The sequence below is a fragment of the Lepisma saccharinum genome, chromosome 23 (genome assembly GCF_977018435.1).
Source record: "Lepisma saccharinum chromosome 23, izLepSacc3.1, whole genome shotgun sequence".
Lineage (NCBI taxonomy): Eukaryota > Metazoa > Arthropoda > Insecta > Zygentoma > Lepismatidae > Lepisma > Lepisma saccharinum.
Window position 1 is genome coordinate 54168632 of NC_139251.1, and position 144179 is coordinate 54312810.

Consider the following 144179-nt stretch of genomic DNA (forward strand, 5'->3'; position numbering starts at 1 on the left):
TGTCCCGAAAGCAGGCCCCTTACCCCGATGTACCCATGTGATTTGGATCTGCCATTACCGCATCCGTTTCAGAGGAGAAAGAGTGTCCTGGGACTTTTGAATCACCCTGTATGTAATATTCAGAGCAAGGTAATTACAAGTGTCCATTTTAGATCCCAGTTGGTCTGATAAACTAATCGCGATTGTACCTCCAAAGTGGAATCATAATCACTGTGCAATGTACATACCTACAGAAGAAAACGGACACAATGACCCTTTAATTATAAGATGGTGGCTTTAGTATATTATTAGGTGAAATACAAGAAGTAAAGTAAAGATAAAGTTTCCTGTGCATGTAGCACCTTTGGAGGTGATGTGATCAGCACCACGCTCCGGCCTACTTTATTCTCCAGGGTTGCCGCCATGTACCCATTGATTTGAGGCTGGATATGTCCCAGAGTCGCTTCATCAACCACACCGGGAATCGAACCCGGGTCTACCGTGTGGCAATCAGACGCCTTACCGACGAATCCATCGCTGCTCACAAGTAGTTCTCCATTTTTTGTATTAACAGAAAGGGATAGTTTCCTGTCACACACATGGGAAATGTTTAACCTAAATTGTTTGATTTACTGATTGATTGAGTTTGTGTTTTAAGTCTACTTTTTGCACAGTAAGGCTAATCGGGACTGGACCTACAGTTTAAAGTGAGATCCGAACCACTATGTGCCTCCACAGGGCATCGAACCCGAAGCTCTTTGATTAAAGGCGACGACGCTACCACTGTGCCATCGTGGAGACCGTTCTCTCGTTGTGTCCACCAGTCGAAGTTATGCCTTGTAACCAAGAAACGCAGAATTCTATTTCCAGGGTACGTTCTCCCATTTAGTTAAGTGTCTAGTAAATCTAGTCTTAATTAACATATGTGTGCTAGACGCTGTTTTATTCACTACAATAATATCAATTCTTTTTTAAATTACTTAGTCATGCCTCTTGTGAGGGGCACGTGTCCCTCCCGCTAAGTCCGCCTTGACTGAACAAGTTGACTAAGAAGAGAAAACTCCTTGGCGCGGTGGTCAGATTTTGAATCTAAAGCCGTCTGTCATTGGGGTAGCAACATATAATATCGCTGGGCTCTGAGATTAGCATGCGATGCCCCCATTTGAAATCTCAACGTGAATCAATACAAAATCTTCAGGCATACGTCAGGAAAAGTATTATCAAATTTAATACTGACTAAAATTATATTTAATAACTTCACTTACTCTAAAAATTTATATCTCTGCTTTTCCTGGAGCTGAATTCGTTCACGACGTCTAAGGAGTCTAGAGATAAGGCGATGTCGTTCTCTAAGGATAATGGAGAACCTGGCAACCTTGGAAAATGGACGATTGATGTAGCTTAGCTCCGTAATATTGCATAATATATCGAGTGAATTTTGTCGACTATTCTATCGAATGGAGAACTGTAAGTACCATAGTACTATGTAGAATGAGAATTACTTTCCAAAATGCAGCACTGATACAGAAATAAATTCAATCAATTTAGCTTCTTCCAGCGACTTGCTTGATATGTAAAAAAACAGTATTGCCAACCAAGTATTGGAGCAAGTTGCTACCCGTTCTAACATATCGCAATAAGCTACTGCGTGGAATATGTTAGAGCCGTATCAAGGCAGGACGTAAAAGTGCAGTATTGTGAGTGTATTAAGTTATGCCATTTAAAATGTGCACAGTTAAATGAAATCACAGGTCAAACATCATACCATGGCGTTGTACGATAAATCTTGTTACAGAGTGAGACGATGACCAGCAGAGGTACGAACTCTTATTGACCTTTACAAAATAATTCAAGATCTAAATGAAGAAGTTACGGACTTAAAGAATGTAAATATTGAAACTGAAAGTGAACTATGAAAATCTCTGAACTTAACTAATTTGACATTTTTCTTAATAGAACCATTTCAGAACTTAGATGATAATAATTGTGAATCTTATTTTGCTGTATACGTCTTAAATGTTCTTGTAGTACTTGGTCATATTTTGAAGCGATTTCACCAAATCTATTAATTTCCTGAATTTTCTGTTGTTCCTCACGTGGATAATGTTTCTCCATGTCCTCGAACCGCCAATTTATGAGAAGTCAAAAATTGTTACGCTTACCAACCTTCCTAAGAGATGCGCCAGATGTTTTTCTTCCTGAATATCCTACTATGAGGCAGCTACTGCTCAGTATATATAAAATACTAAATATTTAATGTATTTATTCAAAATTCAACTTTAACTAGAATTTAAAGCCGGACAAAAACATAATATTTTAGTTTTATTGTCCAAAGAATTATCCTTGTTCATTTGTTTTTCTCACTTCTGTTCATTACATTAAAAAAATACACCTCATGGTAAGCAAAGCCCTTTCAGATGCGAGGCCCCGGTTGGTCGCTCAACCCATTCTACGCCTCTGTCGTATGTATAGGGTCCGCCTGTCATACATTCGTAGCCCAACAAAATCGACAATTGAAAGTCGTTGACCAACATTCTTATTTGAAATCTTGAAATGACTGACGTTATACCCGTACACGATCAAATACACATTTCAGGACGATTTCAAATTTTACCGAAAGATGGCAGTGTGTACGGCAAGAAAAAAATAGATCAGCCCGTACAAAGATAATATTTAAAACTCAAACAAATATTATCATTTTTCTTTCCAAAGGAAAATGTATATCAGAAACTCAAATGAATTGTGACGTATTTTCTCGATATTATGAATATAATCTGCGACACCATAGAAACTGCGTGATCATAAGGACATAAAATAAGTTTACAAAATAGGTATCATTTTCATAAATAACATTTAACCAGAGTAAAATATTTAGTTTTCTGACTGAATAGTTCTTCTTTATTCATTCTGAACGTTTCATTTACCTCTAAGAACATGTATAACATTGATAAAATACGTACATAATTGATAATGGAAAAATCCAATATTTACTATTCTGCCTAACATACTTTCTTTATTTTGCAAATTAAAGGGAAAAGCGCCATAGAATAAAATATTACATACAAATGCTATGTTTAAAACACTTTAAATTCGTAAGGAATTCTCCACGTTCATACATATTTAATTGTTGTGCAAAACTAACTTACTCGTATGTGTCCTAGTTGTGTGTGCAAGATAACCTTCTAAATTTAGGATGACGAAAGACTTTGTAAGACTGAAATTTCGTATTAAATAAGGTTTCAAACTTTGGAAACGCAATTCCTGTTTGTAATTTGAACAAATTGAATGATGAAGAGAGGTTTTCTCTGGATATCAACCAGGTGATTTCCGGTATCCATTGATGTGTCATCTTAACCCTCAACTACAGTTGTGACGTCCCATGGACCGGTGCGTTCCTTTCCCGCCATTAATTTTGACCTTGAGGCTACCTATCTTTCAGTACCTTCCTCAACTTCAGTGTGCTGTGAAAGCGTGAAGGTAAATGTTGCATTATCTGCTTCTGTGGTGTTCTATTTATATACTGCGGTCCCGCGGACGTCACGACTGTGCTTGAGAGTTAAAATCACAGATGATTTATTGTGATCAATAGACAAGAGAATTGCAGATATATATTTTTTTTATTTGTGGCATATACTGAATATAGGGACCCATGATTTTGAAGAATGAATGTTAAACAATAACTAAGGACTAAATTCACGATTATCAGCTGTGTGTAAATACTCAGTTAAGATATATTTTGGCTTAGTGAATTTGTTTTCCTTAAACTCACAATATAAACAAAATACTATTTTTGAAAAGTTAAAAACGAATGTTTCGCTCTCAAAGCTACGTAATTATGTTCAGCGAATAACAAAGCATAAGACATGATTAAATTCACATCATTTGAAATATGTCTTGATATATTTATATTTCTTTTTCATAGAGGTCCTGTGGACCGCACGGCTGTGTTAGTGCTCAAAATGTTCACGACTGTGGTTAAGGGTTAATAGCAGTGCTCAAAGTGAAGGGGGGGGGAGGTGCAGGGGGTGGTATCTCCTGCTAGCAAAATTTTCGCAAAGTATCACCCCAGCTGTCTCATTGACACCATGTCAAACTCGACAAAGACCCCCCCCCCCTTCCCCAGCTACAAAAAGAATCCGCTTCGAACACTGGCCCGAGTCATTCGTTAGGAAGTGTTGCAAGATAAAGCACAGGGTCTGTAAATATTAACTTTATGCTCCAACTTCCTTCTGTGGATGCCAGTCATGGTTCGTTGTCGTCATATCCTGTTAGTCTTGCACGACTTTTTTTTTCTTCTTTTTACATGATATCACACTTTCGACATGGCTAATAGATATGGTCCTCTGTCTTATACATACACATTCATCGAGAAGAATAGTTATTATAAAGAATGTTTTATCTTCTGTTTCATTCCCATGTATTTGAAGCTATACCCTGTCCCACCTATCTCTGGAGATGGCCGCACATAGCGGCAGAAAAGGGGGTAAATCGAGTGGACAGAGCGAAGCAGCACACTGCAGTCGCTCTCCCCTCCACGAAAACCCGTTCCTCTCGCGTGTTCATTGGTGGAACCGTCTCTCGTCACTACTTGCGCACAGACTTGTTTTCGTTCGCCTGCTCCACAGATAGTTGGAACAGAGTGTATCAAATGAACTTGAAATAAGTTGTAATGTATTCAGTTTGTTTGTTACATATTTCTCTACTCAGTGAATCTTTAGATTGAACACACAGACACTAATTAAGCTCCATTACATCAATTAACAACAAACATTTACACGAACTCTCATAAACATTTTTTTTCTATGCTTCGGCCATATTGAGATTTGGGAAAGCAACAATTCGAACTACATTATTATTATTATTATTATTATTATTATTATTATTATTTATTATTTCCATAGGGTTACAATTAAGCCATACAACATTTCATTTTGAACAAAATTAATACAAATAGTGACTTGATGATAAGCACTTGTTTACTTCTACCTTCCATTCTACATTTTAAAGCTTTATACCTCTATGATGCCACTTGAATTCCGTAACAGCACTCCATATTTCATCATTTTCTACTAATTAGAAACAGGTTGCTACATATACTTTTTCAAATTTTGGTAATTTATTCAGACGGAAAAATAATTTCGTGTCAAATATTAAGCTTAAATTGCATCATTACGTATGAGGCAAAAAAAGAATTAAAAAAAATCAAGAACTACGTTGCAGTCTAGAAACAAATTAATTTGCCCCAGCAGGCATATAACTTGAACCATATTTATTACCTACATGCTACAATACTCACATGTAATAATTATAATAAAAATAAAATTTAGAATTAAAAGATTAATAAATAGTTACTTGTTAACATATTATTGTTATTATTATTTGGTACGGTCAATAAATAACCGGATTAATGCCGTGAAAAATCGAAATAAAGTGACAGAGCAATGAAACTTACGAGATATGTAGGTCAGGCTGGGGTACGCCACATGTCTGCGAGACAAGTTCCAGACCGCGTCGCTAGGTGGCAGCACTGGCAGGGATGTGCAATTTGCCTCCAAGGCGCCAGTCAGTCATTCAGTGAGGTGAGTCATGGTGTTCACAGTGTCAGGTGCCACAAAGGAGGTTCGGCGATCCGTGATAAAGTTTTTGACGGCAGAAGGCAACACCACAGTGAAGGTGTTCATGAACAATAGTGTATGCTGTACCATGACTAATGCCGAGTTCTGTTGCAATCTGGTTCAGCCTACATATCCCGTAAGTTTCATCACTGTCACTTTATTTCGTGACATTAATCCGGTTATTTATTGACCGTACCAAATACATGGACAGGTAAAAGCATGTATTGTTCATTATCTAACTTACATCTAGCTAAGATCACTAACATTTGTATAGAAACAACTGTCCTACCAAACAAATTAATGCAATTTTTTTAAATAGGTTATTTTTTAATAACAAAAAGGTTGTTAGGTCCAGCTACTGAAAAGTAAACTCCCTGTTCTTCATTATTTTTATGTGTACGCATAAATTTTTGCAAAGCAGTACGATCGCAATCTATTCATTATCTTTACGAATGTTTTGCGGAACAAAATCAATGTTCATATTATACAACAGTAAACTAGTATTTTGTCTATTTTCTTTTGGGCTTGGCCCTGACCCTCTAGACCCCCCCCCCCCCTTTTTAGTATGTCCTTGTACTTCTTGCTGCTAAGCACGTCTGAAACACACAAAAAATTTCAAATATGAAACAACAACATTAAGAATAAACACAGTTTTCTAAAGAATCCAGAAGTATTCACAATAACTGCTTTTTTAAAAGGGTTCAGAACATTTAAAATATTTACAATAACATTCATAACAAATTGCAAGGTTAGATAAAATTAGACCCCCCACCAATAGATAGAAGGGTCCCTGAAGATGATCCAACGACAAAGGAGATGGCTCATTACTCTCTTCAGGTTTGTGAGCATAAACAGTATCCTTGTACCATTTTGTGGTAAGACCTGCTTCCACCAGATGGTCTACAAGTTCGTCCATCTTGTAGAGACAAGGGAATTCCTTTCCGACGGGAAACGAGTATTTGAAAACACTAATGGGCTCCCTTACGATGTGAAGGGATGTATACTTTAATGTCCGAAAATCATATTCTATTCCGGTTCTGCTTTGACATGTAACTAAATTCTTCCGCTTTACAATCAGATCAAAACACTGCGTGAAAGTTGAATACTCACACATTGTTGTCCTTTTGTATATGTTGTAGAGATGTGGATTATCTGGGTTGTTTAGATAACCTTTTGTTGATGGTACCACAACCATCGAAGGCATCAAGGATTCATCAACTTCCTTGATTGTATCCATCTGGGTAGGTTTAGATTGAACACTGAACATTTTAAAGAAAGATGCTTGATATGAATTGTTCATGATTAAAACAAATATTAACATCAGGGATAAAACGAAGCGCATGAGTGTGGTTCTCGGTTCTGGAACGCTCTGTGATGCAAACAAGGTATACACATAGAGCAAAGGGTTAGATGCAGTGTGTCCTAGACTAATACGTTTCGTAGCTTCTTCATGCAACCAAACGAAAGCACAACAAACAAGGAATGTCATAAGAGTAGCCAACCAAGTAAGTTTACTGAATGCTATAAATATCGCAGTCCATATGGGGGGAGGTTCAATTACCGGAACCACAAAATTAAATTCCTCCACTCCAAGTGTAGATGTGAAATCGACAGCTTCACCCCATTCCTTTGTATGAAACAATGCATTCACACTCATATCAACTTTTCCACTTTCAACGTCTCCTGTTATACCATCCCACGATCCATTTGGAAGAAGTTTGCCATAGCTAAATTCTTCATAGTGAATTTTATGATAAGGAGTAAAGTTCATGTGTTTGGCTAAAGCTTCAAAACATTTTCCACTCACGCCAAAATATTTCACAATGGAACCGTGCATATTTTCTGTGTGGAGGTAAGGTAGCATTGTAAAATGAGTTGTGACAATGGGATAGCTATAATAGTTGGAGCATTTGTCCTCAAATATATCACTAAATCTGGAAATTGAGTTGTGCTGAATCATGCACTGATATGTTGAATGAAAAGGATTGTAGATAATGAGTCTAGTAGACTTGTATTGCCGATCTTTTCTGTCCATATCGCAATTACTTCCCACAGACAGAATTGCTACGTTGAGAATTTTAAATTCCCAAGCCATCAGTGACAATTGACGCTGTTCTCCAATTGAGATATTTGATGTACAAATCAAAACAAATCTCACTCGTCCATTCCAACGAGATAATGTCTTCTCTTCCACCAAAATTTCCTTCAGTGATTCTTTGCTTTCTACAAATATTACATAACCAGCACATTTGTCGATCAGGTAGTTTTCTTTCCGATTATTGTCAGCATGGTTAGCGATATTCTGGTATGTAGTTTTTTTCTGCATTCGTTGTAGAATTTATATTTGGGTAGTGTGTACTTTCCAAAGAATTTTGCTACTCACATCGGTATTTGTGCTCGTGTATGACACACACATAAAGTTAGGTGTTGCTATTTCATTTGACAATGAGTAGATCAAAGAATGTGCATGAAGTTGAAGCACCTCGCTCTCCTGAAGATTCTCGTCCAATCCATAGAAGTGTGCATTCGAAGACCACTTTAGCACCAAAAGCAAGAAAATTGCAAGTCTTCCAAATCTTCGTCCATACAGTGCAGTCATGGTTTTCCTGCCTGCAACAACATGAAAATACGAGTGTTAAATTGAGAGGGTGTCTTTGGCGGGGAATCAGGGTGCACTTGACTTCTCTGAGATACCTGAGAAAAGTCAATGCAAATCGAGTTTTGAGATTTTATTTTAATTGCTGTTTTCTGTGAATTGCAGTGCAGGCTGTAAGTTATAGCAATTATTGCCATATCGAAAAAAATAAGGAAAGAACATTTTCACCAGAGGTATTAGAACCATATTGACTGCTGGACCTAGGGGTGTCCAGAACGAAAATTTTTAGTCGAAACGGGATTTGGAAGGGAAATTATTTTAACCTCATCGTTCGGGACTGAAAGAAAAAAAAACATTTACGGATCAGTTTCGGGACGGAAAACTTTAGAAATTCACAGACACGTTGAAAATCTCGAATTCTACACACTATTCCCTCCCCCACTTAAGTAATTGTTTTTCCATTTCTAGAATGAAAACCGTTAATTTGAAGAAATGTTTTACCCTTTTAGCGCAAAAAATACCAATAATTAACCCCTTCCTGGGAGCTTAGACGCGATTCACATCGGCTCCATAAATAACCGAGACTGACAATAATGGTGATAAGTGCAGGGCCACCACCACCTACCATCCCAACTACACATGCCTTCAACACATTGCAATGCGGTGACTACTAAACCATTTTTTTTTACCAAATACATGTAGATAGTTCAAGTAAAGAAACGCCTTGTTTACAAATAAATATATTATTTCAATTTACAATAAAAATTAACAAAATCAAACAAGCTTTGTAATTCTATAAATAATAAGTGAAATAGGACAAAATCAATAAAAAGTCGATCGGAAAATGTCGCAAACCAAGTACTGATCTAAAACAGTTAAGAAATGACTGTTTTCAAGAAAGCTGTGTTAAATACAGGTAAAAAGGTCAAATTTGGTAGAGAAGAAGGTCTAAATATGGGCGAAGGTTTTAATATGGGTTTTGGAGTTATCAGCCCTGCCGGGTGCTGCAGCCTGGCAGAGGGTATTGGAACTGGTTATCTGTCAAGGACAAAGGTTGCGGCGCCAATTCGCAAGAGAAAGTGGTGGTTAGTTTCGGCCTTGGACGCTGTTATAGAATTGCGACCTCCAAAAACTTTTTTCAGGTATGTTTTAACTCAGCTTTTTCTGAATTCTCATCTGCTTTGTATAGGTTATGATATTAGCGGTACATAAAACAAATGTGGGCTTTTATAATGCCATGATTTGTTTGTGAAATATATACCACAGGAAGCGGAAATAAATTGAAAAAGAAAAATAGCGCGATGGTCTAAATATGGGCTATGACATGAGGTCTGATGTTGAGATCACATTTTCAACAAATATTTGGATGTTTTTCTTATTTTCGATTTTTCCCATTCCGCGTGATTTTCAAAACAACAGATTATTCATAAATATGAATTTTATAATGTTTTAGCGATAAATGACTGTTTTTTTTTAATTTTAATTTTTTTCTGATATTGCCACTAGTAGCCCATATTTAGACCACAATTTTGAAATACATCATTTTACCTTTTTTTGGAAATTGCTTTCTTTTTAAGAAAAATGGATACCTTCTATACTTTAGCATGCTATTACATTTATTTTACCTGCATTCTATAGAATGACACGGTATATATTTCATAGATATGCATTTTAAAGGCAGGTGCTTGATATATTATTTTTTTTCTCCGAAAATGACAAAATAAAAAACGGGGCCCATATTTAGACCTTATCCTCTATTAGAATGGCTTGCAATATTTTTTTTACGAACGTATCCTACCATTAGAGTGCATCAAGATAATACTGACATTCCAACCAAGTCTAGGCTGGATGCGGTCAAACGTTTCGAAGATATTTGACTTTTCAACATGGGTCGAAAACAATGCCCTGATGACAGGTGATAAGTGTTGTCGGAATTGATAGAGGACGTCGAGGACCGAGGTCTGCGATTGCGTCATCCATTCTGATAGAGAGCTTTGGAAACCATGTGACAGTTCAAGTTCCAACTCGATGCTTGATTGATTGATTGATTTGATTTTTTTTAATTCGCTTCTTGTGCCACTTTTGGCTAATTTGCGAAGATGGGGATGAGTGATGATGTGAGGAAATTGATGAATGGATACTCACAAACACATGCCCAGACCAGGATTCGAACCCGGTACCCCTGGCCAACTCGATGCATATGCACATCAGAGGTCTGTGACTGCATCACCCAGAGTGGATTTTCCAGTCACCTCGCCAAAAGATGAGGACCTCGTGAAAAGGATGAGTCAAAAGATGTAAATAATAATAATAATAATAATAATAATAATAATAATAATAATAATAATAATAATAATAAAGCAGTCCCGGGTTCGAATCCTGGTCTGGCCATGGATATTTGTGAGTGTCCATTCATCAACAAAAGGCGAAGTCAAATATAGCAAATCAAATGAAATCAAATGCTAAAAAAATCAGGATTTCTGTCACAAGGTTTCAGGTAAAAATTAGGACCTCGTTAAAAGATGAGTTAGAACCAGGAAAACTACACAACTTTTGTGGCCAGTAGGAATGCCCTAGTTGACGCTGGACTGGCTACCCATCTGCTAGTTTTCCCCTCATGTGATACTTGTCACCGTACTTGTCGGTATACTTTTGTTCCCATAAGACATTGCGCAGAGCAGACAATCTAAAAGGATGGACGAGCGATTTGAAGAACGTAACTCTCGTAAAGAGTTAAAATTCTGGATAAAAACCTCGGGTGGGTGTGAGGCCTGGGACATACAATATACGAAGGTTTTATAAACAAAATTTTAAGCATTCGTCTTAAGTACTTAGTCTGAAATGCAGGTGTTCTATATAATCACAATATAAACATTATTACAGTTAATGAACAATTACTTTAAATCAGGTTGGATAAATACAGTATCATGATTACATTTTTTAATTTAAATCGATTTTTTAAAAAAAAAACCACCTAAAATAGCTTGTATTGATTTTGACACTATATACATAGATATTTTTTTATAGAAAGGGTTTTCTTAGTAAATGGCTCTGTAAAATATTTGAACAGTTTGATTATAAGTTTTCTTCCAGAGACAATAACACATTCTGGATGTACTCTATAATTTGTAACTTAAAATATTTTTGAAAGTCTTTGTAGCTGAATTTTGGCATTTATTTTAATGATATTTTGCAAAATACCAGTTGTCATGTTTATTTACAGTTTAATGATAATAACACTACTTACAATTTAACATGTTTAGTATTTTGTATATTTTTCTACACAAAATGTTTGCTATTTTTGCCCATAAAAGTTATTGAATTTTAAATCAAGAGAAATTTAAGTGTGCTTACAACATATTACATTTCCTTTCATATGAGCTTCACCCCATCAGTACATATACATATTTTGTTTCCTTTCTTACAGCTTAATAAACATCTTCAAGGTTAAACCCAAGAGTTTTGAGGCTTATAAATGTTTCTTAAGTATTGTTTCTTTTCATCTCTGATGCACCACTGGTGCTATTTTCATTATATTTAATTAAAAAACTGGGTGAGTTCAATATAATTTTACCCATCAAAGTGGTATTTTTTTAAATCTCATTAAATAACATAACATTCTCTATCAAAATTATCTTTTGTTTACTTTTAATTGAATTTTGACGCTCTAGTAAATGCACATTGTTTCATACAAAATTAAATTTTTAATTCATGATATCATTCTGTAAATAAACGAAGAGTACACACGAGGGTCACTATTTATATTTTGAGCCTAACAATGAAAAAACAGGAATTTGGCATTGAAAACTCTTTATTGTTTTTCGAAGTATTCTCCTGTATGGTCAATACACTTTTGCATTCGTTCGAACCATTTGTCAAAGCAGTTTTTCCAATCTTCTTGAGACACCTCCATAATATGGTTTTTGAACGCATCAACGGCGTCTTCAGCCACGCAATTTATTCTTGACATTCGGGAACAAGAAGAAGTCATTGGGTGCCAAATCAGGACTGTACGCCGGATGACCCATCAATTTGATTTTTTGACTGTTCATAAAGTCGGTTGTTAGACGAGATGTGTGACAGCTGGCATTGTCTTGATGAAGAATGATCCGACGGCGTTTGTTTGTTTTCCGTATTTGACCGAAGACTTCTGGCAAACAAATTATTGTGTACCATTCAGAGTTGACCGTTCTACGTTCCTCTAAAGGTACAGTTGCCACATGACCAGTTTTCCCGAAAAAACAGGCGAGCGACCATTTGTTTCGATGTGCTTCGAGCGCGAACAACTTTTGTTGGATTGGGTTCATCTTGAAACACCCATACAGTCGACTGCTGTTTACGTTCCGGCTCATATGCATATATCCATGATTCGTCACCTGTTACAATCTTATATATGTCTTTTGAAGCACCACGATTGTATTTATTGAGCATTTGTTTGCACCAATTGAGTTTTTGTCAAATTGTGTGGGGTCCAACGAGAACATACCTTTCTCACAGCTAAATGATCATGTAATATTTTATATATGCTGGTGGAACTAATGCCTATGGTTGCCTCAATCTCACAGTATGTCACATGACGATCTTGCAGTATTAGGTTTTGCACAGCATCAATGTTTTCTTGAACAACAACTGATTTTGGACGACCTTCGCGAATCTCGTCGGTGAGCGAATGGCGGCCACGATTAAATTCTTTATACCAGCGTTTCACAGTGGCAAAGGATGGGGCTTCATCGCCAAATGTGGAAGTAAGTTGATCGAGGCACTCTTGTCTTGATAATCCACGTCGAAAATCGTAAAAAAATCATCGCACGAAAATGTTCACGAGTTAATTCCATTTTATTGTTGTCGCGCAATCTCCAAGGCAACATAAACAACACAAATGAAGCTATTGACAAAACATTTGAAGTACTTTATGGTCAGTAATGCCAGACGATTCCGTGCAAACGTCAAATCGCGCCTAACTTCAATCAGTGTTGCCAAGGCTCAAAATATAAATAGTGACCCTTGTATTAACTAAATATTTGAACACGACTTTTATGTAGTACTTTGTTTAGCTAATAATAATTTCAGTAATTATGTATATTTTTTAAGTATACCAAAAAATCCACGAAGCCAGAAAAATCAGATGAGTTGCTTAAGTGGAAGCAGAGGCAGCGCCAGAAATTTTCGACCGGGTGGGCAGAAGCTGTATATTGATAAGTTAGGGTGGGCAGTATAAATGTAAGACCATATATGAGTTTTACATATATTATGGAAAAACTATAAGGCACATACTGCGTGTTATATATTCGGCCAAGACAGAAAGTGTGATAGGTATGCATTGGTGAAGAAGTTAATTAGTTTTCATAATTCAACTGAGCATGGTGTTTTTATTCATCACATGAATTGCCAACTGAAAGAAGTGTAATTTACTCGTTGGGAGTTAATTATCACTTTTCTTGGCTTACAAAGTTTTTACAACTGACAAATACACATTAATGTTCGGGTTAAAATGAATTTCTTATTAGGAAAGTTTTAAAACACACCCGGAAAAATCAATTCTTTTATCATTCTCCATAAAGTTTTCCTAGGCTAAAGAAAGTCATTATGACAATATATCACTGGAAGGGCAAATAGCATTGAAAAATCTGTTCAGAATTGAAGATTATTTGCTAAGTGGCTATTTGTTTTCTGTTTGTTTGGTCTCTCTCATGCGGAAGAAGGAATACACGTACAGTTATATGAACACATGCATTTAGGTAGCCAATACTTTACATTTTGTAGAAAGCAATTTTGGACACAAAGAATTTATCAAAGTTGACCATCGCATCCCGTAATTCATCTCTCTTTCACAGATTATTCAAGGGGTGACTTTTTCGAACAAACTCAAATGTTGTCAATCTCTCCTCTGCACAGTACACCCTGGAAACTTAATTTTGCAGACCAACAAGTCTCTGGCGCCTGAAACCGCAGTCAATATAGTCATTTGTGGGGTTTGTTTGTGTTTGAGTTTTTGTATGAGTCCATTATATGTACAGAAAGGCTAACCGGGACTCGTCCTATAGTTTAAAGTGGGATCCGAACCACTACATGCCTCCACAGGGTATCAAGCGAGGGACGTTGTGTTCGCCCCTTCATCAATTTCATCTAATCATCATTCAACCTCTCGTCGTCATTAGCTACAACTAACAGAAAACTGACTTAAAATAAAACAATCAGTCAAATGAGCCAGAGCTTACTTTTCCACCAATGGAGGTTCATTAGTTCATAGCACTTCGAAAGTTTAGTTAGTGGTTTCAATTCCACAATGTTTCATTATTGAATCATGGAAGCTAACTCCGTGAACAATGTTTTTCGTAAGTCTCAAATAATTCTGTCTGAAAATGGAAGACATTCTAATCCTCAGGCAGTAGCTCTTTTAAATAAACACATCTTCTGTTTTGATAAAACCACACGTTTGGTATGAGCTCTATTTGTATATTTCCTCTCCAAGGGCATAATGTTGCCGCCTTATAATTTAGGAGTTCCTTGGTTGGACCTCCCACCCTGGTGAAAGAACACTGCATGCTAGTTCGGATCACGCGTTGAATTGTAGGTGTATTGCCTGTAGCCTATCTGAGAATAAAAGTGGGCTTACAAACAAATAAAAACCGTATCATTCTACTGAATAAAGGGATCAAAACCTACCACTCCCACAATAAATCAACGGGTGATGTAGCTTATTCATCATTCATCCTCATAAATGATGAAAGCACTTGTCATTAAGATGACAAATCTAAATGCTTGGCTGCGAAAGACAAATCTGAAATACAATCTCTAAGCAACTAGAAAAGACAATGGTCACTCAATCGGTTTTATGAACCTTCAAACCTAAATCATGCATGTTGGTTGGATAAATACCTGTCTATCTGAAGAATGATAATGACGATTTAGAATATTGTAGAATACAATATATCTAAACGCTCTTTGGACTTCGTTGCTTGTTGACCAGCGACGCTCTGACCTCTCCTCTCAAGTCCTCTCTCTCTCGAATCAAAATCAAAAGTCAGTCCTCTCCCAGCCTGTCTACCCTCTAAAAACCCTGGCCATGGAGCTCCTTCCTGAGTTTTCTACCTGTTTATTGCTGACTACCTATTTTCCTGATGAAACTCCTGTATCCTCAACACATCAGTAAGTTTGCTTAACGCTTAACTGTGCAATATTGAAATACCACAGAGGGTAGACAACTGGTGTAAACAAGTGAATGCCCTGGTCAATATGAAGCTTCCAGAGAAGGTTTAAATAAAATACAATCTTATGGATTAATACGAAACGTCTTCCGGATATTTTGTGACAACTTTAATTCAGCTGTATCTACAGATTCTGTTGACATTTTGGGTTAAATATTTGATGCTTCTGAAGTTTAAATCATTCTTATCGTGCCTGATTATAATTATAGGTCTCTGATGCCCTCGAATCAAAATTTTCCTTCCACCCCTTTCCTCTTTTTAATCCTATGTAAGTTAATCACGTGCTTGCATAACTGAAAGTCAACATTGATATGTGGATGGAGGTTTTCATCAACTTAATAATGTAGCTTTTATCCAAACCTACAGAACGGTTATTTTTTGGCTCGGTATTGTAGTGATTATTGTGATTGCTTCTTATTAGTATAATGAAAATAAATTGTTATTTTGTATACCATATTATTATTTGAAAATGATGAGTGTATAAAAATTGTGATGAAATTAGGAAAGAGACACATAAAATTACCCATGTATTTTCTGGTATTTCAATGTAGACCTAATTAAAAAGTCGAAATGATTTCGTGTGTTGCAGGAGGAAGTAACGCGAAGAAGAGGGTTTCATTTGTTTATTTATAGATCTCTTTCATACCCAGGTCGGAATTTATATAGGGTACAACGGGGCTAATCCGCTCATTTCAACTTTAAATCTATAAGTATATAAATGATGAATTGAAATATTTGTAAATAAATCGATAGTTGTGTACAATAATGATACCTTAATTAGGAAGAGATTACTATACCTTATAAGTGAGGAAGGTAATACATATTCTCCTTATTAGAGAAATGTTTGAGAAGTGCAGAAATCAGAATTCAGAAAAACAGCGGGCTCTTCCGTGCAGCACGCTTCTGCTTCCACTATTTTAGAAGTGTTGTTAAGGGGTAAACCAGTTTCGTCAATATTAAAGATCAAGCAAGGCTGATCACAAATGCCAACATCATCAGACAGATTCCCATACAACCCGAAGCATTTGACAGCCTCCTTATTCATTCACGTAGCTCTCGATTTTGATAATCCTTCGGTTTTCCGAGAGATATATCACTGTTTCTTTTCAGGAATCCGGGAAACCAGCTTTTACCTGCACTGCAGTCATACAGGGTGGGAAATTACCTTTTGCTAGGGGTCCACAGTAAAAAGTAACAACAATTAAGAAATTATGGTAATACCAAATGTTTACTACGACAATTGTTGTTACAAAAACAAAATTAAAAGTTAGTATGTCCGCCGTTTGCTTCTCTCACAGCACGAAGACGATCAGGGTAGGATCTCAGAAGATTCGCAAACAGTCCGTATTCCATTCCATGTCACGGAGGACTTGTTCCAGATGTGCAAGGAGTGTTGCCCGGGAATAGCGGTCCGGTCCGCGTTCCACTATCATCAAGGACTCAACTGCGTCCTTCAGAATAGCCCCAAAGTGCTCCGCTGCATTCAGGTCCGGTGATGCACCCGGCCATTCAGAACTGCTGAAGAAGTCAATGCCACTTCGCCGAAGAAGGTCTTGGTTTTAGCATTTGCCTTGAAGCAAGGTGCTTTGTCGTGAACCAACTTTTAATTTTGTTTTTGTGACCACAATTGTCGTAGTAAACATTTGGTATTATCATAATTTCTTAATTGTTGTTACTTTTTCCTGCAGACCCCTAGCAAAAGGTTATTTCCCACCCTGTACTTTCCATGCACCAAGGATGTCGAATATTTATTTTTATTGTAAATGCTGCTCTACGAACTTGATCCGGTGTAAGCCAAATCCTCTTTCTGCTAAATGCTTCAATCTAGACGTCAACTCACGTTCTTCTTCTAGGCTGAACACTGTTGGATGGCTGGCTGTTCTATGTGCTGGTTTTCCTACCAATACCAGATCAGATTTTGAAGCCTTTACTCGATCTTTAAGTGTGGAGGGCAGGTTTCCAAACAATGTAGCAGCTCCTCTCATACTCACGTATCCTTTTAGACAATTTTGTATTGCTTCATTCATCATCTCTTCAGACCATTTAGGGCCGGGCTCTTTTCTGTTATATGTACGAACCATCTGAAATGAGAACTTAAAATATATTGTCGACAAATTCCCATTACAACGCCAATTACGTAAATATTTTTTTTGAACGGAATAGCCCCGTATTTACTGAGCGAAATTACTGTGAAAAATTGCGCCAACTAGGGAGGCAACGAAGAAAGCGAACTTCATTTTCGCACACATACAATGCACAACCTGTGTTCTAATAGCTTTAAGGAAATGAGAAAATTGCGTGCTATTGTGCATGCCGCACCTTACGTTCGAGGGTCTATTCTTTAACAACGTCACCATCGCAATTCGCTTCATGAGATTCTACTTCTGTCGCATCCAAAATATAACACAAAGTACCGGAACAATGCACAAGGGGGCAGTAAGAAGACCACACTTCACATTGAACGAAACAAAAGCTCTCCACAGTGCCTAGGCATGACGCTGCTGAGACATTTCTTATTTCGGGCGGAATTGCCCCGTGGGCAATATAGCCCCGCTGTACCCTATATGGAGAACCTGAGCTGTCATCAAGAACCCTCACCCCCTCTACACACAGTTTCAATTAGAACTTTTCGGTCAAGTTATGTCAGATACTTAGTTATACAGTAAAACTTCTCAATAACGGACAGGTCTGGGGGAGAAATAAATGTCAAATATTAAGAAGTGTCCGCTATTCAGAAAAAAAGTGTAGGATGTTACACAATAGGATAAGCATATTACAGGGCGTACTTTACGAACATAATGGTTTTTCTTCCCTACATTCAAGGAAAAAAATACTGTGCTACATGCGGTGAATTTAAATTTACTAAAGTATCTCTACATACATTACAAATTTCAAAAAGGAAAATACAGTATATGTAATGGAATCCTTTGTTAAATTACTGCATTCAAAATGCTCTTTCATTTTCAATAGGCTCTAACTATTTCTGACCAGACCCAAATTGTCCAAAATAATCATATATATTTTTCTGAATCTTAAAGTTCTTTACAATTCTCTTTTCAATATGTGTTTCAAGTTCAGATGCTAAACTCAGTCCCTCTTCATCTATTTTTCTTAAAAAGTAATGCTTTAACTTCCTCAACTCTTCAGCAGCTTCTTTACTTCTGCACTTTTAAAAAGAATTACATTCAGTGTAAAATGAAACACTGCGCGTTAGTTCTAAATACTGGCCATTGTTGTGTCGAATTCCAGGAATTGCGACCGTTTTCTTCCAGGCTGTCCGTTATTTTATAAGAAGTTTTATTTGCGTTTAGGAGGTAGTTTTCAGTGTCCGCGTCCGTTATTAATAATGTTGGTTATTGAGAAGTAACATTGCCACCCCATGCATTTCTGCCGGGGAATTTTAAAATTTCCGTAATTCAGAGGTGTCCGTTAGGAGACGTTTTACTGTATTTCGATATTTTTACCACATTCCAAGTATCTACCTTTTTTTTCATTATGTGGCACATTTCAAAGCAGTTTCTCCCTAGTGCAGTTCCGGAGCTTAGCTTCCAAGCCCCCTCTCCAAAAATCTTTATCTAATCTTGATCATACCTCGCATAAATGTGTGCCTCACACAAAAGCCTCGTAAGCTTCTAATCATGTAGCCTAAGTGTTCATTGGAATCACAGTTTTTGTTTCAAGAGCTCTGGTATCCGTAAAAAGAAAAGCGAATGCAAAAAATACAAATAGTACCACTATATTTAATAAATGCACGAAGGTAAAATTGTATGCCTTAATATGCCGAAGCATGAGTGAGTGAGTGAATGTATGAATGTTTTCATGTTGCCTTTTCTATTAATTATATACTATTAATTAAACTTAATCCTGTTGTGTGTAATTTACAACTATAGTAAATAGGCTACTCTATATAATCTCTTGGGCTCCGACCGCTAGGCTCTTACCATGGTGAAGAGATAAAATATTAATAATTGTTTGTTTTTATCAATGTAAAGTTTCCCCGGAGTGTCACATGATAGTTGTTAAATGCATGTAACAATTATTTCCTCATACCTGGTATTCTTAGGCCCTTAAGGTGTGATGTTGTGTTTCGAGTTAATCGTGAAGACTACGCTATGTCCGATAGATGAAACAAAGGCACCACTTTTCTTTAGCCAACTTCTAGTTCAACCCGAAGTTGAAAAAAGGTAAGACAGCTAGGATTCAGTTCAACCCCGCCTTTCCATTTGCGAAATGCCATGGTAACAGAAGAATATCAAACAGATGGTATGATCAGCGACATGCAAGTGTCAAACGGGCTATTGATCTGTCCTTTGGTAGAAAATGCATTGTGTACAGAGAAATGCTATCAATATATAATACAACTATACACTGGCGTACGCAGGATTTTCGGGGTGGGGGCTTAACTTGTGATCTTGCACTTTTATGGTGCATAGATGAGTTCAGTGAAGCAGGAAGATTTTTCATCTGGGGATACAAAATTCGTCCTCCATATATATAATTATATATCTATATATATATATATGTGGCCGCGGTGGCTCAGTCGGTAACGCGTCTGACTTCCATGCTCAAGGTCCCGGGTTCAAATCCGGGAACTTTTCTAACGTTGGAAAGGGCCCCGCGCCCACCCAGCGTCGAATAACATGGGTACCTGGGGGAGACCCTGGGGGGTAAAGGCGGTCAGGGGCGTGATGCTGATCACATCACCCCCACTCATGACCGGATCAAGAAAGTGTGGGGCGTTCCCCCACACCCCCTATACGCCTTCATGGCGTGGTGCTAAGCACAGGGGAGCACTTTACCTTTATATATATATATATATACAGTGTCTTTTCCGCTGAACTGCGGTTAGCGCGAATGGAAGTAAGAGCGCGTCTGCCGGCAAACACGATGCAATATCTGCGTAACTGGAGCTCTAGCTGTGTAATGAAAGAAGCTCGTACAATTACATCGACAGTTAAAATTAAAATGAGCACGTACCTTGTTATGCGAGGTGTTGGAAATGATGTCCTCCTGCATCCAGACATTTAGGGCATTCTTAAAGGAAATTTTCACTATAATGTTCGGGCATGAATAATTCCATTTCAGGGATTTTTTTATCTTCTAATAGACACTTTACATCAATACACTTTTTTTTTTAATTTTTTTTTTATTTTTTTTTTTTAGAAACAAATAATTCTGAAACATATGAAGCTCTAGACCTCGTTTTGGGCTCATTTCGAATGTGATGCAATGGAAAATCAGAAATTTGTCATTTGAAAGTAGCGCACAAACATGTATCTATTCGTTATAACCCAGGTTGAGATTCGCAGGGATTCCCCCTGTCTTGAACCATCAAATCTCTGGTTATGAATGACACATCTCAACCAGGGATCATTATTTCCAACCCACTTGTAGGGCCTCCCCGATGGCGTCGTCGCCTTGTAATCAAGGTGTTCCGAGTTCGATACACTGTGGAGGCACATAGTGGTTCGGATCCCACTTTAAACTGTAGGTCCAGTCCCGATTAGCCTTACTGTGCATAAAGTGGACTTAAAACACCAATCCAATCAATGAATCAAGCCAACGCACTTGCAAACTATATCGTACTTATGGTGTTCCAGTTGAAGAATTCAATTAAATTTACCCGATCACAACTACATACAAAAATTTCGTTACGCAATTTATGGAGGCTGTGTACAGTGGCGCCAATTTATTTTAGCCCGTGGGACCTGAGCAAATCCAATAATGTATGTGATTTTTTTTCTTTGTGAACTTATAATTCAATATTTTTTTAAAAGTTGGTACTCCTGGCTCTCTCCTTTAGATGCCATGTATTCGGTATTTTTTAGACTTCTGGTGTTTCACAAGTACTTTTGTATCGAATACTAAAACTGGGCTATGTATATGAGGTATGTTGGGTCGCTTCGTCGTTTAATTTTCTTCCAGCGCTTGTTGAAATCTGTAGTGTTTTGTTGTGTCTTAAAGCAGTGTTCCCGAAGTGGGCACTATGGATTTTTCATCCCATAAATCATGCATCTTTTTTCTCAATGAAAATTTCTGCTCACGGCAGCACTGTACAAAACTGTCTATGTCTTTTGGTGGATGCATTTCCCCCACATAATATACTTCTCTGGTCCGTCTTCGTTCTTCTGAGCACACCCAAATGTTAACCTCATCTCCACGTACTTCACCTCGCCAACTGCAGTGTTGCAGGCCAACGAGGCTCTGGCGTCTGGATCTACGGCCATCACAATCCTTTGTAAGGTTGTTTGATTTGAGATTTTGTTTGTAAGTCCACTTGACGCACAGATATGCTAATCCGGAGTAGACCTAGAGTTTAAAGTGGGATCCGATCCGCCTTGTGCCTCCACAGGGTATCGAGCCCGGGTCCCCTTGATCACAAGGCGACGACGTTACGCTAAGCCATCGGGGAGCATACCTTTGTGTGGTTGTATGTTCTCCTGTGTTTTGCTCATAGGGATATATGTGTTGAGTGGCCCAGTGCAGCCTCGGTTTTTACCCTGGGTAAGGAGATTTACTAGGGCTTGGCCTCGTATAATGTGACGGGCGTAAATAGCCTAAGTGCTGACAAAGTGCATACAAAAATTCTAATGTCAATCAATCAATAACATTCTTCCTTGAACATCGTTAACATTTAAACAAAATTCATGGCTAGTTATAGTACTACTACAACAAAAACAACAACTAATAATGATAATAATAATAATAACAACAACAACAACAATACTAATATCATTTTTATTATTATGAAATGTTATTGAATGTATATAAAAATTATATACTATTCAATAGTGAATACCAGCAGGCACATATCTAAGAATATGTTTCGGACGGGTGTCCGAACCAAGTGTCTCAGGAATAATAATTATAATGTTTAAATTAAAATAATAATACTAAATCAAATTAATACTAATTACATTATATAAATTAATATAATATTATTATTATTACGAATAGTTAATAGACTATATAAGAAGAATAGATATATATAACAGCGCATATTCATTACGTAGCTTATCTGTAGTTAACATCGGAATAATTTACATAAAAACATGTGCCCTGGCAATGAAATTAATGTCAAATAGATGAATAATTCAATATTTATCGAATAACAAAAATGATGTTACATGTAGTTGGAGAAAAATAAGTTTCTGATTAATATTTTATGTACATTATTTTGAGTAGTATTGTACATGAATCTTCTTTGTAATGTCATTCAAAGCAGCATGATCCCATTATAAGCCTTGCCTTCTGCAACAAATGCTAATATTTTCATTACTTAATTTTAGTACTTGGTAAGTCTTTCGGGAAGTCCGGACCCCCTAAATACGTCCTTCCTGTCCTTCAAAGCCGTATGATCCCAACACTATAAAATGATAAAATCAATTTTACTCATTCACACAAATCAAAAGTTATTATTCATTTCTGGTTCTATTCTGTTCATGTATTTTGTTTCGATTTCAACGCAAGCAAGTTGAATCTAGTCATATGTACTGAGGCTCTCCCCCTGCTCATCAAGAAGTACTTGTACATTTGTTACTGCCGTTTTAAAGCTGTTGTATGTAGCACACGAGGTAGTATCAGGTGGTAATGCATTCCAACAATATGCAGAGGCAACTTTGAAAGATGACAGGTGTATAGATTTAGAGAAGTCCAGGTGAAGTTTCGTAGAGTGCCGAATCGTGTACTTGTGATTTTCGTGTCTAAATTGGAGTCTGTCGTATAAGTATGTCGATGTTTTTGTTTTCAGAAATTCAAATATGGTGCAGGCCAGATGTGTTTTTCTGCCCTTGACTGGCTACCAGACTAGAAATGATGGCTGTCAGGCTGGCTTCCAGACTGGCTTAGTCTTGTTCTAATTGCAAGTTGCTTCTCTGCTCTATGCTGTGGTTACAATCAATCAGAGCGAACGTTTGGTCATTTGAAGACAATATGTGTCTTTAACAAGGAAGAGCGGTTTTATGTGTGGTTTTTGGGTGTAGGTCGTATGATGTTTTTTTATTTGTTGCTCGAAGAAAATAAAAGTGGCAGAAATGAAGTGCATTAATGTTTATTATTATTTAGAAATTTATGCATAGCAATGAAATTTTTACACGACAGATATGGTTCCCGATAATGAAACGTTTTGTTATTGCCAATGCATGAAATGTTTGACATTTAGATGAACAACAATCATTTTTTGTAAATGCATCCTACGAACCTCATGTTTGAATGTATACCCGAATGTTGAGTATAGTACTACCTTCTTTCGAGCCAATTTCACCTTTCTTATTATTAAACCTTTAATTTTGGCAATTAAGGAAAACAGCGGAACATATTTGATTTATTTCCTCGAGAAAAGTTTGTTACAATAATAATTCGTAGCAGGCATTGTTTCAATGAACATGCGAGGTAACTGACTAGAAAACAGAAACCCTTGACCTTTATCAGTATAAGTCTGGTAAAGTTGTTTGTTGTTCGTTTTATACTCATATGAGCAATTTCGAACTGGAGCTCCAATTTTAAGTGGGATCTGACTACTGAAAATGTATTCCCCCCCGGGAACTAAAATCAGAATCCGTAATTCCAAGGGGGCAACTTCATTATTGACAACATAGCTACACTTTGAATCAAACTGTAGATGACATATAGGAATTTTGACGGAAAAGCTAGGAGGAAAATGAGAACTTTTGTCTTTCCATCCTTTGCTAGACCCAACATTTAAATATATTGGTTATTTTTTATCGAACGGTAACATGTCCTATAGAATAAACTTGTTATGGGAAAAATAACATTTCGAGAGATATTTACATATTTTTGTGATAGAAAAATCGGTTGAAGTAGTGGGAAGGTTATCAATAGAAGATAAAACAGTATATTATATATTCTTCGTTATCACAATTTTAATTATCTAACGTTTTCTATGTAAGGGCAGTGACTGATTAACGATTTATATAGTCAATATAATCAAACATTCGTTACGTTCCTCTATCTCTACAATTTTTTTCTTATCTGTGTTATACAATAACAAAATCCATCTGCAAATAGTTATCTGAATAAAGTTTAGTTTAAGGAAAAGTTTAATTCGATAAATTACCATTTGTCACCACTGTCATAATCTGCAAAATTACTGATATTATGCCAGTCATCGGTGGAAATTATGTAGCTTCTCTGACGGGCGGATAGGAAATCTTAGAGTGAGGGAATCGAACCCGAGACCCCTTGAGAGAATAGTTTTTTTCTTTGCTTCTTCACTTTACTCCTCGTATGATCATTCAGTAAACCGTGGCAATGGGAGGAATTATGAAGCGTCATACAATAATAACCATCTATTTGGGGCCTCCCCGATGGCCTAATGGTAATGTCTTCGCCCTGTAATCAAGAGACCCCGAGCGCGAGTTCGGCGAAGGCAAATACTGATTCGGATTCCAGTTTAAACTTCAAGTCCAGTCCCGTTCAGCCTATCTGTGCATAAAGTGGGAAAACAATGTGCTAATCTCTAGAATATGGAAGTGTGCTTTGTTCCTGTTCACAGTACTATACATTGTATCATATCGATTGTTGCAACAGAACGAATACATTGATCGCCTAAAGTGTGTTTTATGGCATCTGCGAAGAATCAGATTCACAATTTATGCATTTTAGTACATTTTTATACATGGTGAAAGAAACACCAAAGGGCATAATGTGATGCAAGCGAGGACTTCTTTGAGTCGAAATGCACTTTAAAGCATCATTTTATGCGTTTTGATGCGCCTTCCTGCATATTTTCCAATGATGCACATAAACGTTTGGTCTGAACTACAGACTTTATGCATTTGTTTGTTTCAAATGATGCATTTACTTTTCTCTGTGTAACTTCTGGATCCGCCACTGTTTGTGAGTGTGTTTTTATCGATTTCATCAAATCATCACCCATCTTCATCGTCGCGATTAGCCAAAAGTGGCAGAAAATCAAAGTAAAAGAAACCAAACAATCAACTGTTTCGTCTAAAACACACACACACTAACTCGAAAGACTGTTAGGGTTCGATACCCGGTGGAGGTAGACACAGTGGTTCGGATCCCACTTTAAACTGTAGGCCCATTCCCGATTAGCCTTTATGTGCATAAAGTGTACTTGAAACAACAATTCTATCATTCTATCGGAAGGCTGTTGGAAGAGAATTTTCTACGCACTTAACGCAAGCAATATGAAGTGTTTTTTCCCCTTCATCTCCTGGAAGGAAGTTGCATCATAGTTATCATTCATGCACAGACAACCAGGAAATTCCTCGACGTCATTCTGATGTAGCCTCATGGAGAAGTGAGATAAACAGAGCAGTTTCTGAGAATTCAATTAATCCTCCTGATTATTTTCTCGGTTTTTTTTCTCGAGGATAACAGTAATGCGTATTACTTCCAGCAATATTCGCATCCAGCTATGTGTGTTAGGGTATGACCGCAATGGATCAAGCAAGACCATCTTGGAGTTTCAGGCCACAGCACTGACGTCATCATCTGGATGCGGTGTCTTAACGCTGTAAACCCCTTGTCATAGGAAGACAATTTTAATCGTAGAGAAGTAACGTATATATATATATATATATATATATATATATATATATATCTTTTTCGGATGAACTGGACTCTCAAAGGAAGTTAAATTTTAACATTTACCCTCCCAGTGAATATAGTTAGAAAATTAAAGAAGGATATTAAGTATTCGGCCTCGGGGGGGTGGGGGGGGGAGGTCAGCACTGCGCGCTACAACGCCAAAAGTGGCAGTGGTAGAAACGTGAAGTAAAATAAATCATATCAAACAATCATTCAAGGATATTGAATATTTATACCAAATGTGTCATTCTATACGCAAAACATTCGTACCATAGCACAAATAATGAGTTGAAAACAGTAGAAACTGCCTGTATTTCTTTGTGAAATATTATCGGTATTTGTCAGTTGCAGTAAAACTCGTTCCAGTTTCCAAGAACTTTTCCAAGTTTTGTAAGAGATGTAAGAATCAATAGAATCAGTTAAAAACTCGGCATATTAGGTTGGAACAAAATGTACCTAACCAATTAATTTGTCTATAACTTTTCCCAAAACTAATCAACCAGATATGCAAAACTTCTGTGTAGCTATACAATGCCAATATCAAAACTTAATCTCTATAACCTTTTAGCAAAATGAAAGAAATTAGTACAAGGGCAAAAATACATTTCTGTCGATAAAGACTAAACCTAACTCACATGCCATTGTAATTTTGACCCAAAAGGGGACCTTTTTTGTGTTTCTTCTGCTTTTTCCAACTGAAAACATGCTTTAAAAAATTCAGTTCCTATAAAACCGACTTGCAATGCCAGCCCGCATCGGACATCGCTGTGTGCCGTGTTTCCGCGTTCCACTCTGAGCTTTACTGGTTTTTTTATAAAAATCTGTTTAAAATCGGTTTCGCAATGTGAATTGACAATGATAAAGGATTTCAAAAACAGATGCAATAAGCCTCAAAACAATACCAATATGGTATTTGTAGGACTAACCAACGCTAAGAAAAAGTTGTTTCGCAAAATTGATAAGAACGCTTTTTTGCCACATTTTAAAAATCTGAAAATTACGAATTGTGTTTAAAACCTTTCTGGCTGCACCGTACTAATATTTCATCACCATGCGACAGCCCATTTTTTATTTATAGAATTTCAAAGAAAGAGATAGTTAGCAAAACAAAAAAGAAAAACAGACCCTTTTTTTTGTTCTCACAACGACATAAATTATAAGGCATACTCGAAAATTGGTTAGCATACATTAACGCAGAATTGAATAAGCTAAATTTAGATGTAATTCATTCTAATTTAGGTCTACTGGTTAATTTTTAATTGCAGTCTAAACTCGAGTATCTATAATTTTTGATCCGATAGTAAACTTGTTGGTTATAAGGCAGTGGTTGCCAAGTTTGTTTGTTCGCTGAGAAAATAAACTTCTCAATCCTATCCCTTTCTGTAATTATTGTAAATACAAATGACTTAGAATTATCTCCCAGAAATCTACTAATGTTATTGCCTTATAATCAAATGGTCCTGGGTTCGATTCTCGTAAGAAACGAACCGTTTTATGGGCTGCCTTCACCCCAGCCTCTCCACCGCGGGGTCTCCAGGACCCTTATCGTCAGGAGTGCACACAGGGCGGGTATTATGGCACAGAATGCGCCATCGAAATTTTGAGGGTAATTTTTATTTCATTCAAATAATATCAAATTCAACACATATATATATTTCTAAAATATTTGTAAAAATGTTTACACCTTATGTGCATTATAATTAATCTATTAGATGATGAAAAGGAAGTATTTAGGAGCATGGATGCCCATATGCGGGTTTGTGGACGCACGTTACGTCCATCTATTTTGGGGGAGGGGGGGGGGTTGATGGAAATATGACGTGAACAGTATAGTATTGGACACAAGTTCAATAAGTTATCGCTGATATATAAATAGCAATTTGTACCAAGAGAATTGTAACGGGTAATATGTATTATCTGGAGAGGGGGATATCCAACTCTTACATATTAGGCCTTAAATTGATACGTGAATTCTGGGGAGATTGAGAATTAAACATTGGGGGGGGGGGGGACACAATATCCAACTCTTGAATATCAGTGTTAAGACTTAGATTATGGCAAATATTTTAGTTAGGGGGGAATTGAGCATTAAATTGGGGGATATCCAACACTTGTGTATTACTATTGTCTTAGATTAGTGCAAAAATTCTGATGTAGGGACTGAGAATTATTTACTTTTGAGGGGACAATATCCACTCTTTAATAAGTAAAATTGGCATGGAAATTTTTTCAACGCGCCAGTCCGCCAGTCTTCCGCCCCCGCCCCCTTTTATCGAGTTTGAGTTAAACTGACGTGTCGCATTCGGTAGTCGAAAATAGAGCTGCATTGTTCTTTGACGTGTTGATCGCGAAAGATGGTGATGATAGGTATTGCGGAATCACGCAAGACGCAATAGTAAGTACGAATATCCGCTGCTTTTGTTGTTGCTGGTTGCACCTCATTTACGATCTTGACGGTGTAGAGTGCATCACACATAAATTTGCCGTTGCGTAGAAACGAATTTTCGTTTCGTCTCCCTCTCTCTTAGCATCACGTGTTCTACCCTGCTCGAAAACCTTCGCTATTGTTGCCATATTGTCATTCCATTCCTGGACACACTCGCGCAAACTTCATTGAAAACAATTGAATAGCGCTCCAGCTCGCGGTTCCCACCGTTCGGCAGGGACGGTAATGTGGCAATATAGCACAGCGTAGTGGTTGCTTCTTTTATGCAGTGCATGTTCATTGGCTAGCTAGTAACTAGTGTTGCCAACTGTAATAATGAAGCACTATTTCTGTCACGGAAGGGGAAAGGCAGGTAAAGTGGCGGTGAGTTTTGTTGGATTGGAAGCACCATATTTTTATTTTATACTAAGTATTTGACCGGTTTGACGTTGTGTGCGTGTATTGCGTGTGTGTATGTAAAAGTGTTTGTTTGCTAATGAACGTTAAATTCCATAATGCCTCCAGTTCTGTCGAAGTTGAAATCAAAAACCTTGCATAGCCAAGCTCGGGAAATTCTAAGCAACGTGCACGAGTTCATGAAGGAGGAAGCCAGTGAAGGTGTTAGCATCCCAATAACTTTAATAAATACTTACTTTTACATATTTAAGGAAAATATACTTAATTTTACATATTTCAACAGGTTTAATTCACAAATTGTTCATATTTCATAATTTTGGAATTATTCAAAATAAATAAATTATGTGGCTCCAACACATTTTAACTCTGGCTCCGGCACGTGTTCTTGTAGAAATTGCATAGAGGAGGCTGTCATTTTTGCTGCTTAATGCGATACATATTGTTTTCTGTGTTAAAATTGCCATGCTTTGATGGGTGACCAAGTTCATAGCAGGGCCGGCGGAAGGGGAGGGCGAACCGTGCCATCGCCCAGAGCGGCAAAATTTGAAGAGAAGAAAAAAATAAGCCTATTGAAAACTGTGATCGAGCGAGATATTCTTTTGCGCTGAATAGTATTGAAATAGCATAAGAAGTCTCATTATTTATTTTATATTTTGATGTTTTAGTTAGGAATATATTGATTTTCAATTTTCCGTTGCTACGTAATGACCGGGGGGGGGTCGAAATAGAACGGCATCTGCCGCCACCTCCCAGGGAGGCAAAATGACTAGCGCCGGCCCTGGTTCATAACAAAAGAAAAAGCCGCTCAGCTTATCGTCTAGTGGCAGTATATATACTTGTTATTGTTGTGGAAGCCGGCATCCTTTGTAAATGTACAACAAAGCAACCGACTGTCGCCGATCTCAGAGAGGAAATAATAATACTGCTTGAGGAGGAGTGTTATGGTGCAATTGTAGCGGTTTAACACGTTGGCATGTTATTATCTGCCGTTGCAGTTCCATACCAGTGTATACGGGTTTTCGGAGTGAAAAGTTAGAACGCCACCAGTGCATTAATGCAATGAAAAATAATATATATATATTTTTTTTTATTTTGTTTGAAATCACTCAAATAAGGAATCGTATGAAGAAGTCTTCTTTGCAGCATTTTTGGTAATTTTACTTATGTGTTAGTTCATATTTTGCGAATTTTTAGTCCATATGTATGTAGCTACATACAAAGCCACTTGTTAGTACATATTAATCCTAGTCCTGGTATAATGCATGACGTTTAAAACTCAACGTTAGATAGACCTGAATTCTCTAATTTTATTGTTGTACGTAACAGCTGTGCATCGGCGCACTGCAGCGATTTTTCTATCTGCTCCATTAGCAACACTGCTTCTTTAGTTGTTTCGCGCATCGCACGGCAGAAATATCTGCGCTGGACTCTAACGATAGTGCAGTTCAGGGGGTCCTCGTTCGGCGACGCAGATCGTATGCGCAGTTGTCCGTGGATGCATGACGTCATCATCGAAACACTCGGCACGGAAAAGGCTGGTTCCTTATGCAAATATTGAGAAATTTGGCAACGAATATCTTCTAAAATATAGTAGCAGGTTAAAAGTTACAACTTTTACTGTTAAGATTCATCCTTTCTAATCAATTTATCACAAAGTTGATTCAAATGTGTAAAATAGTTTTCAAGAAATCGTGTTACAAAGGAACCCCTGTTTTGTTCTCTCCAGGCTTCGAATGTAAGGGAGTTTTAACTTAAGCGCTTTGGATTTATTTTTGCTCTATGTTTTGAATTAAGATTATTTTGTTCTTGTCAACTGAAATCATGCCTAAATGCTATGGAAAGCTGTGAAAACTATTATCAGAAAACTAACTCAATAAATATAAAATATCACAGCTTGACTGATATAAAAAATGCGATATTGCCCATTTTTGTGAAAAAGGCATTGTGCGAGATCTAAAAGCAGAACTTTTTAATATTGTATATAAATGTAAGGGTGTAATAAACGTGACTGCTTCCCAGGCAAGTATCCAAGGGGGGGCTTAGGGGGCTCGAGCCCCCCAAAAGTTTTCGGTTTACACTAGATAAAATGAGATTTTTTGTTTCTTGTGGTGTCAAATAAAATAATGTGACGTTAATGTAAGGAGAGAAATAATTATCGAGGCAAGACGGAGAATATTCCATAACCCTGTTATTGGTAACAGCTCGTATCCAAGGTGGGAATCAGGGGCTCAAACCCCCCTTTAGAAAATTTTCAGTTTACGCTAGATAAAATTAGTTTTTGGCTTCTTGAATAATATGGTGATAATTTGAGAGATAATTATCTAGGCAAGACGGAGAATGTTCTATAAGCCTGTTATTAGTAATAGCGTGTATCCAATGTAAGGATCAGGTGGCTCGAGCCCCCCCCCCCCCCCGCTCCCCAAGCAAATTTTTCAGTTTACACTGATAAAATTAGGTTTTTGACTTCTTGAATAATGTGACGATAATTTAAGGAGAGGAATAATTATTGAGACAAGACGGAGAATGTTCTATAACCCTATTATTGTTAATGGCACGTATCTAAGGTGGGGATCAGGGGTTCGAGCCCTCCCCCTCCTATAGGAAATTGTTTTGTTTACACTAGATAAAATTACGTAGGTTTTTGGCTTCTTGAATAATGTGATAATAATTTGAGATATATAATTATCGACGCGAGACCGAGAATGTTCTATAACCCTGATATTGTTTATAGCGCGTATCCAAGGTGGGGATCGTAACTCGTGCCCCACCCCCCCTCCCCCCCACCAGGAAATTTTTCAGTTTACACTAGATAAAATTAGGTTGTTGTCTTCTTGAATAATGTGACGATAATTTTAGGAGAGAAATACTTATTAAGGCTAGACGGAGAATGTTCTATAACCCTGTTGTTGATAACATTGCACGTAAACTTTTCTTACGCTTTCGGTGTTGTCGTAGCGAACTTGAACTCTATGTACAGACTTGTCAGCATTTGCAAGCTGCACAACAAATGTAACGCCACACGTAGGGCGATTCGTATTCATTGTAATTTTTTAATCTCTATAAAGCGCGAGAGGGAACGTTCTTGAAAAAGAGAAGGAGTCGAACTACTGGCAATATTTACGAATCGTTTTATCTGCGGAACGTTCTAGAATAGAATGAGGATATTAATACGCGGCTTCAATTTCCCGGTTGATCTGTACAACAGAATAGGTGGAGACTTCTGAGGTAAGTATGACAATTCATACAGTCTATTAGTGATTAGTCAGTGTCCATTGGTTGCTTTATAAGTTCTAGTGATTCGAAAATGAAATGGACTAAATACCGTAAAGTAACGAAGTCTACTACTAGTTCCAGTTCGGTCCCAAAGCTAAAGACATTGACGACAGCGGAAGTTCGAGTAGTGCTACGAGTAGTTGGGGTCGAAAGACGAAGAGATCGAAGGTCTCTCTCTCTAAAGTGAATATTTCGGCAGTATCGGGCTGGGCATTGGAGCGATTTATTAAAAAAGAAATAAGCTGCACAGATCAACTAAAAATTAAAGTTTTGAGTGATGATTTGGTTGTTCCAAGACCAAATTTTGTGTATGCAGTCCGAGAATTTCATGGCATAAAAAAATACTTTTGTTTACGGCTACTGGGTTCGACACACACTCAACAGACAATTTTGAACACTGGCGAGTGCTTAGGCCTGAATATGAACAATTTGGTGGGTTTCAGCTTTTATAAGAGCTGCAAACATGGGAGGACAAGACACATCTCGAGTTGTCGAGTGGATTGTGCATTCCGTGCATGTGTAACACCTTCGTAAAAATACTTCTGGTACATAGATGTTTTGATGCCTGAGGAGAAGAAATGGACAAACACACACACCGAGATGGTTCCGGCACACAATGTTAATGCATGGAGACAGAGGAATTGAGTGGTAGAAAATGTCCCGATTTCACGTTCTGATTAAAATGACAGCCTTAAACAGTGGCGACGATTTAGGAGATAGTTGCTCCCCATTCTTTTGCCTCCGCACTATCACAATATGGCCTCTTAATGCTTGTCCCCTTGTCCACCCCGCCCCCCCCCCCCCCCCACATTTTGGAACCCAATTGCCACCACTGACCTTAAACATACAATTGTGATACACTACAGGGGGGGAGGCAGGAACGCCCCCCCCCTATTCTCGTTCGACAATTTCTCTCTCTCTCTCTTATCTGTCCCCAGTAAAACGACAAAAATAAATAAATGAATGAATGCTCTTTTAGCCAAAATATGCATTTTTGTGTCGTATGTAACGGAATAATAAACATGATTGCCCCGGGAAAATATGATTTACCCCTCCATCTTTACTATTGCGCCGTCACTAGCTACAACATATTTTGATTTCTATTGTTCCCACATATTTATTTTAATTTTAGTATTGTGAATCATATTCCACTGTGTTACCTCACGTAGCCACCCCCCCCCCCCCCACACACACACACACGTACGATATCAGTTGTAAGTTTTAGACTAAGCTTGCAAAATGTCCACTTATATCTTTGTATTCTTGAGCCATTTTTAAAAAAAATCATTTTCATAGCAATGTTTTCCCACTGGAAGCCCCTTTGCAGATCGAGATCCGGGGCTATAGCCTTCCCAAGCCACCGTTCCCTCCAAATACTCTCTCGGCTTCGTGAAAGAAAAATATATGTATTACTACGAAGTATTAATTTGACTTGACAGTTTCTTTTTTCGAACAGGAATGTTTTAAATTTTAATAGCTTATAAATTTACGCTAGCAATTTTGCGTAAAGGTTTTGCGTAACCCCAAAAGTACATTTAGAGACTGCAAGGTCAACACTCAACATTTCAGATATATTAATAATTTTCATCACAACGTCTTGTATAATTATTTGTTACTTCAATAACCTCCTCGCAAATGTTTCTCGCATATTAAAACATATATGCCATTTTCTGTTCATTTCCTTGTAATGCTGACCTCCGTGGCGAAGTGGTTAGCACAACGCTTTACGATGCCAAGGGCCCCAGGTTCGAATTCCCGCCCGGGCATGGGTCTTTTCTTTCTTCAATTTCATCATATCATCACGCATCCTCATCTTTGCGATTAGCCATATGTGACAGATAAGCGAAGTAAAATAAACTAAGTCTATTAATCAATAATTTTTTTAAACTCTTTAATTCTTCTTTAGCATGCAACGTTTTTGTTAAAATTATATTACAATTTGTAAATGACGAAATTCTAAAGGAGAACACGCAACTTTCTTTGTAGCGCATCGGTCAGAAAGTTTCAATGGATTTTCAGAATACATTTTTTCACATGTACTTTGCCCCCTTTTAAAAGTAGCGCGTTTTCAATTATGTTACTAATCATTAAAAGGATGCCTCAATACCATCTTGGAGGATGACAATTAATATTTTCCCCCTCCTAAAAGTAATAATATACTTTCGCTCTCTGAATCTCCCATATAAATACTAGGGGCCGTCTGCTTCAGCCGAGCTCACTGCTTCTCCGGTGACGTCACGCGTTCGTGCAAGATCGGCAATCTTCGGATGGCTTTACCTAATCTCTATATGTCGTGCGTGTGTGAGAACGCGCGCGCGCTTGAGTGTGACAATCTATTGAGAGACTTGTGTATTTTTGCTGTCATTAAAACAACTGGTTTGTCAAGTCGTCGTAAGAGATTTAAAAATTATTTGTTGCATTTGTAATTGTAAACTAAGGTATGTCTGATAAAAGGGAAAAAGAAACCTCTCGGGTGCAGAATATCGTAATGCAAACGAGAAAAGAGCGCAATATAGAAAAAACAAAGTGGAGCTTTGCACAAATTTCTGAAACTTGAGGCAAACGATGTAGTGAAAGCCGAAGAATTCGAAACCGGTGATTCTGAACTCGAGGCAGATTGTTCTAATTGAGACCCTGATGATAATGGTGTATTTCAGCAAAAAAGTGAAACAGAATCTCTTTTCGTCGGAGCTCAGGATGTAGTGGAACGGTATGAAGAATATACAGATCCAAAAACTATGGACACAAGTGAGATTTTAAGAAAATGTGAAAATTTGGAGACAATTTTGACACATGAGGAACACCGAGACATTGACGCCACTGAGTTATGCGATGAACTGAAGGTACTTTCCCACTTAATAGAAGATGATTCGCCTCCACTTGAAGTCTTGCGCTACATTATTGACAATTGTTTCGCTCCAAATGTAGCCGTAGCTTTGAGAATACTGCTTACTCTGCCGGTAACAGTTGCCAGTTGCAAGTGGTGAACGTAGTTTTTCGAAACTGAAGCTTATTAAATCTTATTTACGTTCCACAACGGGCGAATCGCGGTTAGAAGGACTTGCCATGATCTCAATTGAACATGAAATTGGTCAAAAATTAGACTATGGTTCTGTTATTCGCGACTTTGCAAATAGAAAAGCTAGAAAAGTTCATTTGTAAACTTTCCAACATAATGGGGGAAACGGTACAAAGTGAATAGTGTAATCATGAAGAAATCGTGGTTTACGAGGCGTACATAATTGTACATACATAGTTTATTGTAAATAATGATGAAGTGAAGATATGATACTTCATGTACAACGTTCTGGAAAATGTACATAATTATGTACAGTATAAATAGTCATGAAGAAATAGTGAAACAAAACAGAAGAGCTGAGAGTTCTTCACAGATATTTTATTATTATTAGGCTTAAATATATATTATTTTTCTTATTTATGAATAACTTATCTTCTCACATTATATATTCTTTCATTTTATTATGTTAAAAATTGGTTATACCATGTATAATTGCCACGGATGACAAGCTTAGTCGTTCATACATTACGTTTTCTTTGTACGTATTTTGGGGCGGGGGCGCCAAGAAGCAAAACTGCACAGGGCAGCAAAATTCCTAGGGCGGGGCTGAGCTCAACAACATCCACCCATTCACTGCTCTGGCAGTATATATGTACTGAACAAAGGCGATCAATTCGTTTTCTCGTTCCTTTCTTTTGTATCTTTCGAATGCAATTGGGACAAGGAGTATATAAATATACGTATACTCTTCACCTCAGAAGTTCATAAGGTGAGGTAACCGATACATCAACAGACACCGACAATGGAAGTTAAAAGCAGCTTACATTTGTGTGGAAAACCTACCTATTTTTCGATGGACTGACACAAGGACACGAGGACTACAGTATTCCCGTGCTTCTTTCTCTATTATTGCACCTAATTACGATATACAATCCGTTTTCTTTAATTAACTGTGTATTTGGAAAAAGAAACACTGCGATGGAGTAAAACGCCCATTTCAGAGCAGAATCCAGCGAGTCCTTAAACAATTTTTGAAATTTCCATCACGCAAATTATATTTTGTTACAAAATGAAATCGTGTTGAAAGTTATACATTGGGCCGCTCATACGGGGAGAAACAAAGAACTGAGAAGGCCCGGGCCCCCCTGGTTTCGGCGCCAGGCGGTTTCGGCGCCCCTGGTGAAAATTCGATTACTTTGATTACGTCGGATTGTCTTAAGTTGGTTATAGGCCCAGATTACAGACATATTTGAGGAAAAAATACTTTCTCTTTCAAAGTGCACTGGGATTTCTTTCTTCCCTGTTGTTTGCATTGTCTACAGTATACTATGTAAACTATAAGCCAATGTAATCTTCGTGTAGATTACGCGTAGACAACGCATGTAGACGTAAACTTATAGTCTACAGCACATCACTGAGCACAACCTCGTGTGTTCGGAGGTTTAAGAAAATGAAAGATCTAGTTTGTATAGTTGTAGATTTGATCTTTGTAATCCATGCCAAACAAACTGATAATATTTGCTCTAAATGTCAGGGATGACACAAAAGTGCCCCGGAGAGAAGTTGGTCTGACGCTCGAACTTGGCAACGCAGCCCGGTCGACGTTGCCACACAGTGCGCGGGAACCAGCGACTTTTGTCCCGCTCTCGCTTTGCTTTTCCCATATGTGGCAACAGCGCAATTCTGCCCAGCCGCCTATTCTCATGGCCGTGCGTTTAGTGCTCTGCCATATCTTTTCAGTTAATTTGTTACTTCATTTCAATAGCTGACAAAATGTTATGAGAGCCAGATAAATATCAATTGGATAGGAACGCTTTGCAGGAGTGAGAGATGCGTCGTCCTTTTTGGGGATAGTCTGTAGAGAGAGATAGATTATCTTCTGACCTTCGCGCCGTCCCAGGTGTTCAGAGAACAAATACAGAAGAATCGGTTTGCTTTCTTTATCAGTTCTTTTCCAAATAGGTGTAATCTGAAAGGGACACTACAGCAAGAAAGAGAGGGAAAGCAATGCTTATATTGTGAGGCTGCCTGGTACTGAGTTGTAGTGAGTTTCGGTATTTGTCTTCTTCTTCTTCATCTTCCTCCTCTTCCTTTTGCAGCTCTAGGTAACCAAAGCCCGTTCTTCGAGTTCAAAAATTGACCATTCCATCGGCGGTATGGTATTCCTAAATTTCTATTTCCTTTTGGCCTGTAATTTAATAATTTTCAAGGCAAACGGTTAGCTGGCAAACTCAGAAATGGTAGATTCCACCTTAACTGATATTTTTAAATTTCGACCACCATTGATTCGACCCTCCATTCGTCTCGGATTTCTTCACTTCTAATTTTGTCTCGAAAGGTTACTCCACTGCAAAAATCTCATTTGTGAACAATTTACTCTAATTTTATCGTGTCGACGAAGAGTCCAACATTCGTTACCATATAGAAGATTCGATTTTGAAATTATATTATGGTATCTAATTTGAACTTATTTTCTCATTTGTTTTCCAAATTAATTTTCAAAATTTCATTCATTTAGTCTATTATATTTTATTACATTTTTCTCAACATCTTTTTCTGCGACGCCAAGGGTCCCGGGTTCGAATCCCGCTCGGGTTTGGTTGTTTGTGAATGTCCATTCATCAATTTCATCATTTCATCACACATCCCCATCTTCGCAAATTAGCCAAGAGGCACAAAACGCGAAGTAAAATAAACTAAATCAATCAATCAATCAACATCATTTTGGTGTTGGAACTGTGAAATACTGTTTCCCAGATATTCAAAGTTTGTTACCTGTTCAATTACATTATCGTTTATCATTGTTACCAGTATTTCGGTATTGTCATCCTCATGTCCGTACCCAGCTTGTCGGATTAAAAATTATAGATACTCGAGTTTGTATTCCAATCATTAATTAACTAGTAGACCTACATAAAAACGAGTTACATCAAAATTTAGCTGTATTCAATTCTACGTTAATCTATTCTAACCAATTTTTTTCGAGCATGCCTTCAATTTTTTATCGTCATGAGAACAAAAAAAATGCCGCTTTTTCGAGTTTTGGAAACGATCGCTCTTTATAAAATTCTATATATAAGAAACGGGAAGTCGCATCGTGATGACATTTTAGTATGGTGCAGGCAGAAAAGTTTTAAACATAATTCTTAATTTTTACATTTTTTTAAATTTGTCAAAAAACAGTTCTTATCAATATTGCGAAATAACTTTTCCTTAGTATTGGGTAGTTCTACAAATACAATATAACTAAGTCTTGTTTTGAAGCTCTTTGCATATGTTTTTGAAATCCATTATCATCGTCAATTCACATTGCGAAACCGAATGTATACAGGTTTTTATTCAACGGAGCAAAGATGTACGTCGAACGTGGCAACACCGCACACGGCGATGTTTGTTGAACCTTGGAAACTGTGCGCTGTCACAGCGAGTCAGTGCTAGCGGTGTTGCCACGTCCCACATGCATCGGAGTAAATATGGCGGAGTCCCCCCCTCCTCCGGTGGACACTAGAGAATCCTTGCGTTCTGACGTCAGACGAGGAATAGCCTCCCCTATAGCGCAGTAGTAGCGTCGTCGCCTTGTAATGAATGGGTCCCGGGTTTGATACCCGGAGGAGGCACATAGTGGTTCGGATCCCACTTTAAACTGTAGGTCCAGTCCCAATTAGTCTTACTGTGCATAAAGTGGACTTAAAACACCAAATCAATCAAGCAATCAATCAATGCTTACGTTGTTAGGTTAGGTCTGTTAGATTTGAATCTATTAGCATAAATGCACTGAAAATTTATTATTTTTGCTAAGAAAACTAAACCTAGCTAGCATATCCTAACAACTTAGGCATTTAGCCTAACAGTAAAAGCATTTCCCGGTGACGTCAGAACTCAAGGTTGCTCTAGTGTTGTCCAACTGTGGGCACCCTTGCTGTTCAAACAACCATGATAGATGAAGAATGAATGTTTGTTTTGATGTTTAGGGGTTGACCGCAGGACTCCAGCTAAAATAATAAAAGTGACAATGGCCAGGACGTGTATCTATCTCTCTCTCTCTCTCTGTGTAGTCAAAATTACGCCGGGGCATGTTATAAGAAATTTGTTTTATGTAATGGTTGACCGTCAGCGAGTAACCGCCTCTGAAGTAATTCGCGTGTGCTTGTTTCAGTGATATCATTCGCGGTGATTTGTTTTTGTGAAACAAGGACAATCCAGAACCATGAGCGGCTAAGACGATAGAAAGAAGGGGGCCGTATCCAGGAGAGATGGACGATCCGACGGTGTAGCGGAGTCTGGGTAGAGTATTCCTCAGCAGGTTCATGTTCAAATACGAATGTATTGTTTTGTGTCAACGCCGTACCATAAAAAGCCGAAATCCCATTGATTCGAAACGTGACTCAGGAATTCCGAACCTAACTTTCCTGTCTTGTATTTTGAGAAATGGTTATATAAAAGGTCGTTTCATGTTTATATTTTTTTTAATACTCGTATTTTGATTGTCTGCATTTAAAGGTAAAAGCTCCTTTTAATTACGTTAATTTTTCATGTAACTTGTCAAAGTGTGCTCCATTTTAGTGTAACTAACCGCCCAGTCGTTTCAATTAGCTTATGGAAGGTCGACTGATTAGTTTTTTATTTGTTGAATGTGTATGTTAAATTTCAAGGTCGTGCGAGTGTGGTATTCTTTATTGTATAGTGATTTTGTAACTTTTGCTGGCGCCGATGATTAATTTGTGTAGTCCGGCATCTGGAGCCAATTAAGTTTTGCATCACTATGTAGAGGTGTAATTGTTCTCAAGGAACGAGAGAGACTTGTGTGTATAACCCCGTCCGAGAAACTTGTTAAATGTCATACCTGCGGTTTTGACGCGTATGTTCACTCGAACGAAAGGTTCAACTACGCCGACTTAATTTTTCTGATAATTGTTTGTCCGAGGGCTGACGCATATTGATTGAAATGAACACAGGAGCGGGCAGACTAACGACCTAAATTCAAGTTAATGTTTAAAGAAAAAAGGAAATGGTACGTTGATTAAATCCGTGACTTGTATGTGTATTTCCATGTTGACATTCCCCAGGAGAGTGATTGAGTAAGAGAATGAGAGAATGAATCAGGGGGACCTGTAAGATGTTTGTTATCCCAATATTTCTTCGATTATAATATATTCTTGTTTTACCGTTCGTCTGAGTTATCATTTGATGCTTTCAGGTACAATTTGCTGTGTTCTTGTTTCAGATGTCAGGTAGATTTTAAGGTGTCAGATTCCAAGGTATTTTATCCCCGCCTGGACAATGACAGTCTCAGAACCTGAACTAAAAACCTGGATCGTTTGCAATCGCATGAACGGCACCTCCTGCCTATTGTGACATTTGGCCCCGTGCCGAGGAATGAAAATATTTCACCAGGGGACCGGGATGCGATCGTAATATTGTAAAATTGCTGATTCTCGCAACTTGCATTTTGCGAGTTCGCCCCCTAATATCCGCAACACCTCACATGATCTTAATTTATTAATCAATACAAGATTGGATTAAAAGTAATTAAAATGTTTACAAAACGGAACGCTTGATTTCTTTATGATGGTGTCCTCTCAAATTTTTACAGCAACGAGATTACCAGCTAGTGAAATGATGTGGTGTATTGCAATTAGTAATATGTAGTTAATATTAAAGTATAGGACGTAAACATGAAATAACATAAAATACATTGGAAAAGGGGTAAATGGTAGTCAAATATAAAAATAAAATATAAAATAAAAAGATGAATGTATGAAAGAATGACCATAAAAAGAGAACCCTAATTTGTGTAAAGATCTTGTAGATGAAGATACACCTGTCAGAACAAAGAATCCACAAGATAGTATGATTATTGACTTTGATTTATTTAGTGTCCGATCCGAATTACTACTTCCAGAATTCAATTTCAGAGTGCCCTCTCGATGGACCCGAAATGTTCAACTGTTCCACAACTCTACCACTAGGCTTTCTCTTATACAGCTCTCTGTTTCACAGACTGCCTCAGTTCTACAATGAACTACCCGCAAACATTGTCATTTCCTGCCCAGAAAGTACTTTCTGATTGTCACTAGCAATGAATTTGTAAATATTTAGTTTGTTTCCTTGTTTATTTCTTGTCATGTTTATATTTACCTTTCTTGTTTTTACTTGTAACCATCTTGACATGTGTTTGTTAATTTATAACATTTTTCAGTGTAAAATTGCCATTAAAAGTGCTGTATCTGAAACTTGGAATAAATAAAAAAAACGACGATGAAGATGAGTGATGAATGGACTCTCACAAATATCGCCCATGACCAGGCCGGGATTCTAAACTCGAGACCCCTGGTGTCACAGCTCAATATGCTAACCACTAAGCCACGGAGGTCGGCACAAGATAATACAAATAATAATTAACAAAGAGAAGAAAGTAAGAACTAAAGAAGTTAAAAAAATATGAAGGCAACATGGACGCCATCACACTCTCGTGGCAACATGGCATTTTCATGTAGAAGGGTTGTTCGTGTGAATTCTATAATAGTACTATTAATGAATGTTAATAATTTAGTTCACTATGAAAGGGAAAAGTAGTGAAGTATATACATAAAAAAATATTAACCGAAACGAGTCGTTGAGACGGAATGGGAAGGTTCCAGATATTCACGAACCGGAACGTCGTTCCGGTCCGCTCCAGTCCAGTTCGAGTCCTGATTATATGTGCAGAATTTTAAGCAAGAGGCAGCTCCAAGCATGATATTTTGCTGCCTCGAACATCTGAATAAATGACATAACGGTTTCACACTCGTCTTGCAGCCTCTGGCCACCCATGAATGCAAGGTCATTGTTTAGTTTTGAATAACGCCCGTTTTTAAAGTATGTCTTATGCTCAGATAGGCAATCAGAACTGGGACAACAGTTTTAAGTAGTATCTTAACCACTGTGTAATGTGCCTCCACCAGGGAACGAACTCGGAATCCTTTCATTACAAGACGGCATCGGAGAAGCCCTCAGTGCGACGTAGGCCATAGTATATTTAGACTCTATTTCTTGAATGTAAATGTTCGAGTTTGGCATTTAAAGATCTCCTTGTTAAATATCAAGTTGTCCACTTGCAGGCAATCACGATTACTTGGAGAATGATTCTGCGTATCGGGTGTTTTGATGGACATGTGGGAAACAAACAATATTGTTTCTAAAGCGCTGTAGCGTTTCTCTAATTCAATATTTTCACAGATATTGAATATTTACTTTTATCTTATATATATCATTTTATTTTTTAAAAACTTGCACACAACTTGTAATGTCTACCTCATACAATGACAGCTAAATTAGGCAAAATGGGCAAAATTTGTAATGAATCCTAAATACAAATTGAATTTGCGGTCATATTTCAGGGCTCTAAGAATATAGAAGAACTTGGACTTGGTAAGAGAACGTTTTTCTGGTTTCGTATCAGCCACATACTATTCTGGGTTTAAATTTCTTATCGCTCCTTAGCATGTATATTTAATATATAGTAATTATTTTCTGTTCGTCTGAATCACTGCATAACAACAAGTCTAGTTTAGTGCAATGTAGAAATCAAATTATAAGGGACAGAAAGTCAATAAGAAACATGTTAGCAGAAATATCCATGCGCAATGAAAAAATGAAAATTAGTATTGGATTATTATACTCTATCGATATTCAAAATACCCTCAATGCGAACTGAATAATAATAATAGAATGGAACATAATTGGTAGGCTGAATGTTAGTGTAATAAAACATCAACTTATTATAACTGTGGATTTTCTTTACTTACAGATAAACTAATCGGTGAGATGACCCTGAAACTCTTACCCACTCTCTGTGTTGCTTTATGCAGTGCTCATTTGGGATCCAACATGAGATCCTATTCATACCTAAAATCAAATTGGGACAATGTGCAGTCCTGTGTGGGTGATATCCTAAGGAAATACCCAGCTAACACATATGTATGATGGACCCAGGAACTCCTGAGCTCAATGAAATTCTATGTAAACATCTTGAAATTCCTCACGTCACAAGATATATAGTTGAGGAAGACGCTAAGGAAATGGTGAAACAAATACCTAAAGTTGCCCAAGATTTTGATAATTTAATTACTGTGAGAAATGCAAGGACACTTCAATTAGCTCTCTTGAAAATTGAGTTTACATATCGTAAGAGGACGGACGTAAATTTTTTTATTAATTGACAACATGTGAAAAACAGAAAAGAAAATTGATGTAATGTTTAGACTTTTACAATTGTATCGTGTAATTGACGTTGTTCTAGTTTTCCCACATAAACAAGATATTCTCTTGTTCATTAACTTACCATCTAATAATGATGCTTGCAACACGAAGTTATAACTAATGATCTTAGGTAAATGGGTAAACAACAAGTTTATTGGAAAAGAAACCTATACCCCCAAGAAAATGGAAAACTTGCAATGGTGTCTGGTTCCCTTCGGAACAGGCCCGTAGCTAGAATTGATCTCCAGGGGGGCTCACGGATTATCAGGGGGGGCTTTGTAAACCAAGTCCATTTTTCAAAAGTTTAACAGTGTTAAATGAAAGTAAATAATTTTGGGTTTGTGTGTGTGGGAGGGCTCATTAAGTTAATATAAACTTTAGAAATATCACACAAGTAGTACATTTTTCTATAGGTATCTTCTAAAACATCTCTTGAAGTGTTAATTGCTATTGGTAGGGACATTGAATTTTCGCGATGCGCGAAATCGCGAAATGTGGAAAAAAGATTCAATTTTGAACATTCTGCACGTAACTACACCCCCAATGATGAAATATGCATGAGTTTTATTCGCGAAGTAATGCGAAATGTGTGCTTTCCACGAAATGAACGCTTTTTCGCGAAATAACCGTGAAATATCATCAAATTAAGTAGAAAACACGCAAAAACCGGCAATCGAGGTTGTGCGCGCAAACTGTCGATTTGTAACGAAACGTTTGCCTAAAGTTTCCTACCACTTGCAGCTGAAGAACGTTTTATCTTCGATCACATCAGGAAGACGCTGCAAATTGGGATTTCCCATGCACATAATCTCAGTTCGAAAACTTCGCTTCCTGCCAAGCTGCATTCCTTTCTTCCCCCGAATGTCTACTCAACTTCCAGTTTCATTGAACTTGCTAGCTGTAGCAGCGATAATTAGTCTGTTCCCGCACATCAAGGGAAACAATGGTGTCATTGATGTTCAATCATGAATGAATTTTGTTTATCATCATGTGATTTTTAACATGTGTTTGTGTATGTGCAGTAGTGATTATTTTATTTGTTGGACAGCAAGGATATCCTTTAAATACACACAATGAATAAATCACTTGAGATATGGAATTTAGAAATGAAGTGATTTTGTGTTGATGTTTTCTTTTTGGTTATACAGCTAAGTACTTGTGCATGTGTACAGTATATAAAAATGAAGTAGTTTATCAATTTATAGCTCTTTTGTATGTTGTTTCCTCTCATAATGAAAAAGTGTGTGCCAATTATTTTTTTTCACCGCTGTTATATACCGCTGATCTAACATTTTATTTACCGCTCTCTTCAGTTTTTATTTACCATAAATTTGTCTCCCTAGCTACTGGCATCGTCCCTTATTACATACTACACACTACTTTTGATGATACAGATATTTATATCATACAAAAAAATGCACAATATTGAATCATAGTGCCTACCGTACATTCCATCCCCAGCTGAAGGAATAAAACTTTCCTTCGTTCCCAAAACTTAGGAACTGTTGACCTTTGATGCAGAAATGGAAGGAATATGGATGATGACGTCAAAATCACAGATTTCTGTCTAAACGGGAGACCGCAACGGGGGCAGCAAATTGTACGGATAAGGAAGCTCTTCTGTGAAAGAACATTCTTTAGTGTATACTTCAGGTCATAATGAAGATGAAGTTTATGTTCTGTGAATTTATCCTTCACCAAGGTGTGAGCAAAATAATATCTGCTGTCTACATTTTCACTTTTCACTGCAAACAAATTATACAAAATAGTTTTACCTAATGTCAAGGGGGAGCTGAGCCTGGCTACGGCCCTGCTATGCAAGAACTTTCTAAACTTTATACAACCTACTAAAGGCAGGGTGTCTATAAATGATTGAAGCAGTTTTACGATGTTACTGTACGTGTATTATTGAACATATTGTGAAGTTACTTTACAGTTTTGTAGAGAAACTCACCAAGTTTTGTGACACATTACAAATGTTCGATATGCCCCTCCTCGTGATTCTGCAGACAAACTTTATAATCAAGTTCTTCCCAAACGCGATGAAGCAAGCATGTACGTGGGATCCACTAGTATTATCTTGCAAATTGTCCATCACCATGTTCGTGCACTTTATTTGACCCAATAAGAGCTTCAAGAATTAAAAGAAAACGCAAAACAAGCTGTTGACAATTTCTGTACCAGCATACATAAAAATCCATCGCTCAAAAACGCATACTGTGTAAGAGAATAATCAATGAAAATAGTCATGGACAATTTGCAGGGTAATACTAGTGGATCCCACTGCACCTATCAATTCGATCAAAGGCACTGATAGTACGAGCCTCCATTTCTGCTAGATCACTCGGTAAGGAGGCACAAACACTAGATCCTTCACATAACGCCACACACAAAAAAAGTCACTGTGAGACAATGACAGCAGTTGTTGATCATCATTTCCACAACGACCGACCCATCGGTTTGATACTCTGGTGGTTAAGATTTTGTGGACATCGTCGCGGAACTGGGGCGGAGCACCATCCAACTGGTGGATAAAGTTCTTACTGTGTGCCTCCAACTGTGGCATGAGCCAATTCCCTAACATGTCAAGATACTCGTATTCTGTAATGGTTGTTCGCTGAAGAAGAAGCGGCCATAAACTCTAAATTCTGAGATTGCACAAAAAGCATCGAGTTCCGGAAAGTCACGAATATGGCTCAACGGCGCCACGGCGAACAGAAAACTGAGATAACTTGTAATGTGTCACAAAACTTGTTGAGTTTCTCTACAAAACTGCAAAGTTAATTCGTGGTACGTTCAGAAATACATGTAACATCATGAAACCGCTATCAATCATTTGTAGACACCCTGTACTTTCGGCTATTAGACTTCAGTCATAAACAAGATGAAGGAATGTGATAACTGATCTACGTTCTGTGAATTTGTCCTTTCATCAAGTTATGACCACATAATATCCGCTGTCTACATTTTCACTTGTCACTACAAAGAAATTATACCATAGGCGCCGACTCCATGGGGCTTGGGGGGCTTGAGCCCCCCCAATGTTAACGATGTGGGGGCAGAGCCCCCCAAATATTTTTTCTTAAGAAGATCTAATGTATTATTTTGCTTCTCTTGTAAACTTTGATCTGAATTGTGCCACATGAACTTAACTTTAAATACACATTTGAAATGTTCTAGACCATCAATTTGGGTGGGCTGAGACCGCTAAACCATCAACTTTGGGGGGGGGGGGCTATGACCAGAGACAGCAAAACACATGACTTATTACTATATACTAAGTATGTAATTATGAGTATTGTTAAAATTTTTACTAAAAAAAAGTTTCAAAAGACGATGTGCATGAACTAGGGTAGTGGATGGGACGTTTGGGCTACAAATGGCTCTAACATGACATTCAGAACGAGATCATTGATATATTAAGGAGATCTGTTTTGCGCTCCGTGGTAGCAGATATTAAAAGTATGGAATATTTTGCTATTATGGTTGACGAAACTTGTGACATATCCATCCGTGGACAATTAACATTCTGCATTAGAACTGTGAATAAAAAAATTGATATTTTTGAGGAATTCATGGGCTTTTATGAGATTCCGAACATTGAGACCAAAACTTAAAAAAGGGAGAGAGTGAGTCATTCATTCATTTATTTCAGTGATCCGAGCCCCCCAATAATTTTGACAAGTCGGCGCCCCTGAATTATACAATAGTTTTACCTAATGACCGGGTGCTAACGACAATTCAAATGGGGCTGATGACGATGCCAAGGGGGGCTGAGCCTCCCTGGCCCCTACCTGGCTACGGACCTGCTTCGGAATGATGACCCCATTTTGCCCGTTTGCATATTACAAACGGGTTTCTAATGGCAGACTAGTTCTTAGAGAGATATACCGGGGATGTCTGACAACATTCGCAGAGAAATTAAATTTCACCATCTTTGTAGCTGATGCGCTGGTAGATCAAGATGGGAAAAGTCTGGAAGATTTTAGAAGAGTAATAAACAGATAAATTGAAGGTACCCTAAAACTTGCTAAATACGATTTCAGATTACAAAATGTAATGAACATGTTACAACCTTTGTTAAATATCGAGTTTGGTTTTGCAGTGCCTCTAGAAGGACCTTATCCTTCGTGGATGAACCTGCGTTTTCGGCTTGACCTACATTCCTGGATACTTCTCAAAGCGTGTTTCCCTCTCTTATCTGCCTTCACGAAATTCATGCCACAGGATCTTCAGGAGAGCAAACTATTTCCCCTTCAGTCACTTCTTTTGTATGACTTGTCAGTAATTCTGGGGATTTCAGTCACACAAATGCCGAGGTCTATTCCAGTAAGATTTGCATTCGGGTTGTGGGTTCTCTGTACTCTTGTACTCAACTCGGGGTATCAGAGCGCCCTGTTCAGCTTCATAACAAACCCTAAAAATGAAACCGATTATTGACACCATGGAGGAGCTTGTTCAGTCAGGGCTGCCAGTAACAGGGTCGGATTTTTTAGGGGAAAAGTTAGCTAGATATGAAGATAATATGTCCAAAGTTTTATTTCAAAGATGGGTTCAAAAGAAAGATGGTATATTTTGATGCAGAAGAAATATGCATTATTTCACACAACTACATTAAAGCATTTGTTTTCATTAGTACACGACCTTTCCGATATTTATGGTAATCCATTGTATCATCATGCTCAAGTCGAACCACTAGCATTCTATTTGAGACGAAATTCTCTGTTCAGACAACCTTTTGCTAGAGTGAATACCTCATCTTTTCAAGCTGGTTTGCATAAGATGTGCGGAAGAGAATGTGATTAGCTGTATTACTATTCTCATATTGCACCAACATTTAAGATTCGTGAAAGAGAAGAGAATGTTGTCTTGGGCTTGGATAACTTGCTGGGTCCATTTTATTTGCTACCTATTGGCTTTATGCTGAGCACTGTTGCATTTTTATGTGAACTGTTTAAAAAGAAGAGGTCCAGAAAAATAACTCAAATGTAATAAACAAAGTTCAGTGCAAGTTTAGAATGCAATTCTTGAATGAGTTCTGAATTCATATTTTTTACTATTAACCAAATCTTTAATCAAAAGGAATGATCATTTTTTCAAGTTTGACCTAATTTCACAAAAAAAGTATGAGAAAAACGTTAAAAAATGACTTCCCAATAATTTCCAATATCCAAAAAATTATTTAGATTTCTTGCTGTGATATAACCAGCATAAGCACGTATCCTACCACGATAATCGTTCTGTGGGTTCCTTGAAACAAAAACAACAAATAAGCTTCTTACCTCCAGAAGAATTAATCTGTCCTGAGACTCCAAGAGTTACCTGAGATTGCTAGTGCAGCATCATTAGAAGTGATCCAGAAAAGGCACCCGTCAGTAGGAGAGTTGAACACAACTTTCAAACAGCCCTTACGCAATGGAGAATTTAAATAAGTCCCGCACATCTGTATACATATTCGTGACGTGACGCAACGTACACTTCGACTTGGAAAGGAACGATTCCACTAATGAACTGTAATATTATCATTTAATAAAGTGATTGCGCGTGATTGAATCGCTTCTACACGATCACGACACATTTACATTCACACGACATTCAGGTGTACAAATTTATATTACCCGTACGCAATACAGATATAGGCTACAGGAACTAACTTGACGTTTGTTGTTCCCCATCAAGCAGTTATTCCATTGAAACCTCTCCAATGAATTGTTATTGTTATTTTTTATTTCCACTTTATTCACATATAAGCTAATCGGGACTGGACCTACAGTTTAAAATGGGATCCGAACCACCGTACAATGTACCTCCACCAGTTTTCAAACCAGAGAACCCTTGATGGTCATATCTCTACAATAACTGTTCTTTTTCATATTCAAAAAAACTCAACTATAGGAAGTCATTGTTGAAAGACTCCATTTATGTTAAAGCTGTATGCCAAGCAGTGGCGGATCCAGAAGTTGGAGTTGGAATGGGCAAATTCTAACTTACATTTGTAATGGTAATATTTTATTTTTGTTATTTAGCGTCGCTTTTCTGCCAATTTTGGCTAATTTGCGAAGATGGGGATGAGCGATGATATAATGAAATTGATGAATGGACATTTCCAAACATCCATGCACAGGCCGGGATTCGAACCCGGGACCCCTGTTGATCCATTGATAATTTTGTACAATAGAATTTGCTCGTGGATTTCTCTTCTAGTCTACTAATTTTTTTCTATTTTATATGTAGTATCTCTATGACCATTTTTTAATAAGTATATTAATAATACAGTATAATTAACGTAAGAACCTTTTGGAATATACAGCACTAGTAAAAAGGATCCCATATTATGCAGGCATATTTCTATATGCTTCTAACTAAACAATTAACATTTAATTATTAATATTTAAATAATATACTTAATGCCTCTATATTGTTAATGTATTTTGTATTTGTTGTAATTAAACCTAGTACATGATACGAGGTATTACATACAATATTTTTTCAATATGTCTTCCGAAAGACGAAAGTTAACTTATGATCCATCATTGATTTCTGTCCTTTCCAAAATATTACCATCCACCCTACACTCTAAGCAGACGAAATCTATCTTTCTCTTGTGGCGCCGGTGCCGTAAGGTTTATTTAATTTTCCACTATTTGTACTGAAATGTTTGTGGATGTTAAAAATACCAAGGTTAACACTTGAGTTTACAAAAGAAGCCTACGATTGCTGTACAATTTGAATCTATCAATGCAATGCGAGATATTAACATTTCTCTAACTAACAAGGGAGGTTATCTAAGTATCCCCCTCCGATTTCCATGAATCTTGGCAGGTGTATAGAGGGGCCCAAAGGAAGAAATACTTGTTTTCTTGTTTCGGCTAGAAAACTGTTCTAGCCCCCCCTCAAATGTCAAGATTAGGACAATTAAAGTTGGGATCTGACCCCTGTGTCTTCTTCGATTTCAATGAAACTATGTAGGTGTATAGAGGGGCCCAAAGGAAGAAATACATGTTTTTTTTTTGTTTCAGCTAAAAAAAACTGTTTTAGGGGGCAAAAACCCCCCTCAAATGTCAAGATGAGGACAAATTGAAGTGAGGATCTGACCCCTGTATCCCCCTCCGATTTCCATGAAACTTGGCAAGTGTAGAAAGGGGCCCAAAGGAAGAAATACGTGTTTTCTTGTTTCGGCTAAAAAACTGTTTTAGGGGGCAAACCACCCCCTCGAATGTCAAAATGAGGACAAATTGAAGTGGGCATTTGACCCCTGTGTCCCCCTCCGATTTCCATGAAACTTGGCAGGTGTGTAGAGGGGGCCCAAAGGAAGAAATACGTGTCTTTTTGTTTTGGCTAAAAAACTGTTTTAGGGGGCAAAACCCGCCTCAAATGTCAAGATGAGGACAAATTGACTTGGGGACAGGTGTATAGAAGAGCCCTATGCCCCCTGTTTCTTCCTATGCCATATTTACGTGGTTTCGGGGTCAGATCCCCACCAGGGGCGGCGCCAGAAATTTTCGACCGGGTGGGCAGAAGCTCCTTATTGATAAATTAGAGTGGGCAGTATAAATGTAAGACCATACATACATAGCATTCCCTGACATTCGCTGCGAGAGACGGCGGCAAGCGGCCCGGCATCAGAGCTTGTCTTTCCCGGTGAACGGGGTCCGCGACAGTCGCTAGAATCGGCTATTAAAATTACAGTTTTCATATTTTGTACTAATCTTGACTACAGAAGGTGTTGAATATGATGTCCCTCTGCTGCAACACATTTCTGGCATCTCCGAAGGAAATTGTCATTTGCACGTGCAAGTTCGTCTACTGTAATTCTCCCGATTTCTTGTACAATACTGTCTTTTAACTCACGGATGGTGTGCGGATTGTCTTTGTATACTTTATTTTTTAGATTTCCCCATTTTTCTCTCCACTTTTATTCAGAACTGACCCTGTTACTCTAAACTTTTTTACGAGGTTTAATATAGTGGTCCTATGTGGAACGGGAACACCAGGAAATTTCGTTGCAAAACGTCGTCGCACTTCTCCACAATCCCTCTTTCCGAAGTAACACTCGACAAGATAAATCCTTTGTTGAAATGTAAACTTTTGTGCTGCCATATTAAGCCACAATCTTCAACACACGGACACGACACAACACAACTTCCGAGGGAGGATTATACTGGCGTCAGTCTGCAACGTCAACAGAAGGGGAAAGAGAGCGAAGTTAGGGAGAGCGAAAAAACAGACTGTAGCGAGCGACTGTCGCGGACCCCGTTCACCGGGAAAGACAAGCGCTGACGCCCGACCGCTTGCCGCCGAGTCTCGTAGCGAATGTCAGGGAATGCTCTAGTATAATATACTATATATACGTATATAACACATATAACATACACAGTATATTATATGTGTATGTAAGACTTCCCCCTCTCTCTTACACTCCCGATTTTCCTCTTACTTCTTTTCCCTTTCCTTTTCTTGTTTTCCTCTTTATTCTTTTCTAATCTATTCTCACATCTTGTTCCATTTTCTTCGCTTTGTCTCTGATGGACACAATTATTTCAAGGAAGTGTTTACCCACACACAGCCATACCCCAGCCATACATTCTAATCACATTCTTTCATGCATGTTAATACAGTGAAATAAATGTGAATTAGGTTTTAAGCTTGTGTTGCAAATACAAGGCACATACTTGATTTTGTATTAGGTGACAATGATAGAAAGTGTGATGGTAGACAATCGTGAAGTTTCTCGTAATTTAAATGCATGTTCCTGAGCATAGTATTTTCATCGTATGAGTTTTTGACTGAAAGAGTTTTCTTACTCCTTGGGGGTCACTTTTCTTAGCTTACAAGGTTTGTACAACTGACAAATCTATCTGAATGTTTGTAGTAGCGGCGATTGGGTGCCAACATTTGACGGGCAAGGATAATATACTTTTTCTTGGTAGAAAAGGCTTAGCATAGACAGGCCATAGTGCTGGGGCAAAAAGTGGCAAAATGTGGCGGGGGAACTACATCCCCCAATTCCCGCTCCTCCTAATCGCCGCCACTGAATGTTTGGAACGCCTTATTAGGAATGATTTAAAGCACACACGGAAAACAAATTCTTTGTTCATTGTCCATGGAAGTATTCCTAGGCTAATGAAAGGCTATTTTGACAAAATATCACACATAAGTAATAAACAAGTAAGATTGAAAAATCTGTTCAGAATTTAAGAGATTATTAGCTAAGTTGCTATTCGTTTTCTGAACTGGCATGTTACTAATGCGGGAGAAGCAATATACGAATGGTTACATAAACATATTTTTTGATTTAGGACACAAGGAATTCATCGAAGTTGATCACCGTGCCAGTAATAAATCATCTATTTTTCATAGATGACTTGGGTTATATGGTGTGACAATTTCGAACACACTAGAATGTCAACCTCTACCCTGTGCAGCATAACCTGAAAACTTTCTTCTTTCAGGGCAACGAGTCCTTGGCGCTTGGAACCAATGTCAAAGTAATAATTTATGAGGGTTTGTACTCGTATTTTGAGTGTCAGCATGTGTTTGTTTTCGCCCTTTCTTTAGTTTCATCTAATCACCATAGGACCTTATCGTCGTCATTATCAAAATTAGCAGAAAAATGACTTAAAATGAAACAAATCATACACAACTTACTCTTCCAAAAATGAAGTTTCATTAGTTCATACCTCTTAGATAGTTGAGGTGGTAGTTTCAATTGCACAGCGTTTCATTACTGGATCAAGGCAGCTAATTTCGTGAACAATGACGTTGTTTTCCGAAAGTCTCAAATATTTGTATCAGGCAATCACCCTCTTAAAATGGACGCATCTTCTGTTGTGATAAAATGCCACGTTTGGTGCGAGTTCTTTCTGTATATTTTCCCCAATGGCATAACGCTGTCGCATTATAATGAAGACGTCCCGTGTTCGACCCCCCCACCCCCTCTGGTGGGAGCACAAAGCACACGGGTTCGGACTACACGTTAAACTATAGGTTTAATCCCAATTAGCCTATCTGAGCATACAAGTGGGCTTAAAAACAAACTAACAAAATCGTCTTCTGGATACTTCGTGACAATGTTTTTCTTTACTTCAGCTGCATCTACAGATTCTGTTGACATTTTCGGCTGATTCATGTGGCAAAATTTATGTGTGGGACGAGAATGTCTAAATAGGATAAGTCACTCTGTACATAACTGGTTTACTAAAATTTATTCACTTCAGTATTGTAGTGATTATTGTGATTCCTTCTTATTAGTAGAATGAATATAAAGTTGATATTTCGCATACCATATTGATATTTCAAGATAACAGGTATATAAAAATTGTAATGAAATAAAAAGGGGACACTTCTGGAATTTCAATGCAGAGCTAATTAAAACTATATTATACTCTCTAGCATACTTAAACGAGAAGGTTTATGGCTGCAGCAACACAAGCCTTCCATCTGTCCCTATTCGGGGCAAGATCAATCCAATCTTTCTCATCATTGCCGATTTCTTTTAGGTTCATCTCAACGATATCCTTCCATTCTCGTCTTGGCCTTCCTACAGGTCTCTTACCATCAGGTTTCCCAACAAGAATCCTGTAAACTATCCTTTCCACTGCCATTCGTGTCACATGGCCTGCCCATCCAAGTCTTCTTGATAAAATTATTCTAATAATAATTAAAAAGTCGAAATAATGTATTGTGTTGTTCAACCTAAATTCTGATCTAATCTTGATCATACCCTGCATAATTTTGAGCCCCCTAAGCCTACTAACTCCTTTTAATCACAGTTTTTGTTTCAATAGCTCTAGTAATTACTTTCACTTTCTAATGACAAAATTGGCTTTTTATGGGATGATAATATCTGAACATTTCATACATGTTATGAACACCAAAATACACTTATTTTTCGAATCATTCATATAGCTATCTCCAAGTATATGTACTTATTGAATTTCATTGGGTGGGCAATCGGGTGGGCACAGGAATTTTTGGTTGGGCGCTTGCCCACCCGTGCCCACCCCTGTCGCCGTCCCTGATCCCCACTTCAATTTCTCCTCATCTTGACGTTTGAGGGGGGGGGGGGTTGCTCCCTAAAACAGTTTTTTAGCCGAAGCAAGAAAACACGTATTTCTTCCTTTGGGCCCCTCTATACACCTGCCAAGTTTCATGGAAATCGAAGGGGGACACTTAGATAACATCCCTTGTAAGTGTTCTGTTTCCTCTCTGGAACAGACGGCCTCATCGACTGGGACAGAAGAATCAACGCCAGTCAATTCTGCAAGGAGAGATACACAGGGATGTTAAGAAATACTACCTGCCCAATGGTGTGTCTGATTAAAATGGACATTTCACTTGCTCGCTTCAACAATAATATAAATTCCAAGGTCAATGTCTCGCGTCTCGATTTTTCTCACATAACACATATTATAACAGATCATTTGTGTCTGGTTAAACAAAATTCAAAATGTGCATACAATATAATTTATTAAACCTTATGTTATTGAGAGAATCAAAACACGTACCCTGTTGATCCTGAGAAGAAAAGTTAAAGAAATGCATAATATTTTTTGCAAACATCTTCCCCATTAGCTACCGTGTTAACCCTGAAAATTAAGATTATTGGTCCTAAGTATACGTACCAACAAAAAAAAAACTAGAAGCCACAAAGAAGAAATCGGGAACTTCAGAGTTCCAAACAGTATAATTACATGTCTAATCCTAATATTTGATTTTCTTTGGGGGACGATAAAAGAGAATTTGTTTCTTGCTTTTAGAATCATTAAGAAGAGCAGACGTATGAGAAATGGGTTTAACTATAGAATTAGGTACGACTACTTCACTCAAATACTCGCCCAGAACGTATGATTTGGTTAACTTCTTTTCTCAGGGGCGAAATGTTACGTGTTCTCATTGTCTCTCAATAACTTAACTTCACGGACGAAAAGTTGGCTAAATAACTCACGTTTCGTTTTGTTGGTGTTAGCCGTACCTAATACTATACGCAGTTTTACCAAGAAATGTCCAATTCTTGCATCAATATATGTTATTGTGATTTCAAAAGAAAAAGCCATGAGAGAAGCAAAAACGAAAACAACACTAAACCTGACATAACTAATGTTATCCAAAATTCAAGTATCAATATTTCTAGTTTCGAAACTCGAATCGCAAAAATTTTTACACTATGATACTGTTCGGGAAAAGTGTTCAAAAATGATTCGCTAGAAGTAGTGTTTCAATTATTTCAATAATTCACCTGATTTCAAACATTTCAGAAAATTATTCATCAAAGTAGACTGACGCAAGGTAGCCTTTTCCCGTTCTCTCTGCCTTTTCCTATTTTCTGCCCCTGACAGTTTTTCCTTTGCTGTAATCATTTTCATTGGATGCGAAAACGGAAAACCTGTTAAGACCATACTCTTCTAATGCATGCAATTCACTCACTACCAGACCACAACAGGGTATCCGAAGGTAAGCAATACTACGAAATATTTTAAGAAATGTTTATCTTGCCGCTTATTGTTGGGGATTATTAAAATGTTCAAAAACATCCAGTAGCCTTTCCGAACAGCCGCCTGCCACGTTCTGAAGCAGTGAACAGAAAGAGAAACACCGACAATTGAAGCAGCAAACAAAAGGAACGATGTTTTGGCATTTTTTTTTCCTCTTACATATCTCCAAAGTGTTTCAGTCGGAACTTTGCAACGTGGAAGTTGCATAGCAACAAATATGCGCATTGCGCAAGAACAAGTTTACCCCAAAGGATGTATTCATAAAAGTAAAGGAAAAGTAAAGTGCCCCACACTTTCTTGATCTCGGCCGAGCTGAGGGTGATGTGATCAGCACCACGCCCCTGGCTGCCTTTACCCCCCAGAGTTTCCTCCAGGTACCTACTTTATACGACGCTGGGTGGCCGCGGGAGCAGCTTGAATAGGTTGAAAAAGTCCCAGTTCTCCCCCGCCGTGGATCGAACCCTGGTCTCTCGTGTGGTAGTCAGACGTCCTAACAACTTTCTTTTCTTCATTTTCTTTTACAGAAAGGAATACCCCTAAGCAGTAGTATTCCTCGTTTTTTACACATTTTTCTCAATTTCTCAATTTCTCGGCTTTTCTCAATTTTCAGTTTTTCTCATTTAGACAAACACAAATATCCATGTCTTACCCAGGATTCGAACCCGGAACCCCTGGCGTTGCAGCGCGCTGTGCTAACCACTCCGCCTCGGAGGTCGACATTGAGCTACCGCGCATTGCAAAGGATGCATTCAGTAAATAAAATTCGGCTATGTTCTGCCTTCATGTCGCCCCGGCGTCCGTGAAACAACAGGGGGTACGGCGTACCATCGTACCCCCCCCCCTGGAGCCGCCGGTGACCTACAGTAGGATCCTAACCACTATGTGCCCCTATCGGGTATCGAACCCGGGACCCCTTGATTACAAGGTGACGACGCAACCACTGCGCCATCGGGGAGACCCTCCTAAATAATATTTTTTTATTGTATTTATGCTAATGGAACCTAACCTAACAGGCCTAACCTAAGCTAGGCATTCCTCGTCTAACGTCAGAACACAAGGTAGCAAAACTACTGTTGTGCGAGAAGGAAGACCCCTCCCCCGTTTCCCCGTTGATCTTATGCCAAGCCGCTTTTGTTTAAAAGCAACAACATTATTGTTTACCATGCGCTCCAAGGTAGGATATTTTCTTTTAAATCTTGCCCGTACATATGGTCCATAAAAAGCACATGGACTTCAACTTTAACAAGTAATAAATTGTATCCTCCTTCTGTTGTATGCTGCCTGCATCAAAACATAATGGAAGTGTCTGCTGCCACGTTCTTTTTCTGCTGGAACGTCAAAAGAGATGCGCGTGGCAGCAGACTCGGTCTTTGTTTTATCGTGATTTCATCATGCTATGTATGCAATTACGTCTGTAACACATACTGTGAAGTTTTAGCGATTACTTACACAAAAATGTTTTAAGATTAGGTTCCTTAGCATTCTTCTAATAATAAACCTAAATGCTTTCGTAGTTAGGTTAGGTTCTGTTAGCATTAAAATAATATCGCTAAATGCTTTCTAAAGAAAAAAGTTCTAAATTACCTGTACATTCATTCCCACTAATCACGAACTTGCATTTTTATCGTCTTCATCTGTTCTTAAGACTTGTAACATCCTCTTAGCGGACGAATTACGTGGCAGGAGCAAATTTGACGCTTATTCTTACTGCTGACACGTGCGTGGCAGCAGACTCGGGCAAACATAATTTGAACTTCTTTCTTTAAGTGTGACTGTCACGCAACAAGAAAGTTTGATGGAGAATTTTCTAATTTTTGTGCAGTTTCTCTTTTCTTAATTATTTTGTGCATATGTCTCATGCGTTTTTTTGGGGGGGTAATGTCAGCCTCTGGGGAGGGCTTAAGCCCCGCTAGCCCCTACCTAACCACACCCATGCGCCATTCTGAAAATTTTAGTGGTGTGATATTTTTAAGATAAGAGTTGTTAGTGGATGCTGGGAGAAATGCTTCCAGCCCCTCTGGATTTCCCAGACCGCATATTTCCTATCGGACTGTCGAACACCCATGCTTGTTATCTGGTGGCTCATGTGACCGCCTATTGCGTGTGATACAAAATAGGAACGACTTGTTACTTTGAATTTGGACCAGTAAGAATCTTCTGTCACTTCCACGAATCTGAGACTGCTTCATTTTTTTTACGAGAAAATATTACGTTTTCTTCAGATGCCGGATTGGGAAAACATGATTCAAATTAAGACTTTATTCGCCACATGCGGCAACACTGCAATACTGTGAGATTCATTGATCAGTGCTCCAAAGTAAAGATAGAATTGCCCTCTTGTTCAAGGATCTTAAAATTCACGTCAAGAAAGTGTATTAAGTTATATACTCTTTTATTGAAGTGGTAATGCATCTAAGGAGTGATGTTATTCTGTTATGTGTATTCCTTCTCGGATACACTAGTGCCCAACAGGTAAGGGTTTACATGCTAAGATATTCTTGGTTGAAGAGAAGGAAAGAGATGGCCTTCTCAATGACATGGCCGCCATGCGAATGTGTGAATTACGCAATGTTTTAACAAAACTAATAGACAAAACAGGTTAAAATGACATTTACCATTTAGAAATATAAATATTAAATAATTTACTAGTGTTGTTATTGGGAATGGAGCAGCTAATATACATAGACACACTTCCGCAGACTGTCGGTGTGAGATTCCTTTGTAGTAAAATTTATTCCTGCGGGTTGTAGCCTTGTACTTCCTTTTAATTTCTAGTATTGTAGATAACTATTGTTGTGGCAATTTACAGTAAGAAACTGCAAATGAATATGTAGTTGTTTCGGGAAGTTTGTGGCGTAAAAATGGTGTTACCGTCGATCAGTCTGTCTCTGTATCTTGAGCATTGTGTGATAGAAGATGGGCCAATTACTGCCTTATTTGGTATTGGTGTATTTACAATGGGTACTTCCTGTTTGTAGCTATTTTTGCGCCGAGATTCTGAACAGTGCAATGTTATTTATGTGTAACCAGAGGAAAGTAAACTTTGTTCAGTCATTAATGATCGAGTTAATAATAGTTCGGTTTCTACGTTTTTGTTTATCATGCCATACTGTGGGATGAGATAATTATGATTTGCACCTGACCGAAGGTAAGGCTATTATACTAAATGCAGGATGAATTTCGTTATCATATGAGAAAACTGTACATTAAAGATTTTTCACAGTGTTTCATATTTAATAGATTGCAACCATAATTTGCAATTGTGTATGTACAGCCAATGGCAACAATATAGTAGGCTAGGCCATTTGTTCATCCCTATTTTCATTCTTTTTTATTCTACTTCCTGTAATGTTTTAAAGTATGAAAATCAGCTGATGAGAAACAGATGTTGTCCTGTGCTTATTTACTTTTAATTTTAAGGTAACAGTATGGTATAGTGAAACACATTTCACTCGTTTATTTCTAATTATTTACATTTGTACTTACCTGTTATGCATAGCAGAACATTTTTCAACATGGGATTTTGCTTTTTTCAGTACTTATTAACCCGAAAAATGCCGCACAAACTATTCACAGAAGGTATTTAGGCAAAAATTGATCCACAAACCATTCACGGAAGGTTAGGTTAGGCAAACAGAAAATTAAATTGGAAAAAAAAAAAAAAAAAAAAACCGCTCACACGTCATCTTGTAAAACTACCGCTTGTTTGCTACACTAACACTTATTAACCAAAAATTGATCCACAAACCATTCATGGAAGGTTAGGTTAGGCAAACAGAAAATTAATTTGGAAAAAAAAACCGCTCGCACGTCATCTTGGAAAACTACCGCGTGGTTGCAACACTAACAGGGGTCACACAATCGAACGCACGGAACATTTGATTCACATAGTCGACGGTAATGGTGGCAACAGCTTTCGTGCATCTGAGTTACATAATGTCGAAAAATACATGATTTACCGGCCGAATAAGTTGAACGAAGGGAGAAAACACTTCCACGAGCTTCCAAAAGTACAGAAACTCATTTCCGTAAGTAGTTTCTCCTGTAAATTTGAAGAAATGTGTTTTCACTATACCATACTGTTACCAATTTTAATTCAAGTTAATCACACTGGATAAAATGGAAAATGGCGATGCCATTTGGTGTACATTTGTACTGTTGAGAAGTTTTGTGTGTTACGTTCACCAAAAAACTATCGTGGTAACACATGGTTTTCAATTATAAGCTCAAAGTTTCACGACTATAACATTCATGATGAAAAGTTGGAAATTTTAGAGGCCCAAGTTCCTTTTGTTTTATTGAGATTTCATCATGCTACGAATACAATTTTTAAATGGTTCAATTTTGATGTACGTCTGTTAATACATACTGCGGAGTTTTAGCGATTACTTAATGTTTTGTTCAATATATGCTTTCGTGGTTAGGTTAGGCAGGTTAGGTTTGGTTCCCTTAGCATTAAAATAAAGTCCCTAAATGCATTCTACTAATGTTCCGATTTACTTCTACATTCATTCCCATGCTTCTACGATATTTACTGTCGCTTGTCGATGGAGAATATCTTGTCCATGAGAAGTGTGAAAGGTAATTTTCAAGTTGTTTTTTTCAACATAAATAACTTTTTTCGAGTCCAAACAGCACTCATTACTTCAAGAAAGGTTCAAATTTCGTGTGACAATGATTTCCAAAATTCTACGATAATTAGTCTTTGGGCTAGGAGAAATCATAAAACAATCTGAACCTTTACCGATTTTTTCTACTGCTTCATACATTGCCAGATTAGGAATGCTAAGTTTGGAGGCGTTATCATTTACATGTGTTTTGGTGCCCTTAACCCTCTCTGTGTACTCCCTTTAGAAAGTGAAATATTTTGTATGGTTTTTTGAAAGTTATGTTGTTGAAGAACGTTTTCAGTTGTTTTTAGCTCGCTGAAATGTTTCGTTCAGAAATAAAGCATGTCTGTTATCTTAGCGAGTTACCTTAACATAGAGCATATCAGCCCAAATGCTTCACGCAAGTGAATATATATAGCACCTGACATGACATTCCACAACAGCAGCTACAATTTTATGTTCTTAGGTTTGGAGTTGATGGCAATTTCCAATGTGTTCTTTCGCTATTTTGGTTTTCATACAAATGTTTTCTTTTACTTACACATGCCGGTGCCATACTTTGAGATCAAATATCAAATTTTATGTTACCTGAGACATCAAATTCTGCCTCTGGTGTTTTTTTCTTTTAAGTATGCATATTTTTACACAAAAAGAAGTTCTGACCAAATATGGTGTTTATTTGTGGTTCCTTTATCCTGCAATAAATGTTTGTTACATAAAACATCGAAATATATCGATAAAAAAATGAACATGATTCTCGAGGGGATGCTGCCAGTCAAGAGTCCCATATTTGTCTTAGGAGAGGCTTGGGAAATGTGGTTTGGCATGGGACTTAGTGTAGTGGTAGGTTACCCTATAAGTACCGATATGCCAAAGTGTTCACATGCACTAACCAGCCAAATCAGAGAAAAAGCGCTTCAGGGTTCTGAAGCTTTCCAAGTGTGTCTCGTGAGGTGGTGATATTGTTCTACTGTCATTGTCTTATAACTACACGTACATCAATCCCAAACTCAATTTCCCAAGCCGTAGGCTCTCCTTGTTAGATCTGTAGCTTTGCGCTTTCATATCCTTCCAAGAGCAAAATCACGTAAGTCTTAGTCCTCTTCCTGGAAAAAATTGCATGAAACAATTTTAAGAAAGATTGAATTCATTTATTTTAGGATAAAGGAAATTTACCCAGTGCTTTATTGAAAATGATTAAATGGTGCCCAGTCGCCATGGCACTAAAATTTTCAAATTCAGTGCTAAAAATATATATTTTTTAATATTTTGAATTGGCTTATGGACGTTTCCATAACTTTTTTTTTAAAAAAAAATGATAGTGTTTTTTTTTAATGGTGTGTTTTCTATATCACATGTATCATTAAATCAGAAATGAACTTGCCATTATAAATTTTTGCACTGTTGCTAGCTGAATTTTAAAATCTGTGCTGATATTGTAGTGTCGTTCATATATTAGAATGTATTGCATAGTTATTCATGTTTTGGTACTTGTTTACTATCTTTCGGACACATTTATTTATTTTTACAGAAGAAAATACTTACCGTAATAAGTTCCTGTAGCATTGTCGAACATCGGGAAGGTATTTTGTGTGATGTGGGAATGTTTCATAGCTGAAATTCATGTTGTTCGTTGAAAATAATTCTCCGACGGAGAATAGCTAGCCCCACGAACTATTGGCGCGTGGATAGGTTAGTTCTGTTAGGTTAGGAAACATAGTTAAAATTTGGTGCCGTGTTAGTATCAGGATCTAGAAATTGGAAATAATTGCGAACCATTGACGCTAGCCCCACGAACCATTGGCACGTGATTAGGTTAGTTCTGTTAGGTTAGGAAACATAGTTCAAATTTCATCAAAACAACGTTGATACACCTTCAGGAATGTTCCACGAAGCAGATACGTAAGTACGAATGTCAAAAATTGACGAAACGAAAAAATTAGAGGTGTCCGAAGGATAGTAAATTTTTACCCTTAGACCATATTTGGAAAAAGTAACCCCTGCCCCCTGAGAAAAAGGGCTTGTGCCTGCTACCCCTAGTTTTTACTCAACCTTTCATATTTAGATTCACAGAAATCAGTAATTTTTTGGGGGGTGGGGGTGAATGAGATCATTGTGGTAATTATGAAATTTACCCCTAGGCAAATGAAGTTTTTGGTTCTTACTTTGACCCATGCAGTGATTCGAAACCTAAACTGTAACCCAAAGAGCTTCAGTGGAAATTATGTAAGAGTGTAGTACGTGGATTATGGCAATTTGAAAATGTAAAACTTTATAATTGTCAGAATTTAGATGAACTGTGACTTCTTTCGTTATATTGCTTTCATAGAGCTTCCATTTAAAAAATCCTTCTGATTTGTCCTTAGTTGTATATTTCTTAAGATACCAAGCTGCTGGTAGTTTCTGCAAGAGTTGACTTGACATTTGGAATGTTGCAAGGTCTACCCAGAGGAAATCTATTTCGATTAGGTTTTTTAGCAAATAATCTGATCAAGATGTATATTTATGAGGGTAAGTTATGGCAACTTTTTTGATTTCTCAAAAGTTAAACCAATGTTGCAATATGATCATATGTCCTGGTGAGCGTGACACTCATAGTATGTGGACATGTCCCTGCTATCCACATCAAAAATATTGAGCCCTCTGTTTATGTACTTGTAAAATTGTACTCCATGGGAGGAAAAAAAGTCAAATACTCGTTAGAAGGTCAGATTTTAGGCAAAAGCAAGACAAAGTGATTTTATCTGTGTGTGTTCTCCAAGTGTTTTTTTTTTTTTTTTTTGTGTTTTTCACATAAGTCTAATTCAATTGTGTTTAGCTCCTTGTAAACCAACCATAAAAATATGAAATTACTTGTGATTGAAGCTTGTTTATGTGGAAATATCTCTGCCGTGTATAATGTTATATGTGTAACAGTCACAATTAATGCTTAATAACAATGTTGTGATCTTGGCGATGAAATGCATATCCAAATGATGAACGTGGAATAAAAATCAAATTTCCATATGTTTTTACGTTGAAAACAACAGACAGAATTGTTTTTCTTGGCAACCGACCTGCATGTTTTCAATCTTGTTGCTACGTGCAAGCTCACCGCCGCCTGCCCTTTAAACTCCGTGTCCAGCCAGCAGCTTTGACATGGAAAGTGAGCATAATGTTTTGGTTACTATTGAAATTGTTGAGATTCTGTAATTGAATAATGCAGTTTTTCTTTTATTATCACTACTGTGTTCTTGTTCTTGCCATTAATTATTGCCTGAACTTGCACACATCCACAACAACCCGTAAGTGCACTTTTCCGTCCCTTTTTTCCTTTGTTATGAAGTTGCTGTACATCGCATGCACATTATTTTTGTATGCAGAGGAGACTGTGAAAGCAGAAGTCATGGCTTTTAGTATTTGGCAAGATCTTCCATAGACTTCATCAAATTGTGCTCACTCTGTTTAAATGAGCAACTTAAAAATGATGTTTATATAAAGATTGGATAAAAGGTAGAAAATGGATTTCATTCATAATATGACCAATTGTTTATTCATTATTTTGCACTGCCACAATGCTTTGGATAGGACCAACGGAACACACTGCCAAGATTTCCACAGAGTATGTAGTGAGCTAGGAATGCTGTTGGAAGTCTCCTGCAGCTCACGAAGTCTGAGATTGGCCACATGTCACCATACTTCATCTGCTTATTTACCACATTAGGAGTGGTAAATAATAATATCTGAGGTCATACTTGAGTTACACACATCAAACTTCTGGATTGGGATTAACTGTGTTACATGAATGGCTTTTTACAACTTCATTGAATTTGCAGTTATGCATTTCAAGGTTGCATCTTTTCCTACTTAAAATTTCCATTTTCGAAGTATCTAGTGAAGATCTGCATTTGACTTTTTCCACAGAGGTGCTAAAATAATCAAGTACAAAACATCTCAACATTATTAATATATCACAGTTGATTATGAAGTGTATGGTGTTAAGTTCCCCATTCTTGCAAGATAAAAGACAAAACTACACTTTTTAATGAATTTTTCCTTACAATAAGAAAATACAATGAAGTTTTATTTTCAGATAACGCTTATTAAAAAATTGATACTTGAAGGTGTCCAATAAGTTATATATTTTTTTTTCCTCCCATGGAGTACAATTTTACAAGCATGCAAAACCGAGGATTCAATATTTTTGACGTGCATAGTAGGTGGCTGTGGTTATCGCAAAAGGTTGGTGGTAATTCAGTGGTGAGCCAACCGCTATGTAGAATGGACATGACAAACAGCATTTGTATATCAAAATAGGAGAAATGTCTGGGGAATACCACATGGAGTTGGCAGAAGCTCTGTGGAAATATTTCCCAACCGTAGGAGCTTTGTTCCTGTAATGCTAATGCACACTTTCTGACTAAGAACATTTGTGCACATGCACTATCTATACGACTCGGTGTTGACCTTGAAATGGTGACAATCAAATCTCAGGAGATTTTCGATCGATTGAGTATTTGCCCAACAACATAAAATGTATAGTGTCACATGATCAAATTTGTACAGATTCTTACAGTAAGTCATAAGCATATAATAATAGAACATAGCTACACCACTATAGTGAAGCACATCATATGACTTTTAGGTTAAGAGATTTTCATGTACTATGCTATACCACCCTCAAGAAGCAAGTCTTATAATGCAATTCAAACGGTATTGTCAGTGAATTTTTCCAGTATGCTGCGTTTCAATTCATCAACATTGCAGTGTTTGTTCTTGTACACAAGGTATTTAATCCATAAGGGTGCATACATGGGTAGAAATTACCCAGATGTTTTTGGAATATGTTTTTCGATCGTTTCCAACTAGTGCCTGAGGCCGTCCTTCTTGGTACCTTTCCAGTAAACCCTTCCGAGTGTCAGGGCCTTGAATCAGCTGTTAGTTTTTTACTTCCATTCGCGGGGTCACCTGGTAATAATTGAGGATTGCCGGGTTTGATACCCGTTGAAGGCACATAGTGGTTCGTATCCCACTTTAAACTGTAGGTCCAGTCCCGATTAGCCTTTCTGTGCATAAAGTGGACTTAAAACAAGAATTCAATCAACCATTCACATTGCCATAGAAATACTGCCAGGGTAAATTTAACCCAATGTTCACTCATAAGTTTCAGTCTGGTATTTCATAATGTATTATTTTTTCCCCCATATCTTTTCAATTGTGTCATTCAATTCAAATGTTCAAATGTAATAAAAAGCCATGGTAGCTCAGACGTTAAGGCATCTTGACTACCATGCGAGAGGGCCAGGTTCGTTCCCCATTGGGGGAGAAACCCAATTTTTTCACCTGTTCAAGTAGCTCAGGTCCCCACCCAGCATCATATAAAGTTGGTACCTGGAGGAAACTGGGGGGTAAAGGCAGTCAGGAACATGGTGCTGATCACATCACCCCCACCTTCAGCTGTGATCAAGAAAGTGTGGGGCCCTAACTCCACACCACCTATACGCCTTCATGCCATGGTGCAAAGCACAGGGGAGCACTTTTTACGTTAATCGATGAATGTACAGTGCACTCGGAGCTATGGCATGGGGAAAGTGGGATATGTTTGTCATCTGGGGAAGATGACACGTTACTCACAGGAGCAGTGTTGCAATTCACGTAAGTTACAATTCTACCAGACATGAAAATGGCACAGGCTATATGCTGTTGTCTCATAAAAAAATTACTTACTTTAGCAGCTGATAATTAATAAGCATGTTAATAATACAAATAACTTGCTTATTTTCCTTTAAGATGTGTTTCCAAGCACTTAACTGATACACCAGTAGCAGAGGAAACACACTTTTGACGTGCATAGTAGGTGGCTGTGTGATATGGTTATCGCAAAAGGTTGGTGTCAGTTTTCAGCTTTTTTTCTTCATAAACGTTCGCATATTCAGGATAATTTCTCTACTCTGTTTGTCACGTTGCTTCCTCCGTTATTCTTTCAAGTTTTCACTTCAGCTTCTTTGTTGTCTCTGTTGAATAAAAACCTTAACAACCCAAGCCAACAATCACCTTCCTCGGGGTAAGTTAATCTGCCCACGTGAGAGGAAGGGAGGGAGTATGCCGAGGGTGGCTACTTACCGGGAATTTCTGAAATTCTGGACGTGAAAAATTGAAACTTTTATTAATCCAAATCCCATTGAATTTATAAATGCCTTGAGGAAATTTTTTTCAGTTTAGCTTTTATTTCTATTGAGGAAAGAAAAGAAGGAATAAAAACCGAATTCTCTCAATCCGTTTACTTTGTTAGTGTATTTTGCGGAACAATCTGACAGACGCAAGATTATTGCAAGGTAAGATATGTTGAAGTTGATTAGTTAAATATTTGAGTTTGAAATTCTCATACAATTAACAATATTTCGTAGATTGGTATACCCCGTAACATTTGTGTCGTGTTCATAGATGTATTTCGAGTCGGAGTGGCAAGTGTAAACTCCACAATTTAAATTAAATACTTTAAATATATTATCCATTGAATTGAATTTTTGGATACATTGAAATCATACAGAACGTTTATATTGTTAATATGTGTGTGGGGGTGGGGGTGAAAGGTGGTAATACATGAGGTTGAAATAGAGAAAACATCCCCTTGAATTTTTGGAAAGTTTTTCTTGAAAACCGGGAATTATACTTGAATTTTATCATCGTCCTAGAATGGCCACCCTGGACAGGCTTCTGCGCAGCTGTGGGCCAAAGCTCAGGCTAAACCAAATGCACTGTATCACTATTTACGTGCTTTAGCCCTTCGTCATCCACTTCTTCATAGTAGCACAAATGTTCCACGTGCGACACCCAGTGCTGCCCCATCAGAACCAACGTTTATTTACATGAATGCAAATCACACTGGCACTTAATGGAAATCAGGTAAAATATATATGAACGCAAACATGTTCATTTCGGATATTTTTATTAGCTATTATAGGAAATAAGCTAATGAAAATGAGGGAAAGTATCTCGTAGAATTACAAGCATAGACTTTTGAAGCAAATGCACCAAAATATTACTTTAAGATTTTGCCACATAATGAAGTTCCTAAAAAATGAATATTTCAACATATTTTTCAAAAGGAATTGAAATCGTACAACTTATATGGGCCTAGAAAGGAACTATTTGTTCCAAAATTCTCAGTCAAAATCTTACTGACTCACAGAAATAGCAATCAAATGTATAAGACACAACTCGAAGAAATATTTTTAAAATGTTCAAATCTCAATATGTTTCTCCTTCTTTTACGAGATGTACGTAAAAAAAAAAAAGGCATACGGACTCAAATAAAAGAAACCAAATGTTGTAACTTTTCAATATTGTTATTTTGACAACTGATATTTCGTATGGGTACAAATAATTTGCATTCCAAAATGTATCCTCATTTTATTATTCTTATTTCCGCCAAATTCATGACTGGCATGCTATGATTTAAGGTAGTAAACATATGCGCCATCTAAGGGGGACGGGTCACTTCAGAGGCTTGTAAGGAACTGAAAGAATGCCACAGAAAAGGTGTGAATGCCTCTGTTTTCGTGGGAATAGTGTAGATAGGTTACCTAGTGTTTTCCTGACCATTATTGCGCTGGTAAGAAAAATAATTCAAAATTTTAAGATAGGTGGTGCCAGACGTATTATGGAGGGTTAGAACAATTAAAATTTGGTCATACGAAGTAATTTTCCTCTTTGTTTAATTTTTACCAATTTTTGCATGTGACAACTCTTTCTACACCTCTTGAGCACTTATATATGATCATAAGAAACCTGGTAAAAGATGACACACACAAATCCTGAACTTATTATTTCTTTATTGTTATACTTTTGCTGTCTTATTCTGTTCCATCTTAATACCATTCGTAGAGGCTTTTTCCTTTAGCTTTCCACTACACTAATAAAGTCCTTCCCGTTGGGGCCGAAATTCATTTTAGTGCTCTTTTTATTTTGCACCAGCTTCATGAAGGATCTCTTCCTGCTATTGCACACACACAACATTTATTAACCTTTTCTCTTAGATCTTTAGATCGTTTCTACATATCCACACTTGAAGAACCACGCACATTCCTTGCACAATGCACACTCTTAACGGATTGTTTCTTTTTTTGTATCTATTCCGCCATCTTCTTTGTCTACTGTGTTGTCCTCTCTCAGAAGAGAAAAAAAAGACACTTCCCCCTTCTCCCTCCTGGAGTGATTCCTGAACTGGCCAGCAGAGTGAGTTCCCGCTAGAGCCAGTTTGTGTCATTCACAAGAGGTGCTTCCCTCTTGCTTATTTTGTCACACTTACTTGCCCGTAACCGGTCATGGACTGTATTTGAGGGTACATTGGCCACACTGGGTCTTAGTTAATCCCTAACTATGTTAGCAAAATGCCCCAGGAGTATTGGAATAGATTAATATGAACCAATACACAATAAAAAATATATAACTAAAATACAAAATTTCTACCCACACCTTCTCGCCAGACTTCCCCTTGACTGGCTTACTTTATATTTCAAAGAAGAATGCACAAAAAATATACCGTCCGACACTTTTTACAGGTTTTTTTTTTTGTTACTGTTCACTAATGACTAGGGAATTGTACATAATTTTATATTATTCGGCTAGCTACATGTTTAAGGAGCTTATTGAACATTGGAAAATGTACAGAGTAATTCACTATATGGTGTTAAAAAATGTTAAATTATGTCCGAAGATACCCCAGTAGGTGGGGTAATTTCAAACAGTTATTTGTTTCAGGAGTTTGTCCGAATTTATCCCGCATATGAGGTTATTTCGTACTCAAAATTGGGAAGAAAATATTATTCAACACTTTTATTAAGGGCAAAATTTTTAATTTTGGGAATTTTATTATAACTCTCTACTATTTTTTTATTTGTTTCAAAACTAATCTTACAAAAAAAATACATAAGATCAAAATGATGAAATACAATACAAAGAGCAAAATGATAATACAATACATTTCTGTGTAGTTTAGTCTATATAGGAACAGTTGGATAACAACTTCATCAAAAATGAAAACTACTCGTTTTTCCTTTGGTGCTGGTAGAATCTTGACAATCTGGTACTTTGTTACTGTGTCCTCGTCCTCAACATTCGGAAACACAAACATTCTTCTACTCCCACTCTTCGATCGCAAGAATTTTACAGTCACATCCTGCGCTCATATGTCAACAGCAACGCCAACATACTGTCTTGTCTCTTTCCTGTATCCATGGTCATAATTGTAGTCCACTACAACAAAACTTTCTAAGACAAGAACCGGTCCACAAATTTCAGAATCTTCATTTAGTTCTCTCTCTTGATTTTCTGCCTCAATTTCCACAGTGTCATATTCTTGCTGCTTTTCTGTAACAACTGCTTCATTTTCTGCCTCGTTTCTCACAACAACTTGATTGTGAGTGAAGTGGCAACCAAGAAGAGATTGCCCTGCAGGAACGTTCAATTTGCGACTGTTGTCCTCTTACCAGAGCCGTAGCATGCTTCAGATAGTAAAGCCTCGAAACTGGACGACCAGGATGTTTCTTTTACATTTTTACCAGACGTTTCGGGAAATCTTTTCAGGACCCTCTGTGGGTCAAAAGGAATTAACCCATTGCTGCAGAAGACGCTCCTTATGATATCAGTGTTTTTGTGCTTCGATTTTCTGTAGAGTTTCTTTCAGGAGTGCAGGAAAGGAATCTCTAGAGATAGGCCCACGTGTGAAAATTTTCCAGGTCGTCAATACTTGTCTCCATGCTTTTTTAAGTGACCCAAAATAGCAAACATCTAACGGCTGAAGAACATGCGTGCTATATGCTGGTAAAAAAACGAAACAAATGTGTTTTTCACATTCCTGGACCACTGATAAAGACACATGGCTGGACAAATTGTCTCCAATAATGACTTTATGTCCCTCCAACTGTTTTAAATATGGCAGTGCTACCGTAAAGAACCAATCTTCAAAAATCGGAAGGTCAAACCAGTCACTTTTGTTTCTGTTGTATCTCGTACCAGGCAGGCCACCTTCTTGCCATGTGTCCCATAAATGTTCGGCCTTGTACAAGACATATGGGGGAAGTAGCTTCCCATCGCCACTAACACACATCATGAGAGAAATACTAGTCTTAGAAGAGTCTGTTACCCTCTCTGCATGTTTTATGCCCCTCTTAACAATCACGCGTTTCTTTCCAGGGTCATCACACAAATTCGTTTCGTCATAATTGATGACATTTTTAGGTGGGATGTTCTCTAAGGCATGTTGTACATGATTAAAAAACTCTTGAACAGTCTCCGAACTGACCTCATCACGAGCTCTCTTGATATTCTCAGACAGACAAACAGAAAGAACATTTGCGTGTTTCTTCAAGAATGATCTTGTCCATTCGACGCCTGGCAGATTCTTGTGAAATCGTTTCTCTTTTCTTCCCAACCTGTCCAGGTATGGTTTGACAATGTAACGTAAATGATTTGAAGTGAGGGGGTAACCCCACTGTGCTGCCTTTAAGATAACATGTATCAGCATTACTTCTTCTCAGGATCAAGAACAGATGGTGCTCCGATGGGTTTTGGGTTTGTTCGATTTACCTTATTTTCTAAGAAGGTGGACCGTGGTACACCAAAAAAACTCTTGAGGCCTTGCAGTATGTCAATTTGCCAGCTTTAATGACTTTTAGTGCCACATCTACTTTATATTGTTCATAGTTGCAGTGTATCTGGGCTTGTAACTTTCTTTTATATGCATGCGACATTGTCTGAAGTTACCATTGCGTATTACACACTTTGGGAAAACTGTGTGCAGTGTGCGACCTAGAGTGTTTAATTCATCAAACTCTTCACACTCACTTTTAAAATAAACTGGACAAATACGAAACAACAATCACCAACAGCCTGATTCGTTTGATCGGCGTGCAGACAGGGGCGGATCCAGGATTGTTTTTTTTTTTGGGGGGGGGGCACCAATTTCCAAAAGTGTACACAATACTAATGATGATTACAGTACTACTTTAAATTAAATATACCATGGTGAAACAAGTGTTTTATACTTTAATATTTCTTTAAGTACCAATTCCAGTCATCTGTACCTGTGGCCAAGTTATTAAGAACAAATATATTTAAAAATTACATTGTAAAAAAATATATATATATTAAAAATAGCATATTCCTCGCGAACACAGAAACATACAAGTTACAGAAGTATTTTCATATTATAAACAGTCTGTTTTACTTAATTTTTAATTCATTTTTGCTTTATAATTAGTTTAATGTTGCACTTGAGTCCTTTTCAGTAACATGCATGATACATGATAAAGCTGCTAGTAATTTGGACACCAGTTTAACTTTTCAATCGTAAAATAATTGGAACTTACTAAAGACATTTACCTCACCCTACAAATACTGTAGCTGTAGGTTTTGTGAATGTTTCCTTGCAAATATGTCAATAACCTCCTCTGGTTTCACTTGGTAATTGTCTTCATGGATGTTCAGGAGAGCCAAATCAATCAATCGTTCATTTCCCATTGTAGATCTAAGGTAGGTCTTGATTTTTCGCAGATTAGAGAATGAAAGCTCAGCTGTAGCCATTGTGACTGGAATCACACAACAGGTGATGCAAACTTCTAATGTCGGGATACAAGGAAGAAAATTTGTACGCCTCTGCTGGATTATCTGGGGTAGATTTTTACAATAACCAGAATTGTCTCCATAACTTGAGTTCCCCTTCTAATGCTAAAATAAAGTGCACATAATCTTCATAAAATTCTGCTGCCTCAATTATATCTTTGGCTGGGTCATCTTCTTCAACAATGCTTAAGACTTCAATCTGGTTTCTTTGAGATCTGTAATCAAATTCAGATATTAAATAATCCAGAAAAGGGATGAACACAACACATCTGAAATAATCGATGACTTTCTTTGAGGGAATATTTGACCTATGTCCTTGATTCTGTGCAATTCTTGAGATTTTTACATCAACATTCAGCTCTTCAGCAAGTGCTTTCCTTTCCTGAAAGTCTTTATCAAACTCTTGAGCACTGTTGTTTCTTATATCCAATAGAGATGAGTAAACAATGTAAAGATGAGAACATTGTTGAATAAGCAGGAGCTTAGTTCTGATCGCACCACCTGCATATAGTGTTGGGTAGGATAATGTGTTTTAAAGCTTACTTTCATACCCTTTGTTTCTTTCATGACGGAACAATGAACAGGGGCCAAAAGATTTATGAAAGAAACATGGTCAATGTTCGAGAGGCACCAACTTTCAACGGCATACGGGGCACCAACTTTCAATGATGTTCGGGGACACCAACTTCCAATGGTGTATGAGGCACCAACTTCAAATGATGTTCGGCACTCAGCAATTTTGAACTATATACGGGGTGGTGTACACATACTTAATAAGAAATGTTTTTTATTAATTTTGTAAATTACATATTACAAGTAAAATTTGTTCGAGCATTTGGAGGGGGCACGTGCCCCTGTGCCCACCCCCCTCTGCATCCGCCACTGCACACAGACAAAGAAGTTTCCGCAAGAATTCAACAAGCCAAAATGAAGCCACAATAGAAACCGCTCTCAACGTGTGTTGTTTCACAACAATGGAAACACGTGGAAGCCGGTGAGAACACTCATTTTACATTCGAACAATGCAAGTGCAGTAATTCTAACTTCAAAACTTCAGGAATACCAACATAAAATGAAAAAATGCAGTTTTGTCTGAAATTACCTCGTTCGTCCCAAATATCTGACAGTACATATATATAAAAAATGGAAGAAAATGGTGAGTTAACATATTTCTCCACGATGACTTGTGGATTCACATAGCTCCAATACAGATTATTATGTTCATTCAATTTGAACAGAGCCTCATCCAACCACCATATTTTGGTTGGAAAGTTCTCTTCCTCCCCTAATTGAGCCAAAAGTCCCATCATGTAGTAAATGCAGTATGCATGTCTTCATTTTCATCTTGTTCAAACACTTCTGTCTCGAATACAGCAGTGGGCCTCCCCGATGGCGCAGTGGTAGCGTCGTCGCCTTGTAATCAAGGGGTCCCGGGTTCGATACCCGGTGGAGGCACAAGTGGTTCGGATCCCACTTTAAACTGTAGGTCCAGTCCCGATTAGCCTTACTGTGCATAAAGTGGACTTAAAACACCAAATCAAATCAAATCAAATCGAATACAGCAGAGTCCTCCAGGCAGTCACTTGCTGGATTTGTGAGCAGTTCGCAACAATAATGCCAGCAAGGGTAGACAAATACAGGGTGCCTGAAAATTTTCAAATTCGGTTCTAAATATTTTTTTTTAATTTTTGAGTTTTCCATTACTTTTTTTAAAAAAAGACAGTATGTGCTTTTAAAATTTTGGGTGTTTTCTGTATCATTAAATCAGAATAATAAACATGTCATTGTAAATTTCTGCACTCCTGCTACCCAAATTTAAAATCTGCAGTGATATGGTAGAGTCGACCATGTATTAGAATGTATTACATAGTTCTTCATGCAGCTACTGGTAGGTCCGCCTTAAGGAGGCCACTCTGGTGCAAGAGTTATTACTTCAAATAAATCTATTAATTCATAAATGCAAATGTTTTAAGATCACATTTCAAAATGTGGGCTTTACCTTAGTTGCATTTGTTGCTTTCATAACCCGGCCTCTTGTTGTTTTTTGCCCCCTGGATGCTCGTAAGTCGGTAGAAACTCTTCTTCCTAATGTTTTGGGATCGCATACACTACTTGCCGTGCCTTTTACGTTACAACTGCATACCAGTCGTATGCAAAATTCATACTACACTATTAGAAATTGGCATTGCTTCCACCAGAACCTGCATAGTGTAAATGTCACAGTACTTTACATTTAACCATGCACAGGAGATGCACTGTTTAGGAATTAATGAAAAAGTGCAGGCTCAACTGGGACTAGGACTCTGAAATGAAATTTAATTTGCAAACTTGAATTAGGACTCCTGAATAATTTCTACACAGGTAGAAAAGTGACTTAAAATATAAATACTTTTTTTCATATCTGGTTGCTTGATGCTCTTTTTTTTTATATATATATTTGATTGCATGATGTTCGCTATTTTGTAATGAGAGTTGTGATTGCAGACACATCAGTGGTTAAGATCCTGTAGGCTCAGTCCTCAATAAGTTTATCCATGCCTATACTAGACTCCACACACACCTGGTCTTACCTTTGCATAATTTATTTGGGAGCAATTACAGAATACGGGAGTATCTCCGATTGCTTTCAAATTCGGCATACTCACTAATTTTGGCATCCTAATCACAAATCTGCAGTTAAAAATTGGCAGTCACGTCTAGAAAATGCAAAATAAGTAGAAATAAGGGGGTCCGTGAACGAAGTAAACACCGGTGATTTATGAAGGAAACAACAATTTTTTCAACTAAAGATTAAAAATCAGTAACTTGCATGTGTGAGCCAATCTCATGCACACACACGTAAATTACTGATTTTTAATCTTTTAACCTTTAGTTGATATTCGATTGTGAGCAATTTGCACATTATCAGTATGTTAAACATTTTTTTTTGCAATGATTAGCGTTCAAAAACTATGTTTATGAAAACCCTGAATTTTAACTATGCTTGCCTAACCTAACCTAACCTTACGTGAATGGTTCATGGGGCTACTTGAATGGTTCGTGCGGCAAGTATGTTTTCCACATTTACTGAAGATGCGATATTGTCACATGTAAAGCATCGCTTCATGGAATGGATAGCGAACTTCACTTGTTCACATCATCAAACATGGGGACCATTAGTATCGACAATCATAGCAGTAATGTATGCACGGTATTACACATTTTCTAGACGTGACCGCCAATTTTTAACTGCAGGTTCGTGATTTTGAGGTCAAAATTAGTAAGTATACCAAATTTGAAAGCAATCTGAGATACACCCGGTATTCTGTAATTATACTTTTATTTGTTGTAATGTGTACTCATGAAGTAGCTCGTGGAACAAACTTGTAATGGGCAAGAAGAAATTCATGAAATGTTAATTAATTAAATACATTATACGTAAATGACATTATATATACACAAAATAACAACATCACTGTGAACAGAATAAATGTTTTATTATTAAAGCGAACATGAAAAAAACATTGCATTTAATTTTGTTTGTTAAAATATTTTGTTGCTACAATGCATTAGCAGTGTTTAATCTATATAGAGATAATTTAACACTAAAGATATTGTATGAATTATAAATTTACACACAGTTGTGGCTCATGTTGTGCCATACAGGGGTGCACAGATCTTGGCGTAAATCTCATTTCTGTGTTTTTTTAACATAGAAAGGAACCATTATGTAAAAGTATTAATTTTGCTGCACCAGAAGAGTAGGAGGAATTATATTTCGTGACAGGTGAAGATAAAGTATGAACCTACGTTTATTATGGATTTGAATAAATCTTCGTGGACAAAACAATAGAAGAAATAAGGATATTGTAACATCTCATAAATGGATAGTTCTCGAGGTAAAGTTTATTCCCATCACAGATATTGCATGTATGTTACAAAGCAAAGCATATGAGAATTAGCAGGCCCTTGTCGTTACTGTAATGTAGCATATATCTATGCTAATGCACTTGCTTCCAGTTTTATTCACTAATATGATGAAAATGAAGTTTTGTTATTTTTTCATATATTGATCATATTTGTTGTTATGCATGATCAATATTAGTGTGTTGGAGTTAAATATGTGTTTGCTGTGATGGGTTACAGTTTTGTACAAATAGAAATAAATAAAAGAAGTAATGTGTTTAGGAGCGATTTTAATCTCCGAAAGGTTATATTCATTCCCAAATCAAATCATTTACTTAAAGTAATATATTAATCAAAGTACAAAAATTGGATAAACAGGAAATCAATGTAAATCATGCAATTTTCACAATTAAAGCAGAAGTAATTCAAATTAATATTATAAATAATGCTAATACTGTCTCTTATGTAGATTTAATATTTTTTAAAGATATATAATCATTTAAATATAAGGCAAGATAAAATTTTCAATCTTCAGACTTTTAAACAACACTGTGTGTCTTGTGAAGATATACTCTGTGTAATTAGTGATAATTTTATAATAGTGTTTAATGACAAACTTTGTCATAATGATTAAATTGCAGTTATTTGCTGTGCTGTATTTAGGAACCATGCTTATAAGTAAGAAAATAATATTTTTTTAAAAAAGAAAAGAAACAATGTGAAATTGGTTAACATTCACTATAACAGACCTTAGTTGATTTGTTGTAACATAAAATTTCGGTATCGTAATGTTTATTTTGTAGGAACTGTCAAACGTTTTTTCCCCTCTGTTAAGTTTCAGTTACAAACTAATTTTATCGATACAATATCACTAGAGATTGCTGTGTTGGATCTTCATAATGTTTCCATGCTATCTGTTAGTGTGAAACATTATATACAGTATTTGGAGCAGTTTTAATGCAGTGTAGCCTTTGACGAAGGACGTCTACAGTATTTTGCCCAGAGATTGGCAATTATATTTTTGCATTCCAAAACAACAACTGTCCACACCCCAATACAACTTGAATTTGAAATTGTGGCATTCCTTCGATGAACCTTTATCAGTTATTTGTCCCCTATAATAATTAATATAATGTTCAGTCTGAGTTGTGAAGTTTTTGTTTGATGTTAATTTTCCAGACTGATAGCTGTGGTTTTTTGCTGCCCGGATGGCAGATGTCTGTACTTTTGACCTAATATTATTAGTCTGGCTGGCTTCATTTGGCTTAATGACAGGAAGTTTTAATTTGCGTTGAACTGATACTTTGGGTTTCCCGATAACATAGAGGCTAATGTTATCACTAGGGAATAGATTTTTACTGCTAAAAAAAGAGGAATTAAGACTTTATAAAATCCATTTTAAGACTTTTAGCTGCTTGTAAAAAATTAATATGTATAGTTATTAATAATAATAATATGAAATAACTCATTTGAGATGTAATTTGTACACAAAAAAGCACAATTATCAGTGCAATGAATTCTATTCTTTGATGATAATAAAGATACAATTTAGCCAATACAAAAACTTTTCACGACCATATGCTTTTCTGTGTTCTCTGTGGTGAATTTCTTCTGGTTGTTGTTGAGTAGGTACTAGTACATGAAGAAACTTGTCCCACGTCACAGGAAGTTATTGGTGCAACCTTGATAAAATCAACTGCTGTTGATTCCCAAGGCAGGTTCACAATGGTATTATCTCCTCGATGAGCAGCTACTTTACTAGGGCAGTTATAGTTTCCGGTTCAAACCCTCCCCTTTCACCTAGACTGCCGTGTCAGTGGAGAAAATAGAGGACATAGTTGGACATTTGTAGGGTTGCTTTTCCTACTTGTTACATCAGGCCCAATGCCAATCAGACGAGCGTGTTCTTGGAATATTCCCATGCTCTTATTCTGTTGGATACCGGGAATAATGCAGACCATGCTTTAACAACTGAATAATTTTGTACACATTTGGTCCCTTTAATCACCTTTGAAGTGCAGCATTAAACATCAAACACAGTCATTTTAGGTCCTATTGAATTTCAGTGGCGGCAAGTAACGCACATGAATATGTGACAACTGCCTCCTCCCCTCGCCCCCTGACCACTAGAAAAGGCTAAACACAAATGACAATCTGCCTTGGGGCCCTGGTGATTGTGACATCCATTGGTGTTTGCTTGAATATAGCAAAGGATGCCATGCAAAGGTACCAGAAATTAGTACAGTTACGAACTGAAACATGTAGCACTTTTTTTTGGTGATTGGAGAGGAGGGGGGGAAGCTGCATCTGTCACATATTTTTTTTACTTTGCTTGTAATTATTGTCATCAATTCTTCATTCACCCAATACAGAATGGTATTGCAGTGGTATACGTATTCCAGGTGAAGCATGTGGCAACTTCCTGATCATTAAAGTTTTCATAAATCTGACTTCACCACTGAATTCCTGGTGAAATTATAGCCCAAAACTATATGCCACATGCCCCCTTCCCATTTAAAGAAACAAAGTTGGATCCAAGATGGCGGACGTTGTCATGACATGCACCAAAAAGTTTCCCCGTAGGCCTATCATATTACTACCATGGCCAATTGCTGCAATCTACACTCCCTTTCATTTTATAAGGGGTGGTCAGGGACTTTCGACTCACCCTGTATAATGGACAAAATCTGCCAGCTTGTGATTCTTGATGGAGTGGGGGAATGTTAAATACTTTAAATTCCTAGCTATAATGAGTCTGACAGGTCCTGTGCATGCAAACCTTTATGGCAGAGTGGTAAAGCATCGTATTTGTACCAGCATCCATGTCATCAGTTGATCATTTATCCTCATCTTCATCATAATTAACACAAGTGCAGTAACATAAAGCAAGAAGAAAGCAAGTCAGTCCTGTGCACAGAAGACTAAATTCATTGAAGTTAATTGAAATGATCACATAGCTTTTTATTCACACATTGTATTAAAAATGGCACATTCCTTGTATTTTAATTTACTCCCTTTCTGGACGAAACTGAAAATTCCACGTTTTCCCCAGGAGACTGTTTTTTTGTCATTCTTAAAAAAAAAATCATTAAGAATATGTTGCTAAGTGTGTTATTATTTAACATTTTTTTCTGCAATCCGCAACACTTCCTCTTTTCACACACATCCAAGATGTTACATTTTATATACATTTTCCCACATTTATGATTTTTTTTTATGTAACATTTGATGATTTGAACATTTTAAAAAGTTACTGAAAACAGGTTTTCAATACATAATATAGAAATAATTAATGAAAAGTAACAAAATAACTTCTTGTGATTTAAATCATTACTAAATGTGAAATCCGAAGTGGAATCCTCGTAAAAAATTTCCTCTTTGTGCATGTAAATTATTCAGTATGGTATTCTCAAAAGTATAAACAAAGAGCCACCTAATTTGGTATTAGTACAAGTAAAATTCAGCAACGAAGAAAATGAGACGTAGCAGCTGGAAATTGAAAGAGGTGGTGCGATTGTAGCTGGTCATTCATTCACAATAGAATTTTATAGTGAATGACATGTTATGCCCATTGACCATCTTATTGGACAAACCTATACCACTCATCCTAAAAGGGTTAAAGAGGTTAAGTTTCGCAAACTTCTTGTTTGCATTATGAGAGACCCAATGGAGTTTAAAGAAGAAATCTGTACTGTTGAGAAACATTTTGCTGAATCATACAAATCAGCTTTCTCCTTTCAACACTATTGAGTCTCTAAACTTAAATTGGGTTTACTAAATCATCATTCCAAAACAGCATCACAGGAGTGAGCATAGCAATCGATGGTGAATGTAAGGTTCTTCCAGAAGTTTATAAAGCATAGAACATTTATCAGTGTCAATTGCATTCTGTGGACAGTGTATAGCATCGATGTTCCTCTTTGCAAGTGTGTAAAAATAAACCATACCATTTTACAGGCATTAAAAATTATCAAGAAGAAATATGAAATTTGAAAAGGTACCATATCAGAATATCCATCACTTTGATAGAGAGAGGTTTTATGATGAAATAGTGAATCTTCACCTGTAAAATATGTTTTGTAAGAATTGCATTGGTCATTTTTCCAATGATTTATGTGTTTGAAGATTTTTTATCATCATTGGGAAAAAAATTCTTATCAGTAGTTTGTTTCTTTACCCAAATGTTGCTGTCCAACAGTCCCAGTCCCCAGTGTTTCAACATAATTTTTGGTGCTGCCTTGTCCCAATGACTGATACTTGTTAATTGTGTGTTGTGCATATGGAAGCTTTTTTCTAACATAATGTGTAGAATGAATACTTGAAGCATAGTCCACCATTACACTAATTTTCTGCCGCTGTTTTGCGACTGTTCTGAATTCAAAACAGAGTTCGATACTCGTCCAGATGGACGGGAAAAGTATTCAGTGCACACTACAACTGTTTTTACCATTCATTGCACTTATAGGAACAAAAGGGAATTTAAAATTGTATTTGGTGTATTGAATGGATTATAATGTGTGGGATTTTTTTTTCATGGTGCTTGTGCTTGCTGAATGGAGGAAATAGAGTAATCAATCACACACATTACAAAAAGTTGGTTTAAACCATTTTCCTAATATATGATTGAGGAAAAAGTAAGAGCATCAAGTATTCCTAACGCTATAGTATATATTATTTTCTAGAAAATAATACAATGAATTGTCATGTGAGAACCAGACAATAACTCCAATTTATCACATATACAGGAGAGAGGAAAAAGTATTCTTAGGAATATGTCAGACTAAGAAAATCAGTAAATTGGAGATAACAGGGGATGAACAAAAATATGGAAACACCTGTGAAGAAAATATGCAGAGCCGCCTTTAGCTTCCAGAACGGCCTGCAGTCTCCGAGGAATGGACAAATACAAGTCCTGGATGGTGGTTAATAGGATTTTGCACCATTCTTCAGGCAAAACATGGTCACAATCCTCCTCAGTGGCCTTCTGGCTCTGTCACTCAGTGTACATTTTCGTCCACGCAGCTGGGCCTCCCCATGGCGCAGTGGTAGCGTCATTGCCTTGTAATCAAGTGGTCCCGGGTTCGATACCCGGTGGAGGCACAAGTGGTTCGGATCCCACTTTAAACTGTAGGTCCAGTCCCGATTAGCCTTACTGTGCATAAAGTGGACTTAAAACAGCAAATCAAACCAAATCAATCGTCCACGCAGCTGTTTATCTGATGATGTCTTTCCGGACACACTTATGTCATCATGATCTTGGATAGAGTCCCTCGCGTTGCACCAAATAACATGGCTACTTTGGTACCAGAGGCACCTGCAAGGCGGGCACCAATGATGTCAGCTCGTGTTTGAAACGCTGTCAGCTCGGACATGATTCAGTATCAACTGCACTGCACGCTATCTACAGCGCAACTGTCGACTTCTACCAGTCCAACAGGGTCTTATCTCATGGCGCAAAACAAAGAATGTCGCACTGCGTCAGAATTCAAGTGGAAAAATTGAGTCTATATCACCCGTTCCGATGTCGTGGTGTTTCCATATTTTTGTGTATCCCTTCCGAATAGAGCTTTTCGGAGGAAATGTACGTTAAAACCGTTTTTTTTTTTTTTGTTTTTTTAGTTTCGTTTCTCTGGTTCTCACATGATGAAATGAGAGATAGAAGTTATTTGAGCTAAAGGTTGCTGCTGTGTTCTGATGTTGTATGTGCTGTATTTGTGAAACATGCAGCATTCTAATAGCTGTGGCAGCAGGTCTTCTGCAGATCATTCGTTTATGATACCTCTCAACATCAAATTATCTAAGAAAAACAGTGGTTCATAAAGTATGGTGTGTAATAGTGTGTGATTTTCCCCATTTGAGGTCAATTGTGTCTCAAATTGTATTACTAGATAGAATATGTTTCGTTTATAAACAAGGTGTGGTACATAATTCATTATACTACACAGTCTTCTATCCTTCTTTGCACTGTAATACCTGAATCCAGTATGCTCCATTTTTGTTTACATTGAATGTTTTCCCAGTTTGTCTCTAGAATAGAAACAGTACATTTCAGAACTCTTGAACTGTACTGCATTGAAAAATGCAATGGTGCATTTCCACTTGCATTCATTGCATAGTAGTTCCATAAAATATCCGTACTGATGTTTGGAGCAAGTGAAGACTTACTTTTAAGCATGGTGTATGCAACAAGATGAATTCGGTTTATTGATCTTTCAAAAATATTTTCCTTGAATATAATATCTTGCCTTTTATTTTTGTGTAGATATGAATATTTAGAAATAAAACATATATGTGAGGCAACAGTAAGCATTCGTGTGTGCCTAATATGAAAAGTGCAGAATGCTTTGCTTTTACAATGGGACCCATATTTTACATTTGCTGATTGTACATTTTTCATACAATCCATTAGTGGCACTGTAAACCACTTGACGACAGCTGGGACAGGCATTGAAATGCTTGTGCTTGAAAATCTGATGTCTTGAAAAAAGTTCTGTCTGCCAAAGGTTAATTCTCTTGGGCCCAGTCCAAAATGTTGGAATCTTGTCCTAATTTTACATTTTCCGGCAGAATAATTTTTAAGACCAGTCCCTAGAGGAAAGAAATGTATAATCGAGGTTCCAGTGTGTGGGGTGGAGTTTATCACACCAGCTCAGATTTGGATGAAATTTCGTCGTGTGAGAACCAGAGGGACGTAACTCCCAATATATCAAGTTTACAGGAGATAAGAAATAATGAATTCTTATGAATATGACTATATAAAATATGATATATATTATGTGACTATATATACATGTACTCTTAAAAAAGTCAGTAAATTGGACATACATAATTTCACCTTACTGCTAAGGTTTAGAAGTAGAAATATGTCAGTCCGACTCCAACTAGAGCTCTCTGGAGGAGATTATATTTTAACAAAACTGAAAACAGCATTTTTGGACATTCCTCTGGTTCTCATATGACAATTTGGTACATGGTATATTCAATTAAAGATAACAACCCATATTTAAATTTTTAGAATATCATCTGTAGTTTGGAATTTAGACCCTTTAAATTTTGTCACCTTTTGATGAATTGTTTTCAGCTTCAACTACTTTGTTTTTCATGGACAATTTATAATAATAATAATATGTGGTGCAACAGCCTTTGAGGGCCAGGACCTACCTGCCGACTGCTTGCCTCACACCTTCCTGCCGAGGTAGGAGATAATCCAACCAGTTACCGGGTGACGTGTGGTCAGCGTGGCGAATCACCAGTCAGTCTTGTTGTAGGTTTCCGTGACCGGTTACACTACTAATTAATAGTTCCCCAATTTCGTCACGATGGTGGGTGGCCACGAGTTGCATAAACGGACCTAAATCTCAAGAGAAAAGTTGTTACACTTTTCCTCAGGAGACTTGAGCGTGTGCACACCTCATAGCTGGAGCCCAAAGCATCACACCTTGACTGCACCATCATGGTGCAATGAACAATTATTACCATAAAATAGTGAAATGCACCACAATTATTAGAATTTTATTAAGATTCCAAATTTCACTTATAAAATATAATAAAATCGCTTGCAATGCATGCAAGTTGGTTTAGAAATTGAAAGACAGCAAACATTGCCCCCCCCCCCCCCCTCTCTCCCAGTAATTTTTTGCTATTCTTAATTTAAAACAAGTTTCATTGGAAAGACCACGAAGTATGTTGTAAGAAGGTGAAATATAACTTGTGGGTATTTGGTCCCCACCACACTTATCATTGTGGAAACCTGTATTGGTGATTGGAAATTAAGCGTGTTGTAGGAAAATTTCTTAGGTCTCGTAAAATAATCTGTGTGAGTAGAAATGTTATTACAATTTTAAACATATGTTTAAATTTTAAAAACTTGTCTTCTTTATATGTAGTGTCTTTAAATGAATGGGTTCCGTTGAATTTTTTTTCTGGAAACTGACATGGATGCACATCACCAAAATGCATTTGAAAGAGGAGGTTCTGGCCTACCACAGTTTTTTTTTATGACTAACAGGAATGGTGTATCAACATTTTCTCATATAAGACGTAAGCAAGTTACTAAAAATATATCCGCAAAACTAACTTGTAAATGTTCTATTAATTTCGGTGCCATCAAGTTCCCAAGTGGATGGTATCAGTGGCCACCGAAATTAATAGAACATTTAACAAGTAAGTTTCGTGGATATATCTTTAGTAAGTTGCTTACGTCTTATATTATCAACCTCGTTGTTTATTCCCCTCAACATGAACATTTTCTCACTTGGCAGATTGTTTCTGCTAGGTTCTGATCCATTGTGATAGTCTGCACCATCAGTTAGTGACTGAGTTTGTTATGTAGCTCAAACTTCCAAACTAGTTGGTGTTCCAAAAATTTGAAATGTACATTGTTACATTTATCAACAGGGATCATGCACCAAATTTCATTCAAATCTCGAGTAATGGGATAGATGTTATGATGGCACAATGATATGATTTGGAATGACCCCCCCTTTTTTTCATGTGTATGCGATAAATTGATTTTTTTTTTTGCACACTGTCAGTTAAGTGTATTGTGAATCAATATGTCAAGACAAGTAATAACAGGTATACGGTGTGCATAATGCAATAGAAATAAAACTTTACTTGATTAGCGTTTACTATAACATAACCAAGTTTTTTACCTTTTATTTTGGATATATGTGTGCTATTTTATGATTAGTAGGACCCACTTTTTACTTTTATATTAGGTCAGAATTTTCAGGAAAAAAATTACATTTTTCAATATTTATTTTTATGTATGCTTAGCTTCTTTATACATTTAAATGAAAGCTAACTAATGCTATTGTTGATTTGCGTATTTCTTAGTAGATTTTGTGGCTTACATGATCTTCTTACTTCCCAACATTTTGTGATAAGCTGTAACCCATCTTCATCTCCTTAAGTAAATGTTGAAGTAGGCATAACTAGTAGTGTGCAAGTGAGCAGGATATGCCCTTTTTTGTATAGTTAAAAGAAGCATGTATTGTAAACTAATTTGCATGTAAAAATATGCAATTTATGATGTGCGTGTAAATTTATTTATATCAAAATAGAAAATTGTGTTGTATTTTCAGGGAAACACATACGATACGTGGAATAAAGATGAAATTTACATCGATGACGACACCCTGGAAGGACATCGAGAAGTGAAAGACGACTTGGAGTCCAGTGGCTCTGGATATGGACCAGATGGCGGATCGGGATACGGACCGGATGATGAAGACGGTAATAGTGGCTCGGGTGGTGGTGAGTTGTGTGTGGAGATGGCTTTGGGTATTGCATGTTCAGGTTGAATTACTGTTCAGTATACCACATCTTCAGGAGGATTTTCTATTGTGTTCCCACAGAAGAAAGTCTTATACTAAGGCGACATATTTTACTGCATATTTTTGAAACTAGCTTATGTGATAAGGAGATATAGTTATACTATGAGATAGTTCCCTTTTTCCTCAGTTAACCCATAAATGCCAGTGCTGATTTTTTCGTATGTAGGTGCCAACCTGGATGTGTTTTCAATGGGAAATTTAAAATACACAAGGTTTTTAATTAAAAGTTATATCTCAAACTATGAATGCTAGTTACAAGTTTTGCTCATTTTATTCAGTACAGATTAGGCAAAAAAAAAATCCTTCATCAATTAGAAGAAGAAGAAGAAATTGATTGTAGATCTTCAGAATAATTTTTGTTTGACTTGCACCTTATCATCATCATAACATCGGATTCAGAAACACAAAACATACTCTCATTCATGACAATGACACTTTTCCACCATGTATTGTCCTTCTTCGGATGATTTTTTATGAACTGCAGTCTTTCCTTTATTTCATGATGGTTTTTTTAAGGCCTACTCCCTCATGGTAACTGGCTTTCCTGGACAGCCATTGTCCAGTTTTCAGATATATAGCAGTCTTATAGAACATAGCTGTCTTATAGAACGACCACAAAGGAAAGAAACCTTGGACGAAAAGTCCCCACGCAGCTTTCCTTCTTCCCTTCAGCTCCGGCCATAAGGAAGCATGGTCCACTCTCCCCTTCCCCTCCATGCGGGAGTACGGTGCACAGGAGTCGCGGGTCTGCGCAGGTTTCTTTGCTTTTGGGGCATTTAGTTTGAGGTTTATCTAGATTTTTTATATCACAGTCCCTTTCATCTTGTTTACCTATAGACTTCGGCCAGTATAAATAAAATCCATCTTATTTTTCTTTTCTTTATATTTTATTATGGCCACCACAGTGCTCTTACGTGCATTTATCATTTGTGCAATTCCTCTGTTCCAGCCCTCCTTTGCATGAATTAAAATTAGAAGTTGCTGATGCTCAAACTTTATATTTAGTTGTGCCCATATTTTGTACTTCAGTCATCGCAGCAACTCGTAACAGCTGTGATAATCAGGAATTAACATGAGTTATTCTTACCTTACATCCAGTGAACAGATAAGAAAAAAATTTAAAAAACCTTCATGCTCATCAGCCCTCTGCCAGGGCCAGAGCACCTTTTGCATTGGGTGACGCATGGTCGGTGCGTTGAGTCCCATTTGCCTCTGTTTTCTGACTTTCGAGACAGGGGCTCGCTATTTCTTTTCCAGTAGCTACCAAATTGTCCTCTCAATGCTGGGTCCATGACAAAATTTTGGGGGCAAACCTGGATCCGTCTCCCAGCAAAGTGAGAGCACTAACCATTTGGGTATGCAGGAGTCCAGCAAACAGATAGGGAGCTACATAATAGGAGGAGAAGGTATTCACAATGTGTCTGAATATTAACGTGCCATCTTTTTAGATGCTCGGACACAAAAATATCTGATAATAATAATTTGAAATTTGGCAATCAAGCAGTGAACATAACTTTTAATAGGTAAAGAAAAAGTAAATGGGTCCCCTGACAGGGTTGCTACGCACCTGGAAAACAGGGAAATGTCACGAACTTTGGCTTGTCAGAGACTTTTGCAGATCGTCTGGAATTTACGTGCATTTTGGAGTCTGCAAAATAAAAAAGGAAGAAGGAAGGAAAGAAAGATGCAAAATGAACAAGCAGTTTACTTCTACTTATGGATTCGGTTCTTGATATCACTCCCAAAAAAAGATTTAGTTTAGAAATTTGTTTCTTTCGTTCTTATGATTCTCAGTCCTGTGCAAAATTATGGTTCCTTTGAATTTCTGTAATAAATTTTCACTTTTATAATACTAGATATTTGAAAGAATATCAAAGTAAAACTTGCAGTCCAGATATCTGATTGACAATATGATCATAATTATCGGAAAGGTTGGTGAAGATGAGGTTATCGTCTATTATTTTATAGATCTTAGTCTTGTTGGCATTTCCTATAGAATTCCTATATGCAACAAAATATTCTCCAGATGCTGTGTACTTATAAATGTAAGCAAAAAATCAGCATTTTCTACGACACTATAAATACGCCAGAAAATGAAAAATTGTGTATGGTTTATGAACTTTTTCTGTTGTTTTTATATTGTGGAGATCTGTTATGGTGAAATAATGTACCTCTGTTACCTTAGACTGCAGGCTAGATGCACGTGATTGTAGCACCCAATACATTTTGATGCCAATTGTAATTTTACATTTTACTCTTCAAATTTTCACGTGTTCTTGTGTGTGTAGAATGAGACTTGCTAAGAAAAAGTTGTGAAAGTGAATATTCATAATAATTAACGGATTATGTATATATTTAATTGAAAAAATAAGGCTCAAAAGCAAAAATCGTGATGATTAACATGTCTGGAAAAATTTCATTTTTGAACTGGAGAACCTGGAAATGTCAGAATTTCATAATAAAAAAATCTTAGCATCCCTGCCTGTGCTTTGCACCATGCCATGAAGGTGTATATGGAGTGTGGAGTTAGGACCCCACACTTTCTTGATCACAGCCGAAGGTGCAGGTGAAGTGATCAGCACCATGAACTTGGCCACCTTTATATTATGCTGGGTGGGTGCCGGACCAACTTGAACAGGTGGAAAATATCCTGGTTTTCCCCCACTAGGGATCAAACCTGGGTCTCTCTCGTGGCTCACAACTTTAGTAATGTTCATATGTTACCACCTTTTATATTTACAATACATGCATGTTGTTAATTTCAAAATATTGTGAAGAAATTCACAAAATATGCCATGCCGAATATTATAATGATGTGACTTATGTTGAGTTACGCCAGGGGGTGAACACTTCATATCTGACTATGTAGAAGGAGAAGACATAATACTTTGACATGTGATTAAGAATAATTTGCCTCCATGAAAGGATTCAGTGTAGATGGAAACAGTCTAATGTCACACAGCAGTTTAGGAACTAGTGGAATGGTTAGGTTGGGAAATTAGGTATTAAAAGGATTTTCTGCTGGATGTGTAAAATACATTAAAACGTAACAAATCTTTGGATTTTAACGTACTCCTCAAACAATTACACCAATCCAGATAATATACGTGGCCTATCTAAAAAAAAAAATATCCGACTTTACACCAGAAAAGGAAAGTCACTTGCCTGGTATGGTTGGCATCTTAATCCCCTTGGGACACAGCCCAATAAGTCTACCATTGCTGCAAGCACCGCTGGAATGTCTGTTGTAATGGCTCTCAACTCGTTGCACATAATGTCCTCTTGGCTGTCAAAATGGGAGCATTTCAGTGGGGATTTTAGCTTTGGGAACAATCAGAAGTCACATGAAGCCATGTCCGGAGAGTAAGGAGACTGGTGAAGGATTGCAATGCCTTTCGTTGCCACGAAATTGTGGATCAGATATGACGAATGAGCCTCCTTAGTTACTGTTTGACCTTCTGGTGCATGCTCATGATACACAATGCTATGGCAGTTGAAGAAAAGTCATCGGCACCTTGATTTTCCACCGCATGTGCTGTACCTTTTTGGGCCTTCTGGTGTCATGGCTGGATTTTGGTTTCTGGGTTGTACCCATACTCCCATGTTACATCTCCATTTATCACAGTAATGAGAAACTCTGAAAGTCTCCAGCATGTCATGTGTGACGGTCATGTCGAAGTTTTCTCGCTATTCCTGCAAAAGCAGCTTGGCACAAGTTTTGCTGCTTTGCTGTGCATGCCTATATCCTCCCGTAAAATTGAATGCACAGAACCTCTGCTGATACCATGTTATCTTGAATTTCCCTGACTGTTAAACGATGATCTTACATTATCAAGAACCTCACTTTCTCAACATTTTCTGCATTCCGGTTTGTTGATGGCCTCCCAGAACACTCCCGATGTGCGACCATTTTTGATATGGTTGTACCAGTCCTTCATTTGATTAATCCCCATGGTATCATCAGTCACAAAGTGCCTGTTGAATCTTGCAAAATATTTCAATTTCTGTATTCCCAAGCTTCTGGCAAAACTTGATGCAGTATCTCTGCTCCACTTGTTCCGTCATCCCAGCAAACAAGAAAATGCAACGTTACACAGAAACACTATCTCACTAGCCAGCTGCCTCTCATCGACTGACAGGCCTAACACGCCCAGCAACATGCCTGCATGTACATGAAGGTTTCCTTCACCTCTGTACGCAGTGTAGCCAACCTACCATAGCCATTTCCCACGGGAAAAAAAGGCCGGATACTTTTTTAGACATATTTATACGTATTTTTTACAATCTCTTATTTGTTTCCTGTGTATATTAACAAAAATGCATAGCAATTTACTGCTGAAATAGAGATTAAGCCTAAAATCCTTCATATTATACAAAGCCTCTTTTTCTTGTTAGCAGTTTCTTAGCTAAGTAATCTGTATTGCAAGCTTTAAAAAACAATGAATGTGTCAGTTTTAAAATTTCTTTTTCATGCATGTTCTGTGAATTCACTGCTTTTGTTTAATGTTGGCAAATCAGCCACAGTGGATTGTTGACTTTACACTTTTCGGGGCACCAATGTACACTCTGAGAAATTTTTATATCATGTTCTTTAATGGGATGTTTTATATCAGGACTTTAATAACTGCTTTTTTAGGTCTGCTGATTTGCTTGTTATTTATCCACGCAGTCCAGAATTTCATCAGTTATACCTTATAAATATAGATATTCAAAAATAAGAGCAGTCCATTATTGCATAAGAATTCCTAATTTATACAAAATTATTTACAATCAACAAGTGATAACTAGAAGAAAGTTTATCTGAAAAGATATGTTTCTTTTTCTTTGTGAAATCCATCTGCTTGAATCATATAAATCCATAATATTTCAGATTATCTCGTCAACGTGGCAAAGTATTATAGTGTGCATATTTGAGAGGTTAGTCTGTATATATAATTTTTTATGCACATATTTGCATATTTTGCCGAGATTTTTTATGTAAATATTCAAGCTAAGTTTATAAACATCTGGAAAGTGTATATTTTGGAGGAGTTCCTACTGCTTATATCCTGAAAATTAGTAATATTGGATTTGCTACCAAATGTCAGATTATGATGAAGAAAAAATCTGTATTAAATGAAATGCAAGGGTTCTCTCCAAAGATCCTTGTTTGCCACGCTCAGGACAGGTATACAGTATTTGCATCACATATTTTCAGTGCAAATAAATCCTAAGGATATGCAGATATATTTTTGGAAGAAGACTATCAGTCCAATATCCTTACATATGTCACAGGTTATAGATCTAAAGTGAAATATGCATGATTCATAGGATGGGACACTCTTCAGTTAAAATAAGCATAGAAGCAGGGTTGGCTCAGGTGAGCCCAGTCAGGTTTTCCTCCATGCAATTTTTTTCCCAGAAAGATTCACCGTGAAAACGAGAAATCCACTCTAAAGTAGATTGCTGTTACTATATATGGGAAGGGTTTCAATTTTTCTCGCCATGATTTATGGACTTGCAAACCCAATATTTTCCTCTTGTTCCAACTTGCACAATGATTTTGATGGACTCTGCAACATGGTCAGAATGTCCCATTAATTTCTTGTTAAGTTTAGGTGGTCTCGCACTTCATTCTGTGTCTAACATCAAAGATTTTAACTAGTCTACGAACTGCTTTGCAGTGAGGTACAGGAGTTTTTGGGAATTATTAACCTTTATCATCCGGATGGTCAATCTGGGAACCATGCCTGTATTTCCATTGAGGACATATAGTAGATATATTGACCGACAGTGCCCGGCAGCAGCTAACATGCCATTTCTTCAAAACTATACACTGTATTTCAATTCTGTGTGTTTTGTTCATTAGTATACCTCTAAAGATGGTATGTATTCGAATTACAAAACAATATATCCATTATTTTCTTGTAGTTTACGGTTATTACAAGCATAAGAAAACACTTTTTCGTTGCGACGTTTCCATTCCACAACGGATTCTCACATAAAATTGCAAAAATTTTTAGAAGATTTAATTTCAAAATTGTTTTTAGATCACCAAGAAGTTTGGAATGTACATTTAATGAATTCAAAATTAGAAAAACTCTACCAGATGTGGAAACCACAGCAATATAAAATATAAATTGTTCATGTTCAAAGGATTATGTAGGACAAACAGCAAGGAAAATGGCAATAAGATGGCACGAACACGATTTTAACATTATAAATCTAAACCCAAGAACAGGTTTGTCAGCTCACATCATTGAAGAGAAGTATTTGATTGAAAAGAGAAGGGTTTTAAAAAGATTGACTGGAAACATAGAGTTGAATGAATGTCTGGGAAGCTTCGTTCATTGCAGAACACTGGAATAAATTAAATAATGAAAATGGTAACACAGATCCAGTATGGAGTTTTCTTTTTCACAAATGGAGTAAGCCACCATCTTTAAAATTTAATGTAACAGAAAACATCAAGGAAGTTTGTGAAAACAATGACGACTTTGAATTACCTGTTGATATTTGGGATTCATAATTTTAAATAAAAAATAATGTGATCAAAATTTTTTATCTGAAATAAAAATAAAACAGACTGCTTCTTTTCACAGTTAAGTTGCAATATTACAACAATGTAACATTGACAACATCCATTATATAACGGATTATTTTTGTTTAAAAAATTGCTAACCATTGTTATAACTGTATCTTTATTCAAAATAAAAATAAATATTGAAGGGAGCGTGTGTTCTCCTGAAACGTCACTACGAAAAACTTGTTTTCTTATGCTTGTAATAACCGTAAACTACAAGAAAATAAATCTACAATGCAAGCAATGCGTACATACAAGAAAAAACAATATATCCATTGTTACTATTATTAACAAGAGTCGTTTGATTTATTGAAGTGGTGTTTTAAGTCCACTTTATGCACAGTAAGACTAATCGGGACTGGACCTACAGTTTGAAGTGGGATCCAAACCACCATGTGCCTCCACTGGGTATCGAACAAGAGTCGTTCGTAAAAGCCCTTTGTTTCCCTTTTGTTACTAAGGGATATTTTGAAGATAAAGGGCTATAACTTTTCAACCACTGCATCTTTTTGAAAAATTTAAATTCTAAATGGAAGAATGAGTAAAAAACATTATTTCAATTAACATCCGACAATTACGGGCCGTGTATTTTTTTTCTTCCCTTCAAGTTGCGGCACAAGCATTACATATCCTCATAGAGTCGTCTTTTGTCGTGCTTCCCTCCAAATTTGATCCATTCATATCCATAGGGCCGATGATAGAAGTGAAATTCTATATTTTCTTACTCAAGAAGTATCAGTCTTGATTTCAACGGAACTTTGCATAGTTGTAGGAATGTACCGCTACTACATACTACATTTTTCATTCACTTCCGCCTGTTGAGGGGCGTGTGCCAATTTTTTTTTTAAATCAATTTTCTTCTTCTTCCTTGAACACTAATTATTGGGAGGCACAATGTATAAATTTGTATAAATTTTACCTCTGCTAAAAGCCATGTCATTAAGAAAAGAAGAAATGCCATCTGTCTATGATAATTAGTTCTTGAACAACCATTATTTTTGTACTCTAGGGATTATACAGTCTGTCACAAAAAAAATAGCATCACTCTTAAAAATTGCACCCTTGCTCTTGTCCGATTCACAGGCTCGGAACAAAAGAAATTGTTTTCTATATTGTCTAGTTGCCGGAAGATGACATAATTCGTAACGGAGCACAAACGTAGTGGTGCTATATTTTTGTGACAAACTGTATATGTAGCTTCTGTGTTTTTTTAAAAAAATATTGTTTTGTATACTTTTTTTATAACTTTCCAAATGTAGTAAGTATACTGTGGACTAAAAAGGCAACCCTCTGTTTTGCCCAGCATAATAGCCTAATTTTGTGAAATTTATTTATCAGGTGGCTGAAATGGGGAATTCAGTTTGGTAATCAACAAAACTTCTCTGTAATCATAAATTGTGGTAGAGCACAGACAGAAACTAGATGTGAATGAAAATTACTTTGTCCTTGATTTTTCATGATCACATTGCAGGATTTATAATTACTAATGCAAGATAGTTACAACTACAGTGTTTGGCGTAGGAGAGAATGCATAGTGTTACAATAAATAATTTCACCCTTCACTTGATAGGATTCAGCTGACAAAGGATTGTTGTGCCTTTTGAGTTATTTTTAGTTTAGAAATATTAACAGTAATTAGGTTTAATACTTTAGTGTAATCATTTCATATGGTTGTTAGGTTAGGTTGAGTTAGGTGTTTAATCTTCGAGCATACTAATTTGTTATTATTAGCTTACAGTTGTTACGTTCAACGTTCTTACTAATTTTAAAGCCTATGCAGCTTTGGTAATTTTGACGTGGCAATGAAAAGCGAGATGGGCTTAAACAGCTTGAAAATTTGGGATGGCAGAGTCTGTATATTTCCTGCCTCCCTCATCTTTCCAAGGAAGCAATAAAACTAGATATGTAATTAATGGTCCAGTAAGCGATCTATGTCATCTATATCGTTAGCAACTAGTTTAAATTTTAAACATGTGTTCTAGTAACACTTGAGAGGAAAAAGTTTCAACCTTTTCACTGTGCCCAGGTTCCAAGTGCTGCTGTAAAAACAATGCTAGATGTTATTGTGCTTAGTTATTTCTTTAGTTTTCAATTAAAGTCCAGTGTTTGTTGGAAGAGATGAGGTGGGATTAAAAATTAGGCCCTTATAATTGAACACTTAGCTGGAAAAAGGACATAATCAACAAAAACTATCTGCATCTGTTACTGCAGTGTGATGATATTTATGTATATTGTAGGTAAATATACATGACTATTGTCCCATTCCAGCAAAAGAGTCATCTGTCTCTTTGGCTAGCAGTAGCAATTTTTAAGTTTCCAGAAAGCTTTTAAATGTTCAAGGGCAGGCTGTTCAAAAAGAAACAGAACTTTTACAAACTTGAGAAAAATGGTCTTATTCAGAAGCTATTTGGACCTGCCTCCTTCAAAGTACTCCTGCACTGTGCACCCACCATTCCCAGCATTTCTTCCAGTCATGGAATGCCTGTATGTCCTGTACTGAATTCTCCTTGATCTCTTCTATTGTCTGGAATCTTTGGACCTGTGAGGGTTGATTTCAACTTGGGGAAGAGGAATATGTCTCTTGGAGCCAAATCAGGGAACTAGTCTGGTTGTGGGACAACAGGTGTCTGTTGCTTAGCCAAAAACTCCCGGACAGGTGAGGAATGACCACATGCATTATCGCGATGAACCTTTCAGGACTTGTTCTACCACTTCTGTGCCTATTGCCCTGCACCTTTTCTTGTAATCGTTGCATGACATTAACGTAGAATGCCGCATTCACTGTGGAACCATCCGGCACGAACTCAGATTCCCTACCAGTGGAAGAACATGATCAACATCACTTTAACGTGGGATCTACTCATTCGTAGTTCTCGATGGAGGTTCAACCTAATCTGAAACATCTGGGCCATTCGTAACGCTGTGTTCAACTGAAAAATTCCTTGCCATAGGCTTCATGTAACATGCCTCTTTGAATTTTTTTTCCTTTTATGGCAGAATTCCACACATACTCTCTCCTCTTCCCTTCCAGTTCCTTCTAAGTAGGGTAGCTGAAAATTGCCACAGGCACTCAACTCATCTGCACTCACGCGATCTACTGCATTAGTGCATTTAGCAACAGCTTTGAAACAAACTGAGCCAAGTTAATAACTCAGGACGCTGCTTTGCACCACCACTGCTGTTTCTCTTCAACAAATTTTTATACAAACTTTACAAAAGGAGTTTGGTTTGTTTTTGAGCAGGCCTTTTATTTGGACAACCTATCGGGCATATCAGATTTGAATGTAGTGAATATTTACTCCCGGTACACCTTCAGATCACAAAAAACCGATTACTCCTGCCTGTTATTCTTTGGTGTGAATGGAGAGTGGTGGAGCCATGTTTGCCCTGCAACTACAAGAAAAGAAAATAGGGTGATATATGCATTAAAGCTACAACAAATGCTCACTGTTGACATTTGCAGTCAGAAAGCATTACAACCAACCTAATGAAAATTAAAGCAAGAATGTATAATTGTTGACTGACACTTATGCATTAGCGAAACACTTAATTATCATTATCCTCATCAGAAATCTAATTTTTGGAACTGTGAGAAACCAGTGTGTAATTTGTGAAGTGAAAATGGTACAAAGACTGAATATATGCGATAACTAGACCGAATGTTAACGCACTAAAAGTATACAAAATAGCCAAAAAGGCTGTAGAAATCTAGAAAATAGCCACTAAAAACTTGCGATCAAATGGAATACATGTTTAAATCATGCTCTATGAGCAGATTTATGTTTTGCGGTTTGTACATTCTGCAAAACAAGATAATTTTACCTTAAGTTCATTGATGTTTCACATACTTTGCGAAAGAAGTTCGATCCAAGTTGGAAAATGCATCAATGAATTCTCTCATGAAATTGCTCAGTGTGGTTTTTAATCCTGCCGGACCTCCTCAATGGCGCAGTGGTAGTGTTGTCACCTTGTAATCAAGGGATCCCTGATTCAATACTCGGTGGAGGCATATAGTGATTCGGATCCCAACAATGTCCCTTTGTGCCTTCGAGACTGTCAACATCAACAGGTGTTTGCTGTTGAATGAAAGGAAGTGATTGATAGCTTAAATAAGGGATTGGCCCCTTGCTTTAACTTGAGTAGGTGCCTGATCGTTTGCAATAGAAGCTACAAATTCGGAAAGACACATCCTTCAAGAAGAAAGTTTGAGTTACTGGAAACAATGGAAATATGAAGTGGATTTTTACGATATGGAGTGAAAGTATAACGTATTCAGAAAAATATTGACTACTGAACACATCACTTTTTTAATGCAATGCCTAGTTAAATTTGAAACATTAGGCAAATAGGCAGTATGCATGAAAATAGGCAAAATAAACTTTCATGTACGACACCGATACTCTGACATGAGCTTATATTTAAGTCATTTTTATGATATGTGCATCAATAAAGTATAGGTATTTTGCCGAACATCTGGTGTCTAGATACACTGTATGGAAATCATCGTGTAGGCTGGATGTCTTCTTAAGATGCAGTAATCCTTCAAAATTGCATCTATGTGACTTTGAGCCATTGTAATGGTTGTCCCAATAACCATTTTCCAAAATGCTGTACTGTCTAGTAAAAGTAATTCTTTTGTTGATATTCATCCCACCTCACCAATAAACAGTTTTTTCTTTGAGCATTATTTGACAGTAACTACCAAAGAATCTGCTTAGTAAATATATTGTTTCTGGCTAGCTAATTTGATCAAATCAAAGTCTGCAGTGTTGGGAAGGTTGTGGTGGCCAGAAAACCTAAATTTGTGGTTTAAAACTTCGACTTTCATGTGTAGCTTGTGCACTATTTTTAGTAGGGAATCACAATATTGTTTCAATCTGTCCTGTACAAGAGTCAGTGTATTACAACTTTTTATTTTGATACTTTTCACAAACAGGATTCAACATTCCGAGCACCTCCAAACCCCCCCCCCCCTTCTTTTTGTGTTATGCCATGTATACGTGACCTTTTTGTCATTAAAAACATAACATCACAGTTTATATTGCAACACACAATTTATCAATTACATATATGCAAGCTTAGCCTGGCAGTAGTTTGTTTTAATTACAGAATTTTCAATTTTATTTGTGTGATTACCTTTAATGGTATCATGTAAATTATTCTCATCACCTTTAATTACTATGGCAAGTCAAAAGTTATCCACACTGAACTTTTCTTTAGGTTGGACACATTACCTTCAGCGCTCACATGCTAAAAGGTGGTACTTTTGTGGTTATGTGGCCGAGGTTTTATCTTAATCCCTCCAGTTTTCTTTCTTTTGTTAAACATGGCCGTTCCACATGCAGTGTGCACCCAGGGAAAACAGAGATCAGTGATCTGCTGCTTGTCGTAGATTATGTTACATGTAGAACCATAACTAACAGTGACATGTCCAGAATGTTCAAAAGGGGGTGGGCCGGTCCTCCCCGGCACAGTGGTAGCGTCGTCGCCTTGTAATCAAGGGGTCCCGGGTTCGATACCCGGTGGAGGCACACAGTGGTTCGGATTCCACTTTAAACTGTAGGTCCAGTCCCGATTAGCCTTAGTGTGCATAAAGTGGACTTAAAACACTAAATCAATCAATCAGTCAAAAGTGGGTGATGTTTACTTTTTACCCCCCCCCCCCCCCCAACCTTTCTTGGGCATGCCACTGATGACTAATTGCAGAGAACATGCCACCTCATAAAATGTGACTCTTTGGTTCGTCAGAATCATCTCTCGAGCTTGTTCTTGTTGAACCTTTTCTGGTGGAGGTTGACGGGCATCATGCTCCTGCTTTGTTCTTCACGCTTGTCTAACCATTTTTAATTCTATCGATCCACTCATACAATCACTTCTACACTGTAGAGCACTGTCCCCGTATTGTACTGAAAGCCTGCGATGAATTTCAACCCTGACGCACCTTCAGACCAGAGGAACGGATCACTGATCTCTGTTCTACTTTGGTGCACTCTGCCAGCAGAGAGGCTATGTTTACACTGTTACAAAAGAAAGAAAAATGGAGCGATTAAGATATAACCTCGGCCACGTAACCACAAGTGTAGCATCTTTCAGCATGCAAGTGCTGAAGGCAGTGTGATACCAACCTAAAGAAAGTTATGGTGAAAGTGTGGATATTTTTTTACTTTTAGAACACAATTGTATTTCCTGACTTTTTTACATGCTATTTTCTCATATATTATGAACAGAGTTGCTGCCATTTTTGGAACATTTCCAACTAGAGTATAAAGATGGGGAAAAATATTTTCGTGAGTAAATTTTGTATATTATAGCAGCTTGCAATCATAGTAAGTTGTTTTACAGTGATGTTTGTAGTAGATTTTGATATGTACATCTATCTCCATCTAGTATTCCCGATTGTTTTATGGCTAGGACTGCTCCACTTTCTCCGGTTACTTTGTGTGTGTGTGTTTGTATTGCACGGTAAACATAAAATACTATATATTTCTCGCTTTTTACATACATAGTTTGAGTCTAAAACTTCCCATTTTACATTTATTTAGTTTTGAAATTCTGAAGTGATACATTATCGGTTACCATTACTCCGCAGTGCATAGGTTACTTCCGCTTTTACTTGCCGATTTCAGAGGGTATTGACCCTCCTTTTACTCAGCTTAGCTGTAGTGTCTGTTAGTGCAATAGGTATTCAACCAATTCGTGGGTTAACTCTGAGTTTACTCTTATTCAGGAGTAAATCGACGTTGGTGCAAACAAGCATACAGCTACTCACCAGGAATTCCTTGAATTTTGGGAATTATTTATACATTTTTCATGAATTTTTCTCCGTAGATGTGAAAAATTGCAACTTTTGTTAATCCAAATCCTGTTTGAAATTATTCACATATACAAATGTGATGGCAAGTTTTTCAGAGTTTAGTTATTTAGTTAGTATTTTTATCGAGAAAGTTATAGAAAGCTGCATGAAAAAGAAAACAGAATTCTCTCAATCTGTTTTCTTTGTTACTATCCTTGGGAGAACAATCTTATATGACAGACCGAAGATATTTGCAAGATAAGATATCCAGAAGTTGATTAGTTAAATTTGAGTTCGAAATTCTTATACAATTAACAATTTTTCATAAATTAGTATATCCCATAACATTCGTGACTTGGTTTGAAGATCCCCACACCCCCTATATGCCTTCATGGCGTGGTGCTAAGCACAGGGGAACACTTTACCTTTTTTACCTTTTTGAAGATGTATTTCAAGTCTGAATATGTGAAATGGCAAATGTAAACTACGGGCCTTAAATTAAATATTTTAAATGTATGTACCGTTTAATTGAATTAGATTTTTTGAATACATTTCAAACACTCAGATCCTTTATATTTTGTTAATATATTTGTCTGCGGGTGGTGAGAGGCGGTAATACGTAAGGTTGAAATAGAGAAAACATTCCCTTGGAATTTTTGGAAAGTTTGCCTTGAAAACCGGGAGTTATACTTGAATTTTATCATGGTCCTAGAGTAGCCATCCTGGCATAATTTGTTATCTCAGAAAGAGAGAACAAATTATACCCAAGAACAGGCTTGCGAGCTCATGTCACTGAGCACAGGATCGAAGAGAAAAAGTTAATTTGAAAGTAGCTGGAGACACAAAATTAACCCTGTGAGAGGCAGTTCATTAAAAAAGAACATGTGAAGGAATTCAATAATAAAGAGTGAAGTTCTCTTTTTCACAATTGGGGAAAACCACCGCCTATGAAATGTACACCAACCAAATGGATCAAGAAACTTCGTAAAGAAGGAAGAGATTTTGAATTTCCTGATGATTAGGCAACGACAATATATCACAGCACAGAGAAATAAAACCACATTTCTGCCGTAGATAAAATGAAAGGATTTATTCTTTATTTATTCCAATTATGACACAAATATACTTCGAACAAATGTGAGGATTTCGCCTTATCATTGTCTTGGCTCAACTATAACACACAGCCTCAATGCATGGCTATCGGTGTACCTATGGTTGCATACGCCTAGCTTATGCCCCAAACTAGCACACCAAGAGGTATGTAATAAAAACCGAGCCAATATTTGATCTTAGCCCTTTATTCCAAATTAGTCTTTGGGCTAACTTTATTAGCTAACGAAGAAAGGCTGCAGTATTGTACATAGCACCATTGCATGTCTATTGGTGTACCTATGGTCACATAGGCCTAGCTTGCACCCCGAACTATTTACTAAGATGTATATACAACACCAAGCAGTTCTTTTGCGTTCAAATTCTGTCTACGATCTGCGGCGAATGTTTATTTCTGATGTGCAATCCTCACTTTTGTATCTTTTGAAGATCACAAATTATACACAGATTAATCATGTACTAATTACAAAAGCATGCTGGAAACAAAACTGACATCTACACAAGTTTAAATTCCAAATTCACACAATGCATTTTCTCAAATATAAAGATACATTGAATTATTCAAAATAGAACATAAAATATAATAAATATTAAACAATATATATATATATATAGACACACACACACACTAATATTACAAACAACAAAGTGGAATTTACATATAATAACACAAAAATTAAGCTTTCTTTCACAAAGGAATATATCAGTGACATATTTTCAAGAGGTGTCACAAAAATATGTACGTATCATATCATCGTTTTGAAGTATTTTTACTAGAAATCTACTGCAGTTTGTGGCTATTGGCATTTACCACTTTCTTGTTGCAAATTTGGGGTTGTGTTTGGTACATATTTGGATTAATACATACATTATTAAATTTTACTATAATTATGTATTATGCTATTATTGTTACATTTTTTTGTACAAAAAAAAGAGATTCTTTGTTTATCACTAGTCAGTATGTAGCAAGTATTACTAAAAAGTTCACACCCTGGTCCCTATATCCAGTCATTTTTTTGTTCGGTTTCCCTTCCCGTTAGGGAGCTGCGGTAGCTCAGTCATTAGGGCATCTAACTACCATGCGAGAGACCCTGGTTTGATCCCCAGCAGGGGAGAACCGGGATTTTTTTCCACCTGTTCGGGCAGCTCCGGTGTCCACCCAGCATCAAATAAAGTGGGTACCTGGATGAAAGTCTGGGGGATAATGGCAGCCACAGGCGTGCTGCTGATCACATCACCCCCACCTTTAGCTGTGATCAAGAAAGTGTGGGGCCCTAACTCCACACACCCTATAAGCTTTCATGGCATTGTGCAAAACACAGGTGAACACTGTACTGTTTTCTTCCCCCTTCCTGTTATTACTTTTACCTTTGTTCAGTTGGTCTCCAAGTGTGTTTTTTAGCTAAAATGTAGTGTCCTTATACATATGTGTAAATACATGAATTGCTATAACTACTTGGTCTGAAAAATGTGGAAAAGCGAGGGAATTTTATTCGATTCCCAATGGGAGCCACCAAAATGTCTGCTATGGCCCAGTGTCACGATGACAGTTGGGGAGCTATTTAAAAAGAAGTTACAGGTCTCTCGCCTATTGTCTATTCTAATCTGTGCCAACCTAGCCTGAACTGTGGGTAATTACTCTGTTACGAGCTTCTATAGGGTTGATGTGATTGCTAGCCTCATTATTTCGTCCAATGTTCTATTGAGTTCCTCCTCTAACGGCTGTATCCTATCCATTTAATGTCCATAATACAATTTCGAATCACGATTTGCCAGAAAAGTCAGATCTAGAGAGTGTCGCCATGTGCGATTTTGTTTCAGAATGAATGAATTATTTGCCTAAATTTAATCACTTTCGCAAGTCACGATCCCGTTGCATCCACATGAAGTGTGTGGTATTCAGAATTTTTATTTCGCCGCCTCCACCATTTAGTCTTAGCTCTTCCCGAGGGAATGGCATCTGCTATAGTATAAGACGACACTGGTCCGTCGCATCCCGTAGCTCTACTAACCGCGTATCCTCTGGGAGAGTAAGAGACCGTACCGGGATAAGGCAAACAGTAAATTACAGTGACCGATACTCTCTCCACATTAGGGGTGTAAGGGGTGACCTTCCACGTAGTCGCCCAAAAGTCAACCTCACTTCCACGTAGTGCACCCTGGACTAAAGACTAACGAGGCTCTGGCGACTGGCACTATGGCCAGTATAATTTTGTGTGTGTTGTCCTGTTTGTTGTCCTTGTGTGTGCTGAGTGCCCGTTTACGGCCTCAGCTTTTAACAGAAGTCAGAACATTTTAACATTTTAACATTTTTAGTTATGCAACACTAGAGTTGTTATGTGTAATGATAAGGGGCTGGCCCCCGTATAATGTGACGGGAGCAAAATAGCCTAAGTGCTGACGCTCCCAAAATTTTAAATTCAAAATCAAAATCAAATCTCTCCACATTAGGTTTATTAATGTGACTGGAGGTAAAGATTGTAAACGGAGGGTACACTCACTCGCTCACCTTGCCTAATCCGGTGATGCTTCCTTGAGCACAGTGTATCCCAAGATCACCAGCCCAATAGCTTAGGCGTAAACTTCGATGACAAAACAGAGCCCCCACTTAATTGCTCTCATGCTTATATAGCAGGTAGGTGCATGACCTCCCTGTCACGCTGGACGTTTGACGTCAAGCTTACATGGGCATGAGGCAAGGTTAGTGTGACACTTGCACCCTACCGTCTACAATATCAACAGCCAGAAAGAGGCAATAATGAACTCGATCTGCTGACTTCGCATCACCCAATGGAAAAGCTGCTTGGCAGACCCTGTTCCTTAGAGGGTTGTTGCACCAAGGAGATTAGTTTAGTTTAGGTAACTGGAGCCCCCCCGAAAAAAAAACATTAAATGAAAATTAATAAATAATAAGGAACATAATAATGACTTGATTGTAATTCTGTAAATATTTTTTTAATGTAAATTGGTAAATTGTTTATTAAATGTTAAATTTAATTCTCTAATGAATGTTTTTTTTATTTTCAGATCGAAGTGGAGAAGGTCATGTAACACCTAACACTGACGATGAATCTGTAGTTGTGGAACAAATTCCTAAGGTAATGCAGGAGGAACTCTGTCATAAATATATTATTTTTATTCTTTGTGTTTCACTTATTGAATTGTGTTGTAGACATTTTTTACATATTTTTAAAATTTCTTAAACCTCAAAATTCATTCATGTGGCATTTTTTTAAGTGACTCGTCCTACCTCATTTGAAGATGTCAAGGAAAGTCAGGAATAGTATCAGAGCAGCACTGTCGCACTTGGAAAGGATTAAATCTTATGTGATATTCTACAGGATACCAGAAATTTCTGTGGGCTTCTCAAGAGTTAGAAACTGGTTGTATGCTAGTTTTGGCTTTTAGAGTCAATTTCAATGAGAGTGGTTGAGCAACTAGGCCAGATTGCCAGTGATCTGTTAAGGAAAGTAGAGAATGTGACAGTGGAAATGTCTGCCAACAAAAGAAGAGCTGTTTATCCTTGCATTACAGCAATTTCAGTTCAATTGGAATTATTCTTCATTTATGGGCAAGGTTCGACCTGCCACCTAGGATCATGTGTCACAAAGTTACTTTACGGAAGTGAAAACAAGTTGCAGACCCAAGTAATAATAGAATAGCCCGTGAAGCTAGAGAAGAATAATGGACCAAGGAATGCTGAAGTTTCCTAAACTGGAAACTGAGAATAAATGTCCGTGCAGAGAAGTTTCAGTGGTCACTGTTTCTGTATGTATATTGGGCCACCCTGATGGTGCAGTGGTAGCGTCGTCGCCTTTTAATCAAGGGGTCCTGGCTTCGATAACCGGTGGAAGCACATAGTGGTTCGGATCCCACTTTAAACTGTAGGTCCAGTCCCAATTAGCTTTATTGTGCATAAAGTGGACTTAAAACAAAAACACCAGCTCAATCAATCAATCAAACTGTCCATGTATGTAATTAAGCTTTTCCTACTTCGCAATCAGCAATAGATAATTAATTACCTTCCCAAGAGATGATGGAAAAATCCATATTTATGTTATTGACAAGATTCCAATTTGTCATGGACTCAAAACATCTATGAAAATATGAAGTTGATTCAAATAAGAACCCACATCTGGAGCAGAGTTCGAGCTTTAGCTGTAATAATCAGATGAATGATAAATAGTTCTACCACCACTTAGATATTGAAGTATCTTAAGTAAGCAAAATTGCTGTATATTAATGAGTTCAGTCTAGGTATTACCACAAGAGGAGTGCAAGAAGGAAAAAAATTTACAGTTGTAATCATTACTCACACACAGACAGCATTGGAAGTAAGTTTCATTTTTATGTACAAATAATTTGAAGAAAATTCTAGTGTTTGATACTTTAATAAGCTACAGTTGTGTGTCAAATTGACTTCAAATTGTAAGTCATGGATTATTGAAATGGCGGTCTCAGTCTCTGTGTACTTTACCTCTAAATGATGATAGAAAAAATCATTAATAAAGTGATGGTGAATTTATATTGAATATTATATACATGTATATGTCCTCTTCCATGCAAATAAATACTTAAAATTATTGTTCTTTATTTATTTATGGTAGGACTAATAAATATTACAATACAAGAGAAAACCATTTTACTGTCTGCAGTTTGTGACATTGTACATTTTCCCTTGCAGGAAACGTCTCGTGGCAGCGAGGGCGGAGTTCCCCATGAAGTTGATGGTGAGAAGGGAGACGACGAATCAAGTGACTACGAAGGAGGGCGAACCGGCAATGGAGTTTATATTTTAGGCAAGAAGCAGGAAGAACGAGCCACCTCTTTCTTTGCTCAACCTGGCATACTTGCTGGTATGAAATGTTCTACATTTAATTCATTCATTTAAAAGTAAAAATTAGATACATATTTGCTGAAATATCAAAAAATGCTGAAACTATGGTTTCAAGAGCATAAAAAGGAGCATTTTTTCAGACTTCGCAATTGCAGTTTAACAATGATTACTAATTAACTGTTAAACAAAATTATTTTTATTTCATTAGTTTCTAATTTTTTCTCCTGTTTCATACACTACAATATCAACAATGAAGAGTATGAAGCAATTGTTAGACCTCTTTTGAATTGTTGTTATTTTAACAGTGAGTACTGCTCAGCATCAAACTTGCCATCGTGAAGGTTAACCTTTAATGCACGCAGCCTTTCTTGCATGAAATCTCTCTGGGCGGGAGGTTTTCAAGCATGCAACTTTGAAATGTGCAATTCTGCAAAAGTGAATGTCCATAAGCATATTTAAACTTACACAAATCTTCTGGTGTGTACTCAGTTTCCAAGCCTCCAGAAGTTATTGCCTTAGCACTCTGTTAATAGCTATTGCACCCTGGATATTTCTCCAAAACGGGAAGAATCTTTTTCTTCGTCACGTTTACAACCGATCCTTCCCCATTTTCCAGAGAAGCAAGTGTTCAGTGAAGAATTGATGGCTCGTGGTTCTTATCCATAATTTCCATCAAGTATATTTAGAAGTGTGTATTAAATGTGGAAAAGTCAGGAAATATGTAAATACCAGGTGGTTATAATTAAAGTGACGGACCCGACCCTGTGGCCGAGTGGTTAGCACATCGCGCTGCGACGCCAAGGGTCCCGGGTTCGAATCCCGGTCGGGCTTGGTTGTTTGTGAATGTCCATTCATCAATTTCATCATTTCATCACTCATCCCCATCTTCGCAAATTAGCCAAGAGGCACAAAACGCGAAGTAAAATAAACTAAATCAAATCAAACTCAAAAAATCAAAAATTAAAGTGACGGTGTTCAGAGTGGTACAGCACGGGCTGTAATGAGAGTAGCAGTCTGAAACTTCGTAGATATGCTAATGAATCAATGAGCTCGCGAATTAGGCAAAAAAAAAATTAGTTCCAACTCTCGCCACCAGGGTAAAAATGGCGCTGTAAGCAGTCAAAACGTGGAATTTTCGGTAACTCTGACGTCAAAGTCGGTGACATTGCCTAACCATTGTGTGAGCTCCCTGGTTGTTGTTGGTGACGCTTGTTGCTTTTTCCTTTAGTAATGTTCATGTAATTCGAATAGTGAAATTGTAGCGATATTTTCTTACAAAGAGTATTGTTTTCTGCGATTTATAGTGTTTTTCCTGTAACTATACCAAGTTTTGACTGCTTACAGTGCCATTTTTTACCCTGGTGGCGAGAATTGGAACTAATTTTTTTTTCTTGCATAATTCGCGAGCGCATTGCTTCATTAGCATATCTACGAAGTTTCAGACTGCTACTCTCATTACAGCCCGTGCTGTACCACTCTGAACACCGTCACTTTAATTATAACCACCTGGTATATGAACTTTAATATATGCAAGATTTTATGCACTGTTTTCATCCTCCTTGTCTTGCTAAAAGAATGCACTGTTAGGAAGGTAAAAGAAACTAACAAAGGACTAAAGTTAAACGGTGTGACTCAGCTGTTAGCATATGCAGATGATGTAGACTTACTGGGGGATGAAGTAAATACAATTAAGAATAATGCTAAAATATTTTTCAAAGCAGCTAAAGAGGTAGGTTTGGAAGTTAGCAAAGAGAAAACTAAATATATGCTAACAGGCCGAAACCCAAGTGTTAGGAAATAATCAAAATCTAATTATTGGGCTTAATTCAGGAAATGCATGTTACGTTTCTCTTTATAAACTTTTGTCGTCTCGTTTTATATCGAAGAAACTAAAAAGTTAAAATATAGAAAACAGTAATTTTGCCTGTAATATTATATGGATGCGAAACTTGGTCCCTTATATTGAAAGAGGAACATAAATTGAGATTATTTGAAAATTAGATCCTTAGGAAAATATTTGGGCCTAAAAGGGATGAGGCAGGTGAGTGGAGAAGGTTACATAATTTTGAAGTACATAATTTGTATTCATGTCCAGATATTATTAGAATGATTAAATCAAGAAGACTTAGGTGGGCAGGCCATGTGGCATGAATGGGAGAGGAAAGAAGAGTTTACAGGATTCTTGTTGGGAAACCTGATGGTAAGAGACCAGTAGGAAGACCAAGACGAAGATGGAGGGATAATGTTGAGATGGACCTAAAGGAAATTGGTAGGGATGGAAAAGAGTATATAGATGTTGCTCAGGATAGGGACAGATAGAAGGCCTGTGTTGCTGCAGCCATGAACCTTCGGGTTCAAGAAGACTAGAGAGTTAGTTAGCATCCTCCTTGTTATTTTTACTAGTATTTCAAGAATTCCTGTTTTCTGTGTGGTAAGTATTTACGGTAATCATTTCAATTGATAATTATACAATTGATGAATATTACCCTGGTGAATTTCTTTATTGTCAATACCTTTTCCTCAATTATTTCCCACATAACCTGTATGGAATTTTGATCAATATTTATTAACTACAGGTTCAGTCTTAAGATAGAGCCAAAAAAAAAGTGCTGCCTGAAATACTTACTTCAGTTAACATTCCCAATTCCATTATGCTTTGCAGAAAGAGTGAAGCCCTTTCAGGTCTATAAACTAACAATTGGAAGTACTGTCACCAATATAAACCATGCAAATTATTACAAATTTTTGGTCAGGCCTTATGCAAGTAACAAGGTGGATGGATGCCCTTAAATCTCAGTGTTCAAACAGAACTAAAAATAGACTCCATACCTGAAAAGAAAGATTCAACTCTTGAGTATGGATTTGTGTACATTATATTGGGGGGAGAGGAGTGATCATCCTGTTAATTTGTTTGAATAAGAATTCACTATTCATATGTCTGAGCTCATGGGTAACATTATAAGCTGCCTCCCCGATGGTGCAGTGGTAACGTCGTCACCTTGTAATCAAGGGGTCCCAGGTTCGATACCCAGTGGAGGCACACAGTGGTTCGGATCCCACTTTAAGCTGTAGGTCCAGTCCCGATTAGACTTATTGTGCATAAAACACCCAATCAATCAAAACATTATAAGCTAACTAGTTTCCTCACTGCTTAGCATTGTTCCATACTTACCAATGAATTATGAACATTGGAAATGTCTGAAAGGTATTATAAGGGGGAAACATGGGGTGACTATATAACAGCTACAGGCTGAACCTCACCCTTCAATAAAGGATAATTGAATTGAATTAGCTAAGCTTCATAATACCACAGACTTGAGGCTCCAAAATTCTTTCGGCAACCTTGGTGCTTTATGCACAAGTGTGCAATTGAGACTTTGATCAACCTTCGGAAGGAAGGGGGAAAAAACACCCCTGGTTTAACAAAGATACTCTGAGAAATTCATAGGAGTTAAATCGCCTCCTCCTTTTCCACCTGTCTGAATATCTGTTAACTGATTCTCTGGATAATAGGCAAGACCAGATTTCTTTCCTAACATCCAACTCAATTGCAATCCAACTGGATTAGCATAATCTGGGATATCAGGATATCATCCATCAGTTGCTAGGATACTTAGATTCCCATTATTTCGGAAGAGAATTTATATTTTATGAACCCTCCAAAAAATATATTTTGTTACTGAAAATTCTTGGACTAATGTGGGCCTTCGTGAGTGAGTTCAGTTTCTCTGCTATTGTCTGCAAGGAATAATTAAGTGCCAATTGATTTTCCAATAACTTGAAATGATTTTTGATAAATTAAGTAAGTTACAAAGAAAAATTACACTCAGGCTAGTTGCTGACTCCTTTTTGGTATGTGATTGTTAATTGCACATTTTGTGGAGTTCCATGCTAAAATAAGTCGCCATCGATAAAAGTGGGGCAGGTGCCTAGAGCCTGAAATACTTGCTTCACTGTAGTGTATTGTGTGTTGCCTAACACTATTGCAATGACTAGATACCTTGATTTTTTGCAAATGTGATAACATCAAAAAATGTTAATTGTTGTAAGGAATGTTTACATATATGCCATGACATGTTTTAAACACATTTTTCATGCATTCGAAATTGCATAAAATTGGTATAAAATGCAACTTTTGCCCTTTTTCGCAACTTTTGACACATTCACAAGATAACCACATTTACGCTTGTATAATGCTCATGTTTCCCAAAATTTATCCCAAAAAGAAACTATATGATGTGTGTTTATATGTGGAATAAATCTGACGCATGAAACCATTTGTAAATGGATATATCCCATTATTTTTCATCTGTGGAATGTTTTTCATCACCGAACAAAGTGACAAGGTTCTAGGGATTGAATGCACACCTGCTGATACAAGGGAGTGGTAACATCAGTATTTACCATTCGAGAAATATTTTTGTTACCAAGCTAGTGGTGCTGTTCTGGTGGAGATCGAGTGTGCACCTACCATCGCATAAGAGTGATAACATCGGTGGTTGTTACACGAGAAATCTTTTGCATTACCGAGTGACATGACATTGTTTTGGCAGAGATGGAGTGGCCATCATGCAAGAGCCATAACATTGTTATTAGCTGACCTGTGTGGCGGAGTGGTTTGCACAGTGCGCTACGATTGCCAGGGATCCAGGGTTTGAATCCCGGCCTGGGCATGGGTGTTCTTTGTGAGCATATCATTCATCCTCATCTTCGCGATTAACCACAAGTAACAGAAAAGCGAAGTAAAAGAAGCAAAATTAATTCATCATTAACATTGTTATTTTACCACATGAGAAATAATGGAAATAACTTCAAAAATAGTTCCAATGCATGACACTGTTACAAAAAACACAGGTCATGTAACCTATAAGTTAAAATACTAGTTTAAAAGCACAATGAAGATATAATTTTGTGTACATTTGACAGAAAAGTGTGCTAAAATGAAAATGTTAAGTTTGGGAAACCTAATACTGAAAAGTAAAGAAAAGAACACATATTTTTGTTAAAAATTGACACCGAAAAATCAAGGTCTCTAGTAATGGCCAAACCTCCTATTGAAGTTCACTCATATCATAGAGTTCAGCAACAGACAGGGCAAGGCGTTGCAATGAAGTGAGTATTTCCGTATTTTTTTGTTCCATTTTTCTTGATGGTAACTAGAATCCAGTATTGGTTAAATAAATAAATTTGGTTGGTTTATTGTGACCAGTAAGACGAATTATATAATATGGGAGGAGGGGAATATGAAGTTCCAGATTTCTCTCTACTGATATGAGGTCTGACAATGAAGTTTGCAAACTCGTCCTAGAAATAATACTACATAACCTCGCTGCTGCAATATCACTATGGTCACCTTTGAAGAACTTCACTTGGGAAGCTGTACAACGAAGCCAGTGCCTAGTCCACACTTAACTTGGAACTCTTTTTTTTCTGGGATAGCCATCAGAGCTGGTGGTTCTATTACCGTTGATGTCCTGAATGTCATAAAAATCTCTTCTTTTCAGTATTCCATTTATCTTCGAGTAAAGAGAGAAATCATTGGGGCCATGACTTTTTCATCACCAGTGATAACACAGCCGAAAATATCATCTGCCGTTTCCAAAAGGTCTTGGTGAACTTCAACTCTCCTTTGCTTTTGTTCACCATTTTTCCACACTCCTTTCTCATGCGATGCCAAGGTTTTTGGTTAAGATTTTCTCTATTGTTTATATTACTTGGTCTCCTTTACTTCTCACCATCTGCCGACGATTTTGATGCACAATTTGACGAATTTTTGGAATGTTTTCACCTGTTCTACTTGTTATTGGTCACCCTTGCCTCTCTTCGTCAGTGACACTTTCTCTTCCCTCAGAAAAATATTTAGTCGATTTGTACGCTGCTGTTTCTTCATGGCTTTATTCCCATAAACTTGGACTAACATTTCCCTTATTTAACTTCCACTCTTGCCAAGTTTATCAAAAAATTTAGTAATGTTTGTTCATTGCTCTAAATCAAGCTCAGACATTTTTGTGACAGCACACAAAAACATGCAACAACAATAACGCCACTCAGCAAGACACTGCCACGTGTCGCTGTAGGACACTACTATAACAAGGTTATGAATTATTTCTCATGTCTACATGCCGCGGTGGCTCAGTCGGTAACGCGTCTGACTACCATGCTAAAGGTCCCGGGTTCGATCCCCGGCCGGTTCAAATCCGGGAACTTTTCTAACGATGGAAGCGGCCCCGGCGCCCACCCAGCGTCGAATAACATGGGTACCTGGGGGAAACCCTGGGGGGTAAAGGCGGTCAGGGGCGTGATGCTGATCACATCACCCCCACTCACGACCGGATCAAGAAAGTGTGGGGCGTTACCCCCACACCCCCTATACGCCTTCATGGCATGGTACTAAGCACAGGGGAACACTTTACCTTTTTTTGTCTACAGTTGTAACAAACATAGACTGCAAGAGAAATAGTTCTACAATGCAAGCAGTGCGTACAACAAGAAGAAAAAAAACAAACAAGGTTATGAAACCTTATCGAGATGTTTATGCAGTGTTGTGAACGTACGCGCACTGTGGCGACTTCACAAACTTAATTTGTCAGACCCTGTATGTTTTGTGCCCAGGATGAGGCATCAGGTGTGTCCTCTATTATTAAATTAATTATTTGGAGTGGAATTTACATGTGATGTTTTCATTTCAGCGGTGATCGGTGGAGCAGTGGTTGGTCTTTTGTGTGCCATCCTGGTAGTAATGTTCATTGTGTACCGAATGAGGAAGAAGGATGAAGGCTCGTATGCTTTGGACGAACCTAAGAGGTCTCCTGCTTCAAACTCATATACGAAAAACTCGAATAGGGAATTTTATGCCTGAAGCCCCACTAGTTACTAGCATGAAGAGTGCAGATGGGAAGCAGAAATTTCGGAATAGAAATCACGATAGTGATCAAAAGTGAATGTTAGTGAGAACATTAAGTGAGATTGGGCTGAGAAGATGTATGTGTGTGTTTTATGTGTGTAAGTGCCATCATGTTTAATAATAAAAATTTGTCCAGACACAGTTTTTAAAAAGAACTTTTTGCAATAGGCAGTTGGAATTTAAATATGGTAAGTCATTACAGGTAGTAAATATAGCAGTGTATAAGAGCTATTTTTTTCTTTTAGAGAGAAACATGTTTGCTTCAAGTAGATAAGCAATTCATTACCACATGTCCTATGGTATGTAACGAACAGGAACGATACGTAGGAGTCCACTTTGTTGGGATAACTTAAGTCGGGTACCATTGCAAAGCGTCAGTCCATGGTCAAGAGTTGGTAATATATTATCACACTTATGGCATTACTTATACATGACTCATTAATGTTATCTGTTTTTTCATAAAGACATTAAACAATGTTATGTAAGGAAAGCCTAAATGCACCTTGTAAGGGTACACAAAAATGCCGATACTGCCAATGTGAGAAAATGTGTTTGAGCGGTTCGTGGTGGCAGCTGAAGTTTACAACCAGTTTCTTAAACACAAAAATGCTTGAAACACACCAAAAACTTTAAAGAGAGACTTTTCCAGTGCCATGTGGTGTCCCAATTATTTGGTATTTGTTTTTAATTCAGATTTTACGACCAATCCCAGTAAAAAGAAATAGGTTTACAATGAACTTTTTTATAAGATGTTTACAGTTGCTTCCTCTGCCACACTGTTTACTATCAGTAAGTGTTATGTATTGGTGCGATAATTGTAATTTAATTCATAAAACTATTGTTGTACATAGTCTCCAGCTAATGAAGGAAAAGTAATTTGTAAGACTTGTATAGAAGTGGGTTGGAAATTCTCCCATTTTCCAGGCAATGGATGTAGTGTGGCTTTGAAATTGTAGTCTTAAGTTGAACATCAAATTCAAGATTAATTCTTACCTTATTTATTCTGGTACAGCAAGCTATATTTTTAAAGACAACATTTGTTTTATTGAAATGGTGATAACAAATTCCTGTTTTTGTTTGAATTTTAATACACATTTTACGGAACATTTACATATACAAATGTTTTGTTTTATTCTGAGCACTTATACTGTAAGCTAAATTTTTTTTTTTTTTTGGTCAGAATACATATCTACCTCTTCGAGAAACTTAAAATGTTAATGTAAATAAATGTAATATTTCTTTTACCCCAATAACCCCATGTTTTTTGATGTGTCGTAATGATGAAATTGTCATAACCAGAACTGTAAGCAAGAAAAGATATACCGGTATTTCCCAAAAAATTATATTATTTTGCTTCCGTTTGGTAGGTATTTTAAAATCTACAAGATATGGTGTAATTTTTAATCTTAGTCTTAAGAGATACAAGCTTTGCAAATAACTTATGTTCACAAGGTATGTTACCTATTTTTCAATTAAAGTAAGAGAACATGGCCATGCATACTACAAACTAAGTATATCTAGCAGGAGCAGGTACTTCTAATATCTCTTGCAGTTCAAGATTCAGCAGTGCTTGAATTGTCAGCAAAGAAGGGTGTACTCCGTATTCATTGTCCTTTGTGAGAGTGTGTGTTTAATTTTGGCCAGTATTTTCCTTATTTGTGCTTGCATATAATGAAATTCAAAATAATAACCATTTGCAAAGTGTGGATGAAAGAAAGGTGGATACACTAACTTAACGAATGTTTCTTAATTCCCTATTAGTAGGTAATGGTCCAGGATGGTGTAAAGATTACTGTTTTATAACAGTATTTAATAAGCATAAAATGGTTAGATTTGAAGCACACAATTTCATGTTATAGAAGTTTATTTAGTTTAAAACTTTTCAATTTATAAAACTCTAAAACAGTATGTGTGAGTACTGTCATGTATGTATGAGTGTGTATATTTTGCTGTAGCAGTTTCGTCTAATAAATTACATGCACAAAAGGAACATTTCCCGTATCAGTATTTCTATGGTCAGTTCTCACTGTAGTGGCAGTGAACTTAATGTTATAGTAACAATAACATTCAATGAAATTATATTAATGATAATCCTGTATGGCATTATTTTTAGCACATTCAATTAATTTTTCAGGAGCTTTGTTTTTAATACATTCAAACAGTTTTTACATAACTTTTTTCGAGTTAATAAGATCATTAAAAAATAGTGCTAAATGCTCTATATTTTCATGCTATGCTGATGCTATGGTTGCAACTGCACTATCCATGTGATAATACCTGAATAATGAGAGAAATTATAATTCTTAGTTAATTTTCCCATGTGCATGGAAAAATGATTATTGCTCAGTGAAACCTTAGGTGTGTGTGTGTGGTGAGAGTATCAGATATATTTGTGGGTGTCAGGTATATTTAGCCAATACTGTGTCCATCCAAGTGAAAATAGGAAGCATACAACCAACCATCATAGTTCTTTCAAATGTACGTCCAGTTCAGTTCTCAAAAGCATGTATGTTTTGCACGTAATGAAATGTATGGAAATTTCTAAATGAAATCTTCACTTAATCGCATGTATCTGCACAAGTTTTTTTTTTCTTATTCTAAAGTCATCAAGTTTTTCATATTGCAAAGGAACTGAAACCTGGGGCAATTGGTTCATTGATCTAGTCCGTGACTATGCTACCACTCGCAAACTGATTGAATGGTAGTATTTTTGTTTTTCACTGCCACGATTTTAAGAAGGGAAGGGTATTAAATGTTGGAGAGTTGTTTGATTTTGAAGTGAACTGGGAACAGAAGGCACGAGTTTAAAAAAAAATGCATTAATCCGTTCATGAAACATTCATCAGCTACATGACTTTGAAAAACTGATCTCTGCATTTTGTAATGATGATTAGAATCATATGGTCCCCCTTGTTGCAGAATGATGCAACCAGCCAGTTGAGAGATTTCAGTGTGATTTTTATTTTAATAAATTACCTCATGTGGCCATATTAAACTTAAAAACTATTTATTTTCACCATTTAGTGACTTACATTGTGACATGACCATTATGCTATTTTTATTGCCATATCCGCTCTCTATTGCCTGGAACATGGGGGTTTTAGACGTATTTTCTACTAAAGATAAGTATTGGTGTAAATTAATGTATCATATAATGCTGAACCTTGCCACTGAATATAATTTCAGAGGTATTTATGATGTACCTAACACAAATACTATTGAACAATTTGTACTAAATAATTGTAGTGCATCAGTCTTTATATATATATAGGTATATATATACATAGATAACATTCCAGTCTCCTTTTTTATATATATTTTGTTCTTCATTGTAACAGACAGCTTGTAATATCAGCTAATAAAGCTTCATTCATTTGACTGCTATGTAAAATATATTGTAAATGTATTTGTTAGTCTGAAACAGTTTAATTATTAAAGGTATTTGAATATAATCATTTGTTTATTATTTTTTTTTAAGTTATACACTTAATTATGGATCAGTATTGTAACTAGTAAAAAAATGAGATGATAACGAAGAAGTGGAAGATTCGATTTTAGACCTGGTATAATAATTTTCCTTCTGCAGAAAATGTATGCACTTTTTGACATTAAAGTATTAGTTGCAAAAGTTACAGGTTTATGAGGTCTTAAACCAGTTAATTCTAAATATGAACTCTTGAATATTACTTCACTTAAAATATTGACATCAGGTAAGTTCTCTAGCGAAAATATTTTTCTTCAAAGATTGCCATGATGTTATATTATATAAACGTGATTTTCACCAAATCTTTCAAAATTATGACACACAAAGGTAAGAAATGTATTATCTGTATTGGTTCAAATATGATTTTTTTACTTGGCCGCGGTGGCTCAGTCGGTAATGCGTCTGACTACCATGCTAAAGGTCCCGGGTTCGATCCCCGGCCGGTTCAAATCCGGGAACTTTTCTAACGATGGAAGCGGCCCCGGCGCCCACCCAGTGTCGAATAACATGGGTACCTGGGGGAGACCCTGGGGGGTAAAGGCGGTCAGGGGCGTGATGCTGATCACATCATCCCACTCACAACCAGATCAAGAAAGTGTAGGGCGTTACCCCCACACCCCCTATACGCCTTCATGGCATGGTGCTATGCACAGGGGAGCACTTTACCTTTTTACTGGGCCGATACCAGTGGTGGTAGAGGGAGGGGGTCTCCCAAGCATACAAAATTTATGTAAAGCTTTCCCAGCTACTTCAGTTGAAATTAGATCCCTTTATGCTTTACATTCAGGGTAGGATGCTACGTGAACTTCCATCTTCTCTAAGTACAAGACTGTCAGAATTACTGCAGTGGAATTTTCCTGCCGGAAAAAAGATGTAAGACCACAGTGATCACAAAAAGGTATAAATATTTATTTTTCGGTTACAGTACAATGTATTATTTTTCCACCATCAATCCAAACCCAAGTTATTGTGTTTCGTTGCACACTTCATGACACTTGGCAGGAAGAGTGGGATGATGTAACGGAGAACAAACTTTGTGCTATCAAGCCCACCACTAGTGCATAAAGTTCCTTGTTCCGTTCCTTCCTTCAAGAGGTCATTCTACCTCTTCTGTGGTTTGGACACAGCAGTCTCACCCATGGTCACTTGCTGCAAGGATTGGATCCTCTAATGAGACATGTCTATAATGTTGTTTTAAGCATTTGGCACATTCTTATTGAATCTGCCGATTCTTATCTCAGACGTACTTTTAATATTCCCAACTGTTTTAAAATCCATATTGGAAGATGATAGCAATGTTGTAACAAATGTTTCTAGCTTTTGTGAGAAGATAGAGCCTCCTATTCTGTATGTGAGAAAGTATTTAGTATTTCCTTATCTTTGTAGTGTGTTCTGTGGAGGTCCCCTTTCTCAATGGCCTCTTTACATCTCCTTGTATAACTTTAACGTAGGTTTTTATATATATAAGAGGATTTGTTGCTCATTTACTTAAGGGTGCAAAATGGCTATATGTGCTAACCCCCAATAATTTTAACTCCAAGTGAGAGGTAAAGTTCCTCGTGCATACAGCAGCGTTCCATGAAGGCACATTTAGAGGTGGTGTGATCAGCACCATGCTTCTGCCACCTTTACTCCCCAGGTACCCATTGATTTGAGACTGGTTGAACCCCAAAGCCACTTTATGTGGGGTCAACTCTAGAATAATTATCCACCCTGGGAATTTAACCTGGTCTCCCACATGGCAGTCAGCTGCCCTACCAATTAGACCATCCAGGCTCTCTCATTCGAGTGAGAATGATTTATAAATTACCTTTAGAATGCAGAGAAATTACAATGATCTTGAAGTCAAATGTAGGTGCAGTCCAAATAGCATATCTGAACGTAAAATGAAGGAGTTAAAAGATGGGGTGAGATCAGTAGTAAAACAATCTGAATATATAAACAATATTATAGTGAGCATGTCAAAATTGTAAATATCTGTTTCCTTTAATTTCCAGTGTCTCAATGCTCTGAATAGTATAGTGGTTGGTAAAGTTCCCTGTGGATATAGCACATTTTGGGGGTGGGGGTCCCACACATTCTGGATGTCGGCAGATGTATGTATAGTGTTTTTTTAGGTGATGTGATCAGCACCACACACCAGCCACCTTTACCCACCAGGTACCCATTGGTTTAGTCTGGGTGAGCCCCACAGCGACTTTATACGAGGACAAGCCCAGGAAAATTGTGACTGTCGGGAGAGACAGGTTTTGAATGCTACGTGAACCATGAAGCGTCAACATGGTGCCAATGTAGTACAGTCACGGACAGTTCTGGGTTGTGATGAATGCATTGACTTTCAATGGAATCGTTACAACCCATCAGTGTCCGTGACTGTACATCCCAGTAACTGCATTTGTACAGGCAATCTAGAGTATTTAATTTCAATTAATCAACTGGTGCATGATTTAACCATATTTAGGCCTTGAGCCGGGCAAGTTGAAGTTACCACTCAGGGGGTGGGGGGGTTGTAATATGATTTTTTGGTAAGGTTGGGATGCCTACACAGGGTGTGGCAAAACTCTTTCAACAACGCTTTGGTGCTGGTAGAAATCATAAAAACAAGTAACTTTTCCCTATAAAGTTTACCTCGAAAGTGCTTAGTTTCTACGCTATAAGTGCTTAAAACCTATCCTGTACGTATGCAACCCAACACAGCAAACGCTTGCTCTGACATAACTACCAGGGGCACGTGGCAGGGTTGCCACTAGCGTTCTTCATTAAGAGGGACGACTTCAAAACAACAACTTGGGAGTCTTGCCTGAGCAAAATCCAAATCATTAATGATACTTGCGATGTTGTAAGAAGCACTCATTCCAAAATATCTCCATGATTGATTGATTGATTTGGTTATTTTAATTCACTTTTCTGCCACCTTTGGCTAATCTCGAAGATGAGGATGATATGATGAAATAACAAATGACACCAATGTCTAGGCCAGGATTTAAACCCGAGATACCGGTGCCCTAGCGAGCTGTGCTAACCACATCATCACGGAGTGTTTCTTCGTGTATCATGCGATATCAATAATTGCAAGGGACATGTGAGAGAGGGGAAATCCACGAACGAACAAATGTAAACACGATGTGCTTTCTGCCTAGTTTAAAACATTTGACATTCGAACAAAAGCTGCTAGCTGCTAGCTAATGCACTACACAATGACTCTACCATCGTGGTTGCAATTAGGGATGGCCAGATCCGGATCCTGGCGGATCCGGTTGGTTCCGGATCCTAAAATTTTTCAGATCCGGATCCAGAACTTTCAGATCCGGATCCGTTTTGCCATCCCACATGCGCTTCTTTGGAAAGTAAGAATGTGCTTATAACATATTGTTACCTGCTAATATACATATATATATAATATACATACACATATAACAGTTGGGCTGAAAAGTTCGTAGGCTGACTCATAGATGGCGTTGCTAGAATTAAATCCATGTGATTTTTACTTAGTACTAACCTTCAAAAGATACGTGTATACATTTCACAGCGGCCGGATAATTAGTTTGTGAGTGAAGCAGCTTTTGTTATTGTGAAAAAATGGATAAAAAAGAATTTCGGGTGTTAATAAAGCATTGCTTTTTGGCGGAAAAAAATACTGTTGAAGCCAAGGCTTAGCTTGATAAACATTATTCGGACTCTGCACCAGGAAAATCAACCGTTGAGAAGTGGTTTGCTAAATTTAAACGAGGCGAAATGAGCATCGAAGACGATGCACGCAGTGGACGCCCCAAAGAGGCTGTTATTGACGAAAACATCAAAAAAGTCCACAAAATAATTTTAAATGATCGTAAAGTGACGTTGATCGAGATAGCTGAGATTATTACATAGCGTTGTTGGACCGTTTAAAGGATGAAATCAAGAAAAAACGGCCCCATTTGAAGAAGAAAAAAGTGCTGTTTCATCAAGACAATGCACCGTGTCACAAATCAATGAAAACGATGGCAAAATTATATGAATTAGACTACGAATTGCTTCCCCATCCACCATATTCTCCAGATCTGGCCCCCAGTGACTTTTTCCTGTTTGCAGACCTTAAAAGAATGCTCGCTGGAAAGAAATTTAGCACTGATGAAGAGGTAATCGCCGAAACTGAGGCCTATTTTGAGGCTAAAGAGAAATCGTACTATAAAAAACAAAAAAAAACGTATTTCTTCATTTGGGCCTGTTTATACACACACCTGCCAAGTATCATGGAAATCTGAGGGGGCCATAGGGGTCAGAACCTCACTTCAATTTGTCCTCATCTTGACATTTGAGGGGTTTTGTCCCCTAAAACCGTTTTTTAGCTGAAACAAAAAAACACGGAATTCTTCCTTTGGGCCCCAATACACGCCTGTCAAGTTTCATGAAAATCGGAGGGGGACACTTAGATAACCTCCCTTGTTAGTCTTACACTTTGTAATTATATAACACTGCATATATTATAATGTTTTATTTTAATTTGTAAAACTGTAACTGTAGAACAATTGTATAATTTTTGTATAACATTTCTATCTTGTTATGTGTGTTAAAGGTTTCATCCTGGAATGGAATGTCTCACATTTATGTGTGTTTTCATTTCCAATACATTCGAATGAATACATATTCGTTTCAATGGCATTTACAAAATCACCTCTGACATTTTATGTTAAACAAGTAAGATTATTTTTGTGCACGAGTGTGTTAGCCGATGCGTAGCAAAGTAATTTACCGTAGGAACAACACTTGAAAAAAATTCTTGTAGGACACGAAAAATTTCTTTGTAATCGAAGATCATAATACCTTTTTAAGGTGTGGTAATATTATAATGGGATTGAGATACGAAACTTTCGGACCCGGATCCAGATCCACATCCGAAACTTTCAGACCCGGATCCGGAACTCTCGGATCTGGATCCAGATCCGGAACTTTTGGATCCGGATCCAGATCCGAAACTTCCAGACCCGGATCTGGAATTTTTGGATCCAGATCCAGATCCTTAACTTTTGGATCCGGATCCGTTTGGCCATCCCTATTTGCAATCACACTCGCTGCAAAACATGTCTTTACTGCAGAAATGAACTTTCCTTGACAGTATATTCGTACTTGATTTTTCTAACGCTACTATTATTCCAAGAGTCAAAATAATTCGTTAAGAGTAGAGAACTAACAGACGTTATAAATTCAGTTTTCTTACAGCGTTCTTTTTACGTTAAGTTCAATGCACCAATAGGTGTAGTGGTGCAGTACCTGCTCCCTTTTCAGAAAAATCGGAACTATGAAGACGAATGATCCAGTGACATATTTCTTAAGGCCGGAGCTCTTATCAGGATCCTTCGTGGAGATCATGTGTAGATCACTAAACGTACTCGATCACCAAGGCGACTCAATAGACTTTTGCTGTTCACAAAATTGTTTTTTTTTGTCATTGTGCAATACGAGTGACCTTTACAGTTCAGCGCTTGATATAAGTATGCATTTCTTGACTTTGGCTTTTAATAAGCACTAATTTTAATGTGTGAATTTATTCATTTCTAAACTACGTGTTTCATTAAATTAAAAGCAGACCCACATGGCGGAGTGGTTAGAACATCGCACTTCGATGCCAGTGGTCTTGGGTTTTTATTCCCGGCTTGGACATGGATGTTTGTGAGTGTCAATTCATCAATTTCATCATATCATCACCCATCCCCATGTTCGCAAATTAGCCAAAAGTGGCACAAAAAGCGAAGTAAAATAAATCAAAACAATCAATCAAACATTAAATTAAAATAACCTTGCAATTACTTCCTTATGAGACGACCACGATTAGCAATAACGCTAGCACTGATAGGAATAATTTTCAAGTAAATTGTAATAACATTACAGTGTGCGTGTTCGAAACGAGGCAGCAAACACATCATGTTTACATTTGTTCGTTCGTGGATTTCCCCTCTCTCAAGTGTCCCTTGCAATTATTGATATCGCATGATACACGAAGAAACACTCTGTGGTGATGTGGTTAGCACAGCTCGCTATGGCGCTGGTATCTCGGGTTTAAATCCTGGCCTAGACATTTGTGTCATTTGTTATTTCATCATATCATCCTCATCTTCACGATTAGCCAAAGGTGGCAGAAAAGTGAATTAAAATAAACCAAATCAATCAATCAATCAATTATGGAGATATTTTGGAATGAGTAATCTTGAATTTCAGTCTGCCCATTATTTGTCTTGGTCAGTTTATAAATGCTGTCACTGCTTCTTACAACATCGCAAGTATCATTAATGATTTGGATTTTGCTCAGGCAAGACTCCCAAGTTCTTGTTTTGAAGTCGTCCCTCTTAACGAAGAACGCTAGTGGCAACCCTGCCACGCACTCCTGGTACTTATGTCAGAGCAAGCGTTTGCTGTGTTGGGTTTGCATACGTACAGGATAGGTTTTAAGCACTTATAGCGCAGAAACTAAACGCTTTCGAGGTAAACTTTATAGGGAAAAGTTACTTGTTTTTATGATATCTACCAGCACCCAAGCGTTGTTGAAAGAGTTTTGCAACACCCTGTAGATGGAAAATATGTGATAGCATGTCATAACTCTTTGCCTTCTGTGTGTTATCACTCCATTCCCCAGATTCCTTGATGTAAATAGAAAGTTGCGATAATTTTTAATATTTTGACTTTTACTATTAGAAATGACAATTACAGTAATTCTGATCTAAATAAATAATGATGATAATTATAATTAAGATTATAATAATTTCACTAATTAAAATATCCTTCTCTCTCTGGCCTTCTTCTTTTCTCTCTCTCTCTCTCTCTCTCTCTCTCTCTCTCTCTCTCTCTCTCTCTCTCTCTCTCTCTCTCTCTCTCTCTCTCTCTCTTCTATCTTCTTTCTTCTTCTGTTAGGTGAATATAATAATAATGTAATTGACAATACGGAGAAATTAGTACTCACTTTATCCGCGAAACTGTTTTTTCTTCTTTGTTCTATTAATTTCAGTGGCTGCTGGCACCATCCTCATTCGAACTTGGCACGCCAAGCAACAGTACAGCAAGTTCCAACGAGGATGGTGGCAGCAGCCACTGAAATTAACAGAACAAAGAAGAAAAAACAGTTTCGCGGATAAAGTGAGTACTAATTTCTCCGTATTTATATACTATCACGTCTCTTTTCGTAATTATGAATTAATTGACAAGTTGAATGGGATTTAACACCATTACTGGATTCAATTGGCTATTTGTCCATCATTAATGCAGATATATCTGAATTGACAACTTAAGTGCGCAGCTGTGAGAATGACAGTAGCAGTTCAAGGAACTGGGAGTTCATAAGGAACGTGGGCAAGTTGCAGTGGCATCGCATGCGGTTCACATACGAGTGTTCACAATAATGTTTTTGTACTGAATGCAGATTTACTTCTCTCCCTTGTAACTTCATATTCAATTGAATAACAGTTCAATTTATTTTCAACAATTTCTCCCCAAAATCATGCTATATTTAAAGTAATACAAGAAGGAGCTAGGGGAAATTGTCCCTGTCCCCCTTAAAATCCGCCAGGTTTAGCGAATCGTCGCTAAAGTTTGCAACTATGTAGCACAGACCTTTTCGAGGCCCCCTAGACAAGCCTTGTATATGCTGCACTCTGGTGCCGAATGTGAGAAGTATTGTCGCTTGCGTCAGTGTTCGCACAGCGAAGTGAACATCTTTTGGGTATAGTGGCCAACAGCCCCTTAGCTGTCAGCTCTATGAAACACGCACAGCAATTGTGTTCAACGCCCTCCGTGGAACTCCATGAGAGTCAGTGTTACCAACTATCTAACAAAAAGTTATCAGACGTGAAAGAAGTCGTGTCAGAGTAAATTGTGTTTATATACTCGTACATCAAACATAGTATTTTTTCGAATAAATGTACTTATGTGCGTGTGTGCATTTAATATGTACGTAATTTAAGACATATCCATGAATGTTCACGTGCTCATGCGAACATTATCAGGCGACGTGCCTGGCAAGTTGTACAATGCCTTTAAAGTGTGATTTCCCTGAATCAATGGCATGGAGAGCCTAGAAAGAATGGAAGCTGGACAGACAGAGAGAGGTATCTGTAGCCCTTGGAAGTGTCTCAAAGTGCCATTTCTGTAGATAGGTACCTCTTGTAAATAACCGATTGGAACAAATGACAGAATGCAATGAAACTACATTCTATTCTCGCAGCAATAGGGTGCAGGTGTCAACTCAAACTGTTGCAATCGCCTTCTTAAAGATGGCCTCTCTGCATATAAACTCATGGAGTGTGTTCCGTCACCGTACAGCTTTCAGTCCGTAGATACTTGTCTGAGGAACATCGCAATTGACACCAGAACGAATGGGGTTGAGTGCGGTTCAGCCTCCAGCCTAACAATAGACGTACCTTATCTGGAGGGAATGTGGAACATGATATAACCGTGCTTTTGTGCAAGAAACATTCTAAAATAGAGGTGGTGGACTCATGGTGTGGGCTGGAATCAAAATTGTGGGACGTACAGACCTCCATGTCATTGGAAATTGTAGTTTGATGGCCCTTAGATATGAGGACAAGAACCTCAGACCTCTTGCCATTCCGTGTGCAGATGCAATAGGTGATCGTTTCCTTTTTCGTCGGCGATAATGCTCTTCCTCACAGCGTTCTGTTAGTGCACAACATGCCCGAGGACAAGGGAATAGAGAGCATGGAGTGGCCGGCGTGATTACTGGACTTAAATCCCATAGAGAATGTCCGGGATGCACTTGGCAGATGCATTCTACGTAGGATGTCACTCACCTCCCTCAACACTTCCAGAGCTGAAATTGCCCAAAGTGAAGAGTTTCGAGGAATCCTCCAAGCTCTCATTGATCACCTCATCGAGCCCAAGCCACACAGATGTGCAACGGTATTGCTCTATAGTGGCACACATCATGTGAGCATTGGTTCAAGTAACTGTAGGGTCTTTATGTTACCTATACTAATCCATACTCTACTGTATCTGTTCTTTGAATGTTCTGTCAGTTGCATAAACATTGGCTGTACAAGGTTTTCGTCTTTCTGTTCCTCTTTTGATCCAAGAAGAAGACAGTGGATAGTAATGGCAGGTTATCAGACAAGGCACTATTTTGTCGAATTATTGTGACAGCACAGAATCGGAATCTTCAAATGGGCTTTCTCTTAGAACCATTATCATGGGCATTAGAGACATATTTGCATAAAAATGTTTCCCCCCCTGAGGAAATATCTGGAAATTCAGCCACGGCAATTGATGGTATGAATCTTATTCAGAGAGTAAAAGAAGTGGAGTCAAACTTTGGTGACTTATATCTGCCTTGTGCATTGCTTTGCGGAGGTAAATAGGAGTCCAAGAATCGATGTCTGTTTGATACGTACAATGAGACGTCTATAAAGTACACTGAATGAACAAAGACGTGGGAAGAACTCTGGCATCAGTCGCAGAGCATCTCATCTTCCCAAATTGTCAGAAAGTGAAGGAAATTTCTAAGTCGTGTAATGAATAAAACAACTCTAATTGCATTTCTTGTTAACGAATGTAGGAAATCAGAGCATTTTGTAAATCTTTTGAATAAAACACTTCGCGAACTGTGGATATAAATTATACAAAATCACATCTGAAGCGAGCCCCAAAGTGCTCAATATCGACAGTAAACATGAAAAAGATATGGTAATTTGTTGTTGAATACTGCCCCTGCTAATGAGAGGCTCAGATGATGCAGATGTGTGTATTGTGTGTGTGAGATTCCATGAAAGAATCGTCGTTAAAGTGTTTCTGAAATACAGTGTGTCCGAGAAAAAATATACCAATAAAGAATTTAAATAACTCAACAATCGTTAACAATAGAAATGTGAAATAACGTTTATTTAGAAGAGGGAAGAAAGGATTTTTTTTTACCACCAGAAGGGAAAAAATCGTAACATCATTAAGCACATGCGGGGCTTTGTTCGTGAGTAGTCTGTACAATGGCGCCATTTACTGTTCGTCAGAAAATTGAGTGCTGCTTTTGGTTTGCAGAATTGAAGTCTCCTGTAACGGTACAAAGAAGATTTCGGCAACAATATGGACAGGAAGCACCAGAATGTCATTACATTGTTAAATGGCATAAACAATTGCTGGAAACAGGGTCTTTGTTGAGGAAGAAAGGTAGTGGTCGGAAGCATGTGAGCGAGGATAAAGTGGTTGCAGTTCAGGAAGCTTTCCAGAGAAGCCCGCATAAATCTGTGAGACGTGCTTGTTCTCAACTTCAAATTCCACGTTCTACTGTGTATGATATCGTACATAAAAGGTTAAGGCTTAGAGCCTACAAGTTACAGCTTGTTCAGAAACTAAAGTGCAGTGATAAACCCACTAGGTTTGATTATGCTAGTGAAGTGCTATCACGCATTGATGATGACAATGAATTCCTGACACGCGTAACATTTTCAGATGAGGCTACCTTCCACATTTCCGGAAAAGTGCATAGGCATAACTGTAGAATATGGGGTGAGCAGAATCTCCATGCAGTTATTGAACATGAACGCGACAGTCCAAAGTTGAATGTGTGGTGTGGTTTGACATGAGATTCCGTAATTGGGCCCTTTTTCTTTGAGGAAGCTACAGTTACAGGTGCAAGTTACCTGCAAATGTTGCAACAGTATGCTGTACCTCGTATACCTCATGGGTACATGTTTCAGCAGGATGGGGCCCCCCACATTATGCCCGTTGTGTTACTAACTTCCTTAATAACAATTTCGCTGGTAATTGGATTGGGACTTGACTCCTTTGAACTTTTTCCTTTGGGGTTATGCGAAGACTATGGTTTACCAAACACCTGTGCAAGACCTCAATGATCTCCGTGAGAGAATTATCGATGCATGTGGCTCCGTCACTCATCAAATGTTGAAGAACACTTGGATGGAGGTTGAGTACCGCCTTGCTGTTTGTCGCGCCACCAAAGGAGCACACATTGAGATCTACTAAGGTGAAATTTTTTTCTTGTTCTTTGGTTAAAAAAAATTCTATGGTTTTTCTCTTCCAAATAAACGTTATTTGACATTTCTATCGTTAACGATTGTCGAGTTATTTAAATTCTTTATTGGTATATTTTTTCTCGGACACACTGTATAGTACCAAAATACCCATGATGGTCCTTGGCATTAAGAAAATACAGGGTGACAATTAATGAACTATATGAAATAAAACAGTCATAATTTCTGAACGGTTCGTGTGATGACGTCCAAACTGCGTGGCTGGCCACATGGCATGATGGGAAACCGTATGCGTATGTGCACGCAACGTATTGATGTCGGCCATTTGCAAGTGAAAATGTCCTGGAGGAGTATTTTGAGGACCGCATTCTGGCTCGGGTAGCCAGAGGCCACTGGAAGGGGGCTATGTTAAGAACAAGGTGTGCAGAAATAACCCCAAAACCATTGCCGAGCTGAAAACTGCGATTCAGGAGGTCATCGATGTTTCGACACTTCAGCGTGTCATGCAGAATTTTGCTGTTCGTCTGCCCCACATCATCGCCAGAGATGGCACACATATCGAACATGTCATAAGCTAAATCCAAATGTCTGTAGTGCCGTTTACATGTGCAATACAGTTTGTGTACTACGTGGTTTGTCACTAATTTCCGTTTTATTTCATATAGTTCATTAGTTGTCAACCTGTAGCTTCAATTCTTATTAAAAATGTTTGTTGAGATATGATAAGTCTCCATATGCATTTGCAGAATAGGAAAAGTAAGTGCATTGAAAATCCTTCCTGCCAACAGACAAACACAGGAAATATGTTCGCAGCCTCGGAGATCAAAGGGATCTCAATGAAAAATAATTGGCAAATTGTAGTTCTCGTGCTTACTGTATGCTTTAAAATCTTCCGTACATTATGTGAATGACATGACAAAGAAGGGTGAGATAGACATTTATCAACTTCCACCTTGGAGGAACTGTCTCAAGAAACATGCTTAACATGTAATTATAAAGCTGCTATAAGCAAGAGATGTCTTCTGAATGATCGATGTACACCTAGTCCAAGTGGGAAAAGGTGGACATTGAAAAAACACGATGGTTCAGAGCAGCTGATAGTGGATTGGATGGAGTGGCAACCAGCACCTCAAACTGTATTAGAGCAACTCCATTAGAAACTGCCTCCCTGATGGTGCAGCCTTGTAATCAAGGGGCCCCAGGTTCGATACCCGGCACATAGTGGTTCGGACCCCACTGTAAACTGTAGGTGCATTCCCAATTAGCCTTACTGTGCATAAAGTGGACTTGATACACCAAATCAATAAACCAACCAATGCATTAGAAACACAAACTGGGTCTTCTGTCTAAATAACATCAGTTGCACTGACAAGTGTAGACTACCCACATGTAAAACTCAATGAGTGATGATACCTATTCAGAAGATGATGATGAATGTAAATAATAAAATTTTGTTTATGTTAAATTATAACATACATGCGTATTTAAGATTTAGTCACTATTATTATTGAAAATTGTAAGTAGAACTTATGCCTTTAATCTATGTCAGTATAAGCAATATAATATTTTTTTGTTATTGTAAGGATTATATTAATATTATTACACTTAATAATTATAATTATTATAAAGTAATATTCAATTTAATAGGTCTGTTGAAATTAAATTTATTTATTCAAATATTGTGATGAATTTTTGCTATTTATAAAAAATATGAAAAACTTTTTTTTTGGCTATTGTTACTAATTCAATAAATTTTGATAAAAAGCAAAGAGTTATGACATGCTATCACACATTTTCCAACTCCAGGTATCCAGACCTTGCAAAAAATCATATGAGAACCCCAGAGTGGTACTGATCACCTAAATTTGAGGTCCTGACTCATGGACTAATTCGAATTCATTGAAATTCCGTAGCCACGAAACTACACTCGGAATCGGGAACCATTGGAGCAAGGTCGTGCATAACGGTAGAGAAGGGGAGAAAGCGAGTGGACAGCAAAGCATTGCACGCTGTGCAAACTGCTCTAACTGCAGCCTCGTTTCCCCTCCATAAACCCATTTTCCTTTTCAGACCTTCATTGGTCCCGAGTCACTGCTTGGGTGCAGAGACTTGTTTCCGTTTGTTTGCTCCAGCTATAACCGGGATATAGTATTGGTAACTGGACAGAGGCACGTGCTTAAGTGAAGTCAAGCTTTCAGATGCATCTATGGCATCTCCCTCTTTGAGCAAGTTATTCGATATTTTTACTGCCTCCACAGTGACGTAATGTTGTGGGATTTTGGGACAATCCCCAGATAACCCCCCCCCCTCTCTCTCTCTCTCTCACACACACACACACACACATGCACGTATATTCTTCCTTTATCTTATTTCTGTCATTCTTCCCCTCCCTTTGTCTTGTATTTTCCTTCTCCCTCTTCTCTGTTTTTCCAAATCCACCGCTTGAAATATTTCATTGCCGCATTACAATCAATCCTCTTAACCTTCGCAGCGGAGTATTTAGACTAACACTATACTAGGTCAGAGGTACCAGGTTCGAACCCAGGATAAACTGCTATTTGTCTCACCCATTTCATCAGTCCATTCTTATGCATTCTCACATCGTGATTAACGCAAGAAGTATAGTAGCGATGCAAATGAACCCAAACAAAGAAAATGATGATGTAAAGGTAGGGCTCAATACATTTGCAGCCTCATAGTGAAGTCCCTTCCCGGGTGTAATGGTAACGTTGTCACCTAGTAATTAATGGGTCCCGGTGGAGAGACGTAGTGGTTCGGATCCAACTTTAAACTGTAGCTCCAGTCCCGATTAGTTCATAAAGTGGACAGTCCCCATTGACGAGTGGCAGGTTTACTGCCAGAAAAGCGTGTAAAAGAATAGGGAGACCTCCAATGCCCTCTGAAGTGGCAAAAGCCAAGTACACCACCGGACAAATACACGAAGATTTCCATTCTCTACACAGACATACAGGTACAACATCAACAATGCTTGGGAAGAAGAAATTTCCCTTGATTACATTATTGAACGATTATTCTATACAAAATAAGTTTAATAATTATCTGTGTTAGTCCTGAAATATGTTGATTGATTGATTTGCTTTATTTTACTTCGCTTTTTGTGCCACTTTTGGCTAATTTGCAAAGTTGGTGATGAGTGATTACATGATAAAATTGATGAATGGACGCTCACAAACATCCATGCCCAGACCAGGATTCGAACCCGAGATCCCTGGAATCATAGCGCAATGTGCTAACAACTCCACCGCGGGGCCGGCTCCTGAAATATGTGGTGGTTGCGCAACTTTGCAACCACCATTGTCGAAATTACAAATTAGCATTATACCCGTCACGAATTATGTGCATGCGATGATATTTTTTAAATACTTTTAATTCCAGTTCCATCTTCGCGATTGATTCATTGATTGAGTTGGTGTTTTAAGTCCAATTTATGCACATTAAGTCTAATCGGAACTGGACCAACAGTTTAAAGTGGGGTCCGAACCACTATGTGCCTCCACCGGGTATCGAACCCTGGATCCCTTGGTTACAAGGCGACGACGCTACAACTGCGCCATCGGGGAGGCCCTCCTGTCTTAGCTTAGTCCATTATGGCACCGAAAAGGAATTGCAAGGTTAATTATATACTTCGAAGTAGATTTCTGTATAGCCTATACTTCGAAGTAGATTTCTGTTTCTTTTTAAGAAGTGTGAAGAATATGATAGTGGATATGTACATACACACAACTTTATCAGGTCCAGCAACCCCCACCCCCTCCTCCCTGCTCCCCAACAGCAGTGCCACGGATTTTCACTTATGAACTATAGCAACCCTAATCATGCCAAAAGTTGAGCCCCCCCTCCTTACATGAACTATATATACATCCATGAAAACAACTACACATGATTTATTCATTTCCAATGTGTGACCAATTTCTTCTGCGACCACGTAGGTGTAAAACAACTAGGCTAACGAATAAAATGCGTGAGTCTTAATAACAAGTAAATTGCTGGAGAACGAAGTGAGAGTCCAATTACATAGGAAATAAAGTTGCCGTAGTTGTTGCAACTTTCATCGGCTTGAAAGTACTTTATTTTTTAAAGAATAATATTGTTTTATAACGGTAATAAAATTTCTCTCCACTAAATTTCGAAGTGCGAGTATTAAAAGGGGCAACTGCCCCTCCCCCCATGCCTATGTCTATGTTGGGCACCTTTGAAAACGTTTTTCTTAATTAAAGACAACAGAGCAGTGACCTACCCACACACCCTTAAAAAAAACCAAAACTTCCTCAACAACCCCGTAATTTTTTTTCGCAAAAGCCGAATTTGTGGTGATTTAGCTCTAAATTTATACTTGCACCCCACAAACCTCCCCTCAGATGGAAAATTCTGGATAAATCCCTGCAACAAAGTCAGAACATGCAACAGAGGTATATTCTGGCAAAACACTAATGGAATTTTAAGTTTCCCAAGGTAGTAGTAATAGCATGTGTTTAAATATATTCTACTGGCACTAAGACATGCTAAACTTTTTTTAAAATCAGAAAAACAAACTACGAATCTTTAAATATAAACTATATTATTTATTAATCACTTTTTTTTGCTTCGATCCTCCTGCATAGGCACCAAAGTATCTAGCTACGGAGCAGCAAAATTTATCCATTTATTTTCTTGCAAGCAGGCTAAGTGGTTCACATACATGGACTTTTACTCAAATAAACTTTCTCAGCATGTAGAGAACATAATATCAGGCCCATAGCTAGAGTGGGCAGTGAGCCAATTGCCCCCCTGTGAAAAATACAGAACACATTCCTACCTGGAATTCTCACTAATCTTTACAAATATATCATGTGTTACTCTAGCAACATAACAATGACGCTTATTGGTTTTGTGATTTATTAGGGTATATGGGATTCCGTATAATGTAGTATCAGGATTGGGGGGGAAAATTCCCTTCCAGATTCAGACTTTGAGAAATGATTTTGCAATTTTCAGTATCTAGAACAGTTGTGACATTTTGAGTAGTCTTGTATTAAAGGTGCCTATATAATGTGTTCGGGTGTTTTTCTTGGATGTGTTTCTATGAACTTGGAAGTGCTTAAATTTTTGTTTCGCAAGTGTACCTTTTGATAATAGTGATTCATGCGGTAGAGAGAGGGAGTGGATATTTGATTTTTGTTACTTAGCGTTGCTTTTCTGCCACTTCTAGCTAATCGCGACAATGAGTGATGACGTGAAATTGATGAAGAGGCACTCATAAACAGTGCAGCAACCACAGGGGGCATTGTCCCTCCCCCCTGACCTTGGACGGAAGTCCATTCTAGGAGAAGCAAACATTGAAGTAAAAGAACAAAACTAGGAGAATCTAAGAATAGCAGGACAATTGGATACTCATGATGGAATTAGTTTTTACGTGTTCTTTGCATTTTTGTTATATGAAAGGAAAATGTTAAAGAGAATGCCATGGCGCCCCGTAAAATTATTTGCACCCTATTAAAACAATTTCTTTCTATGAAACTTAATATGAAATATTAATGATGACACTGTAATCCAAGCAAGGGTGCCCACAGGGGGGTTTCATGACAGGCCTGCGTCATGCGAATTTTTATGGGGGTCAAAATTTTATACCAATTCTATGGAGGGATTGTATCGTTTGATTGACTTGTTATTGATTTTTAGTTTTGGTTATTATGTATAGTTTTTCTACCTACCTGTGGGTGATCACGGCGATAGGTTTGAAATAAAACACCACCTCTTATGCCTTTTGAATTTGTTTGGATGGACGGGGGGCGTGGTTTTCCCATTAATACATTGTACAAGGTTAGTCGAGCAGACAAACTGTGCAAAATAACGTTGACTAACAATGGCAGTGTGCCTAAAGTAAACATATTTTCCTTAAATATATCTGTATTATACAGTGACGCAACCACAGGATGGCAGGTGGTCATTGTCCCCTCCCCCACCTTCGTCGGAAGTCAATTCTAGGGTAGCAAAGGGGGACAAACATTGACGGACAAGGGCACCTGCAGGGGAGCACAGAGAAGCAATTACCCTTAGATTTCAAATTTTATGAAATTAAAAGTACATTTTGTAAAATTTTCTTGCTTGTTTCGCTTGCATTATCTGCTTTTCTCGTTTTCGTCAAGTTCAGAGCTGTAGCTAGGAGCGGCGGGAGTTGGCCAGGGGCGCCGAATGATCTAAATGAAAAAAAGTTGTGAAAGAGAGAATGCCTTGGCACCCCGTGTTATTATTTGTGCCTTATTAGGGACAAATAGGGAGGCAAACATTGACGGCATAGGGCACTTGCAGGGGGCACAGAGGAGTAATTACCCCCTATGATTTCAAATTTTATGCAAATAAAAATACATTTTGTGAAATTTTCTTGCTTGCTTTGCTTGCATTGTCTGCTTTTCTCGTTTTCTTCAAGTTCAGAGCTTTAGCTAGGGGCGGCGGGAGTCGGCCATGCGGGCCGAGTGATCTAAATGAAAGTTGTAAAAGAGAGAATGCCATGAGGTCCAGTGAAATCTTTTGCGCCTATTAAATCAATATTGTTTTCAATTGCAAAAATTGGATATAAAAATTTTCTTGCTCGCTTCGCTCGAATTCTGCTTCTTTTCTGTAATGTAATGTATTTAAATAATATGTGTTGAATATTTGGAATAAGCTTTGAATAAGTACGCAATTTAGTGTTAGCTTGTTGAATATGTATTTTCCATTTTATGTCGCTCCATGTGGCATATGTGTAAAACATATGTTGTACATGAAAGTTACACATGTATCTTCGGAATGCATTTATCATTCATTTTCTGCCATTCAAAAATACAGTTTGTGTACTTGTTTTCCATTATTTATTAGCTAATGTGAAATTGACGGTTTTGAAAAATGTTTCATATCGTTTGTTCCAAACAATAGCTTTAGCACAGACTTCTACCCCTCTCTTTGCGTAATTTATAAGGATAATAACGTCTTTGTTACTACTACTACTGGTAGTAGTAGTAGTAGTAATAATAATAATATTAAATAATAAATAATAATAAAGCCATTATTAATGTTATTATTATTATTATTGGTACATTTATCCTGCTACTTCCCTCCCCCCCAGACAAAATTCGTGGTTGCACCTCTAGTATTATATTTTTCCGCAAATTTTGTCTGACAAAAATAATTTGAGTAATTAATTCGGCATAAATGGGGGGATGCTCTACCTTTTTGGGGGGGAGTGCATCATGGGTCTTGGAGGGGATGGGAACCCCTGAATCCAAGAAGTGATTGATCAATCAAGGGATTCCTATTGGTTTGTCAGGTGTCAAACACATGTATTTCACCTATAATTCACACAATATTTTGCAAAATGGTTAACATAACCAGTAGGCAAACATTGTCTGTAGTGATTCAAGAGTCTCCCCTTTGAAGGAAATAGAGTCCGTGGTAGACTAAGGGACCCATGTTTTAATGTTTTAGCAAGTACAAAAAATGTATTACAAATTTTTGCACAATTCATCAAAGTGTAGATAATATGTAACCATTATTATTTAATTAATTCAATTTTTTTTGCATAACAACACAATGGTGGTGTCGGATTCTCGTTAGATTCCTTTGTGCATTAAAATCTTGCATACTGGAAACTGGTATGAAGCATGATTTATAAAGGGCTCTCTTAATCAGTTCTGCATATAGGCCCAAAGCTGTTGGTACATATTAATCGTCCATTAACATTATCGACCTGTAAATATCAAGTAGATACAGTCCCTATTAAGCTATTTATGTTAAACTTTATATTCTTTGGCAATCTGAAAAGGTCATTATGTTGCTCGAAGTTGTTTTTTTTCGTTGGAGTTTCAAGATATCATCCCTTTTCTGTTACTTATCTCTTTTGGGGGAGGGGGCAAGTGCCTCTGTGTACCCTGCTATATCTGCCAATGCGACACCGTATATTAAAAATTTGCCCCCTCTAGGATTGACTTTGTCCTCCCCCCCTACAAAGAATTCCTGGCTACGGGCCTGGCTCTTCTCATGTGCGAGCCATCGGCTGTGCGCACTACATCTATTCTTATTACACAACTATGATTTTCCATAGTCCTTACAGACTACACTTTCCATTACATTCCGTATACGTGTTAAATAGCAGTTCTGGTCGTTTTAACTGTTCTCACTTAAACTAACACTTATTCCTCTTCCTTATCCTGTCTCTGTGCAACACTTCTTTTCCCCCTAACTGATTGTTAATATACCCCTATTTTTTCCAATAGTTCCATGTTCCTTTGCACTACAATTGATTCTAACACACTTTCCAAGCTTATTTTGCGAGCTTCTCCTCCTGCAGAACGCACGTGTCCTGACATAAGAATAAATTTTCTGGCCCATCATCACCATTTCATAATACGCACTTATATCTCCCTTCCTCATTTTTTTTACTGTATTGTGTCTCCATCCCCCAGCCTCATCCATGCCAACTCCATTCTTGCCACTATGCTCACCTTCTTGATGTACGCTACTTGTCCCCATTCCCGCGACTCCCTTCTTTAAAGCTCGAGCTCGGCGATCTCTTAGTTTCACATTTCGCTATTATTTCCTGCCAGTGGCGGCGATTTGGTTCCAAAACTGGAAGGGGGCCAAAGTGACGAAACTAGGGAACTTTCCCTTGGTAGATAAGGTTTAGCATAGTGCGAGAGCAAAAGTTGCAAAAGGTGGGGGGGGGGGGCAACTGCCCCCTTCGCCGCCAGTTTCCTGCAATCCTCTAATCTTTGTTTCACTAATTGCAATGTCCCCTGGTCGACGTGTTCCCCCTCCCAGATCCATCCTAGTCCAATTTCGTATAGTTTGCCTCTTATCTCTTTCGCCCATATTCCCATTTCCTCTCCTTGCACCTGTTGCAATAACGCTTGCCCTTTTACCGAGTTCTCCCTTCTCGATATTAATGTCGCCCAGTATTTAACCCTTCTCAACATGCCCCACGTATGCTCCCTGACCTGTCCAAGTTCCCGTAGTACGCCGCAGTTTCAGTGACGTGCACTGAGGAGTAGCTAGTCTAGCAGAGATAGATCAATCAATCTCACGTCTCTAATTATTTTCAAATCACAATATTTATTGTCGTGAAGCCTCAGTTCATATGCAACACTTCTTTCCACGCGCTTCTCGTCCCTCGATGTGATCAGCTGGCAAGGCTGCATAGCTTAGCTGGCCCTTCATCCGCCTTACCAGTTCCAGGTAATATAGACAACCGCCCGAAGGCAAAGGGAAGATTTCTGCTGTACCTCCCTTGCCCCCTCGCCCTGCGCTCCAATTGTTGAAAGCCCGTGGTTTCAGGTCCTCCAGTCTATCTTCTATAGGACAGATAGGGGATTGGTTTCCCTTCGATTCCTTTGTAAATTCTCTAAAGAACTCGGGGGAAAATTTTCTGCAGTACTTATGTTCTCTGTATTTACACAAACTTTTAAACGTTGTACAATATGTATGTATAATATATGATGTAGCTTTATTTGTATATGAATGGGAACGTACTTGTATTATGTGCAGACAAAAATGTTATGATTTCTTTTCTCTTTTTTTCAAATATTGAATATATAATGATTAAATAATAAATATTTGCTCACGCTCTCGTTTTAGTAGTGTTTATTTAAATATACTAATAATTTGGCCTCCAATAAAAAAAATGGGTAAGCTAACAGCCATAAATACGGATGTATTAATTTGGGCAAGAAAACGCACGTTCTAATTGTTGTTGTTGGTTTGGTTTATTTTACTTCACCTTTCTGCCACATTTGGTTATCGCGAAAATGAGGATGAGTGATGATATAATGAAATTGATGAAGGGACCTCACAAAGAACAATTCAGGCTGGGATTCGAACCTATGTTCTTGTTCCTATGTGTTGCACAGTCACGGACACTGCTGGCTTGTAATGATTCCATTGAAAGTCAATGTATTTATTACAACCCAGAAGTGTCCGTGACTGTACTCTGCAGTGAATAATGAAATAATTTTGAATGGAAAATGTATCCCAGAACTCAAAAAGCCAAATGAATATCATTGAAGAAAGTAGAATAAAAGTGTGTTTTGTTACCTGTTTATCGCCTCTAATATATTGAATTTTGCCTCCTCCCATCGCTTTTTCTAGCTGTATAGATTTAATCGCGATAAGTAGCTAATGAGCTTATGGAAGTTACGAGGAACAATCATAAACAGAGAACTCCTGATTTCACAGTGCCCTGCACATGCACTGGGAGGAAATTATTTGTATTTCCCCCCCTTTCTTTAGCGTTGCTATTCCATCACTTTACCTAAATTCTGCCATGACGGTGAACGTTGATTAAATTAAACGGATGAAGAGTGGTTACAAAGAACACCAGGGCTCGAGCCCGGGTCCTTTAATAACGAGATCGTGAGATGGAGAAATTAGGAAAATCAAGCAATGCAAATTTTTTGGGAAAACGTTAATCATATACAAATATGGTGTTTCAAAAATCCAATTGAAATTTACGTACCACCGAGTAAATACGCAGTTTGCTTTACCGATACCCACGTATCCGAATAGTTAGAGCTTTCCACTCATCTTTGTTGTCGGCCGACCTCCGTGAGGGAGTGCAAGTGGCCCGGTGGAGGCACATAGTGGTTCGGATCCCACTTTAAACTGTAGGTCCAGTCCCTATTAGCTTTTATGTACATAAAGTGGACTTAAACAACAAATCAACCAACCCCGGGGGAGCGGTTATCACTGCATGCTACCACACCAGGAGTTCCGGGTTCGAACCCCGACCTCGGCATAGGTGTTATTTGTATTTGTCTCTTTACTAATTTTATTGTATCATCTTTGCGATTAACCAAATGTGTCAGCGACGCTAAGTAGCATAAATCAAATCAAATCATTGATTGATTGTTTTATTTGGTTTGTTTTACTTCGCTTTTCCTACTCTTTTGGCTAATCGTCAAAATGATACTATAAAATTGATGAAGGGACAAACACAAATAACACCCATGCGCAGGTCGGGGTTCGAACCCGGGATCTCTGGTTTAATAGTCAAATCAACATGTTTTGGATTTTCGGAAGTGGGTGGGATTAACGTGTGCTTTTTTTCAGTTGTCCTTCCTCATTTTAAAATCCTTTTACTTTCATTGACGTTCTACTTTTAGGAATACTGGGCCCTAAAGGAGGGAGAGGGATTATGACCCACACCAACCTCCCTTGGGCACGCCACTGATTGCTTCCCAAGTGTCGACATCACCGCACGTCACTGCGCAGTTTGCAGTGCCCATGCTGATATGCAAAGCCCTCTTGTAAAATGTGCATTGGATTATGTTTAGTACATCGCCTCCCTTTGCTCCCCATACCTCCCTCCCGTACCCTATTGACCCTATTAATAATGTACGATACAGTTTTTCCACAAAATGTATAGACCGTGTTAAAAATGTAAACATAAACATTGGTGAGGTCTTGCCCGGTCGCGAAATTTCTTTTTCCACATAGGACAGGACTAGCACCGGAAGTGATGATGAAATCCTGATTAAGGGGCCTCGCGCAATCGTCATGTAAACAAATGAAGATCAGTTACCGAAGCGTGTTGTTTGTATTATATTCTTTATTCTTTATATTAATTGAATATATGTTAATTATAAAGAAGAGTGTGAATAATTTGTCGGATTGATATCATTTTCAGGTGAAATCCTTTTACAAACTCCCGAAAGTGAGTAGACAGTTGAATCAATAATGCAATAACTGGAGTATAAAATTATATTGAAAACTGCAAGAGGAGCTGTAATGAAAGAAATGTCTGTAAGAGAAACCTTAGCATTGACGTAATGATCGTTTAGTGTAAGATTCCAGCAATATGCAACATGTTGATATGGGTATGTACTGCGAGGCAGTGATTTATCAGCACAAACCCCACATTTTTTCACAAATGCCCAATTTACAGTTATTTTGGCTGTAAATTTACCCCGACATCCCTCTAGATGCAATGCTAGACCTAACCAGATTAATATTTCCGAATAAACCTCTTCTGTGAGGGGTTGTAATGCACTGTTTTTTTTACATTAAATAGGTAATGATATTTTAGTGCAAGCTTCTTGAAATAATATGTTGATATGAGTGTGTTATGTGAGGTAGTGATATATCCGTACAACCCCCACATTTTTTCATAAATGCCCAATTTATAGTGATTTTGGGGCCCCAAGTTCCTTTTGTTTTATTGCGATTTCATCATGCTACGTACGTAATTTTTACATGGTTCGATTTCGATTTACGTCTGTTAACACATACTGTGGAGTTTGGTACCCTTGACCCTGTGTACACCCCCTATAGAATGTTTGTGAACATTTTCAGTTGATTTTAGCTCGCGAAAATGTGCTACTGTGAAATAAAGTGTTTCTTTACCAATAAGAGCCTGAAAGCTTCGCGCAATTGAATCTAGCACCCAAAACGACATTCTACAACAGCAAATATAATTTTACATAGTTAGGTTAGGTTTGGTACCAATAGTTATTATCGACTTGTTCTTTTGCTATTTGAGTGTGCATACAAAGGGTTTTAATAATAAAAAGCGGCGGAAGCACTCCAAAATGGCAGGTTTTTGCTTTTGCTGGTCATACTTTATGATCGAATATCTCAGTTATTTGTGTTTTCCGCACGCTGCAGCTAATTTTATATTACGCAAAACATCATAATCTGTCGATTAATATAAATTTCAATGTAATTCTGGAGGGGTATGGTGGGTAAACGGCCCCATGTGCTCGACACCAGCCATTCGTGTATCAAAATGTTTGAAGATTTTGTTCAATAACCTTCTACAGGTGCCATGATTGCCAAAATACTGCAATTTAAAGGTGTTGAAAAAATTGCACATTTTGCACTCATACTTTCGTAGTTAGGTGGGTCAGGTTTAGTTCTTTTAGCATTTTCACATGGAATGACCCTGTTTAGAATTTGATGATAAATTACAGAACACAAAGTTAAAATGCCATTATGTCCACGATGAAAAGGACCAAAATATATTAGGAAATGAGTTCATGTTAATGCTAGTATAAATTCTGCTTTTGGTAACAGATATAGTGAAAACAGATTTCTTCAAATTTACAGGAGAAATGACGGGAAAGTACTTACAGAATTGAGTTCCTGTGGACTTTTGGAAGCTGGGAATAGTGTTCTTTCAATTCGTGCAACTTATTCGGCCGGTAAATAATGTCATTTTCGACATTAATGTATCTCCGTTGCACGATAGCTCGTGCCACCATTACCGTCGACTATGTGAATCAAATGTTCCATGCATTCGAATATGTAACTCCCTGTCAGTGTAGCAACCATGCGGACGTTTTACAAGATGACGTGTGAGCGAGTTTTTCCAATTTAATTTTCTATTTTTGCCTAACCCAACTGAACCTAACCTAACCTTCCGTGAATGGTTTGTGGATCAATATTAGCCTAAAAACCATCATTTTTTGGTTAATAAGTGTTAGTGTAGCAACCACGCAGTAGTTTTACAAGATGACACGTGAGCAGTTTTTTCCCCCAATTTAATTTTCTATATTTGCCTAACCTAACTGAACCTAACCTAACCTTCCGTGAATGGTTTGTGGATCAATTTTTGCTTAAAAACCTTTTGTGAATAGTTTGTGCGGCATTTTTCAGTTTTAAGTTTGGAAACACTGCATATCAGCTGACGATAGACAACGTGAGTCAAGATTTGCCTGCCATATTGTGTGTAACGAAAGCGAATTAGCAACGACCAATAAATACTTGTAATGTGAAAAATTATGCTTTTTTCAGTGTAAAAAACATAATCCCAAGTTGAAAAATGGGTACTACTTTACTATACCGGAGACACCTATCAATGATTTATTTCGCAATTTTTTACATTGCTAACGTACTTTTCTGCATTGCGGAACATTTCTTTAGGTGAAATAATGAATTTCTAACGAAAATAATGTCTATTTCTCACATTAACGAGTACTTACTATTGTTCCTTATTTCCCACAAACCATCCACGGGTAGCCCCAAAAACCATTGACGTTAGTCCAAAAATTCACGATAGCCCCACGAACCATCACGGGAACGAGGTATGCCTACTAGGTTAGGTTAGGCCTGTTAGGTTAGGTTCCATTAGCACTCCTTTCGTTCAATTTAGCATATAGCTGACAATACAAGAGCGTATTGTGCTCTTGTGCAGAAAGCAAATGGCAGCAGCAGCAATAGCGCGTCGGAAATAGATTTTCGACGAAAACCACATGCATTCGCATTAAAATGGATCAAAACTACATTCCCAGACATCAACAACGCTACAGAAAATTATTTGCGTAAGTACTTTCTCCTGTAAATTTGAAGAAATCCGTCTCCGGTACATTCCGGTGTTACCGAAAACTGTTTCGCTATGCATATAAGGTAAGTACAAATGTAAATAATTCGGAAATAAACGAGTTAAATGTGTTTTCACTATATCAAACTGGTACCCTACTTTTTATACAGTAATGCACAGGTTTCTGAAAATTTGATCTGATGTACCAGATATAGGCCTATGTAATAGATGTAATGTATGTAATATAAGAAAAATACTAATGAAGGCATGCAAGTAAATAAAAGAAAATGGAAATCCAACAACTTCAAATTTTCTGATTTTTTTAAATTTTTCATACAATTCCCTCATTACCTGCAATTGGACCTAGGTTTTCCTGTACCAAGAAAAAATTCCCTTCACATAACAACACTGCCTCTGCCAAGTACCCTGAAGGCCTCATGTTTTTAAATAACCACTCTCCTACTTTCTTTTCGTCTCCCTTACCTATAATCTGGGAGGAAACCTGGTCATCAGAAGGGTGCGATGGAGACCAGTTTTTAAGTTGTTTTTTTAAATAATTTACTTAAATTCTGGTTTAGAAGCTTGTTTTCATAGCTTGCAGAATATATAATGAGCAATAAACCATACTTTAAATGAAATACAATATGAAAAAGGTTGGTTTACTAGCTGTAAACGTGGTAATTGGAGAATGTGCCACTGTAATTTACATACACAGATATGGACATTCGAAAGGAGCCAAGGAAAATGACTGTCCACCTAAAAACTACATATTTCAAACATAATTTCATTTCAGTCACGGTAATTCATGTTATTTATTATAAATTCATTGAAGAAACATGATAATTTCAGACTGAAATAGTGTTTTTTGAGGGGTAAAAATATTCCTTCCCACCCCCCTGGAAAAGATCCTGGAGATGTCCATGTACACAGAAGTAAGATAACTTATAGTAAACTTTATTTATATAAAAAGGCTAGGCAATACCAAATTCAAAAAGTTACATATATTTTCAACCAGATATGATGCATCATATACATAGCTTAAACAGTTTTTAAATATCAGTAAAGTAAAGTGCTCTCCTGTGCTATGCACCATGCCATGAGGGGGTGTGAGGTTAGGTCCCCACAATTTCTTGATTACGGCCAAAGGTGGGGATTATGTGATCAGCACCATGCCCCTGGCTGCCTTCCCCCCCCCCCCCCCAGTGTTCTCTAGGTACCCACTTTATACAATGCTGGGTGGGCACCAGAGCTGCTTGAACAGGTGGAAAAATTCCTAGTTCTCCCTCGCCGGGATCGATCCCGAGTCTCTCGCATGGTAGTCAGATGCCTTAATGACTGAGATACCGCAACTACTTTTAAATAACAGTAGATAAATTATATGGGTGATTCCTTGTCAGACCAATTTCAGAAAGTCTTGGATTTGGATGATGGTCCAGTTATGTATGGAAAGGTTCTATACAAATATTAGGTTTCTCTGAGAAATAGGTCTAAAGCTATAGCCTGTGGAAGAAGGTGGTGCACAACAAAAATTGTGACCCATATTTGACCAATAGGTATTGTAGCTAACTGCAAGGTTCAATAACTTTGGAACTATTGATCGATCACAGCTTGTTTAGCAAATACAAAATCAAAATATGTGTTAAAAGGTCTTCCATGCCATAACAGGCATATTTTGTGTGCATAAAGTTACAACTGTAATCCACCAGGAACATGGTATTAATAGTAACACTGATGTCGGCTGAATAGACACACATTAGATTTCAATATCTATCACATGTGGCTGAATCTACTAGAAATGGAAGAATCGCTGGAAAATGTAGCACAAAAAGGGTGATATCCAAGCCAAGTTAGACACACTATCTAATCAGACTTCTCCTTAATTAGTGACATAATACTAACTTGTTATTGCAAGGCATTAGTGTACAGTAAAGGTTTATAAACATGTACTGGGATAGGTGATGTATACAAAGTTCTAAAAAATATTGATTCGAAATCTTCATTGCCATGTGCCATGATCTCATAGGAAAATCATTTGTAAATGATGAAGCGTCAAAGGTGAACAAGAAAATGGATGCTCTGAACAACAGTGGTTCTCTAAATTTGTGAGCCCACAGCCCAGTAAATTCATATTTTCAAAGTTGATGCTCCGATCCCAACAATTTTTCTCGCAAATATCATCCTATTTTTTTCAACTTTATACATTAATTAATATGTACCCTTGAAATTTAACATTAATACATGAATTATGGAATATTCAAAGAGAGTATCAGGCCGTGTCCAAAAGATGCAAGACCATACTTGAAGCGAGTATACTTCGAGAATGATCTTGCAGTGTGGTCTTGAAGGCATTGACTGGAAGTGTAAATTTTTCAAACTGCACTTCGACTGCAGTGCCAAATACGATCAGTAGATATAACCGAGAACACGTTGCTTTTCCACATTTTAAACACTTGTGTTTCACCACAGATACCACATAGCAAATGTTCTTATACATACATTTCTACACATTTGAAGAACTGCAACAAACAACTTGCTGGCTTTCTACCTCTGCAATTTCAAACAAATGAACAACTCCACTTGTCATGTGACCAAGCCTGTAACTTGGCGTGCTCTGTCCTGTGATCTCGATGCCTCATGAACTTGATGCTTTTGAACTGCATTAGGTGACATCACTTCTGTCAAGACAATACTTCAAGTCTGCACTTTGTACCTTTCACACACAACCTTAGTTCAATTATGTCTAGGCTTGTTGACAAATATAACATTTGCTTTAAGCTTGATGACAACTGGATCTAATGGAAATTTTTACTTTCCTCTACCTAGTTTCATTAAATTAATTTTGTAAGTGCTGACTTTCAGTGGAATGTTCTATTTCGAACACCAAAAAAATTCCAATGAATCAGATTATTTGCACTTCAGTATATTTGTTAATTAAAATTGCTGTGCAAACTAAATTGTCCATGGTGTCTGTCTGGCAACCTCCAAATTTGGAGGTGGGATGCTATGCATTTAGCTCGTTTGAGCTGTTATATCACCACTGTCATGGAAGCATTTGTGGGAAACTCCAGAATGCACCCAATGGAAACTCAAACAAAAAGCTATCTTGCCAGGTAGTTGCCACCTTGGGGTGCAACAGTTGTAATTCAAATTTCGAGGCTGCACGAGTGACAGTCCCCACCTAGTGGTTGCAGGACCTTATAGTTGGTGGTGGGGCTTGCATGTTCTGATGATCCCCTAGGCTATACCGGCGGTAGCATAGCTACTGGCAGGGTCTCCCATGCAGGGCAGGCTAGCGGGTAAAGGGCCAGACTAAGAAGCAACCTAACGGTCAACGGCTCCAAAGGCGGAAGAAGATGGATGGTCATCTCAATGGCTGAGGAGCCTAGAGGAGTAATACCTCCATAAAAAACCTTGGTCCATCTGGCTCCGGATGGTAGCACCTTGTAAGTGCCCCTTGCCAGGGTTACGGTGAAGACCTCAACGACATCTGTGGCGGAGAAGGAGACCTTCGGAACGGCAGAGATGGCAGAAGAGGCAACCCACCCTCTTGGGAGAAGAGGGAAACCACTGCCTTGTGGAGAAGGGGAACTTCAAAGGCTAAGGGAGTAAACCCCGAAAGAAAATCCTGGTCCCCCAGGTTGGGGGTTGGAGTGAGAGACTTTAACTCTACCCGTAAAACGTAGAGCAGAACAGCTAAGCTATGCTCACTGCAAGCCCAGAGGCAGAAAGGAGGCAGCCCCTCCACTGGGCTAAAATGCTGTAGGCCAATCCCCTGCACATTTGAACCTACAATGATTAAAAGAAGAACAAGAGAGCAAGCCGGACAGATCACGACGAATTGGCGAGGATATGGCTCAGTGAATGTTGGAACATGGAATGTAAGGGGAGTGAAGGAAGGAAGTTGGCAGAAGATCGTGACAGATGGCGAGCTCTCTACAAAACCTCGACACCAATCGGTA

General features: G+C 37.6%; 1 protein-coding gene across 3 annotated transcripts; it reads left to right on the plus strand.

Moving 5' to 3' along the window:
• The first annotated feature begins 57989 nt into the window (after positions 1 to 57989).
• Sdc (Syndecan) lies at positions 57990 to 114931 on the plus strand. Of its 3 annotated transcripts, XM_083110140.1 has the most exons (6): positions 57990 to 58314; positions 85028 to 85199; positions 98069 to 98128; positions 102772 to 102842; positions 104429 to 104600; positions 111271 to 114931. In XM_083110140.1, the coding sequence occupies exons 1-6, from the start codon at positions 58249 to 58251 to the stop codon at positions 111438 to 111440; spliced, it is 711 nt and encodes a 236-aa protein (XP_082966266.1). In that variant the 5' UTR covers positions 57990 to 58248; the 3' UTR covers positions 111441 to 114931. The 3 variants fall into 3 exon arrangements, with proteins under 3 accessions (XP_082966266.1, XP_082966267.1, XP_082966268.1); XM_083110141.1 differs by lacking the exon at positions 98069 to 98128 and having other exon boundaries at positions 57996 to 58314; XM_083110142.1 differs by lacking the exon at positions 98069 to 98128 and having other exon boundaries at positions 58001 to 58314; positions 85028 to 85178.
• Positions 114932 to 144179: the final 29248 nt, after the last annotated feature.

Bases quoted from the DNA above. Each gene is read 5' to 3' on its own strand.
- Sdc (XM_083110140.1), top strand. From the start codon at position 58,249: ATGCATCTAAGGAGTGATGTTATTCTGTTATGTGTATTCCTTCTCGGA. The intron at 58,315-85,027 runs GTAAGGGTTTAC...TTGTATTTTCAG, and splicing joins GATACACTAGTGCCCAACAG to GGAAACACATACGATACGTG. The intron at 98,129-102,771 runs GTGAGTAAATTT...TTTTATTTTCAG, and splicing joins AGATGGGGAAAAATATTTTC to ATCGAAGTGGAGAAGGTCAT.